Here is a 144,179-nt window from a genome sequence, read left to right as displayed (position 1 = left end):
TTTTATTATGTTTATAAAGGACTCCAGTGAGAGGATTAAGACCCTTCCTGATTGAGGTGAGACACACTTTAACTAAAATATTGTCATCAAAAGTTCCTACTTAGAATGGGTTCACACCCACAGGAATGGATTAGGTTTAAGAACATGTTTTTCTGAAGTACATGTAGCTTTGCACCACCACAGTAGTTTCCCATTTTTTAGCAAATATGAATAGTGCTGCTATGAACATTCATATGCAAGTTTTTGCATACAAATATTGTTTCAGTTTGCTAAAGCCGCCAGAATGCAATATACCAGAAGTGGGTTGGTTTTTACAATGGGGATTTATTAACTTACAATTTACAGTTCTTAGGCCATGAAAATGTCCAACTCAAGGCATCAACAGGACGTTACCTGGACTCTGAAGACAGGCTGCCGGTGTCACAGGCTGTGGCAAGAGGGAGGGGGTCAGAGAGCTGGGCCACTGGTCTTGCGTTGGCAAAAGTGGGTATTGAAGGGAGCATGGGCAGAGCTGGGGAGGGGGGGGGACACGCAGCGGGGCTTATTAGAGCAGAAGCATCTCACAGCCTGTGCCCCAAACAGCATCCCCCAAAGACATACATGCTTCTGCCTGACTCTCCTTTCAGGTTTCTAATTCCACAGGTGACATACGAGGACAGAAAAAGAACACACACACAAAAGCCCCCACAATACCCCACCCCCAACTCCGCTCCCTCCTCCACCCTCCCAGAGACCACCACTGGGAGCAGAGAGAGGCTGGGTCCTTCTGTTCTCCTTCTACATTCAGCACCCATAAGCTCAACACCCCGAGCGAGTGCCTGAGTGTGCATGGTGAATGGTTTCTCAGGATATGTGTTGCTCTGACTTGCATTTGCCCCTCAGCCCCAGGGCTTGGGGTGTCCTTGCAGCCCTTCATCAGAAGGCGGTCTGGGGGGGGGCAGCTGCCCACAAAGGGAGCAGGGAGCAGGGGTAGGGAGCTGGCTCCATGGGTGCTAGGTTTTGTCCCCAAAGGACTTTTTATGTCTGCAATCTGCTGTCTGCGATGTCTTGATGTGCTGAGAGTTTTCCAGTCCCAGTTACTTTTCAGGCAATGGTTTTAAGCCTCCACATGTGGTTATTTCCTGAAGGCTGCAGATGGGTGCTTTGTTCCATTGTTGCCTTCTTTCTACATTAGCTGACATTGTGCACTAAAGCAGAGCTTTCCTTAGCACCCGGGATGGAAAAGCTTCCTCCTAAAACGGTGAACTGCTCACCTCCCAGCTCTCAGTGGGGTTCTCTCTCTCTCTCCTTCTCTTTCTTTCCTTCTTTGTCCCTGCCCCGGACCTGTTTCCCCAAAAAGCCCCTGCTCCCCTGAGCCAGGATGGGTTGGAATCCCAGGATCTGGTGCTCTGGGTGCTCACTGCTGCTGATGGGATCTGCTTCACTTAGGTGGAAAATCTGACACCCAGAGGCACCCCAGACTGCTGCCTCCACTCAGGCTGGCTGGGGAGGGGACAGTATCTGTTGCTCAGCCTTCGTCCTACATCATGCAGCCCTTCGTCCTCCCAAGGGATCCTTGCCGGGATCTTTATGCACTTGATCTCACCCCTGTGGCCAGTGTGATCAGAGCCTTCAACCCAGACAATGAGTAATTTCAAAGACACTGAAAAGGCTGGGACACCAATAGATCTGCCCTACCCACGGCTGATGCCTAAAATGTCTCCATTCGCTCCCAAGCTTCCCTATTTCAGTCCTCCCCGAGGATCTCACTAAGTGCTCAGGGGTTCCCAAGAGAAGACCCCACAGATGTGATGGGGATAAGCTTGAGGTTCCCAGACCCTGAGGTGGGAGAGAGGGAGGAGCCGGGGGACCCAGTGCCACAGGCTTTGGGGGACAGTTTAGGTCTGGGCACAGCTTCCACACAAGCATTATAGCCTGGCAGCCCCAGCCCATCCACTGCTCTAGGGAAAAAAATACATCCCCACCTGCAACCCCACCCCCATCCTATGCTGAGGCACAGAAGGCCTTTATGGCTGAAATGCACTGAACCTCATGAGGGTCAGTGAAGACATACATGCGCGTCCTTTCTTCTGTAAACCCCATGTTCTCCAGGCCCCAACAAGGTATAAAGGAAGATGCTATTCTTTAATGAGATTGAGAGGCAGGGAGTAAAAAGCTTGAACGAGCCAAGAGTGGTGGTCAGCAGAGAGCATGAGTGTGTGTGTGCATGCATGGGTGTGTGCTGGTGTGTGTGCGTGCATGTGCACAAGAGTGTGTATGCAAATGTGTGTGTGTGAGTGGATGTGTGTGCATGTGTATGTGTGTGCGTATGTGTAAGTATGTATTGCGAGTGCATGTGTGTGCGGGCAGGTGACCATTGTGTGAGTGTGAGCCAGGAAGTGTCTACCCCACTAGCAGAACACCACCATTTCAAAAGAAAAGGTGTGTTTTCAATTCACAGGAAGCTATTTCTGTTTTGCGGCTGGCTAATATTTTCACATATTGACCAAAGCGCCTTCTTGGGTATTTCACGAGGTTGTTTGGTTTTCTATCTTCTGCTGCCCCATCCTTGAGCCTTTCATGTGGGAGGTTGTTTTAGACTCACTGTCCTTCACATGGGGCCCACTTGGCTGAGAGGACAGCAGGCAGTCAGAGCTGATGACTTCCATGACATGTCACTGTGACTTTGGAAAGAGAAAATCCATCTTAAGAATCAAGGCTTTGGGGGAGAAACTAAGATGGCAGCTAGGTGAAACAGGGCAAAGAAACACCTGCGTGAAAAACACTAGATAAAAACCAGAAAGTGACCCAGAATACCGGTTACAGTGATGCGCCAGCTGGACGAGTTCTGCTAGTACCACAGGGGCCGTATACTTGGTGAAACTGGGAGTCTGCATTCTGAAACGAGTGAGTAAGCCGGCTGGAAGACCCGCAGCCGCACGGTGTTGTGGAGAAGCCAGGGCTTGGTGTTTGGAGACCGACTGGCTCCTTTAAAAAAAAGGGGGGGGGGAGAACCCAGGAGCGGCTGCAGTTGTGATAGTGGGAAGCATGCAGTAAAACACAGCAAGAGGGGGCTGGGCCAGCCTTTCGGTGTCTGGCCGGGAAGATAGCCCACTGCAGGTACCCTCAGGGCCAGGGGAATGGAGGGGAGAGCTGGAAGCAGAAAGAAACCCCGCGGCTAACAGCTGGCTCCCCAGAGGGCTGGATAAACTCCTGCCCGGGGCTGTGCCCAAAGCCCAGAGCCCCGCCAGTTGTCCTGGAGCTGGAAAGGAGGAACTGTGCGGGGGGGGGGGGTGAGATGCCCCGTTCAGCCATCTTTGCATCAGGCTGAGAGCTCCCCTGCACAGCCCGGCGGCCCAGGGCTTCCCTTAAGGGACAGCACACACTGGTGACATAGCACGGCATTCCTTCAGCAGAGCTCCTGGAGGATCACGGCTGGGAGGGGGACCCGCTCAGAGAACCCAAGGATGCTATGCCAAGTCCGGTGGTTTGTGGGACAGCAAGAGAGAGGGTCTGGGGCTGAAATGAAATGAAGGCTGAGACTCCTGCAGAAGCCTTGAATCTCCGGGAACCTGGGGGATTTGAATATTAAAGCTGCCCTTCCTCCCTGGCCACCCATACACACGCCCCACATTCAGGGCGACGGCTCCAGCAACACACCCAAACTGAGTTCTCCAACTGAACCCCACAAGAATCATTTCCCCACACACCATGGGAACAAGGTTGAGAACTGACTTGAGGGGTATAGGTGACTCACAGACCTCACTGGTTAGTTAAAGAAAGTGTACGCCACCAAACTGTGTTTCTGAAAAATTAGAATGGCATCTTTTTTTTACAACTTGAAAGAACCCTATCAAGCAAAGCAAATGCCAAGAGGCCAAAAACAACAGAAACTTTTAATGCATATGATAAAATCAGACAATATGGAGAATCCAACTCCAAACAAACAAATCAAGATATCAAAAGAGACACAGTACCTCGCACAATTAATCAAAGCACTACAATCGAGGAACAAAAACATGGCAAAGGATTTAAAGGACATCAAGAAGACCATGGCCCAGGATATAAGCGACATAAAGAAGACCCTAGAAGAACATAAAGAAGACATTGCAAGAGTAAACAACAGAGGCGGGGCAAGATGGTGGACTGGTGAGCTGTATGTTTTAGTTACTCCTCCAGGAAAGTAGGTAGAAAGCCAGGAACTGTGTGGACTGGACACCACAGAGCAATCTGACTTTGGGCATACTTCATACAACACTCATGAAAACGTGGAACTGCTGAGATCAGTGAAATCTGTAAGTTTTTGCGGCCAGGGGACCCGCGCCCCTCCCTGCCAGGCTCAGTCCTGTGCGAGGAGGGGCTGTCAGCTCCGGGAAGGAGAAGGGAGAACTGCAGTGGGAGCCCTTATCGGAAACTCATTCTACTGACCCAAACTCCAACCATAGATAGACTGAGACCAGACACCAGAGAATCTGAGAGCAGCCAGCCCAGCAGAGAGGAGACAGGCATAGAAAAAAACAACACGAAAAACTCCAAAATAAAAGCGGAGGATTTTTGGAGTTCTGGTGAACATAGAAAGGGGAAGGGCAGAGCTCAGGCCCTGAGGCGCATATGCAAATCCCGAAGAAAAGCTGATCTCTCTGCCCTGTGGACCTTTCCTTAATGGCCCTGGTTGCTTTGTCTATTAGCATTTCAATAACCCATTAGATCTCTGAGGAGGGCCCTTTTTTTTTTTTAATCCTTTTTTCTTTTTCTAAAACAACTACTCTAAGAAGCCCAATACAGAAAGCTTCAAAGAATTGCAATTTGGGCACGTCAAGTCAAGAGCAGAACTAAGAGGGCTCTGAGACAAAAGGCAATAATCCAGTGGCTGAGAAAATTCACTAAACAACACAACTTCCCAAGAAAAGGGGGGTGTCCGCTCACAGCCACCATCCTGGTGGACAGGAAACACTCCTGCCCATCGCCAGCCCCATAGCCCAGAGCTGCCCCAGACAACCCAGTGTGACGGAAGTGCTTCAAATAACAGGCACACACCACAAAACTGGGCGTGGACATTAGCCTTCCCTGCAACCTCAGCTGATTGTCCCAGAGTTGGGAAGGTGGAGCAGTGTGAATTAACAAAGCCCCATTCAGCCATCATTTCAGCAGACTGGGAGCCTCCCTACACAGCCCAGCAGCCCAGAACTGCCCTGGGGGGACAGCTCTCACCTGTGACATAGTACAGTCATCCCTCAACAGAGGACCTGGGGTGCACGGCCTGGAAGAGGGACCCACTTGCAAGTCTCAGGAGCCATACGCCAATACCAAGGATTTGTGGGTCAGTGGCAGAGACAAACTGTGGCAGGACTGAACTGAAGGATTAGACTATTGCAGCAGCTTTAAAACTCTAGGATCACCAGGGAGATTTGATTATTAGGGCCACCCCCCCTCCCTGACTGCCCAGAAACATGCCCCATATACAGGGCAGGCAACACCAACTACACACACAAGCTTGGTACACCAATTGGACCCCACAAGACTCACTCCCCCACTCACCAAAAAGGCTAAGCAGGGGAGAACTGGCTTGTGGAGAACAGGTGGCTCGTGGACGCCACCTGCTGGTTAGTTAGAGAAAGTGTACTCCACGAAGCTGTAGATCTGATAAATTAGAGATAAGGACTTCAATTGGTCTACAAATTCTAAAAGAACCCTATCAAGTTCAGCAAATGCCACGAGGCCAAAAACAACAGAAAATTATAAAGCATATGAAAAAACCAGACGATATGGATAACCCAAGCCCAAGCACCCAAATCAAAAGACTAGAAGAGACACAGCACCTAGAGCAGTTACTCAAAGAACTAAAGATGAACAATGAGACCATACTACAGGAGATAAAGGAAATCAAGAAGACCCTAGAAGAGCATAAAGAAGACATTGCAAGACTAAATAAAAAAATGGATGATCTTATGGAAATTAAAGAAACTGTTGACCAAATTAAAAAGATTCTGGACACTCATAGTACAAGACTAGAGGAAGTTGAACAATGAATCAGTGACCTGGAAGATGACAGAATGGAAAATGAAAGCATAAAAGAAAGAATGGGGAAAAAAATTGAAAAACTCGAAATGGACCTCAGGGATATGATAGATAATATGAAACGTCCGAATATAAGACTCATTGGTGTCCCAGAAGGGGAAGAAAAGGGTAAAGGTCTAGGAAGAGTATTTAAAGAAATTGTTGGGGAAAACTTCCCAAATCTTCTAAACAACATAAATACACAAATCATAAATGCTCAGCGAACTCCAAATAGAATAAATCCAAATAAACCCACTCCGAGACATATACTGATCACACTGTCAAACACAGAAGAGAAGGAGCAAGTTCTGAAAGCAGCAAGAGAAAAGCAATTCACCACATACAAAGGAAACACCATAAGACTAAGTAGTGACTACTCAGCAGCCACCATGGAGGTGAGAAGGCAGTGGCACGATATATTTAAAATTTTGAGTGAGAAAAATTTCCAGCCAAGAATACTTTATCCAGCAAAGCTCTCCTTCAAATTTGAGGGAGAGCTTAAATTTTTCACAGACAAACAAATGCTGAGAGAATTTGCTAACACGAGACCTGCCCTACTGGAGATACTAAAGGGAGCCCTACAGACAAAGACAAAGAAAGGACAGAGAGACTTGGAGAAAGGTTCAGTACTAAAGAGATTCGGTATGGGTTCAATAAAGGATATTAATAGACAGAGGGGAAAAATATGACAAACATAAACCAAAGGATAAGATGGCTGATTCAAGAAATGCCTTCACGGTTATAACGTTGAATGTAAATGGATTAAACTCCCCAATTAAAAGATATAGATTCGCAGAATGGATCAAAAAAAATGAACCATCAATATGTTGCATACAAGAGACTCATCTTAGACACAGGGACACAAAGAAACTGAAAGTGAAAGGATGGAAAAAAATATTTCATGCAAGCTACAGCCAAAAGAAAGCAGGTGTAGCAATATTAATCTCAGATAAAATAGACTTCAAATGCAGGGATGTTTTGAGAGACAAAGAAGGCCACTACATACTAATAAAAGGGGCAATTCAACAAGAAGAAATAACAATCGTAAATGTCTACGCACCCAATCAAGGTGCCACAAAATACATGAGAGAAACACTGGCAAAACTAAAGGAAGCAATTGATGTTTCCACAATAATTGTGGGAGACTTCAACACATCACTCTCTCCTATAGATAGATCAACCAGACAGAAGACCAATAAGGAAATTGAAAACCTAAACAATCTGATAAATGAATTAGATTTAACAGACATATACAGGACATTACATCCCAAATCACCAGGATACACATACTTTTCTAGTGCTCATGGAACTTTCTCCAGAATAGATCATATGCTGGGACATAAAACAAGCCTCAATAAATTTAAAAAGATTGAAATTATTCAAAGCACATTCTCTGACCACAATGGAATACAATTAGAAGTCAATAACCATCAGAGACTTAGAAAATTCACAAATACCTTCAGGTTAAACAACACACTCCTAAACAATCTGTGGGTTAAAGAAGAAATAGCTAAATATATAGAGACGAATGAAAATGAGAACACAACATACCAAAACCTATGGGATGCAGCAAAAGCAGTGCTAAGGGGGAAATTTATAGCACTAAACGCATATATTAAAAAGGAAGAAAGAGCCAAAATCAAAGAACTAATGGATCAACTGAAGAAGCTAGAAAATGAACAGCAAACCAATCCTAAACCAAGTAGAAGAAAAGAAATAACAAGGATTAAAGCAGAAATAAATGACATAGAGAACAAAAAAACAATAGAGAGGATAAATATCACTAAAAGTTGGTTCTTTGAGAAGATCAACAAGATTGACAAGCCCCTAGCTAGACTGACAAAATCAAAAAGAGAGAAGACCCATATAAACAAAATAATGAATGAAAAAGGTGACATAACTCCAGATCCTGAAGAAATTAAAAAAATTATAAGAGGATATTATGAACAACTGTATGGCAACAAACTGGATAATGTAGAAGAAATGGACAATTTCCTGGAAACATATGAACAACCTAGACTGACCAGAGAAGAAATAGAAGACCTCAACCAACCCATCACAAGCAAAGAGATCCAATCAGTCATCAAAAATCTTCCCACAAATAAATGCCCAGGGCCAGATGGCTTCACAGGGGAATTCTACCAAACTTTCCAGAAAGAACTGACACCAATCTTACTCAAACTCTTTCAAAACACTGAAAAAAATGGAACACTACCTAACTCATTTTATGAAGCTAACATCAATCTAATACCAAAACCAGGCAAAGATGCTACAAAAAAGGAAAACTACCGGCCAATCTCCCTAATGAATATAGATGCAAAAATCCTCAACAAAATACTTGCAAATCGAATCCAAAGACACATTAAAAAATCATACACCATGACCAAGTGGGGTTCATTCCAGGCATGCAAGGATGGTTCAACATAAGAAAATCAATCAATGTATTACAACACATTAACAAGTCAAAAGGGAAAAATCAATTGATCATCTCAATAGATGCTGAAAAAGCATTTGACAAAATCCAACATCCCTTTTTGATAAAAACACTTCAAAAGGTAGGAATTGAAGGAAACTTCCTCAACATGATAAAGAGCATATATGAAAAACCCACAGCCAGCATAGTACTCAATGGTAAGAGACTGAAAGCCTTCCCTCTAAGATCAGGAACAAGACAAGGAAGCCCGCTGTCACCACTGTTATTCAACATTGTGCTGGAAGTGCTAGCCAGGGCAATCCGGCAAGACAAAGAAATAAAAGGCATCCAAATTGGAAAAGAAGAAGTAAAACTGTCATTGTTTGCAGATGATATGATCTTATATCTTGAAAACCCTGAGAAATCGTCGATACAGCTACTAGAGCTAATAAACAAATTTAGCAAAGTAGCGGGATACAAGATTAATGCACATAAGTCAGTAATGTTTCTATATGCTAGAAATGAACAAACTGAAGAGACACTCAAGAAAAAGATACCATTTTCAATAGCAACTAAAAAAATCAAGTACCTAGGAATAAACTTAACCAAAGATGTAGAAGACCTATACAAAGAAAACTACATAACTCTACTAAAAGAAATAGAAGGGTACCTTAAAAGATGGAAAAATATTCCATGTTCATGGATAGGAAGGCTAAATGTCATTAAGATGTCAATTCTACCCAAACTCATCTACAGATTCAATGCAATCCCAATCAAAATTCCAACAACCTACTTTGCAGACTTGGAAAAGCTAGTTATCAAATTTATTTGGAAAGGGAAGATGCCTCGAATTGCTAAAGACACTCTAAAAAAGAAAAACGAAGTGGGAGGACTTACGCTCCCTGACTTTGAAGCTTATTATAAAGCCACAGTTGCCAAAACAGCATGGTACTGGCACAAAGATAGACATATAGATCAATGGAATCGAATTGAAAATTCAGAGATAGACCCTCAGATCTATGGCCGACTGATCTTTGATAAGGCCCCCAAAGTCACTGAACTGAGTCATAATGGTCTTTTCAACAAATGGGGCTGGGAGAGTTGGATATCCATATCCAAAAGAATGAAAGAGGACCCCTACCTCACCCCCTACACAAAAATTAACTCAAAATGGACCAAAGATCTCAATATAAAAGAAAGTACCATAAAACTCCTAGAAGATAATGTAGGAAAACATCTTCAAGACCTTGTATTAGGCGGCCACTTCCTAGACTTTACACCCAAAGCACAAGCAACAAAAGAGAAAATAGATAAATGGGAATTCCTCAAGCTTAGAAGTTTCTGTACCTCAAAGGAATTTCTCAAAAAGGTAAAGAGGCAGCCAACTCAATGGGAAAAAATTTTTGGAAACCATGTATCTGACAAAAGACTGATATCTTGCATATATAAAGAAATCCTACAACTCAAGGACAATAGTACAGACAGCCCAATTATAAAATGGGCAAAAGATATGAAAAGACAGTTCTCTGAAGAGGAAATACAAATGGCCAAGAAACACATGAAAAAATGTTCAGCTTCACTAGCTATTAGAGAGATGCAAATTAAGACCACAATGAGATACCATCTAACACCGGTTAGAATGGCTGCCATTAAACAAACAGGAAACTACAAATGCTGGAGGGGATGTGGAGAAATTGGAACTCTTATTCATTGTTGGTGGGGCTGTATAATGGTTCAGCCACTCTGGAAGTCAGTCTGGCAGTTCCTTAGAAAACTAGATATAGAGTTACCATTCAATCCAGCGATTGCACTTCTCGGTATATACCCGGAAGGTCGGAAAGCAGTGACACGAACAGATATCTGCACGCCAATGTTCATAGCAGCATTATTCACAATTGCCAAGAGATGGAAACAACCCAAATGTCCTTCAACAGATGAGTGGATAAATAAAATGTGGTATATACACACGATGGAATACTACGCGGCAGTAAGAAGGAACAATCTCGTGAAACATATGACAACATGGATGAACCTTGAAGACATAATGCTGAGCGAAATAAGCCAGGCACAAAAAGAGAAATATTATATGCTACCACTAATGTGAACTTTGAAAAATGTAAAACAAATGGTTTATAATGTAGAATGTAGGGGAACTAGCAATAGAAAGCAATTAAGGAAGGGGGAACAATAATCCAAGAAGAACAGATAAGCTATTTAACGTTCTGGGGATGCCCAGGAATGACTATGGTCTGTTAATTTCTGATGGATATAGTAGGAACAAGTTCACAGAAATGTTGCTATATTAGGTAACTTTCTTGGGGTAAAGTAGGAACATGTTGGAAGTAAAGCAGTTATCTTAGGTTAGTTGTCTTTTTCTTACTCCCTTGTGATGGTCTCTTTGAAATGTTCTTTTATTGTATGTTTGTTTTCTTTTTAACTTTTTTTTTCATACAGTTGATTTAAAAAAGAAGGGAAAGTTAAAAAAAAAAAAAAAGAAAAACAAGGAAAAAAAAAAAGATGTAGTGCCCCCTTGAGGAGCCTGTGGAGAATGCAGGGGTATTCGCCTACCCCACCTTGATGGTTGCTAACATGACCACAGACATAGGGGACTGGTGGTTTGATGGGTTGAGCCCTCTACCATAGGTTTTACCCTTGGGAAGACGGTTGCTGCAAAGGAGAGGCTAGGCCTCCCTATGGTTGTGCCTAAGAGCCTCCTCCTGAATGCCTCTTTGTTGCTCAGATGTGGCCCTCTCTCTCTGGCTAAGCCAACTTGAAAGGTGAAATCACTGCCCTCCCCCCTACGTGGGATCAGACACCCAGGGGAGTGAATCTCCCTGGCAAAGTGGAATATGACTCCCGGGGAGGAATGTAGACCTGGCATCGTGGGACGGAGAACATCTTCTTGACCAAAAGGGGGATGTGAAAGGAAATGAAATAAGCTTCAGTGGCAGAGAGATTCCAAAACGAGCCGAGAGATCACTCTGGTGGGCACTCTTACGCACACTTTAGACAACCCTTTTTAGGTTCCAAAGAATTGGGGTAGCTGGTGGTGGATACCTGAAACTATCAAACTACAACCCAGAACCCATGAATCTCGAAGACAGTTGTATAAAAATGTAGCTTATGAGGGGTGACAAGGGGATTGGGAAAGCCATAAGGACCACACTCCACTTTGTCTAGTTTATGGATGGATGAATAGAAAAATAGGGGAAGGAAACAAACAGACAAAGGTACCCAGTGTTCTTTTTTACTTCAATTGCTCTTCTTCACTCTAATTATTATTCTTGTTATTTTTGTGTGTGTGCTAATGAAGGTGTCAGGGATTGATTTAGGTGATGAATGTACAACTATGTAATGGTACTGTAAACAATCGAAAGTACGATTTGTTTTGTATGACTGTGTGGTATATGAATATATCTCAATAAAATGAAGATTAAAAAAAGTAAAAAAAAAAGTAAACAACAAAATAGAAGATCTTATGGAAATAGAAGAAACTGTTGGCCAAATTAAGAAGACTCTGGATATTCACAATACAAGATTAGAGGAAGTTGAACAATGTCTCAGTGTCCTAGAAGTCCACAGAACAGAAAATGAGAGAACAAAAGAAAGAATGGAGAACAAAATTGAAAAAATAGAAACAGATCTCAGGGATACGATAGATAAAATAAAACGTCCAAATTTAAGACTCATTGGTGTCCCAGAAGGGGAAGAGAAGGGTAAAGGTCTAGAAAGAGTATTCAAAGAAATTGTTGGATTTCTTCCCAAACCTTCTGCACAATATAAACACAAAGCATAAATGCCCAGTGAACTCCAAATAGAATAAATCCAAATAAACCCACTCCAAGACGTATTCTGATCAGTCTCCCGAATACTGAAGAGAAGGAGCAAGTTCTGAAAGCAGCAAGAGAAAAGCAATTCACCACATACAAAGGAAACAACATAAGACTAAATTGTGACTACTCAGCAGCCACCATGGAGGCGAGAAGGCAGTGGCATGACATATTTAAAATTCTGAGAGAGAAAAATTTCCAACCAAGAGTACTTTATCCAGCAAAACTCTCCTTCAAATTTGAGGGAGAGCTTAATTTTTTCACAGACAAACAAATCCTGAGAGACTTTGCCAATAAAAGACCTGCCCTACTTCAGATACTAAACGGAGCCCTACCAACAGAGAAACAAACAAAGGAGAAAGAGATACAGAGAATTTTAACAGACATATATAGTACCTTACATCCCAAATCACCAGGACACTCATTTTTCTCTAGTGATCATGGCTCTGTCTCCAGAAGGGACCATAAGCTGGGACATAAAACAAGCCTCAATAAATTAAAAAAAAAAAAATGAATATACTCAAAGCACATTCTCCAACCACAATGGAATACAAATAGAAGTCAATAATTTTTGAACTGTAACTCCACTATTTACTTCCTACATGATATAAAATACACAAACTGTAATGACAAATCAGTGGTTTTGAACTCAATGTAAAATATGTAATTTTAGACAACTATATAAAGGTGGGGGAATGGAGGAGTATAGGAACATAGTTTATGTGTCCTATTGAAGTGAAGGTGGTTTCAAAGAAAAACAAGATTGATATGGATTTAAGAGGTTAATTTTAAGCCCCACAGTAAACACAAAGAAATTGTCAGAGAATATAACCACAGAGATGAAAAGTAGAGTATGGGTTAAGAGAAATGGGGGAAGGGGCAATGGGGAGTTAAGAAATGAGTGTAGGGTTGCTGTTTGAGGTGAAGGGAAATTTCTAGTAATGGATGGTGGGAAAGAGCATTACAACATTCTAAATGTGATTAATCCCACTAACGGGAGGCTAGGGAGGGGGTGGAATGGGAAGATTTAGGCAGTATATATGTTTCCACAACTGAAAAAAAAAAGTCTAAACAGATGACAATTGAATGCCAAGGATGAACCTGGATGGGATTGGAGGATGGAGGACAGGAGGCTCAAAGGGACACAGTTAAGACATAAGGAAAAGGAAATATAGAATGCAAGCTTTGTATCATTGTTGGATCTCTTGTACTTCTTAACTGTGCTTAATGGGATTGCATAAAAGAGTGTTCTTGTTCATGGGAAGTGTATATGTGAATTATAGTGTTTGTTCAAGGATGTGTGCAGCTAGCTCTCATATGTTCAGAAGACAGAGCAATAGATGATGGATGATAGGGAGGGAGAGAGGGAAAGAAACAGTGATGTGACAGCATGTTAAAGTTGGTGGATTGGGCTATCGGGGGAGGGGGTCAGGGTATGATGGAGTTCTATGTATGGGGTTAGTATTGTTTTTGCAACTGTTCCTATAACTTTGAATTTATTTCAAAATAAAAAAATAATAAATAAATAAATATAACCAATTATCATTAAAAAAAAAAAAAAGAAGAATCAAGGCTTCAAATTACAAGACTCAGAGTTTTGGGTTCCAAGAGGCACAGAGGACAAGTTTTAGACCAAAAACTGTAGGGTAGGAAAGCCTGCATGGGAACCCCAATGTTGTCACCCAGGACAGGATCAAGTATGGACATGAGGGCAGGAGAAAGCAGGAGCCGTGTGTGCTCTCAAAAAAAAAAAAAAAAAAAAAAAAAAAAACTGGGCCTTGACCCTCACCCCATAGGTCAAGGCCAGAGTACTGGAGAAAAATGTCTGGGTTCCCCAGCAGTCTGGGACAGGACAAAAAGCAGTTAGGCCTGGGAAGCTGTGCCTGCCAGGATTTCTCACCAGGGCACAGGAACTAGTTGTGGCTGAACTTGGGGCCTTGAGCTGCTTCCAGCTCTCTCCTCCATCAGCCCTCGAGTGTCACCCTTGTCCTCATGGCTCGAGATGGAGATCCAGCCATCACATCCACAGTCCCAGCAGCAGGATGGAGGAAGGGGGTAGAAGATGCAAAGGCCCCTGCCCCAGATACCAATGGGGTATTTCTCAATTGCTGCCTCACAGCAGTCTGCTTCCATCCTTTGGCCAGAGCCAAGTCACTTGGCCACACCTTGCTCAAGGGAGGCTGTGATATGTGGCCTTTATTCCACGTGATATGTGTCACATGCCCGACTCAAAATCAGGAGTTCTGGGAGGCAGTGAAAGGATTTTGGGTAGGTGGACAGAGGTCTCAGCCATAGCATGTCCAGGGACAAGAGCTCTGAGCCAGTCCCACCAGGGTCCTGGCCCTGGAGAGGAGCAGAGGGCCCCTGTGCACCCTACGGATCAGGCCTGCCTTCATTTCTGCTGTAAGGATGACCATCCCAGTGTTCTATTTTGGATTCTCAGGTTTAGGAGTCAGGGACCCCCTTGCCCTGGGACCCTCCCTTGGAGGAGTCCCATTTCACAAATGAGTGCTAACCCAGCCCACAAGAACTGTGCTATTCAAAACAATAGCCACGGGTCAGCTGTAGCTGTTGAAAATACATATTTAAATTAATTAAAAGCAAATAACATTGAAAACTCAGCACCCTTTGTCACACCAGCCACATTTCAACTGCTCAATGGCCACATGGGGTAGGGAGCTCCCATATTGGAGACCATAGAGACAAGGCACTCCATCAGCACAGGAGGTTCTATTGGCAATGCTGTCCTGGAGGTTCGAGGATACAGAGCGCCAAGTCTTCCCCTTAGGGAGCTACGATGGGGGCCCGTTTGCGCTCCTGCTTCCCTCACCATGGCCCCTACACCTTGACACCCTGCTTCTGGTGACCCCACCCCCACTGTTCACCAACAGGATGGACACTCTGATCCCAGGGCCCAAAGAGCAGTCAAGTCAAGAGGCCAGCAGGGACAGCCAGGGACAAGGAGAAAGGCAGGTGTCTTAGTTTGTCAGGGCTGCTATGACAAATACCACCCACGGTTGGCGTAACAACAAGTATTGGTTGTCTCATTGTTTCAGAGGCCAGAAGTCCAAAATCAAGATGTTGGCAGGACCATGCTTTCTCTCCAAAGACTGTGGCGTTCTGGTGCTGGCTTGCCGCAATCCTTGGGGATCCTTGGCTTGCATCTCTGCCTCCCCTCATGTGATGATGTCCCTGGTCTCCTCTAATGGCTTTCTCTGACTTCTGGCTTCCAGTTTCTTCAACTTATAAAAGATTCCACTAATACAGATTAAGGCACAACCTCATTCAGTTTGGCCACACCTAAACAGGATCTTGGAAGAACATAGTCACAAATGAATCCATACCTTAACTGAAACACATCTTCTAAGGGTTCTATTTACAAAGGATCCTGTTCACATCCACAGGAATGCAAATTAAGATGAATAACGTGTCTTTTTTTGTTGTGGTATATGATTCAATTGACCATGAATTCAATTGACCATGAATCGACTGGGATGTACAGAACTGGGGTGCTTCTTGGCCCCTGTGATAGCTGATAGGATAAATGGAAGCAAATCCCCTCTCTGGCCTTAACTTCCTCATTCATTCATCTGTTAATCCATCCATCCATCCATCCATCCTTCCATCCATCCTTCCATTCATCCATCCACCCATCCATTCATCCATCCATCCTTCCTTCCTTCCTTCCATCCTTCCATTCATCCATCCATCCATCCATCCTTCCTTCCTTCCTTCCATCCTGTCATTCATCCATTCATCCATTCATCATCCATGCATCCTTCTATCCATCCTTCCATTCATCCATTCATCCATCCATTCATCCATCCATCCTTCCATCCTTCCATTCATTCATCTATCCATCCATCCATCCATTCATCCATTTATCCATCCATCCATCCATCCATCCATCCTTCCTTCCTTCCATCCTGCCATTCATCCATTCATCCATCCTTCCTTCCTTCCTTCCATCCTGCCATTCACCCATTCACCATCCATCCATCCATTCATCATCCATCCATCCTTCCTTTCATCCTTCCATTCATCCATTCATCCATCAATTCATCCATCCATCCATCCATCCTTCCATCCTTCCATTCATCCATCTATCCATCCATCCATCCATCCATCCATCCATTCATCCATCCATCATCCATCCATTCATCCATCCATCCTTCCTTCCATCCTTCCATTCATCCATCTACCCACCCATCCATCCATCCTTCCATTCATTCATCCATCCATTCATCATCCATCCTTCCATTCATCCATTCATCCATCTATCCATCCATCCATCATCCACTCTTCCTTCCATCCTTCCTTCCATCCATCCATCCATCCATCCATCCTTCCATCCTTTCATTCATCCATCCATCCATCCCTCCATTCATCCATCACCCATCCATCCATCCATCCATCCATCCGTCCACTCATCCATTCCATACCCCTGCCTTCCAGGCATTGTAAATACAGAAATGAGTGACTGTGAGGTGCTGACACTGCTACAATGTGGATGGGCCCTGAAAGCATTACTCTAAGTAAAAGAAGCAAGTCATAAAAGACCACATAATGTACGATTCCATTTATAAGAAATGTCCAGAATAGGAAACCCAACGAGTCAGAAAGCAGCAGAAAATGGTTGCTTAGGGATGAGGGTGGGTGGGACACTGGGGATGATAGCTAAAGGATACAGGGTTTTTTCTTGACGTGATGAAAATGTTCTGAAATTGACCATGGTGATGGTTGCACACATCTGTGAAGATACTAAAAACCATTGAATTATATACTTCAAATGTACAATTTAAATGAATCATATGGTATGTGACATATCTCAATAAAGCTATTAAAAACAATTTTTTAAAACTTTCATGGGTGAGCCAGTTTCCAACCTCAGTAGGAAAATAATTGGCAGAAAAAAAATAGCAACATTTAGTGTGTGGTGTGGAAAGTGTTCCGGCAGATGTGGGATGAAAGCCCACAGAGACTCAGCAAATGGCAAATGCTGTGAGGGCTGCGGAGCACCCCTGCGCCCCAAGTCCCACCTCTTCTAAATCTGCACTTCCTGAGGTGGGCAGAGGCTGTCAACCCAAACGCTGAGAATGGCCCAGACACCCTGAGGAAGGCTGTGGGAGGCCCAGCGGCCCCCCAGGACCTGCTCAGGCCCAGCCACCACCCACCCCACACACACACCTGCCTGCCCTGCAGTCCCCATTTCCAGCCGCCAGGTCTCCACCCCGACAAACAAACAAGCCCAGGATCCCCTAAGGCATGACCTCAGCTGCAGAGGAGCCTGGCAAAAGCTGCTGTAGAGGAGTCGGGAAGGGCGCTGGCCATGGTCCCAGAGTTGGGAGTCTCCTGGGGGTGCTGGAGGCCTTGTCTGTGAACTGGAAACCATCGCCTTGCTGAACCACGTGAGGATCCAAGATGGCGCACCTCAGGGCCTAGCTCAATGCCTGCACACAGCTGGCGCCTAGTCCACGTTCCACCTAGTTACGACGTGTGAGGGCAAAAGAACGCATGCAGATGCTATCAGCTAGAGGTCTGAGCTGCCCAGCCCACAGACACAGGGTTCGTGTTGCCAGGGTTAGTCCTACAACTTGACAGGCCTGAACAGAACTGTCTCATATGCCGGCTCTAGCTTGTACCCAAAGGGAAAAGGCAACACCTCATAAATGGAAACACCTTTGGCCTACCTGGGAGATCTGCGCCCCACATGCACTTCACCTGAGTCTTGGGAGAATTTTCATCACATATGCAGGCGTGCCAGATGGCCAGGAGGTCCGCGGCCTTGGGGGGCTGCCTTTACGAGCCTGTGAACCTCCAAAGGGCCTTGATTCGTGGTGGGGGTGGGTAGAGCCGGTGCACAGCTGAGGGCAAGCTGGCTGGCTGCGTTTCACTGCTGGTTATTAAGAGGTTTAAGAGCAGATCAATTAGCAGCAAATGTGGCTTCAGAGCTGAGTGGGCCTATGTTTGCAAAAATCATTTCTCCCCCACAAAAACATATTGCCCAGACGATGTTCAATCCAGTGTTCAGGCCAGATGAGGCAGTACAGATGTTTGGAGCCCTGGGTGCTGGGCCAAGTTTGAAGGAAAGAGACAACTTTTAAAACAATATTTATTTATGGAGTGCCTGCTCTTCCAGAGGTTTTGTTGGCCAGTGAATGGGGCCTGGTATTCAGGCTGGGGAGCAGATAGGGAACCAGGCAAATAAATGGAGTGATTACAAGCCAGGTAAGAGTTCAACGTGATGAGGAAAATAAACAAAGTACTTGTGGTAATAGCACTGGTTGACCAGGCCTCTCTGTGAGCATGACATTTAGGCTGAGACCCACAGGATAAAGGATGAGCCAGCCATGGAAGAGAGCAAGAAAATCATTACAGACTGAGAATGGCAGATGCAAATGCCCTGGGACAGAAAAGGATTTGTAGGCTCAACCCCTGCAAGAGGAGTGGAGCCAGAGGAGAGAGAGAGAGAGAATGGATCAGGAGGAGAGCACAGAGAGTGGGAGGCAGGGGGCATGGAAGCCACAGTAGGGTGCAGATTTTATTCTTAGTTAGGTGGGAAGCTGTTGGAAGGTTTAAAGCAGAGAAGCGATGTGCTGCAACTTGTTTGTGCAATGGCACCCTTCCGCTGTTGTTTGGAGACCGGACACAAGAGTGGAACACAGACCTTCCAGGGGGCCTCCGGTTACCTAGATGAGACGGGTGGGTAGTAGAGAAAGGAAGAAAGGCCCAGAGCCCCAATTTGACCTCCTGCTATGCTGTCATTGGCAGGCAAGGATTGGCTTCAGTCTGAGGTAAAGAAGCTGTGTGTGTGTGTGTGTGTGTGTGTGTGTGTGTGTGTGTGTGTGTGTGTGCATGCACATGTGTATGTGTTTGTGTATTTAATCCCCCAAGGCTCCAAATTATGGAGCCTGCCGAGGGTCCTGCTCTCAGCAATGTCATGTTCCCTTCACTCATTGCCTACTGTCTGGTCATATCAGACTCCTCCATTCCTCTCTTTTAGGACACTGTTGAAAGCAACGAGCAGCAGCCCCATTCTGGATTTTCCCTAACATGTTCCCAACTCTACTGCCTCAGTTGGCCTGGGGTCTGGGTCCCATCAGGTAACAGGTGATGGTTTGCCCAAATGCTGTGCTGCTATATAACGGGTCACCAGTTATGCTGGTGTGAAGCTTTTATGTACCCCAGAAAATGCCATGTTCTTTTAATCCGTTCCTGTGGGTGCAGACCTATTATGGGTGGGATCTTTTGGTTAGGTTGTTTCAATTTGAGATGTGACCCACTCCATTCAAGGTGGATCTTAATCCTTTTTTCTGGAGTCCTTATGAGAGGATAGAGGACAGAAAAAGCCCAGAGAGCTCAGAAAGAAACACCCAGAGAAGTCTGGAGAGAGCAGAGAGAGAAAAGCCCCAGAGACGCTGAGAGAGGACCCACAGAAGCTCAGACAGGAGGCCCCTGGAACCAGGAGCTGAAAGCAATGAAAACACCAGCAGATGCCACCATGTGCCTTGCTATCTAACAGAGGAAACCCCTGATGCCGGCAGCCTTTCTTCAGAGAAGGTATCATCCTGTTGATGCCTTAATTGGGACATTTTCATGACCTTAGAACTGTAAATTTGCAAGCTAATAATTCCCCATTGTTAAAAGTCAACCCATTTCTGGTATATTGCATTCTGGAAGCTTTAGCAAACCAAAATACCAGCTTTCCATCCTAGAATGATTGGTTCCTTAAGATCTGCCTCTCTTTCTCCTCCACCCAGCCCATCCTTGTAGCACCCCACTACCAACTACCAGACTGGGGTTCCATTAGGAGTGTATTTGGCTTCAAGAAACAGTAAAACTTATTAATGGGTAAGGGTTCATTGGTTTCACACAAGAGGAAATGTGGGTCAGCCCAGGGCTGGCATGGCTTCCTGGTGATGCCGGGAGCTCAGGTTATTCCTTTCTTTCTGCTCCACTACTCTTCTAAATGAGGCATGGTTTTAGTGTGAGCAACAGAAGCTGAGTTGAGACAGTGAAACAAAATAGGAGTTTATCAAAAGGAATCTTAGGAAGGCTGGAGTAGCAGGCTCTAAACTAAGCCCTGTGAAATAACTTCCCAAACCACACAACCACGGACCAGCCTAGAGAGGAAACCATGGCCGCTGGAGCTCGGCTTTGCTGCGACGGCACAGCCACCAGCACCTGTGTCACTTTGGACGTTGGCTGCCATGCACTGGCAACTGCTGTGCTTCCCATTCATCTGTTTTCTGAACAGAAATTTGCAAGTTTCCTATTTCTGACCAGAAACTAATAATGAGTCTGTTGGTGGGAGATAGCTCGTCTTTTAGTCTAAAGGTGGCAGGGCCACCGAGGGCCCCACCTGGACCTTCTGGAGATGCCTGCCCTGTTCATAGTGGGCTGAGGCTGTGGGCTCTCTGCCTTGGGGACAAAGATACTTTCTGTGAATGAGGGGCAGGGGACCAGTGAGTGTCGATGGCAAGGAGGTGGTCTGAGTGGTGATCACTGATAGTTGCCTATCTGGGGTGAATCCTCCCTCTCTTCCTTACTAACAGCACCCTGATTTGGGAGAGAATAAAAACATGCCCCTCAGAAATATTATCTCCTCAGTTGGGGTTGGCCAGTGAGATGGAGGGGAAAATCTCCGGGAAGAAGAATGCTTTCTAAATAAAAAGTAGAGTCTTCGCTAGAAGAAAGTCTGCCTTTTGTCCTTTTGCCCCCACCCCACTCCACCCCCATTTCTCTTCCTCCTGCTGGGAAAGGTGATGTGATGCTGGTGATGAAGCAGCCATCTTGTGACTATGTGGTGTGAGGCAACATCATCAAGTAGAGTGAGGGAGTTTGAGGGAACGTGGAAGGTTAGAGGGGAGAGGAGGAGGCAGGAAATGGTAGGGAATGGGAGACTAAGTTACAAGGAAAGTCAGTTGTGACTCAAGCCCTCAAGGAATCAAGGCAAGAAGCAGTAAAAGAAAAACGTGCCAGAACTAGAGGAACTTAGAAGGAAGGAGGACAAGGAGGGGAAGGGAAAATGTTTTTCTGAAGAGTGCAGCCCAGTGCAATAGATGGCCGTGCCAAGTGTCTTCTAATTCCATCCGTTATCTGATGCAGGAAAAACAACACAGCTCAGGATATTCGTGGGGCAATGAGCCACATGCTGGCAGTTCCCCCAAGTCTATTTAAGTGGAGCCGAAAACCAAAACTGAAATCTAAATCAGCATTAAATTTGTATGGTGTTAATAAATATTTCACCATGGCTCTGGCCAGGCGGGCTGACTTTCCCGTAGAGTAGGAAGGTCATGAAGATGAGTAACTTTGGAATTCAGAGGTGCATCTGGAGGGGAGAGCTGGCGGCTGCCTCCAGGCATGTTTCCCAGGCTTGCAGCCCTCTAGTCCCCAGGGACTAATGAAAGGGCAGCACTAAGAACAGGACACCAGAAGGCTAAATCACAGATCCTTGGGCTGGGCAGGACAGTGTTGGGAAAGCACTATTTTTTTCCCGTTTTACAGTTTCATCCTCAGAACTCAACCTTGTGCAAGAGCCTCATGTTGCCATGTCCATCTGCATCTTCCAAGGGCCCTGTGTGGCAGGGTGCACAGACCTGTCACCATTTTGCAGATGCAAGACCCAGGAGAGGTACGGGGCTTTCTGAGGACCACCAAGTAAGTTGGCTCGAGGCAGGACTCTGGTCCAAATCTGGTGACTCCTGGCTCAGAGCTTGTGGAAATACATGTGGGAGGGAAGAGGACAAGGACGGGAACTCACAGTTCCCAGATGGGCACGTGGATATGATCTCACGGAATCCTCACGGCTACCCTGCGACATGGAGATCATGCCCCCATTTTACAAATGAGGTAACTGAGGCCAGCAGAAATAATCAGCCAAGTTTGCAGGCAGTGCCGGGATTCAGTCCCAGGTCGACGGGCTCTGGAGCACCCTTTCTGGCCTGCGGGTCCCGTTTAAGATGAGAGTGTGTGGGACACTCATCCCCTAATGAAGCGGGGTGGGGGATGGTGGCATTGTGCACTGATGAGACACACAGACCCTGGGGCCAGCCTGCCTCGGTGGGATTCCCAGTCCACTGCTCACTAGCTGTATGACCTTGGGCAGGTTTCCTTTTTCTAAAATTGTATTATGGTGACATATATGTAACATGTAATTTGTGACTTTCATCATTTTTAAGTGCATGATTCAGTGGTAATAATAGTCCCAAAGTTGTGCCTCCATCATCACCTGCCATTATCGAGACTTTATCATCACCCCAAACAGAAACTCTGCCCATTAAGCAATAACTCCCCATTCCCCACCCCCCACCACACACACACACACACACCAGGTTACCTCTAATCTACTTTTGTCTTCATGAATTTGCTTATTCTAGGTATTTTGTGTAAGTGGAATCATGCAATATTTGTCCTTTTGAATCTGGCTTGTATCTATCTCTTAGCATAATGTTTTCAAGGTCCATCCAAGTTGTAGCATGTATCAGAACTTCATTCCTTTTTAGAGCTGAATAATATTCCATTGCATGTATACAAACATTTTGTTTATCCATTCATCTGTCTACCTTCTGGCTATTGTTCCTACCTTCTGTTTCTACCTTCTGGCTGTTGTGAATAATGCTGCTATGAACATTGGTGTGCAAGTATATGTCTGAGTCCCTGCTTTCAGTTTTTTGGGAGTATAAACCTAGGAGAGGACTTGCTGGTTCATATGGTAATTCTATGTTTAACTTTCTGAGGAAAAGCCAAAATGTTTTCCAAAGTGGTTGTGCCATTTTGCAATCCCACCAACAATGTATGAGGGTTTCAGTTTCTCCATATCCTCAACACTTGTTATTTTACATTTTAAAAATAATACATTTAAAAAATAGGAGCCAAGGGAGGACTGCGGGAAGATGGCAGAGTAGGAAACTCTAGGAAACAGTCCCTCCACGAGAACAACTCTGAAACAGTCCAGAACTGTCTGAATCAACTATTTCAAAACTCTGGAGTTCAGTAGAACAGCATCCAGGGACGAGCAGAAGGAAAAGCCTGGTAAATTATGGTAAGTTCCAATTACGGTGAGTATGCCCTTTCCATGCAGCAGTTACTGGTGCCCAATCCCCACTCTCACAGCAGGCCACCAAGGGGTTCAGTCCCTGGCTAGCTCGCTGGTGCCAGAAAGGAGCATAAAAATCCACCTCCCCAAGATCTGGGGTTGGCACAGGCCGATCGCTGATTAGCAACTTCAGATTGCTGGAGGCTGGGCTCTGAGGGCAGCTATTGTTTGAACCTGTCCCGGAAAAATGAGGCTGCAGAGATTTAAGGATGCTCTGCTTCCTCAGAGCCATGGAGCATGGCTGAAAGGCTGCATTTGCTGGGAGGTCAAAAAAGCACAGCTTTTGGGAGCAGTGGAAGAAGCACCCTGCCTGGCCTCTCCCTCAGCCCGTCTCCAGGAGAGTTTGGAGTTGGCCTGCGCTCCCTTTGTGCATCCCTGGCCTCATTCCGGCTGGGGAAGACTGACTTGGGAAACTCCTCTCTGGTGTGTGCCCCCCTCCCAGAACTTGTCCTACAGGTAAAAGCAGCTTGAGACCAAGAAAGCAGTGTAAGAAACAATTGAGGTGGAGGGCCTGGGGCAAAGGCTTACCTGCTTTAAATCCAGCAGTGAAACATCCAGGAGAGGGACGAGGTCTGTCCCCCAGGTATTGGAGGACACACACACACACACACACACACACACACACACACACACACACTTTGCATTTGCCTAGGGCAGACCTTCCTGATAGAAGGGCTGACATTCAAGAAAATCTCTGTCATGTCACCTACTGGTTACAAACTCAAGAAACAGACATCTCAGGAAATAAATCCCACTAAAATTAACATTTTAATTTAAAAGATTAAAATGTACAGTGTGCAACAAAAGTTTACAAGACAAACAAAGAAACTGAAAATGATGGCCCATCCAAAAGAAGAGGATAAAATTCCAGAAAACACCAGTGAAGAAGATGACACTGTGAACATACCAGATAAAGACTTTAAAAAAAAAATCTTCAATATGCTCAAGGTGATGAAGGGAAATACAGAGAAAGAATTAAAGGATATCAGGAAAACAAAGAATGAATAATATGAAAATTTCAATAAAGAAACAGAAATTTATAATTATTAAGAAACCGAAAAGAACTACTGGAGTTGAACACCACAACAACTGTAGTGAAAAATTCACAGAAGGGTTTCAGCAGCAGATTGGAACTGCTAGAAGAGAATCAGTGAATTCGATGACAAGACAATTGAAATAAGTCAGGCTGAGGAGCAGAAAGGAAAAAGAATTATAAAAAGCAAAAATAGCTTAAGAGACCTCTGGGACCCCATGAAGTATACCAATATATTCATTATGGAAGTCCCAGAAGGAGAAGGAAAAAAAAGGGGGGACAGAAGGAATATTCAGAAAAATGCAAAAGATGTGAATATGCACATCTAAAAACCCAGAGAACACCAAACAGGAAAAACTTGAAGAAAAACACACCCTAACATGTATTGATCAAACTGTCAAATGTAAAGGACAAGGAGAGAGTTCTGAAAGCTGCACGAGAAAAGCAATATCTTATATTCAAAGGTGTCCCAATTAGATTGAATGCTGACTTGTCATCAGAAACCATGGAGGCAAGAAGGCAGTGGGTTGAAATACTTAAAGTGAATGTGGTTAAAGGGGAAATGTTAAGTTGTATATATGGCACTAGAATACAATTAAAAAAAAATCTACAGAACTGTACAACACAAACAGTGAACACTAAGTTAAAATATCTTGGTGGTTTGAAGCTATTATGTACCCCAGAAAAGGCCATGTTCTTTTTTTTCCTTAACTTTATTTATCAAAAAATTAAAAAAAAATATTTCCAACAAAACAAAACAAAGAAATAAGAACAAATATCCTAAAATAACTACATTGTTTCCAATATGCTCCTACCGTACCCCAAGAAAATTAATGAACCATAGTCACACCTGAGCATTCCCATATCATTAAGATCACCCTCAATAGCTTATCTGTTCTTAATTAGATTATCGTTCCCCCTTCACTAGTTGCTGTCTATCTCTAGGTCCCCTACATTCTACAATATAAGACACTTGCCATGTTCTTTTAATCCATTCCTGTGGGTGCAGACCTATTGTGGGTGGGACCTTTTGGTCAGGTTATTTCAACTGAGATGTGACCTACCCCATCCAAGGTGGGTCTGAATCCTCTTACTGGAGTCCTTTATAAGAGGATAGAAGGGAGATGAAACCAAGAGAGCTTAGAGAAAAAGCCCCCCAGAGGAGCTGAGAGAGGAAGGCGCTGAAGCCAGAAGCTGGAAGCAATGAAACCCTGGAGAGAAGGACAAGCAGATGTCACCATGTGCCTTCCCATGAGACAGAGGTGTCCCAGATGCCAGCAGCCTTTCTTCAGAGAAGGTATCGTCCTCTTGATGCCTTAATTTGGACATTTTCAAAGCCTGAGAACTTAAACTTGTAAGCTAATAAATCCCCATTTTAAAAGCTAACCCATTTCTGGTATATTGCATTCTGGCAGCTTTAGCAAACCAAAACACCAATGAGAGGTGTTAATAATTGGGTAGTATATGGGAACCCTGTATTTAGACATGACTGTTCTGTAAACCCACACCTTTTCTAATAATAATAAAAAAGAATAGGTTGGATTCATTAAAAAAAAAAAACAAACAAGCCATCCTTCTGGATGTAAGGTGGTATCATACTGTGGTTTTGATTGGCATTTCCCTAACGGCTAATGAGATTGAGCATCTCTTCCTATGCTTTTTGGCCATTTCTGTTTCTTCTTTGGAGAAATGTCCATTCATCTCCTTTGTTGGGGAAGTGTCTTAGCCCCTCTGACCCTCAGTTTCTTCCTCTGTGAAATGGGGAGAATGACAGCCTCATCTACACATGGTTAAGATGTGTGAAGCTCTTAGATCAGTGTCTGGCATGTTTCTCACACGCCCTAGGAAAGCCACAGCTGTTGGAATTATTTCATTATGGTTGTTGTTGTTGCTGGAGGAGTTGGAGAAGCCCCTGAATTCCTGCTGCTGAGTGAGGTGGTGCTGGGGGAAAGCGTCCTGAAACCTGCTGGCCATAGAAGCCCTGGCCCCAGAAGCCTCCTTCAGTGGGGACGGGTGCTGGAGACGCAAGCCGGCCCCAACACCCAGCACCACCCTGCCAGGAAGTGGTTTGGGTTTTGTCTGACATTTGTTCCGAGTGATCAGATGCCGGCATTTTCGGGCTCCTGTCCCCACATAGCCTCCCACCCTGTTCCCCAGGAGGAAGTGAAACTGTGCTCCCTGCCACGTCCTGGGCGGGCTCTGCCAAGGCCGTGACCTCCCTCCGGAGTGGTCCGCAGGGTGGGCTTGGGTGCCAGCCAGGCACCCGCAGAAGGTGAGCCAGGGGCCCTGTCTGCCCCAGTGGGAGAAGGTTCCGGACTGGGATGGAGGGGTCACCCCTGCACTGTCTGTCTGCCCTCTTTGTGGAGGCAGCTGCCCCTGAGATTTCGTGAACACTGGACCTTCCTGTGGTTCCCTGAGGGCCACTGTAGCTCTGCCTGAGCTGAACCCAGCCCCATCTCTAAGCCCCGGGGTGGGCCTGGGCTGAGACGCCCACCTGCTCAGGATGCCTTCTGGGCCTGGCCACAGCCACTCCTGCTGCCCCTCCTCAGAAGCCAGGCAAGGCACCGGGTCAGGATTCCTGATGCCCACCTCTACCCAGTCACTTCACTTCCTACCTAGAGCCCAAGCTGTGGGGAGTGGGGTGGTGGCAGGCCTGGAGATTGATATCTTCAGACCCCCAGGCCCCCAGCCCTGCACAATAGGCACTTAAACTGGCCAGAAACCTTCTCCAAATAACTTTATCAGTTGAGACAGCCATAAATTCTTCTTATCTACTCCAGCCTGGCCCCACAAAATTACAGCTAATGATTAGAACCTTCCAGAGCAGCTCAGGAGATTTCATGGGAGAGACACTCCAGGACCTGGTGAGCAAGCTTTTCCTGCCCGACTCAGTCTTTAAAAAAATGGCAATTTATTTTGGGTTCGGCAAATTAGCATAACATTTGTGAAAAGAAATGCATCACAGTGTCTTTAAAAATCCATGAACTTATCCATCCCCCTTTTACCCAGCAATCCCATTGCTGACAGTGCAGCAGAAGGAAATACTTCAAAGGAAGAAAAAAAACGGTCATGGTTAAAGCTACTCTCTGCAGTGTTTTAACATCTGACCTAATCCTGGAAATAAGCTCCTGCCAAACCACGGAAGAGTGGCTACCAATTTGATGCCACTTCATATGGCTGTTAGAAATGATGTTTATTTCACAAGGATACACAGATCGTGAGTGACAGAGGAATATAATCAGCGCCTGCTCAATGCTGACATGGAACTACCTGCCTGTGACCAGAAGATGCTGATGTATGAGGACAGTGGGATTGGACGTGACTTCCATCTCCCTTCCCCTCTGTTTTTTTCTTTCTTTTTTTTTTCTTTTCTTTTTTTTTTCCTCTTACTCTTCCTTCCTTTAATTACGATGATCTGGTTTTTGCCTGTCCCCAGGAGTGGTGCCTCCTCACCCACAGAGAGAGGGGGAAATGCAACCAATCCCCTTCCCAGCTTTCCTCCTGGTTTCCCAAATCCTTGTTCCTCCTCCAGCCTCTGCGGCGTCCAAAACCACAACCAAATGACGTCATCATCACCGTCTTCAAAACCCAGAGCCAAGTTGAACACCCTCCTCTGCTCAAAAAGCCATCAATGAGTCAACATTTTCCCAAGGTCCTTCCCTGAGCCCCCAGCTGCAGAGAGACCCACCAGTGAAGGGAGCCGAACACAGTCACGTCTTAGATATGTCCTTGGGAGTGACTTCCCATCACTTGCTGAGGCTCTTCTCTTCCCCCAGGAGACTAGTGGAACCAAAATCTCAAAGGACAAGTCACATGCTTGGCTGTCCAAGGCTAACAGGTCAGTCCAAGGATGGGGGAAGCACTTTTAGATAGAAAATGGAATTCTAGACTAAAGGAGTAGGCAATGAAGGTGAGTGGGGGTGGGGTGACCTGCCCAGGGTGGACAGAGCCCGAGAAGAGTGGTGCTGGCAGGGTGCAGCAGGGCAGGGATCTCTTCCTGGGTGTCCTCTGGGCTTGCTGTGGCCGTGGGAGGCTGAGGCTGCACTGGCAACTCATCAGGAAGACAGAATGCCTCAGAATCTGGATGCCAATCTTTGACCTTGAGCAAGTTGTTCCATTGGAAGCACATCTGCTCCTGTGTAAAGGGCGAATAGAGACCTCAGCTAAGGAAGGATTCTTGAGCACAAAACCAAAGAAGCCCCAACCTTCGGGAAAAGATTAATTTGAAACTCATTACGTTCATGAATTTTTGTTATCAAAAGACATCATGAAGAGGGAAAACACAAATCGCAAGCAAACAATGCTGGCAACATTTATAACCAATAAAGAATTAGTATTCAAAATATAGAAAGGACTCTTTTAACTCATTGTGCTAAAGATAAACAACACAGTAGAAAAACGAGCAAGAGACCAGAAAAAAGCATTGACAAAAGAGGAAACTTTAATTACAAGGAAATGAAAAGGTGCTTAACCTCAAATGCAGTTTGGCAGCATCTAATGAAGATGAATACATATCTGTTAGTTTATTAAAGCTGATGCAATGCATTATACCAGAAATTGGCTGGCTTTTACAATGGGGATTCATTAATGTACAAGTTTAGAGTTCTGAGGCCGTGAAAATGTCCAAATCAACAGGCAATGCTTTCTTCTCAAAGCCCAGCTACTGGCGATCTTCAGCTCCTCTGTCACGTGGCTTCTGCTGGTCCTTCTCTCCCAGGTTTCACTGTCTTCAGCTTCTGGCTTTTCTCTCTCAGCTTCTCTGAGCTTTTCTCTGTGTCTTCTCTCTGTCTTTTATCCTCTTATAAAGGACTCCAGTAAGAGGATTAAGACCCACCCTGAAAGAGGTGTCACATCTCAACTTAAGATCCCACTCACCAAAAGATCCCACTTACAATGGGTCCTCACTCACAGGAATGAATTCGCTTTAAGAACATGTTTTTCCGGGGTGCATGCGGCTCCAAACCATCATACCTAGGAACGAGCAAATCCACCATTAGATGTGGAGAAAACTTGAACACCGGTCATCTGAAGAGAAAGAAACAAGAATATTCACAGCAACATTATCCAAAAACCAAAACACGGGCAATGGTACAAATAACCCCCAAAAGTAGAGTAAATTATTTTTAAAATGTGGCACATTCATTCAATGGAATCCAACATATATTAAATGGATAAGTCTCAAAAATATAAAATTGAGCAAAAAAAAGGGGAGTCACAGAATCAAAAAGTTCTTTTAATCCAATCCAGTTTATACAAAAGTACAAATATAAGGAAAATTACCTAATGCGTGATTTGAGACACACACATATGTGGATGATAGGTGCTTGCAGGTTCCTTTTATTACTACTGCTACTTTTTAAAATGTACCTAAAATGAGGTTTGCACAGTGTAATGCATTGTACCATTGTTTCCAACAGCAAAAGATTGAAACAACTTGGGTTTATCAGTAGGGACTGGAGCAATAAATTTTAAGGTACATTAAGTTTCACTGAACCAAAGTAAACCAAAAACAACCATCCAAAAGAAGCTGTCTGCATGAACAGATCTCCAGGATATATAAATAAGTGGAAAAATAAAACAAAATACAAAAAAACAAAAAAACAACAACAAAAAAACAAGGTACAGAACAGGACATAAGGCCTGGCTTCCTTTTCTGTAGAAAAGGAGGAAAATGAGAAAATATATTCTTACTTGCTATTCCTTGTCTGCTCTTGCTCTGGCAAAAACAGGGGTGACCATCTGCTCCAGTCCCAGTTCACGTCTTCTGTCCTGGCATAACTTAAATGCACCCCCCTTCACTCTCCGCAAGGTTCCTGTTTGAATGATAAATTACATGGGTCAGTCTAATCAAAATGCATTTCTTCTTCTCCCTGAGTACACAGCCAGCCGACATTTCTCAGTCTCCACTCCAGTTACATTTGGCCCTGAGACCAGGTTCTGGCCAATAAAATATCAAGTGGAAGTTATGTTATGACTCTCAGGCCTGGCTTGGCAAATGCTCTGCCATGTGAGATCTGCCAAACCTGTTCCCCTCCAGCTGGCCGAATGCCAGTGCCCGGGGCAACCCTGGAAGGCAGCCCCGAGCTGGAGAGGGCCAAGCTCCTGGCAGCCTGGGTCCCTGAATGACTGCGTGGAGCACAGCTCCCCATGTCCCCCTGCCCAGCCTCTGCTGACCTGGACTGGCTTGGACTTTTAGGTGAGTAGAAGTAAACTAGGAATGAGCAAATCCACCACTAGATGTGGAGAAAAACTTCTACTGTGTCTGAGCCATTAAGCATTTGGGGTTTGTGCCAGTTTGGATGTATTATGTCCCCCAAAACGCCATGTTCTTTGATGCAATCTTGTGGGGGCAGATGTATTTAGTCTTGACTAGGTTGGAACCTTTGGACTGAGTTGTTTCCATGGAGATGTGGCTCACCCAACTGTGATAACTCTTGATTGGATTATTTCCATGGAGGTGTGGCCCAGCCATTCAGCATGGGTCTTAATTAAATCACTGGAGCCCTATAAGAGCTCAGACAGAAGGAGCTCACTGCTACAACCAAGAAAGACATTTTGGAGACAGCCCTTGAAAGCAGACTTTTGCTGACACTTTGCTCCAGAGAAGCTAAGAGGACAAAACAACCCAAGAGCAACATTTTGAAGAATGCACAGGAGCTGAGAGAGGAGCTGGAACACAACCCAGGATCAGCAGACACCAGCCACATGCCTTCCCAGCTAACAGGTTTTCCAGATGCCATTGGCCTTCCTTCGGTGAAGGTATGCGTGTGTCGATGCCTTAATTTGGACATTTTCATGGCCGTCAGATTGTAAATTTGTAACCAAATAAACCACCTTTATAAAAGCCAGTCCATTTTTGGTATTTTGTGAAACAGCAGCATTAGCAATCCAGAACAGGAGTCTCTTTGTCACAGCAGTCACCCTCACTAATACAATTAATTTCTTATTTAAAAAGGCAAAATAAGTGTACAAAAATATTTTTTTCTTTTTTAAATTTTATTGCAGTAAAATATATATCACATGAAATGTGTGATTTTAATCATTTTTGAGGGTACAGTTCAGTGGCATAAATTACATCCACAGTGTTGTGCAACCCTCAGTACTATTTCGACACTTGGGGTGTTTCATCACCCCAAACAGAAGCATTGGACCCATTAAGCAATACCTCCCCATCCCCCCTCCCATCACCCCTGGTAACCTCTAATCTACATTCTGTCTTTATGAATTTGCCTGTTGTAGATATTTCATGTAAGTGGAACCATGCAATATTTGTCCTTTTGTGTCTGGCTTCTTTCACATAGCATAATGTTTTCAAGATTCATTCATGCTGTAGCATGTGTCAGAACCCTTTTCCTTTTTAGGGCTGAATAATATTCCACTGCATGTACACAAAACTTGCTTTATCCATTTATCTGTTGATGGACACTTCGGTTGTTCCCACCTTTGGACATTTGGGTTGTTCCCACCTTTGGTCACAAAATTATTCATTTTGTGAATAATGTTGCTATTGACATCAGTGTATAATTATTTGTTTGTGTCCCAGTTTTCAGTTCTTTGGGGTATATACCTAGCAGATAATTCTCTCTTCTGGGGTGGAGGGAAAGTGTGTGCTGCAGGAGCAAAGGGGTAGAGGTGCGTGTGCAGGAGAAGCAGAGCCCACCTTCACTGGCCTCTAATGTAGGGAGCTTCTAACCCTGGGGGCCACAGGCACCCTGGTGCCTGGATCCCACTGGGCAGCACGTGAGAATCATCCCAGTTGGGGCTGGAGTGGCCGTCAGGGTTTCCCTGACTTCCTCCAGCCGGACCTGCCCCTCGCCACGGCCCTCTGCTGCTGGTGATGCCCTGTCTGCCCTGGGACTCAATCCCGTGGCCACCACTTGCCTAGAAGACCTGGTGCTCTGAGAGGAGGGGCTGAGATCTGGGGAATCAACTGCCTCCATTCTAAAAAAAAAAAAAAAAAAAAAGCCTCCTCCAATTATTAAAGCAGTAAGCGCTCTTTTAGGGAATACGGAAAAGAAAACTTTAAAGTTCAAAGGAGAAAACTAAGATGTCCCCCAACCTCATCCCCCCCACCCCCCAGGAATAACCACTGTGCTTTCACTTAGGCTGTGGGTGTGTTTCCCTGTCCCCAGGAGGCCCCCAGAGGCCCGTCTGACTTCCTCAACTCTAATCTGAGCATTTTCTGTGGACTTTCCTCCTTCTGACACTTTCTGATTCCCTGAGGGCTGGTTTCTCTCTCCCAGCTCAAGAGCAAGCAGAATCAGTCTCAGAGGGGTGAGACCAAGAAACAAAAAGAGTCTTGTGTGTGTGCAGGGCCACAGGCGACTGTCAGCCCCTCAGGAAGGAGAAGGAGAGGCGGGTCAGCTGAGGGGAAGGCCCCCATGGCCCACTGGATCCTGGGCAGACAAACACTCACAGCCTATTCCAGTTTGCTAAAGTTGCTGTTAAGCGAAATACCAGAAATGGATTAGCTTTTATAAGGGGATTTATTAGGTTACAAATTTACAGTCCTAAGGCCATAAAAGTGTCCAAACTAAGGTATCAACAAGAGGATACCTTCACTGAAGAAAGGCCGATGGCATCCAGAACACCTCTGTCAGCTGGGAAGGCACGTGGCTGGTGTCTGATGGTCCTTTGCTCCCGGGTTCTGGTTTCAAAATGGCCTTCTCCAAAATGTCTCTGGGCTTCTGTGTTTGCTCCTCTCTTTCAGCTCCTGTGCGTCATTGCTTCTTTTTCCCAGGGCATTTCTTTCTAAGCATCTAGGGGTCCTTTCTTAGCTTCTCCAGGGCAAACTCTGTGCTTTATCTCTTACTTTAGCATCTCCAAATGTCCTTCTGTCTGCATCTCCAAGGATGTCAAAGTGTCAGCTTTCAATGGCCATCTCCCAAATGTCTCTCTCAGCTTCTCTTGGGGAGTTTTGTTCTCTCTACTCTCTGTGTGAGCTTCCTTTAAAGGACTCCAGTGATCTAATCAAGGCCCACCGTAAGTGGATGGGTCCACACCCCCATGGAAATAATTCAATCAGAGTTTCCACCCTAATCAACAGACTAATCAGTCTGCCCCCACAAGATTGCATTACAGAATATGGCTTTTCTGGGGGACATAATATATCCAAGTTGACACACTGCCCAAGAGTCCCGGACACTGCTAGGGGGCTAGGTGTGAAACCACCAGAATGGAAGCACAGAATTCCTTAGGAATTTCTCTCTGAAAAGCTGTGGTGGACACGTGACTCTATTAAACACACACATCTCTACAGCCAGAACCCTCAGTCTTGGTTTCCTGGGTCTGCTGTAACAAGTACCACAAACTGAGCATCCTAAAATAACAGATAGGTACTGCATCACAGTTCTGGAGGCAGAATTCCAAAATCGAGGTGTCGGCAGGCCTGTGCTTCCTCTGAAGCTCTAGGTGGGACTCCTTCCTTCCCTCCCAGCTTCCGGTGCTGGCCAGCAGCCCTCGGCATTCCTTGGCTTGCAGCCGCATCCCACAACCTCTGCCTTCTCTGTCACCACTTGGCCTCTTCCCCAGGCCTCGCTCTCTGTCCACATGTCCTCCTCCTATAAGGACACTGGTCTTACTGGATCAGGGCCCACCCTAACCCAGTTTGACTTCATTTTAACATCACATCATCAAAGACCTTGTTCCCAAATAAATTCACATTCACAGGCCCAGGGACATTAGGACTTGAATATTCATCTTTTGGGGGAACGTGATTCAATCTATAACACCCTCTACCATGACCAGGTGTAGGCGGGTTAATTGAAAAAGATGGTGAAAGAGGGAATCATAAAATAAAGCTAGTCTTATAATTTAAAGCTTTTAACTAAAAACATATTTAACTACACTTTGATGTAGGTTCAAGGCCTTCTATTTGTGAATGAGTCACCCACTGGAATCTGTCCACTTTTTTTGGGATAAATCATATCTGTTATGTGCCATCTCTGATTGCCAACTCAATATTCCACAAAGTGGGGCAAGAACTTCAAGACATGTGTGAAGCCAAGACGGCAGGGTCCCCTGGGACTGTTTTCTCCCCAATCCTTTACAGCTGTCTTACTCCCCTTGACGTGGACAGTAATTGTTGTAGACTGACATCAAGTGTTTCCAATGCATCCAACTTATATTTCAGAGAAACAACAATTTGTTTTTATTACCCCCAATCTCATTGGTTTACAATGCATTTAACTAGACTATATTGTTATTATAACAAGTGCAACTCGCATAAACAACTTTGGGAATAAACCCACAGACTGGTGGGGGTACTTACAGCCTGTTATGCAGAGAGAGGTGGGGGGCCCGTTCACTCGTCAGCTGGCAAAGAGGGTCAGTGACAACCTAAGCACGTCTGCCTCAGTTACCAAATTGGGATCTTTCTCGATGTCAACTGTTTTAGAAAATAATCTTGCTATTGGTTAAAAAAAAAAAAGAATCAAACTGTATAAAACGATATGCACTGGAAAGTGTCCCCCCTTCCCTAGGGCCCCAGTTCCTTTCCCAAAGGCAACCAACCGCAGGCACCAGTTCCTTACCCGGTGTGTGTATACAATCACATCTATTCAACATACAACGTGCACACCACTTTTCTTACTTAGCCTTTTGTCATATATGCATTTTCTCCGCTGCCCATTTCTTTCCTCTTAGGGGAAGGCGTAGCAGTTTCTTATTCCCTGCTTCTCCGGGGGGCATCCCTAGCCCCCTGTGCACACCTCCAGCACAGCCCTGGCAACCGAGTTCGTAATCCTGTGTCCACTGTCTGTCTCCCCAGGGACTGTCAGTGCCTTGAGGGTGCTCTTTGTTTCCAGAGTTCTTGGTATAGAGTGGATGACCAAGAGGGAAGTGGAGGGAGTCAGTCACCTGGGTGGCTCAACAGGATGAATGAGGGGTAATAGCCCCCAGGTCCCCAGAGGCAGAGAGAACCCCCAGTGCCGTGGCCCAGTCCCCTCCCCCGCTAGCCTTCTGATCCTACTCACACAGAGGGAAAGAGAAATGGCCAAGCACAACCCCCACTGAAAGATGCAACATTGATTGAGTCCCTGCCACAAGGCTCTCTCCACCGACAATCTCATTCATTCTTCCCAACCATAAAGTATAACTCCATTTTACAGATGGGCAAACCAAGGCTCAGCCAAACAAAGCACCTTGCTCCAGGTTCCCCGTACCTGACCCAGGTCAGCCTGGAGCACATGCTTCTCCTCACCCCTCAAAATACCCTTGGATGTGGAATCCACAAAGGGGGAGCCGGTGCATGTCAGGATCGACCATCTCACTCTATGAATGGAGAAAGTGATGCGTTCACAGTCACGGTCGATGGGCAGCCACGTCCTGTCTGGGACCAGGTCCCCAGGCTCCACCCCACCCCACAGCTCTGAACTATATCCCAGCTGCACCCCTCAATCCTCCACTTACCTCTCTGTGGCTCAGTCTCCCCATCTATAAAATGGGGATGATGATAGTTCCTAAGTCAGATGGTTGTTAAATGGAAGATTAAATGGAATAATGTATGTACAGGGCTTAGACTTAGTAGGCCCTCCATAAATGTTACCTATTATTATTATTTTTCTAGATTCTACGCTTTTGAGCTTTCCTCTTAGGCTGTGCTCTAGAGGCTGTGGGCAATTCAAAGCAGCAGAAGCAGGGCTCGAGCACAGAAGGGGAAATGGAACATACACTTCCCCGAAATTAACAGCCTAAGTATGAAACAGGAGTTCAAAACAGCACTCACAAAGCAACAAAAGGTACCACGTGGCTGCCTGATTGATAAAAGTGTACTGCAAAAAAGAACTTGCTCCACCATGCTTGGGTGCAAGAGCCATTTCTTTGTTTTTTCAAATAAAAATTTCTAAGCTTTAAAGAAATAATCTTTGAGCAAGTAATACAGGAACCCATCCCCCCTGTGAAAGTGCAGCACGGTACAAGTATGGGGAATGGGTATCCCTGCACCCCACCCCCACCCCATGCTGGCCTCTGCTCCCCTCCCCCCAGTGCTGTCCATAGCCATCTGTAAATCCATCCACACCCCACTCCTTGGTTGCTGAGAAATGTCACCTCAGTCATTCAGGGTCACACAGGACCTGACCTTGACACTTCGAGAAGGTCCTGGGTCTCCGGGCACTGAGCTGCCACCCAGGCCTGTGCCGGTGGTGAGAGATCCAGCCTCCGGGACGTCGTGGAGCCACGTCCTTCACCAAACTGGGGTACTATTGGTTTGTGCCTCTGAGCAAGACTCCAACGCCCATCCCTTCTTCTTTCTTGGGGTGGCCATGCTCCCGTGCCCTCCCAAGCAAAAGCACCCGCCTCCATCTTTTTCCCTCCAATGACCCAGCTCCCCACCCTCCCCCTCACCCCCCAGGGACTGAACCACAAAGGTCAGTAGCTCCCCAGTGGGAAGGACTGAGCAGCTTCCCCTTCCTGGGCTGGAGGTGGGAAACCCTCTGGGGAGCACACAGCTGCGAAAGGAAAATGTCACACACTCATAACCAACAACATGACACTGGGTCATTTTTCATACTCACTCACCTTTTGACACTTTCCCTCCATAAGCCTCTGTGGAGCCCCATGTTCTTGGGTTGGGACCAAGCCATGCCCAAGGCTGTCCCGAAGGTGTGGGCGGAAAACTGTTTCCTCTGGCTGCCCCAGGGACCTGGTGTGTGGGCCTGGGTACAGAGGGGAGATGCTGGATGTTTCCCTGCTAAGTCTACAGCAGCTGCACATGCACACAAAAGACAAGGGTACTTTTTATCTTAATGACTCACCCTGTTACACAAGGTACAGACAGTAAGAGATCTTAAGAGGTTCTTAAGAGGTTTTTAAGGGACAGGGCGGGCCAGGGATTGGAAATCAGAACATGTGGAAAGCTTTCTTGCCACCTCCAGACTGGTGGAGATCCTTTTTGTGTCTGCAAGAAAGAAGAGGGCAGATCTGAGTTGGGCTGGGATGAAAAGCAGAAGGGTGGAAGGATAGATGAATAGAAGGATGGATGAAAGAGTTGCATTAGTCAGGACTTTTCTATTACTAGTGACAGAAACCCAAAAAGGACCAGCAAAGGCAAAAAGGGGATCTGTTGACTTATGTAACTGAAAGGTCCAGAGGTGGCCTGGTTTCAGGCATGGCTGGATCCAGGGACTCAAACAAGGCTCTCATTCTTTCTCTCACCTTTATCCTCTTTATGTCTCCTTATCTCAACAAATCTTATATTTGCATGTTGATCTTTTTATTTCTTCCTGCTAATGGGTTATGCTGTCAAGAAAGAGGCTTCCAGGATCCCTGGCTTATATCATCCCAGCTTGGCAAATTAAGCAGAAAGAGACATTTCTCTAAAAGACACATAGAGGCCTGATTGGTTTGGATCACATGCTCATCCCTGGGCCAACCCCTTATACCAGTGGGAGCCCTGTGACTGGGCAAGCTTGGGTCATCTGTCCATTGATGTGGCCACGAGGTAGAGGACACCACAGCCTACAGCCCCACCAGAACTATCTAGGTAGGAGAATGAAGGATGAGGTGGCTCTTGTGCAGACAAGGAAAAGTCTCTGTGCGGCAGTAGTCCATGTTGCTGAGATGGTATAAACAAAAGGCCAGGAGAGGGAAACATCTAGCTAGAGCAAAGCATTCTTGCTGGGAGAAGCAGACGAGATGGAAAACGAGTCAGAGGGCCTCGGACATCCTGGAGGGGGTTCAACCTGTAGACCACCTGGGGAACAAGTTAAAGTTTCAGATCCTTAGGTCCCTCCACTAGAGGCTCTGACTCCCACAGCCCTGATGGGATCTGGTGTGGGCAGATCTTTTATGAGTACGACAGGGAAATCTGAGGCATGCTGTGGTTTGAGATGCACCACTTTAGGCCATAGGGAGCCATGGAAGGTTGCGGAGCAGGGTTGTGGCAGGATGCGGAAGGAAGATTATGCAGTGGTGTGCATGAGTTCTAGAGCCATCCTGTCACTATGGCTAAGGAGAGGAAGGGGGAAGAAGAAAGAGGGGCCAAACAATGAACAATCTCAGAAGCCAGTTGACCTCAACGTCATCTCCAGCCAGCCAGCAGCCCCCCAGCCCCCCAAAAGGAGGGCTTTCAGCAGCTCTCCCTGAATCACCTAACCCTAGGTGTTTCACAGCAGGGACCATCTGCAGATACAAAAAGAAGCTTCTTACGCTGAAGGAAACCAGCCGTCATCCCTGGGGCCCAGCCAGGGCTGGAATCCAAGCTTCAGAGAGACTAGCAGGGACAAAGGCTTCCACACTGTCCCGGCCAAAATCAGCCAGGAGGGAAACGAGAAACCCTCTTGGGAACCACATGGCTCAGCTCCCAACCCTCTTGCCACAGATGACCACTTATCGTTCAGGAAGACAAGCTGCAAGGACGAGCCACAGCCAGGGTCCTTTCCGGGGTCACCCGGTGCAGCAAGGGGGAGACAGGGCAGCATTTGTGGGAGGAAGGCAGCCATGTGCCCAGGCCCTGAGGACAAGCCTTTGCCAGCAAGAGATATAGAGAAGGATTTCTCACAGGCAGCCTCGCTCTGCCTCTGACCGCTTTCCGAAACTCAACATCAGCTCTACCCAGAACAATAAAGAAGGGTGGGGACTCTCAGGCCCCAGGGACCGGCTCCCTCCTCTCCTTTCAGGGCCCCTCCTGCCAACTCCAAGGGGAGCCCAGAGCCTGCACGGGGCCTGGTGGTGGCTGGATTCAGGTGGAGAACGGTCCCAGGGAGGGGAACAAAGACAGGATCCTTCCCTGCCACATACAAGAAGCCCCCCTGAAAGCGAAGGGACATCCACGTTTTGGATCTGGTTGCCAGCAAAATGATCACTTGGAAGCATTCTTTTTAAAAAGTCAATTTCGGTCCTCTCAGTGCTGACCACTGGCTTCTGACATGCTGTCTGAAGGCCACTATCTCTGGAAGGCCCTTTTCTAGCACAGTGCATGATCGATGTGTCTTTATGATCCATCTGCAGAGAATTCCATGTTTCCTGCCCCCTCCCCCATTATACATGCTATTGTTAAAACCGTGACCAATACAGAAAGGTATAGAGTCCAAAGAGAAAGCTTGCTCCCTCCAGTCGCCCTCCAAGGGGACCCTCCTTGGTGGCGTGCTGGGCCCACACAGCTATAAACTACATTCTCCGGGCTCCCTTAGAGCTAGGATTCTGCACAGGAATTAGGTTTGCCAAAGAGAGGCATCATGTGGGATTTGGAGGGTGGGAGTGAGTTAGAGGCCTGCTGTGGCTGCTCAGGCTGCTGGTAGGCCCAGCGTGGCTGCCCCAGCTGGTCAGCCTGGTCCAGCATCTCAAGACGGGCGTCCCAGGTCTGACAGGCATGTGTGTAGTGGTGGCACAGGACGACCCCCGTATCGCAGCCACACACTGGTCCAGCGGCAGCCCCACGCTCCTCCAGCCTTCTAGTAGCACAGCAAGCACCCAATTCTCCATGTTCAATACCTTTGTGCTGGAAATACCTTGCATGGCTGCCGTTTCCTGCCCTGGAGCCTGATTGGTTAGAATTCATTTGGCAAGGCCTAGTTCAGACCCGTCGCCAGGAAAGTTAAATAACATGTATCAGTTGTCTATTTAAAACTATACAATTAAAACCTGTTCATTTGTGACGATTTGGGAATAATTCACGAGTATACAAAAGAAAAGACTCACTGTTGGCATTTTTGAGGTTTTCCATACGGTCTTTTACTCTGTGAAAATATGTTTCCCACTAAGCTTGCTTCTTACTCTTATCGATACATGAACATTTTCCCATTTTGTAGACGTGTCTTCAAGAAGAAGAGCTTTAATGAATATAGAGTATTAAAATAAATGGTAGCACCATGCTTCATTTTTTGATTTAACTCATTTCTATCATAATAGTTCAGAAATACAAAAGAGGGTATTATTTACAGTTAAAAAGTTTAAATAATCATGGTAATCATTAAATAATAATTATAATATGAACACCCAGACCAAAAAACAGCATTTACTGCTTTCTAGAAACCCTCCCCAAACCAGATTCAACCACTATCCTGACTTTACGATAATTATTTCCTTGTTTTTCTTAGTTTTCCTGTCTTTGGATTCACCCCTAGTCCATAGCGTTCAGATTTGTTGTTGTTATTTTTTTAAATCTTGTGTCAATGAAAGCATGCAGTAATGTCTATTCTGTTGGCTTTTTTCACTCTTTGGGATCCATCTATTATAGTGCCTGTGCCAACACTGTTTTCATTGTTACATAGCATTCATTCTATAACTATACATTTACCTCAATTTACCCTTCCACTTTTATTGTTTTCAGACCCTTGGGTTGTTTCTAATCTTTGGCTTTTATGAGCAGTGCTACTATTAACTTTCTTGTGTATAAATCCTGGTGCACACACACTTGCACTTCTGTTGGGTAAATACTCAGGTATAGAATTGCTAGGGTATAGTGTCATCAGCTTTATTAGATAATGTTAAACTGGTTTCCATTGTATGTATGCCCATTTTCTTTTAATTCCTTGAATATATAATAGCTGTTTTACAGTCTTTGTTAATTTGAACATCTGGATGATTTCAAGGTCTGTTTCTGTTGACTGAATTTTCTCTTGACTATGGGTCACATTTCCCTGCTTATTCAAATGTCTAGTAATCAAAAGTTACTCATCTGATTTGGCAGCCAGATCATGACAAAAAATCCCCAGGTAGGTACGAGAACTTACAGGGGTTGGTGCAGAAAGGATCCAGGATGGGGATGAAGAGTCATGACTAACACTCCACTCAAGGCGGAGAGAGAAATTCTGGGTATTGTAGATGATGTGTTGTAGAAACACTGGGTTCCATTACCTTCTTCTGAAGAGTGTTGATTTTTTTACATATGCCTGGCTGATCACCTTGATTTTATGGAGACTTTGATTTTATACTTTTCTAGGGATGGTCTGTTGTGGTTTTGCCTTTCTTCTTAGGATAAATCCTTAGTCCTAACACATAATCTTTACTCTTAATGAGTATCCCATTTGGGATTTCAATGGCAATCCCAAGGTGAAGCCTTTTTTTTTTTTTTTTTTAAATTCAGTTTTATTGAAATACATTCACACGCCATACAATCATCCATGATACACAATCAACTGTCCACAGTATGATAACATAGTTATGTGTTCATCACCACACTCTATCTCTGAACATTTTCCTTACATCAGAAAGAACCAGAACAAGAATAAAAAATAAAAGTGAAAAAAAAACACCCAAATCATCCCCCCATCCCACCCCATTTGTCCTTTAGTTTTTATCCCCATTCCTCCACTCATCCATACACTAGATACAGGGGGTGTGATCCACAAGGTCTTCACAATCACACTGTCACCCCTTGTAATCTACATTATTATATAATTGTCTTCAGGAGTCCAGACTGCTGAGTTGGAGTTTGGTAGTTTCAGGTATTTACTTCTAGCCATTCCAATACATTAAAGCCTAAGAGGTGTTATCTATATAGTGCATAAGAATGTCCACCAGAGTGACCTCTTGACTCCATTTGGAATCTCTCAGCCACTGAAACTATTTCGTCTCATTTTGCATCCCCCTTTTGGTCAAGAAGATACTCTCAGTCCCACGATGCCGGGTCCACATTCATCCCTGGCAGTCATACTCTGCATTGCCAGGGAGATTTACACCCCTGGGAGTCGGGTCCCACGCAGGGGGGAGGGCAGCAAGTTCACCTGTCGAGATGGCTCAGTTAGAGAGAGAGAGGGCCACATCTGAGCAACAAAGAGGCACTCAGGGGGAGACTCTTAGGCACCATTACATGCAAGTTTAGACTTTCCTTTGTGGTAATGAGCTTCATAAGGGCAAGTCCCATGCTCGAGGGCTCAGCACATCAAACCGCCAGTCCCAATGTTTGTGACATCAACACCAGTCCAGGTGAGGATGTCCAACACATCCGCACCTTTCCCCAGATCCTCGGGGCTGGGGAGGGGGAGGCTGTAAATATATTTTTTATTATCTGCCCAGATTACTCTGGGATGTGTCACTATTTCACATTAACCTATACAAACCTACCAGGTCTCACTTCCTAGTCAAAGTTCTATGTAATTATGGTATTTGAACACACTGTACAAGTTAAATTGTTTAGAAAATATAGATCCTGTACCAAATAAACAACTCTTCCCTTGGTCTCACATGGAAGTTGAAGTTTTAAAACACAGTCAGTTTCAACCTTTATCCCAAGGTGAAGCCTTTTTATGAAGTGGGATTCTAACTCAGAACTCTGACTCCCCTGCAATAGAATGTACCTGAAATCGTTGACTAGCTTTCCTAGCCTTCCGCTATTGCTTTCCACTGGAAGCTTGGAGTCTCTCCCATGTGAGCTCAGTTCAGGAGTCAACTGTGGCTGAGGAAAGAATTAATATGAAGATTTTGGAATCCTCTCTCTCTCTTTGTCTCTGTCTCTCTGTCTTCCCTGGGATTTCTTTCCTCCATTTCCATCTACTCTGGCCACTCTAAACCCCATCCTGACACTTCATGCCAGTAACACCAGAACTTTCTGCTTGACTTCTAGCCACCCAGTGCCCTGGGGCCCAAAGAGTGCCCTCCAGAGAAGAGCTGTACAATTAATATGTATCTCACCCAATGCCCTTCTCTTCTGTCCAGGGTCAAGTCCCCTCCCGTTTCTGCCTGATTTTGGTTGCTCTCCAGTGCATTCAAATAGCTTTTTGTTTTTGTTTTGCTTCTGCTACTTTTTTCAGGGTTTAAAATCGCTAGTCTGATACAAGCTCCTCCATTTGGGTAACTAGATATGTCCTAAATACTGTAACAGAGAAATTAAGAATTAGCAAATGATTATAATTACTGAATAATTATATAGATGTTTTTTCTTTCTATATTGTAGAATAGGCAGAAATCCTGAAATCAGTGAAACTCAACTAGTCTCACTCTTGTTTACAGTTACAATTGTAATGGCTGCTCTAGCCTAGTCTCAGCCCTGTTTACAGTTACTATTGTAATGGTAACATCTCCATCCCCCCTTGTTTGAATCCATAAAAACCCTGAACTCCTTAGACTCAGGGAGACAGATTTTTGGGCCAACAGGCCATCTGCTCTGCTTTGCAGATAGCATTAACCTCTTTCTTTCGTTGAAAACCCCATGTCATGGATTGGCTGTTATGCACATCAGGCAGAGAACCTACCACATTTGTTCGGTATCAATGCTTTGTATTTTGTAAAAAAAAAAAAAATTTTACTGCATCTATAGTAAACTGTATGATTTTGGATCTGCCATTTATCATCTCTGTGACCTCGGGCATGTTACCCAAGTTCTCTAGGCTAAGTTCCTCGTCTGCAAACAGGGGTCAAGAATACTGACCTCACAGGAATTGAGGGGGCAGTGAGTGAAGAAACATCTATAAAGTGCCTGGCACTTAGTAACTCTTCCATAAATGTTCATTTTATGATTTAAGAGGGGAATATTCCACATCTGTGATTTATTCTTTGTGTGAGGGGAATAAAGTTCCCATTATTACACTGAAAGCTGTTTGACTGTTTTCACCTAAAAACCAAATGTCCCAGACTATCCTTATAGAAATATTTAATCTTAGCTGTTATTTTTGTTTGGCAAATAACCCAGTCAAGAGGCCAGAATAGAAGCAAAGGTGAGTGAGCCTTAGTCTTGCCCAGTGCGGTGTGACAAGCAGCCCCAGCTGAGAGCTGGAACCTACAGGGGTAAGTGGAAGGGGGTCTGTGTAGAGGTGGGGCGGTATCCCTAAACCTTGGCCTGAGGTGCCCAGAAAGGCTTGACAGAGAGTAACATTGCCATGGAACCCACCAGTCTGCATTTCAGGCACAGGATGCCCCATAGGCCAGGGTATGGTTTTTTTTTAAATTCAGTTTTATTGAGATATATTTACATACCATACAATCATCCATGGTATGCAATCAACTGTTCACAGTACCATCATATAGTTGTGCATTCATCACCACAATCTATTTTTGAACATTTTCCTTACACCAAGAATAAAAATAAGAATAAAAAATAAAAGTAAAAATGAACACCCAAATCATTCCATCCCCCCCATCCCACCCTATATTTCAATTAGTTTTTGTTCCTATTTCTCTACGCCTCCATCCATACACTGGATAAAGGGAGTGTGAGCCACAAGGTTTTCACAATCACACCATCATCCCAGGTAAGCTACATTGTTATACAATAATCTTCAAGAGTCCAGGCTACTGGGGTGGAGTTTGATAGTTTCAGGTGTTTACTTCTAGCTATTCCAATATATTAAAACCTAAAAAGGGTTATCTATATAGTGCGTAAGAATGTCCACCAGAGTGACCTCTAGACTCCATTTGGAATCTCTCAGCCACTGAAGCTTTATCTCATTTCATTTTGCATCCCCCTTTTGGTCAAGAGAATGTTCTCAAGCCCACGATGCTGGGCCCAGATTCATCCCCAGGAGTCATATCCGGCATTGCCAGGGAGATTTATACCCCTGGGAGTCAGGTCCCATGTAGAGGGGAGGGCAGTGAGTTCACCTGCCAAGGTGGCTTAACTAGAGAGAGAGAGAGAGGGCCACATCTGAGCAACAAAGAGGAACTCAGGGGGAGACTCTTAGGCACAATTATAAGCAGGTTTAGCCTCTCCTTGCAGCAACAAGCTTCATAAAGGCAAGTCCCATGATAGAGAGCTTGGCATATCAAACCACCAGTCCTCAATGCTTAGGGCCTGGGGTTTTGGGAGAGCTTACCTCGTTTCCTCTTCCGGGGGTAGGTAGAGGGTAGTGAAGGGGGTAGGGGAGTTGCTGGGCACAGATGAGGTTGGAAGGGTCAAGCAGAGCTGGGGAGGCAGTCAAGCCAAGTCTGGGCTTGAGCCAGCTCAGTATCTAAGCAGGAGAGTCAAGATAAGATTTTTTCTTTTAGGAAGAAGAGGTTGATAGCCTCGGAAACGCTGGCCTGGAGTGGCTGGGAAGGACAGGATATGCCCCCGTAAATACAGCTTTGTCAGGAGACAAGGGGGTTGGAGGAGGGGCCATTCTCATGATATTCTTCAGGAGGAGTTCGTGGAATTTCATGGCTCACCGGATATGGGTCTGGAAGGAATTCTGAACACCTGAAATGTCTAGGTATCCCACAGCTGGAGGCTGACTTGGCACAGATAGTTCCTGGCTTACCCTCTGTGGGGTGCTGTGCAGGTAAACCACACTCCAAGAAAGAAAGGCCTGATTTACAGCAAGTGCCACTTCCTGTGGTGTAAAAATTGCTTCCACTGCCAGGTTTGAGCAACACCACCATGTCACTGAACACGGTGCTGGGAAGAGCTGTGCACCATCAGGTTTTGCAGGCCGGTCCTAGTGGGCTCTAGCATGCCACTGACCCAACCCAGCTCTGCCTGGGCCTGATGCTCCTTATTCCACAGTGCCAAACCAAATGCTCACTATTAACCCAGTTCTTTGCAAGTGTTTTTAATGCACTGCCCCGCACCCAAATTCGTGTGGATTTATATAACGACAGATCAGTGTATAAATGGAATACAGAAACAGCTAAGTGGAAGGTAGAATCACAACCCCCCATCCCACCCCCAACCCTGGGCCCTGCTATTTCAGGAGGCACCATCTAGCAAACACTTCTGGAATCGAATTCAAGTGGCGAATCTCACGCGGAGGAAACAGTCCACGCATCACTTGTGTCTGGTTGTAATATTCGCTTCGGGGGCAGCAGCTTGGCAAAACTTCTATGTTAGCCATGATGGATATCTGTCCACCACTCAGAACGCAGACACGGCGACTTCTTGACCCAAGCAGGAATCGTGTTTCGGTTGTCACAATCCGCGAATGAATTCAATTTGCACAACATTTGTCTCTCCCGCAATGCATGTGGAGAGAATTTGCAGCATTTTAGTACCACACTTGTGAAAGCCCATATGTGCCCATTTTCTCCTGAATCTTGTGGTCTGTGGATAGTGTCTTTTAACTTAGGACTGCTGTGGAGGCAGAAGAAAATCAAAGTATCCTCCTAGCTCTGGGGGAGCCCTGGAAGCAGAGGCCCAGCTTCAAGACAGGCAGGGCGGCCAAGGCTACCCAGCAACTCCCGTGGACCGAGGGGAAAGCAGCTGGGGCTGGACGTGGCCTTCCTCTCCAGGTGAGCCAATGGACAATAAATGCCAACTTCTCCTAAGAAGGGGGCCCCACCAGTGAGTGCACTGCCAATCCAAATCCACTGCAGAGAAACTGGACCTTGGTGTGTGTTTGCCTGGAAGGTACACCCTTTTGGGACAAGGGCCCATCTCCAAACCTAATTTGAAAGAAGGCCCAAGGATCATAATGCAAACTGCTCATTACCCAGTGATGAGTGACCAGCCATTTCAGACCTTCAACCTGCCCCTAGCCCTGGAATAGTCTCGAAGGTATGTATCAGCAAATGCCTTCCTTGAGCCCAAGGCTGTCTCTCAGAAATCCACAGCTCACAGATGCTGCATGGGGGTTTCCCATTGCCCTTTTCTGGGGTGACACATGGTATCTTCACAGAAGTGATCCCAAGACCTGGGATTCTAAATTAGCCCACAGCCAAATGCTACTTTGAAATTTAATAATCTGGAAGCCAAAGTTAATAAATAATAATAAATATATATTTATATCAACTGCATATAAATTATAATCATCAAAACTTGTCTAAGACATACGTAAGTGGTCAGTAGCAGTTTCATCTTTGAATATCAGAATTAATACATGTTTTCAAATGTACACGTTTCCCACCTGGTAACTCCAGAACCGTTTCTGGCTCCACTGAAGGAAGCTGGGTGTTTCCAGTCACGTCCACCCCTTGCCCAGCACTCCCACCATCTTTGCCAAGTCTGGAAGGAGTGGGTCTTATCTCGAGCTGGCCACTTCCTTCCCTTGATCCTCCACAGCGGTCTCTGGGATGAATGTCTGGCCTGGGAGTGGAGAAACCTACTTCGTTCCCCACACAGGCCATCTGCTCCACACAGGTCTGGAACTTGCCTCTCCTCACTCCCTGAGTCATCAATAAACCCTGTCTGCCTTTTTTCCTTGCTTTGTAGTGACTCAAGTTGTGCAGTAATGCATCCAGGGTGGGATTTGCAGAGTTGCCATTTTCACAGGATGATATAACCAGACAACTGTATGCAATCTTCCCACAGGATTACTTGAAGGTCATTTAGTGAAGGCTTATTTTTAAGAGATTTTGTTAGAATTGCTAGAAGGTATGAAATGTTAACGCTGACCAATTTATGAGATGAACGACTTCTGGAAGTCTACCCCACGGTCCAAATTACAAAGAGCTACGTGCAAAAAGTACTCATCATGACATTATTCAGGGTAGAAGGAAGTACTCAACAGTCGGTTGAGTCCTCAACTATGGGAGAGAAGATGGCATTAAAGACAACTGTAGAGAATCAATGTGTGTTAAAGACAACTACAGGGTATCAGTGGGTTAAGGATGGGTGGGGGTGTGGGAGCTAAAGGAGAAACTGTATGTACACGGTTACATAAAATTAAAACAATATTCACAAAATCCATAGGAATTTGCCAGAGGGAACAGGGTGTAAGACAGGAAGGTATTGTGGGCTTTTTTCTACTTCCCAATTTTTTTCTTTTCTTTTTTTTTTTTTTTGGTATGGTGATTACTTTGTTATTCACAGGAAGAAGTAGAATTCACTTTAAATCCAAAATGTTTTTCACAATACTAATGTGGTAATTTGAACACGTATTTTTAGAAACGATTTCTAGCTTCTGATCTCAAGATACGCAGAAGACTTTCTGAACATACCAGTGAGATTTCCCCAGTGGTTATGTATGCAAGAAAAAGGAAGGTTTGGTTTAAAGAAAAGACTCAGACTTAATTCAGAATTAATGAATTTGAAGGCCACTTTGAGGCTTAGTGAGTTGGAATGTGTATGTAGCAGCAAGCTCAATCAGTCCCAGGAGAGTGATCTAGTTATGGCTAATTAGCAAGAGGAAGGCGAGGCTGGCAGCTCAGGAGAGACCCTGATTTAATTGTGTGCTGGACTGCTTAATGGAGAGAAATTCATTAAAGGCACATTAGCTTCAGGTTAAGCAGAGTCCAGAGCGTGCCTACTTTGCACTATTAAGTGATTTGGTCAATTTCTTATTATAGTTTCTCATTAAAAACCGACAACTTACCATTTGAAAAGAAGTTTGCCTAGAATGTTCTTTAAAGGACAAAATTCTTTGTTGGTTTGTTGTGGTAAGAAATAAAGACCCTCATCACAGAAATAGAATTAATTATAAATGAAATGCTTTTAACATTTTCTGACAACAGGCAGGTAGGTGGTTTGATGACAAGCCAGCACTCAGCTGGGTGGCCCAACGGTTTCTGGCTGAAGATCTCACACCCCTCTCCCTGCCACTACTTCCTTTCAATAAACAAAATAAAACCATTAAGCACAGCAAAAATAACACATGGAGTATTTTTTTCCAGTGGAAATCATGCAACATGAGTTATGGTAATTTGACCCATCGTTGTAACATTTGCATGTTCACTGCATTTATAACAAGTTAGACGAAGCCCGTTTGGTCTCGGAGGCATTTGCTTTCGATGGAACAGAAGGGAGAACCCATGGAAGGCTAAGGATGGAGTTTACCAAGGCAGCCGCCAGGCCCATGGGCTGGCTGTCCCAGTCATCACTGCACCTAAGCTCCTTTGCAGCCAAGACTACAGCAGCAATGCAGCTTAATTCTCCAGGATGAGCGTCTGTGTAGGGTGGGGAAAGCGGACACCACAGTTCCCCCGTGACAAGACAGCATGAGAGCAGATCTCCGAGGCGTGGAGACTGGACAGAGTCCCCAGGCCGCTGGCAAGCAGTCTGGGGACAGGCAGCCTAGCAGGTGTGACGCCCTCCCAGGGGACAGGCCTTGGGAGGCAGAAGAGCCCAGCCTCGGGTGTTTTCCTGGAGGCTGCACAGAACCACCAGACCTCCAGGCCATCTGGTCAAGGGTACATGATCTAGGCCACACGGGAGGTAATAGGGTGAGCAGTAAGACCTTGTGACAAAGGGGAGTGAATGCTAAGAAGTTGTCGAGGCGAAGGATGCAGTAGCCATGCCCCCACCCTTGTGGCCTGGGGTGTTCACTCCATGGCAGAATTGGGGGTCCTAGCCTTTGAGGGCTCTGTAAAAGAAGATGTGGCAAAAGGGCTGGAAGGAGGGGGGCTCGGGTAGACTTTGCCTACAGAGTTCAAGAACTTGATGTGCTGGGCTGAAGGAGAAGAGGGGGTGAAGCTGGGAGCAGAATGTGTTTTAGAGGGTCAGATCCCATGTTTCCTGAACTTATCAGGGGCCCGGGCTGCGAGTTTAGCTGCCCCCCTTCCCTCTGCTCTCAACATTTCCCTGCTTCCAGTGTCCCCCTACACCTGCAGCTGAGAGACTGTCCCAGACCTGTACTGTGTGGCAGACAATGGCCCTCATCTCCAAACATGAAGGTTCTGGAATGATGAGGTCCATGGAGTTCATTATCCCCCAGGGCGATCGTACTGGAACGGATCCTGCATTTCAGGCCTGGGGCACAGATGGCTCCCAGCTGCTGTGCTGCCTGCTGCACCAGACCAGGCTGTCTTGATGCACCCAGCCCTGGTAGGGCTCCTGCCTGTCCCACCACCATCGGCGGGCAGGTCCCCCACCCTCACCCCCCAACACAAGGCTGCTGAGCCAGCGCCCAGCAATCTGCTTAACCCGCCGTCTCATGCAGCTCTGCAACAGAGGCTGGCAGAGGTGCAGGAGGGTCTTGTGGCTCCCTACTAAGGGCCACGGTGCCTGTCTAGGTGAGCATGTTGTTCCTGCTTTAGTGTAAATCAATTTTAGGAAGTTATACATGCCAGTCCACACATGATTCCCACCCCACTTCCCCATCAAGAGACACAGAAACCTCCTGGTTCTTTGTGGAAGGCCAGAGGGCGGAAGGGCTGGGGGAAGAGGGAGGCTTTCACACCCTTGTGCACTGTGACCCCTTTTCCCCTCTTTTCCACCATATTCACGTTCTTAATTTTTAAAAACTGTTAACGAGGACTATCTGGCTTGTGGGCCATTTCACTTAATACAGCAGAAAGTAACAAATGAAACAAAAAGGTACAAATAACAGCTTTTGGAGTTTCAGGAAGAATGGATTGTTTCCAGGCCGAGTGGAGGGGCCGCAGGGCCACATCCAGTCCAATGGTGGCAGGATGCAGCCTCCGGATAGCATGGGGAGGCCCGAGGGTGCTCCCTGGGGAGGGACGCTGCGGGCTGAGGCAGAGGGGGACAGCAAGCGTGCCAGAGACAGAAGCGGTAGGCAGTGTAGCCGGACAAGTGTGGGGTAGAGCCATCCACAGATGCTAGTGCCCGAGATGCCAGGGGTGGCCCACAAACAAGAGGGCTGGCCTTAGGGACCCTCCATCTAGTGGGAGACTGCATGATGCAGCACAACTGCAGGGGGTGGTTTCACACGTGGAGGCAGGTGTGTGTTGGGTGAGGGGCTGGGAGGGGTGCCCCAGTCTGGAGGGCTGGAACACATTCTGAGGAAACCTGGGACCCTGGAGGATGAGTCAAGTTGGCCCAAGGGGTATGGGGCAAGAGTCCAGAGAGAGCGGAGAACCTGAGGCCTCCCCACCCTTGGAGCTCGCGTGGCTGGAGGGGTGGGGAGGTGCCTAGCAGCAGAGGACCCTGGGGGCTGGGAGAACCAGGGCCCCATACTCTGGGCAGCAGGGCAAACTGGAAGGGTGACCCAGGAGCTGGCGGGGTACAGGCTGGAAGGAGGGTGGGACCTCGGGCTGGGGGACACAAATGTCCAGGGAATGGCACCAGCAGAGGGAGGCTGGCTGCAGCGAAGGCACTCAACAGCCATTTTGGAGACAGAGCCTTGGTGAAGGGGACGGCAGCACTTCCACAAACATTGGCAGTGATATTGGGAAGAGAAGCCGACTTCAGCAGGAGTGGGAGAAGAGAAGATGCTAGATGGACATTCAACCTTGATAAAGGCCTCTGTCCCGCTGCACCCCACATTCCTACAGTTGGCTGTTACGATAAATAGAAGTGAAATTGCTCCATCAAGATGTATATTATGCTCTTCCTCACTAAAGAATAAAAATGCTTCTACTTTTTTCAAAGGAAAACTAAACACTCCCACAAAGTGCATGGCAATCAGGCTGATTATAGCAATTCCTACTGTGAGCACAATGTCATTATCTCCAGACCTAATGTCATTGCCTGTCCGTGCCTTTTCTGGGAGTGGAATTCTCTTCCACAAAAGCTTGCTACCTTGGCGTCGGAGACTTCATTTTACTGGATTATACAGCAACTTCACACATTCCATCCTGCAGCTCTACCCTAAGACCCCGAGAACCTGAGTGCACACGGCCATTGCCTGAGGCACCTGTTAAGATGTAGATCCCGATGGACCTCACAGAGCCAGCGTGGGCCCCAGGGAATTTGCATTTGGGTCCCGTGTGCAGATGGTGCTGGGAACTGGCTTGATAACCAGCTCTGGAGAACACCATCAATGAGCAAACCAACAAGGAACAAACAAAAGACGAGTTCATTCTAGGAAAAAATAGAGGAAGAGGCCCTTGAAAGTTAGTTTCATTTCACTCCAAAACTGTGGTTCACATGAAGATTTCCCTTGAATAACTTGGAAAACTTTATGAATCAGGGTTTAAGTTGTTTACTCTCCAAAAGGAATATAATTCTTCAGTTCAAACGGAATAACGAGACAAAATGGTTCTGAAAAGTACAATAGAAAAATATTGTTCACTGGTTTATTTTTCCAAATGAGCAATAGGCTATTTACAAATAAGCAGATCTCCAATGCCATGTATTAAAATGGTAATCCTATCACTGTTTGAAATCTAAATGAAAAAAAAATTCATTAAGGCACATTTGATCTGTGAGTTTAAAACAAACTTTCTGATGTAGTGACAGATTCATTTTACTTCTGTACCCCTCCCACACACATGAGCACCAAAATTGTCAAAGAACACTTAATACTTAGTAAAACGGTAAGGAATGTAAAAATTGAGGGGAATGTTTTCAAAAGGAAATCTTTGGAGATCAGTTTACTGCAAGTAAAACATACTGAACAGTGAGTGCACACTCCTGTTACACATAAATACTAATAACTAACAGGTACTCCAGAAATGGCAGAGCTTGAAACAATGGATATTAAATAAATTAAAGGTACTTCAGATACAAAGGAGAAAACAAAACAGTCACTAAAGAATGAAATAACCACCTCCATCAACATAACACAAACAGGAAGGATGAAGTGAACAAAACCAGGTACAAGTTTTTCCCCAATGTTTTCATCAGGGTGTGTTTTTTCTTTAAGCTTGCATACATTAGATTTATTACAATAATTCTTCTTTGCCATTCTAAATATTAATATTTTACCCTTTAAAGAGAAGGGTCGGGAAGAGAAATAACACCAAATCCCTTTTGAAATTTATTGCCAGGTCCATTTAGGCCAACCCAGTGACGGCTCGTGTGTACAACTAGAAGGGCCATATGCATTCTGCTTTCCTCACTCCCCTCGCTGTAATACCTACAGACCACAGGAAGCACAGTTTGGGGGAAACAATCAACTTTGGAAAGCTTTTCTAAGGTAACAATACAGCTATGACCATATTTCCTTATTTTACAACTGAAACATGAAATGGCTTTTTTTTAAAAATAAAAATCATTGTAAAAAAGACAAAAGGTAGAATCTGTGCAATGGTAACAGACACAACGGAATATTTGCCAGAGTGACCGTGTTCTGTTACGGTAATACTTTGCAGGCGCATCCATGTTTTCTGCCGTGGGACTGTAGCAAAGGGAGTTTGTAAAGGAAATGTAAAAAAAAGTTCTGTTCATCAGGTTTCAAGTCATGATTAAGCAGGCCTGCTACATAATGTTCAGCAAGATGTGTTCAAAGGCAAACATTGATCACATTTTTGTTCAAAAAGCTCAATCTTAATCTTAAAGGAGTCCTTTGTGAGAAAATCATGTGTAAAATATATCCTTGTATGGACTTCAAAAACTGATCATACAAAAAACTTTTTAAAAATAAATTAGAGAATTAAAAGTGTCTTTTCCAGCAGAGCTGGGCATCAGGCTGTCCTCAACGAGCCGTTATTATTGCTGCTTTTACTGTAACTTGGATCATTTTTTTCCAGCCACATTTCAGCCAACTGCTGTGTGGACCCATATGTGGCCGCTTTGGACCCCAAGCACATTTTGTATTGTTTGGGGTCGAGATTGGGGTCACAGAAGACAGGGTGGTGGATGTGGACGACTCCTACTTCTTGGCTTCTGAAGGTCTTCAAACCCGCCTGAACAACTTTGTTGAAAAGGTCCACATCCTCGAGCCCCCAGCCTTGGATGGAAACATCGAAGCCGCCTACTCGGACAAGATCCCCCTTATAAATACAAGTGATGCCAAACCCATAGTTTCTCCAGAAGCCAGTTTTTTGAGTAAAGGCAAAATGGTTGTCACTGGGAACTTTCCCACTATAAACAATCTTTGGGTCATACTGGCTAAAGATGATGGGAAAATATATTTGCTGGCCGAGAACCGTATTTGCTCGACATCGCTGAAGGAATTCTGTAGTAAACACAAGGTCAACATCACAGAAGAAGAGTAAGGATTCATTATTAAACTGGGAAGATCCTACTTCAAGGGCTAGTGCTCTGGAAAATTCTCCAGACACAGGCAAAATCTGCATGTCGGCTTTAGGATACTTAATGCGATAATCTCTCATTAGTTCAACTTGCTTAACCTTGTCAGGGTTGGAGTCAGAATTGAAAAGCAGAACAACAAGCTTGACATTCTGATTTGGAATAAGACATGTCTTTTCAAAGTTTCCCATGAATCTCACAAACATATCAAAACGTCCAGACAAAGGAATCAATATGTTTATCTTTTTATCTTTGGGTTCTTTGTGCTCATTTTTTGACCCAGGGAGCTGAAATGAAACAAGCTTCTTCAGGGAATTTGAAAGAAAGGATAACGATCCAGATTCTTGGTTAATTCTGCTGGCCAGCTCCTTAGCATCCAGTTCCTCGTGCTCCACAAACTGGATCTTGCTGAAGGTCTGCTGTAGATATGCATGCCTCCTCACGGGAACCGTCATCTTCTTGCCTTTGTGCTTTTTATAGAGGAGCAGCAGGTCCAGGATGTACTCAGCCCCGTACATGGGGTTGACGCGACGATAGCCGTACTGTATCTCCTTAAAATCAATGATGCGCCCTCTGGCCTTGGCGTTGGCGTTGATCATCTCCATGACCTGCATTACAACGTCATCCAGGGCTTCTCTCTGGGCAGAGTCCATCCCTCTTCGAGGGGGCTGACCATCAGCAGCTGAATACAAGTATTTTCCAGTAAGAAACTCCCATTCCAAAATCTCCTCTCGTTGGCGGGGCTGAAACCTCATAAAAGAAGGAGGAATTCCCAGCTGCAGATCTTCTTTATGAATCTCGGTGTTACTGTATTTGCTCATCAGGACAATTTCTCGGTGGAGCTGGATTGTGCGATGGCGAAGCTCAGCTATTTTGCGACTAAGCATATAGCTGTGAAGTCGGTACTGGTAGGGTGGGTTTTTGTTGGGGTGTAATGTGATGGCTCGGTGAATCTTACTGTTGTGAAGATCTCTAATGTAACCCTTTTTGTTCTGCTCATAATTCTCATAAAAAAGCTGCTGCATCTGTTAAAAGAAAAAGATTGCTATTTTAGCATCACATGACAATGTTCTATTCATATAATTCCTTATATGCCTGTATACACTAAAGAAAGTTCTAAATATTAGAAATCCAAGTGAGCCACAGCATGCAAAAGGCCCTAATCAACAGCAGTCCAATAAAGATTAGAAGAACTAATAGATACAAAACCTCATCAATAACTAGTGCTGGTCAATATAACTGCCGACAAAGGGGATGATGAAAAAGTTTTCCCAGGAAAAAAAAACAGTGAACATGAGATCGCAGTGCACCTAGTCAGCATCCCTGAAACAGAATGCTCTCTACCCCCAGTGCCACTGAGCCTGTGACAGGACCCTCAAGTCAAGGTTCCCCAATGAAGTCTGGTACCCAATGGGGATGCAGTCCATCAAGAACAGCAAACCCCGCAGTCACCCCTCTGTAAGAATAGCCTGCAACTTAAGGGAGCCAAAAGGAAAACCTGAGCAAAGTATGGATACCGCCTGCAGGGAAAGGGAAAGCAACTGCATGCCATTTAAGACACCATGCTGTAAGGGCAGAAACCAAGGTTCTGCAAGGGAGCTGGAAGTGTGCACACTGAAAGTATTTTAAACGCCAGCTTGTTTGCTCGTGCAAGATGTGCCTCTCTCACTGGGCTGTGTGCAACAGGCATGAAAAGGGCCAGTTCCCACCCAATTCTCCTCCTCTGCCTGATGTATGTTTTAGGAGAACACAAACTTAGGTCAATCAGACAAATTTTGGTCTGTGTTACTTCAAAGGAATATACTTAATTCCTCAGGACATTTGAACAATGAAATGATGAACATTTACAAAGCTTTTTGGGATAAAGGATAAATTCTGTAAGAATCATTTAGTAAAACTAACATCTGAGGTTGGTTACTGACAAATCAGTCCTGTTTCTTTCATTTGTGGTTCATGGTTTTGTTAAATAGCAATTCTCAATAAGGGTAATAAGGATTCAGACCGTAGAGTTTATTTGCTTTTGGATGATATTTTTTACTGTTTTGTTTTTTTTTTCTGAGCCATTTAGAATTACCATACAAAAAGAAAAAAATACAGACTAGCATTTTTTACATCCCATTTTCCTTTTCTTTTTAATACTATATGCTAATGATTAATAAAACCAGCAACAGTGAAAAGAAGAGAAACACTTCCAAAGAATGGCTCAAAGGGAAAGAGGAGGGGAGAGGGTATCCTGCCTGCCAGGTTCTGTGCTGTGGGCTTTATGCCCTGATGGACCTGTGAGTCCAGCCAGTGTGGACCTGGAGGCAAAGGTCAACCAGAAACTCACCCTTTTCTTCCCTGGGCACCTGCAATGTCCGGGCCCAGATCAGGAACGACAACGGGATCACAGCACCCCCCAAAGTGGCACCACTGTTTCCAACTCTGCTTCCCGCATCACTTAAGATCAATGTACAAGGAATGCATAGTGTGCTGGTTTGTATATATTATGACCCCAGAAAAAGCCATGTTCTTTAATGCAATCTTGTGGGGGCAGATGTATTAGTGTTGATTAGGGTGGAACCTTCTGATTTGAGTGTTTCCATGGAGCTGTGATCCACCCAACTGTGACTGACATCTCTGATTAGGGTGTGACCTGATTGAATGTTTCAACGGAAATGTGGCCCTGCACATTCAGGGTGGGTCTTGATTAGTTCACTGGAGTCCTATAAAAAGAGCTGCAAGACGGCCGTTTGAAGCTGCAAAGATGACATTTTGGAGAACGCTATTTTGAAACGCAACCTGGGAGCAAGCAGATGCTTGCCACGTGCCTTCCCAGCTAACAGAGGTTTTCCAGATGCCAATGGCCTTTCTCCAGTGAAGGTACCCGATCGTTGATGCCTTACCTTGGACACTTTATGTCCTTAAGACTGTAACTTTGTAACCAAATAAACCCCCTTTATAAAAGCAAATACATTTCTGGTGTTTTGTAAAACGGCATTAGCAAACTGGAACACATAGGGAATCAGGTACTGAAATAACTGCCAACTTTTACAAGTAATTAGAAAAGGAGGTCAAGTTACAACCCCCCAGGAAGCAGAGCCCATCCAGCCTTGGAGGAGAAGCACCAGCTCGAATGTGTGCCTAGAGGACTCGGGCACACTCGGTGGCCCCGCCCTTCACGCGGCCCTCCCTCTCCACAGGCGCTCACAGTGCTCCTTGTGGTTTCTCACAGTGTACAGCTATTACGTGGGCACAGGGCACACTGGTTATGGGGAATCTTATTTACCTCTTCAACAATACTGTAAACCACAGGAAGGCAATCTCTTAAATACTTAGTTGTAAATGGCCTAAAGCTAAGTAAGAATTCTGGGGTTTACTGAGAAAAGGGTGTAAACAACTGATGCTTCAATTCCTTCAAGCTCTGGTGAACCCCACAGCAACAGCCGGTAGAAGCAACATACCCCGTGGAAAGGTGTGGGTGACGAATGTAAGACCACAATAATTTATCTGTCTTGTTATATCACTCCTTATATGGGACACAACAAAAGAAGTTTAATATCAACTTCCTGCCCAAAGGGGACAGCGTCTTACTGTTCATTGCCTAGCTGGGCTGAACCCTGGAAGCAAACTACAGGGCTACAAGGTGACAAAGTGTGAATAATCTAAAGATTCAAAAAGACAAAGATTTAGAAAAAAGAATCATTGTGTGCTAAAAACTTGAAAACAATGCAGTAATTTTGCAATCCTTTAAAACCCCACTACACAGGTGACTCAACAGTAACAAAAGAATCTGTCTTTAAGCCTCCCCAGAAGATGCTCCAAGGCTTGGAAAAACCTGTCTTGCTGTTTTAATGTGGATCTAATTTATAACATGCATCTAATAACCATGCATGCCATTTGACCCCACAATTCCACCTGAAGACACCACCTGCATAAAGAAGGTGACTAGAAAGGGCACAGCAATCCTACAACTCAACAACAACAAAAACAAACAACCAAACTTAAAAATGGGCAAAGGATCTGAATAGACATTTCTGCAAGGAAGAAATACAAATGGCTAAGGACAGGAAAAAGATTCTCATCATCACCAGCTATCAGGGAAATGCAAATCAAAACCACAATGAGGTATCATTTCATACCTACCAGAATGGCCACTATTAAATAAAACAGAAACCTCTGTGTTGGAGAGGCTTGGAGAAACAGGAACTCACATTCATTGCTGGTGGGAATGCAGAATGGTGCAGCCACTATGGAAGACAGTCTGGCGGTTCCTCAGGAAGCTAAGTATAGAATTACCATATGACCCAACAATCCCACTGCTAGGTATATTCCCCAAAGAACTGAAAGCAGGTACTCAAACAGATACTGACACACTGATGTGGATAGTGGCATTATTCACAATTGCCAAACGATGGAAACAACCCCAGTGTCCATCAACAGATGAAGAGATAAACAAAATGTGGTATATACATACAATGGAATATTATTCAGCAGTCAGAAAGAATGAAGTCCTAATGCATGAAACATTATGGGTGAACTTTGAGGACATTATGTTGAGTGAAATAAGCCAGGCACAAAAGGACAAATATTATATGATCTCACTAATACGAACTAAATATAATAAGCAAACTCAAAGAGTTAGAATCTAATAAGTTACCAGGAGATAGAATGAGGACAGAGAATGGGGACCTGATGCTTAATTTGTGCAGAATTTTAAAACAGGTTGAAGTAAATGTTTAGAAGTGGATAGAGGTGATGGTAACACATTATTCTGAGTGTAATTAACAGCGGTGAATTATGTGTGTGATTGTAGCTGAAAGGGGGAAGCTGGAGGACAAAAAAATGGAACTGTATAACACAGCAAACCCTGTTGTTGATGGTGTTCGTGGTAAATAGTACAAAAATAAGAATATTCTTTCATTTGTATGTTTGTCACTATTACAAGGTGTTAATAGGGTGGTATATGGGGAAAATACACCTAATGCAGACTGCAGACTACAGTTAAAAGTAATACTTTAGTATTCTTTCATCGATTGTAACAAAGGTATCACTCCAATGCTAAGTGTCAATAACAGGGAGTGTATAAGAGGTATGGATTTTTTCTTTCTGGGGTAATGAATATGTTCTGAAATTGACTATGGTGAAAAACACACAACTGTGATTATACAGAGCCTATATCTCAATAAAACTGCTTTTTAAAAAAAGGGCACAGCAGAAAGTCAGAAACAACCTAAATGTTCCGTAATTAGAGACTAGTGACATAATTCTGTATACCATATGGTGTAATGCAAGAGGATTTTATATATATTGGTCACAGTTAAATATTATTTCCATTTTGTCGGCTTATAATTTCCAAATTTTTAACAATAAGCATAAAGAACTATAACATTTTTAAAAAGGTTTCTACCTTTCCAGGAGTGTAAATACACTTAACCATCATTTTGGCCTTAAAAGTTGCTTTCCAAAGTTAGTATAACAGTCTGAAACTGGTGACGTTCCTTCCTTTCTGTCTTGCACAGTTGGTGCTGCTGATTCCATTTCCTGATATACCCCAAACCCGCTTCTCTCGCTCGCGGGCTCCCTGGGTTATGCCTCTGCCTCCCACTGATCTCCTTGCAGAATTCATTACATTTTGACAAAGTAGCAAACATGGCTTTCTTAAAATATAGATAGGAGCCTAATGGCTAAAATATGAGTGGTAGAATCCAGGTGATTTTCTCTTCTCCTTTCCTGAATATCTCCAAAAGGAGAATGAAAAAGTCTTTTTAGAACAGATCTATAAGGCCAGAGAGAAAGGGAAAGGAGAAACAACAGGTAAGAGATGCCCCCAAATTTGGGGATAATGGGGAGTGAGTGAAGGGAGATTAAATCTAACAGCCTGCTCTGAAGAGTAAGCCAATTTATCCTTCAGACTCCAGGAAGGACCCGAGTGCTGGGTTGCCCCCAGGGGGACTGGAGCGAAGTGAAAGGAAGCAGTTAGATCCGCAACCCCCATCCGTCTGGGTGAACACTCTCACTCACAACCATCACAGGGAATCAGAGGTGCACTCTCCGGAGAAACTGAACACGAGGACCTATGTATGGGGGAGGGGCAAGGCTGAACAGCGGGGGCAAAATGAAGTCTAAACAAACAGCAGGACCTTCAGCCCTCTTCTCCACTTAGCGCCCAGAACAATGGCAAGCAGTCTTATCCTGTGCCACATCCAAGGAGGAGACTGGAAGATTCAGCTACACCACGTACAGAAATCTAAAGTCAGATAACTAACAAAAAGCCAGGTCCCTACAGTGAAGATCCTAAGTAAAAAACCTTGCCCACAAGAGTTTCCACTTCACTTTTTTTTTTTAGTAATTAAATTTGGTTTTACTGAGATATATTCACATACCATACAATCATCCATGGTGTACAATCAACTGTTCACAGTACCATCATATAGTTGTGCATTCATCACCCCATTCTATTTTTGTACATTTTTCTTATACCAGAAAGAATCAGAATACGAATTAAAAAAATAAAAATAAAAAAAGAACACCCAAATCACCCACCCCCCACATCCCACCCTATTTTTCATTTAGGTTTTGTCCCCATTTTTCTACTCATCAATCCATACACTGGATAAAGGGAGTGCGATTCACAGGGTTTTCACAATCACACTGTCACCCCTTGTAAGCTACATTGTTATACAATCGTCTTCAAGAGTCAAGGCTACTGGGTTGGAGTTTGGTAGTTTCAGGTATTTACTTCTAGCTGTTCCAATATATTAAAACCTAAAAGTGTTATCTATATAGTGCGTAAGAGTGTCTACCAGAGTGATCTCTTGACTCCATTTGAAATCTCTCAGACTGAAGCTTTATTTCGTTTCATTTCGCACCCCCCTTTGGCTCAAGAAGATGTTCTCAATCCCATGATGCCAGGTCCAGATTCATCCCTGGGAGACATATCCTGTGTTGCCAGGGAGATTTACACCCCTGGGAGTCGGGTCCCACGTAGTGGGGAGGGCAGCGAGATCACCCGCCAAGGTGGCTTAGTTAGAGAGAGAGGGCCACATCTGAGCAACAAAGAGGCACTCAAGGGGAGACACTTAGGCACAATTATAAGCAGGTTTAGCCTTTCTTTTGCAGTGACGAGCTTCATATGGTCAAGTTCCAAGACAGAGGGCTCAGCATACCAATCCTCAGTGTTTGTGAGAACATCAGCAACAATCCAGGTGAGGAAGTCCAACACTTCTACATTTCCCCCCAGCTCCTCAGGGAGGACCTGCACATATATTTTTATTCTTTGCCCAAATTACTTTGGCATGTGTCACTATTTCACACTAAGCTATACAAACCTACCGTATCTCACTTCCTATTCAAAGTTCCATGTAATTATGGTGTTTGAACAAACTGACTGTATAAGTTATATTGTTTAGAAAATATAGATCCTGTGCCAAATAAACATCTCTTCCCTTGGTCTCACATGGAAGTTCAACTTTTAAAACACAGCCAGTTTTGACCTTTACCCTTTGGCCCGACTTGCCCTAGACATAATACACTTGACTTCTTAATGCACCGCTCTTAAATGAGACTCAACAGCCAAGGGTCATCAGGTAATCGAAAAGAGGGATCCAATGCAAGAGACAAAGACAAAATGAAGAAACAAAAAGGTTGGTGGAAACAATGCAGTGAACAGAAGAAAAGTTCAACAATAAAAACAAAAAACTAACCTGCAATATCTCAGAGAAAATACTGCCTCCATGCAACAGAGAATGCTATAAAAAAGGAAAATCTGAGAAAAAAAGCCTTTGAAATCAAACATAAAATAGCAAAACAAAAAAGGGGAATAAAGCTTGAAGATGAAGTTGAAGAATCTCCCAGAAATGAGAAAAGATGAAAACACAGACTCACTCTAGAAGGAGTTAACACATGGGGAGAGAATAACAATACAAAAAATAGATGCAGAATCAAAGGACTGGAGTGCTTGGACTAGACAGGGCAAGGGGCCCAGCACAAGAGTGCAAATTTAGAATACAGGAGCAAAAAACTTACAGAGAAAAAGGGCTATCTATACAAATAATCAGAAACTGGAATGGCACTGGACATAGATAGTAACAGTGGAAACTAAAGAACAATGCCTTCAAAACAGGGAGCAGTGAAATTATTCTCAAATCTAGAATTCTCTTCCTAGCCAAAGTACCCATCAAGTAGAAGGGAGCAGAGAACTATTAGATATGCAAGGACTCAAATTTCTCTTGCATTCGCTCTTCCCTGGTCAGCCATTAGTGCAGATGAGCCTCTCTAACATGAGGGAAGGAATCTTTAAAGAAGATGACTCAGGAGACAGGCAACAAGGGGTCCAACATGGAAGGAAGGAAAGTCGGCCACAGAATGACAGTGCAAGGGAGTCCTGGAAGAGAAGTTCTGCAACAGACTAATGGAAATTTAACTGTCTTTATCTCCAGCACTTAGCTCAGTGCCTGACACAAAATTAGATGCTCACAGATAAGTGTCTAATTAATGATGAATAGCTAAGTCTTCAGGCCCAGCAAATATCAAGAAATTGTTGAATGACTGAAGTGAAGAAACAAAACTTTGATGGTTAAGTAATATACATGGGATTAAGTCTGGGTTCCTCAGCCCAGGATATATTTTAAATGTAAAAATTAGCAGCTCTTTAAAGAAAACTAGACACATTTCCAGATAAACGATGTAGTTATCATGATTTTTTACTCCTTAGAAGAGCAAATACGTGACTGCACATTTCATTCCTGGCTATCAAAACCCCAACACAGAGGGTGAGCTCCAATGGGAACCCTCTGTGGAATCATGGTTTTCTTTCCAAGACTAATCACTTTTTACATACTTGCTAGGACACCATGTCCCCAAACATTTTTAGGAATACATTTCTCAGAATGTTTTTGAGGCTGTCTGTGGCCATTAATTTCATAGTGACTGAGGTCTAGGCAAGCTTTATCTGAGAAAGAAAGGCATAACAATGAAGAAAAGATTATAGACTAGCAGGCTTTTGAAAGCCTTAAAAAACCCCTTGAGTCATTAGAAGCTGAGAATTTTAAACTAGAGTAAAGTAGTTGTAGGTACCTTCTGGCTAAACTCCAAAAGTTTGGCTAAAAGGAATGTTGTGTTACATTTATTTTTTTTTTTTCCTAATGAAGAAGAAATCTGTTGCAGGACAGAAGTGTATGTGTGTATATGTGTTTGGGGGAGGGAGCACTGGAGAAAGAGAATTTAAAAATAAGGTCAAGTACATGCCCAGACTAGCTGATGGCCCCCCTATAGTCTCAAGGGATTTACTTAGCACACTAATACTGCTACAGTAATGAAGCTATGGCTTTAAAACTTTAATACAAAATAGGTGGAATATTCACCTATTATGACTTTAATACAAAATAGGTGGAATATTCACCTAGTATGACTTTAAGAAAATTCTAAATAAACATCATGAAATAGCTCCCTTTCTAAATGTGACAAATGTCGACTCCAGGAACAGGTGAGCAGATAGCAGGTGAGGACCTCCATATTAGCAAAATTTAACAATGCACCTCTTTTTGTACAGAGCCTTACTATAAAAGGCTTTGAAGTAGGGGTAGGAAAGCTTGTCTTCTTTCTACCCATACCGGGATGGGATGGGAAAGGAGAAGGAGAAGTCAAATATGCTTTTCAGATCTCAGGGAAAACAATTTTCTTTTGAGAGAAAGAAATGTATGTTACAACTTGCCTTCAAAAATTCAGAACAGAGAACAAGAGGTACAATGCAAAGCAAAGACTTCAATTAGACATTCAGGCCACATATGAGAAGAATCTGGATCACACGAATGAAATGGAGGTGGCAGCAAACAAAACCTGGACGATTGTCCGACCCTGGTCCTCAGACTCCGTCCCCACCACACCCTACCGGTCCCCACAGCCCTGTGGCCCAATTCTCCAGGGCAGCCCCTACATCTGATTAAGCACCTACTTCTGAGGGTCACCTACACCTTTCACTTCCTTCCCGAGTCACCCTTTCCCCCCGATCACATCTTTTGGATCTTGTTTCTGCCTCTGTAGTATTTCAGACATCTGCATTTGACTGTGGAGCCCCTTGCAAGAGTTCTCTTCAAATTACCTTACCTAGTTTCCAGTTTCCCTGCTGTTATCTGGGTAATTTTCCCCACCTTTTATTCTTTTTTAAAGATATTTAGATGCATCTAAGAAGGCATGTTGTGGGTATAGATGCAATTAAACCATTCTGCTCCTAGGCAGTTCAATGAGGAACTGCTGGGATATCAAGCTGAGCACCCATGTCTTCTGTCCATTTCCCTTCTTCTCTCCTACTGTGGCTAATTCACTGCTCACCATAACATACCCCGTGAATCAGGTAAGATGCAGTAATATCAACTAATTCATCTTGAGATTTAATTTCTGAACCCCAGGCAATTTCCTGGATTCAACAGGATTGAAGTCCCCAACCCTTTAGAGGCATAGTCGTAAGAATAAATTAAGTCTTTACCAATTTTCTGGTAATCAAAATGAAACTATTATTTCTTTGAAGAAAGTTCAGAGTATAATAATTCAAAGAATCAAGGTTAATAAGTAAGACTGTATACAGACATTTATTGCTTTTATACTACAGATACCGCCCAATGCATATAACAGCCAATCCATGATACGGGGGTTTCAAAGAGAAAAAGAGTTTATTGCTATGGGCGAGGCAGATGAGATGGCCTATCAGCCCCAAAACCTGTCTCCCTGAGGCTAAGGAGTTCAGGAATTCTATGGATTCAAACAGGGGAGATGGAGATGTTACCACTACAACAGTAACTATAAGCAGGACTGAAACTAGGCTAGAATAACCATTACAACAGTAACTATAAACAAGGGTGAGACCAGTTGAGTTTCAGTAATTTCAGATATTAACTACAGGTATTGATCTACATAATGATTTCGGTTATCATAATCATTCAATTCTTAATTTCTCAGTTACAACTAATTGATTAGTTGTAAGACCTTGGACAAGTCACTTGAATTTATTGTGTCGCATTTATAAAAATGACTGTATTGCACTGGAGGTTCCTTCAAGGTGAAGAATTCTAAGATGTAACATGACCATTTTAGAACCAGGCACATAATGTCATAATGTCATAAACTAATGCTTTTCTAGCAACTCACTCCTGGTGTGGTTGAGTCTGCAGCCTTAAAATGTAACAGGATCCCACCTTCACTGAGTAAAACTGCACCTGGAATATTAAAGAGTAACAACACGTCCCAATTCACTATTTCCATCTTGTAAAAACAAACTCCAATTCTGCTACGAAATAAGAATAGTTAAGAAAAGAATACAAGACTCGTAACAGCTCATTTTAGTAACTCTAGGAATAACAAATACGTAATGACTTTCTCATTATAAAATATATTTCAAATACTATAAAATTCAGAATTTAAAAGGAGTCTATTTGTGGGAACCCCAGGCCCAGGGCATTCCCCAAGGGCCTTAAAGACTGCACACAGCAGCCTCCCTAACCTAGGTCAGTTAAGGTTTGACCTATTCTCCTTGTATTATCAGGTGCTAAATGCAATCTATACCTCCTCCCTGAGACTTCCTGAGATACTGTTATCTACAAGATAATCTATAATCCTCCCCTCCCTGCTGTTGATTACAATCGATCCCTCCCTACACTGCAAGACCCCCACTCCCGCCTTATGCTCTCATACCCGATGGAATGTCAAGCCCTTATAACCAGCTTATTCAGCCCCTCCCCAAAGGGCAGAGTATCCTCACGTTGAGCTCTGAACCCGCTGCCATTCAGAGCAGATCCTGAATCCATTCAGAGAAGCAGCTGAATTCAGGGCAACATGACGACTTCCCACCCTGTCAGTAAGCCCCGTAATAAAAGCTCATGTCTCAGAACGTGTCCAATGCTTTCTTTAGTTCTTTGGCTACAAAAGCCCTCTTGGGCAGTGACAGTATTATAAAAGTACTGCAGAGGAAAATGCAGTAAATATATACAGGTTATGTAATAATCACAAGGTTATTCCTTGCTAAAAGAAACTAAAAGAAAAACTTTTTAATTTCAGGTATCCATCAAATAGCCCTTAAACTGTGTTCTCAATGTACACCCCATAATCTTGGACTCCAGACTAGACCATTTCCCTTACTGTGAGACGTTTCAGGACCCTGAATCATTCTACAGTAAATCTGAGGGAAGATAATACAAAGGTCACGCTATTCTCAGGAACTTTTGGCCCAGCTGGGCACAACCATCAACCTACCCACATTTAATCTTCAGTTAACAAGTACTGTATACAGCTGGCATTAGCAAATTTCCTTGTCCTCTGCAATGAAGGTCAACAATCTCCTTCAGTCATGGTTCTTCCCATTAACTGTTTACATTAATTTCTTTCCCTAAATAGGTATCTCAGTGACATCAACAGGCTCTCCCTGCTCTGGACCTACAGCTATTTCTAATTCTAATTTATGCAGTGCTTCAATTCATTGCAGAGAATTTGCTTTCTTATCCTTTTGTCCTGAATCCTGATTCAAAGAAAATACCTGTTGCTTGAATGTCAAAGTCAAGAGATCTCAGCAGGTGTCACAAGTCTTCAAGTATTTAAATTAACATTTAATTTATACCTACAAGGTCGAGTTCCCAGATGATTTACTGTCTAAAGCAGGACCTTTTGTGATGAAGGTAAGGGTCTGTTAATAATAGGCCAAGGCTACAGGCATAAACTAGGGCTGTCCCGGGCTCTCAGAACCTGCAGTTACCCTACATGCCTTTATTAGCTCTCTCCTAATTAGTTTTGCATAGGCTTTGCCAATTTTCATATAATTAAGTTCAAGGATTAGGTACTTTGTATTTTAAGGACTCCATTAAAAAAAGTAAATTTTCCATGGGAAATAAACTGGGATTATCTAGTGGTAAAAGATGAGAAATAACATGTGTCTTGAATGGCTAGTGTGTCAAATTCTGAAATCTAAACTCTTCTAGAGAAGTCTGATTCATTTCAAAATAATTGAGAATTAAGCTTGGCCAAGTAAATAAGAAAAATGTTGGTAGTAATTTAAAGCTTGGACAGAAGACAGCGAAAAGATCAAGTGAAAACTAACAGATTTGGCAAGTAAACGTGACTTGGTTTGACTAAGCGGCAGCTACAGCGGTAGGAGAACCCTACCTGCAGGCCCAAGACCTGCATCCAAACCCCAGTCTCTGCCCTCTACTGCTGGCCTGCCCTGGGGGGGAGTCACGGAAGCTCTTCAGGCTTTACCTCCTTACCTTTTTCCTCATAAAGAAGCAAACGTGGCAGCTCTGTGAGGAAGGAATGTACGTGGAGGTATTCTTTAATGAATGAAGTCCTGTACAAATGGGGTACCAAATACTTTCTGAACAATCATGTGAAAGGCACTGTACCAGGCAGTGAAAACTAAAAAGGCCACAGATAAAGGCAGGCTAACCCCAAGCACCAGGTAAAACGCCCTGAGAGGAGAGCACCGCACTGCTAACCCTGGGCCTTTCTTTCTAGAGGAGCAGGGTCGGCCCCGCCGATCTCCTACCCCACACAGGTTCTCAGAGAGCCCTTTCCTAATCCAGTCGGTCAGTTATGTATGTGACCATGTACCTGACCAGAAACCTCTCTACATGACAGAATTACCTACGCTCTAGTTTAGAGGATCACCAAAAAAATAAACCAAACGAAAACAAACTTACAGATGCAAGGTAGGTGCAAGACAAGGTGTGAGGTGGACCAGGTTGGGGAGCTGGGGGCAACTGGGACACAGGGCAACACAGGCCCAGAGCTGCCAGGTAGGAGTTCAGCTATTTTGCGTCAAGTTTCCTAAATTTTAAGTGGCAGCAACCAGTTCAAATTAAAAAGGGAAGGAAGGAGGAATACAAGTCAAAATAAATCTGTGGGACAAATTCATTTCCTTCTAGGATTCTTCTTTTTTTTTTTTTCACATTGGATTTGTTGTAGAATCTCCTATATAAAGTTGTTGCATACCACTTTAACCTACAGGACATATCTAGCAGTATTTTACCTCAAAGGAAAACAAAACCGTAAAGAAGATTCAAGCAGTGTTCAGATGGTGAAGGTATAATGATTTTGGACAACCCACGGGAACTGTCTGTCACAAGATAAGGTCTGTAAACAGGGCAGAAGGCCAGCTCACAAGACCAATTAGCAAGAGGGGACAAGAGCAGCCCCAGTCCCTTTCCCATCCGTTTAGCCTCCACAAACAGACAGCATCTCCCACAGCCATCGGACAGCAGCGTTTACAACCAGAACTGCCCGTTTCTGAAATCTGGAGGGTGCTGTGTGCACAGGGAGGGGAGAAGGAGAAACAGTGCAGTTTTTACATGTCTCAGGCCCACACTAGCTGGGCAGGTTAGGCAGCTTGGTGCCTGTCACCTTCCCCAGTCGATGTAAGTAGGAGAGGAGACTTTCACTTTACAATTGTCACATAAAGAAAGGCATGAGCTTCTTAAAACTTTCTTTCATAAAAAATCGTAAGAAAAACTGCCAAGAAGGGGGTATAGGGGAAGGAAAGGAGGTGTTTTCCTTTATGCAGGAAGGGCTATTAAAAGCTTTAAATTCTAGTGTCAAATTTCTAGAAGTCATACAAATAATTTTTTTTCAAATTCTAGACAACCTATTAGGAAAAGATTCTAAAATTATTTGTGCTTAAGCAGATTCTAGGGGAAGACCATTAGTTGATGCCTTTTCTCCAGCTTGTTATTTATAATCAATTACTTTGTTCATTCCTTCATTTATCTATCCCTCACTCACTGTTCTAGGCAAAACACAACCTTTAGAGGAATATATAAGACACAGAAAATTTCAAATCCTTTGTGAAAAGAGGTAAGTGGAAATAAAATGCAAAAAATTCACGAGTATGAATTTTTTTCTTCTTTAAAGCAAGAAACTAAATGACAAGGCCTTATATAAAAAAGAGAGAAGTATATTTGAGCATTTGAGCTGTGAGATGTCATTCACGATTCTGTATGTATGCTTCTCTCCCTCCTTCCTTTTCTTCTTTCCCTCCATTTAATCCTCACAAATATAAACTACTTCAGGGCAAAAATCCTTTTTATTCTCAGTGCTTTGCACAACTAATTGCCCAATAAGTACTTGCTGAATAAATGAATGGATATTATTTCTCCCATTTTACAGACTGATAACAGATCGATAAGGGGGTAACAAAGTAAGTGGCCCCAGCCAATATTTAAACAACACAAAGGAAGAGAAGCACCATGTATCTCAGGACAGAGAACATACCCTCAACATGCCACCCTGGCCTGCCCCACTCCTCCCCCCGCAAAGGGACCAGCAAGCAGGGCCAGTCAAGGGCTAGAGAGATGCACCTTGGCCACAATCTTTGCCCCTATTCCTCTGACTCCCAAATGAATAAGGCACCAGAGCTGAGAACAGGACTTTAAAATACGGGTAATGAACCAAATGTTAGTTTGCATTGACAGCCAGTCCTTTAATGCTTAGAAGCACCCAATTACCAAAAAAAAAACAAAAAACAAAACAAAAAAAACTGCCTCTAACCACCCCCAGTCCCTAAGTGAAGTTAAACACCTTCTGTGGTTTTACAGCATTGACAATTAACAAGTAACATCTCTTGGAAGCTGTGCCCAGCACTTACCAGCATTAAAAAATTTAGCCCTACAAGGTAGTTTCAGTCTGAGCCACACTGCACACATGGGAAACTGCTTGCCCCAGCCCCACTGTCACTGCTGGCGGGGAGCCAGGACTGACACCCAGCTGTTTTCTGAATGCTGGTTCTATAAGAGGGGAGAGATGCTCACCTGGGGTGCCAACGAGGGGCTGGGGGTGCAGCAGAAGATGGGGGCAGCCCCACTTCAGGGGGGAGACTGGCAATTTACAAATAAACAGATAACATAGGCAATGGTTAGGGCTTTGAAGAAACAATGGAAAGGATCCTGGTACAATTTCTTCCTTGGGTCAGGGAAGGCCTCTCCAGCAGGGTGAAATTGGAATAGACCTAAAGGAAATGAGGGTAAAGGAGATGCTCTAGAGGGAACTGTATAAAGAATATGCTATACTCTCCCTGGAATATTCTGTTCTTCAGCAAGTAAGACACCCAAACTTGGCAAGAACAAGGAGCAGGCCCCTGACCTGCTAGGACAGGATATCCAGCTCCTCCCAGCCTACAGATTCGACGACAGGCTCTTCACATGGCAAGGTTCATTCACGTGTTACTGGGGCCAACTGTAAGTCTGGGGCTATATAATGCAGTGTGTGTGTGTGTGTGTGTGTGTGAGAGAGAGAGAGAGAGAGAGAGAGAGAGAGAGAGATTGAGAGAGAGAGAGAGAGAGAATAACATAATAAACAAGACAGATTTAAAAGCTAGAAATGACTACCCCAAACCTTCTGGCCAAGTATGTAAACTCCATGGAACCAAATTCAGGTCAAACAAAGCATAAGAGAAAACTAAAGAATGAAAGTCCCTATTTAATGGCCTCACAAGACGAAAATGCCTGGCACAAAGGAATCTTCTTGGGATGATGTGAAGCTTCACGATCCTTCACTTCCTAAAAAGTCCACTCCCTTGGCAACAGAGACAGCAAGATCGTTTTCACTTTGCGGGGAGGGGCTGTGTGCAGACGGACACACTAAGCCTCAGCATAAGAGTGCCAGGAAAGGAGGGACATGAGAGGAAAGCAGGATCTCCTGCCTTCAGGAAGGCTCTCCACACCTCCTGTCCACCCTGGCTGGTGGGCAGCACCCATACTTTGGCTCGGCGCCAGAAGAAAGTGGGATCCAAATGCCTGCCTGTCTGCTTCTCAAAGCGGGAAGTGACTCAAAAGCAGCAAGTTACTTTTCCCTGTGCCCTCAGTATGTAACTGTCGGATTTTCTACATTAAAATCATTACTAGCAATAGCACAATTACGTAATCTTTGAATTAGAAAAACTAAAAGTTGCTAAGTAGGAAGGGGTAACTTTTGTTTTATTACTAACATTTACATGTGCCACAAATAATAAAAACTAAAAGGAAACAATGAAACAACTCACCCAAGGTAAAGCTTCTCAACTACTTAGATCTGTTTACTTCCTGGTTTCTTATTCTTGCTCCTATGTTGACACACATTTTACATGGGTACCCCAGCTGAGAAACAGTTAAGGAGCCTGGGCAATACTTTAAAGTTAAAGTATTTCAAATGCATTTCTCTACTGCATGTTAAATTGTAACTTCTAAACTACTTTTTGCTCTGAATAGTGTTCACTCTATCTAACCTTCAATTCTGCCCTTATATTTTTTGTTTCCTACCTTGTCTTCTGCAACTATTAAATATAAGTATATAATGATCAAGTACTAGAAAAGAAGAGAGTAAGACAACTGCTACTAAGCACCAGATGCACTGGTTTTTAACCAATCACACCCAGAACTTTCAATATCCCACTTGTAACAGAACCACTCACTGTGCCCAAGGGCCCGTACAATCCCCATTCCCAAGTTATATATTATCTTAACCCCAAGTTAGTCAAAATAAATCAAGTATAAAAAGATCTATGTAAAATAAGCAAACTACAATGAAACGACAAAGACAAAAATCCCTTAAGTATGAATTATACTAGAAGAAATTAAGAAATCTTTTTCCCATCCTCTTGCTCATTTTCTCATGCCCCACCCTGATGTTAAGTCCGGCTGTCAGTACATTGCAAAAAAATGGGGGTAGGGGGAGGAGGAAGGTTTGTTACACAACCCCTGGTCCACTGGCAGAAACCTGGAAAACTCAAGAGGAGTGAAAGAAAAAGTTAACCCTATTCTGACTGCCCAACAATAACCACTGTTACTATCTTAGGGTTCAATTAATGTCTAAATACTTGAGAAAAGTCCAGCATCATGTCTGTTGCCAGGTAGAATTACACAGCACAATCCAGGACTAATAATGAGCTAGCTACAGAATGGTCAGCCAGCGCTGGCAATAAAGGCCATGATTTCAAGGTGAATACTTCAATTTCCTCTCAAATGTTATTGGTCAAACATGGGGTATGTCACGCTGGGTGTATGGGACTCTTAGCAATTCACAATGAACTATAGGCATATGCCTAGAATGAAAAGGAGCAAAGTATGTTTGGTTTTCATTGTTTTAGTCTTTGCTCTATCCTACTTTCAAGCATGTATCTATGCAAATACATGAGAATCACAAACTTTGCTTTATTTCTTGCCAAAGAAGACAGTCCTATTCAATCTGAGATTTTCTCTCAAATTACTGATAAATTTTATAAAGATCAAGTTAGGCTTTGATAACTAGTAATAAGGCATTTACATACCCCTCCTCCCAATGCAATTTTAATTACAAATGTTTTCCCAAGTTCAGTATTATGGCAAGGGTGGTGCTAAAATTCACATAAAACAAACTTACAGAAGACACCCTAAAGGGAAGTTTCCTAACTGTATTGATTTGCAAGTTTCATACTATGTTTTAAGAATAGTCCCCCCATTAGAGCCACAATGATTTTTCAGGAGAGAAAAATTTAGGCTAAGTGTCTAAGGACACCCCCAAATGATGGTATTTTCATAATGTTAGGAGCATCACATAATACAGCAAGCATAAACCCAAAACTACAAATGCAATATACTGATGACCAATTCCTAACACGTGGTGATTCTCGCCAATGGAAATTTTTGTTAGCAGCCTATTCAGAGTAACAGCTTACTCAAATTAGGAGCTTGTAAACTCAAAAGTCAATTAAGATAGCAGTATGCAATTTTATTTCTTAGGCAACCAATTCTGGCATATTCCCATGATTTCCAAAAGGTTTATTCAAATGCCCTACACTTTAAACTGGAGGAAAAAAAACCCACAGAAGAGAGGAAAGGCTGCTCGAGATGTAAAGCTTTGTTTTGCTAGTGTGACACAGACTGCAACCAATCACCCCCCTGTGCTCCCCATCTTCCCGGGAGACAGACCATGGCTGCCCAGCCTCTCCCCAGCAGGATGTCAGTGCAAGTGACGTGTCCCCCATTCCAGATGGGTGTCCCAATATAGGGCACTGTCCCCCATGCTCACTTTCCCCCTTCTGCAGCCTGAGCACAGCAGCCATGCAATGCAAGGCAAGGCCAGAGGAGAGGGCGGAGAAACAAAATAGAAGAACCTGGAAGCCTACACTACCGTGAGGAAGAGGAACTTGCCGCCTGGGAAGGTCCTCACTATCTCATCTGACCCACTGCATCTTTTCAGGTGTCTATTATAGCTGTTTAGTCTTGTAATTTGTACCAAGTTTTATATTTGCCTACTATATTAAACATATGAACCAATAAACAAAGTAAGATTTAAATACAGCTTTTCAGAATTACGTCTTACAAAAAATATAGCAGCAACTATTCTTTTCTGAGCAGCATTTTACCTATTTCATGTGATTTCAAGTCAACACTAGGTAGCATAGGGATTATTCTCACTTTCAGAGAAAACTGGCTTTGAGTAACAGGGCAACGTGACAAAGAAACAGCTAGCAGCAACACAGCCAGTACCTACAACACTCGTAAATGTATCCCTAGCGCAGGAACTGGCCAAAATGGACCTGCTGCCTATTTTTGTAAATAAAGTTTTATTGGAACACAGCTATGCTCACTCATTTCTGTTCTGTCTGAAAGTTCTGGCAGCTGCTTTCACATTACAGCGGCAGAACCAAGTAGCTGGGACAGATGCTCCAGGGCCTAAAAAGTCTAAAATATTTACTAGCTGGTGCTTTATTAAAAAGGTTTACTGACCCCTGGTCTAGAGCCCTTCCACATCGTGCTGCGTCCCCACTTACTGGATGTATAAGCCAGGCACATGCAGACTTTGCCTAAACACAATCCACCCCTTGATGTAAGTGCACAGCTCACAGTCCTGGGAATACTGCACCTCCCCTTGTCCACCACTCCCCGGTGCCAACCCACCACCGTAACTCTGCGTCAGGCTGTGTCTCCCTAACACCAAAATACCTTGTTACTTCCATGGATTACACCTCTGGCTTCCTACCTTTTCACTTCTAACAGAATGCCCACAAAAGAAGTAACTTCAAAATTAAACTTTTATATAAATTCTCTTAAAAAAAATGCATAAGTCAAGTTAAAAAAAATATTAAAAACCTAAAAGTAGCAACCCTAGAAGCAGAAACACAATGCATCAAGTTTTGCATGGCATTATACTTTGTGGTATACGTTTATTCTACTTCAGTTTTGTGCATAAAAGGCAGTTTCAAGAAACTAAAAACAGACATGGCACTCCCCAAAATAGAACCCTCAAAGACCACAAAGGGAAGAGTAGGTTCATTTTATCCCTGTTTCTAACCAGCATTACAGCTGCATCAGCAACTGGACATAAATGAGTCACAAAAGCTCTTGGGCACATCTGTCTCAATAAGGTATCAAGAGCAAGTAACTTCATTCACAACACTCATTTTACCCAACAAATATATTATGAACACCCACTACATACCAGGTAGAAACAGCATTAGTGCAATAATTTATTTCCAATACTCTATAGCATGAAGTAAATCAGTTTATTCCAAATACTCATCATTCAGATACTAAGATAACAATCTAAGTTGAATAAAAAAGGTGGCCACCATATGTCGTCGTTTCATGAGCCAGTTTACTTCTAGAATTACTTCCTGATTTTCAGTTTTATGAGTTTCATGGTTTAAAAAAAAGGTTTTGACACAAAAATGCTTGCTATAAACAAAATTATTAGGGTATGCTCTACCATGAGACTTATGGTGACTGATAAACAACCACAGAGGAGACTGTTCCCTGCCCCAGCTTCCTGCCCAATTTGGCCTCAGGCTCTTTAACTGCAAAATAAGGGGCTAAACTCTCTATGTTCAGAAGACAGAGCAATAGATGATGGATGACAGGGAAGAAGGAAGGGAGGGAGGGAGGGATGGAAAGAAAGAAACGGTGGTGTGACAGGATGTTAAAGTTCGTGGATGGGGTATTGGGGGAGGGGGGGTCGGGATATGCTGGAGTTCTGTGTATGGGGTTTGTATTGTTTTTGCAACTGTTCCTGTAAGTTTGAATTTATTTCAAAATAAAAGTAAAAAAAAAAAGGGGGGGGGGGCTAAACATGAAAGTCTCTTCCAGGGCTACAATTTTAGGGCAAATTAATAGTCTGAATAAGATTAGAGGGATCATTAGAAGACTCTGTTCTCAAGTACAATAGAAACACTGATCCCAGGCTGCCCCCTCCCCTCTCCCCTCCGCCTCTAATCTGTTAGTGGCCAAAAGCTTTAAAATGTGTCACCTGAATCTTTCCGATGTATCCATTCCTTTGCAGCCCACCAGCAAGGGCAAGACCCGCATCCTTCTCACCTGGCTGCCGCAGAAATCTGTTCTCTGTTTCCCTAGCCCCAGACTTACCTTCCTCTAGAAGTAACTCTTCTGTGGGGTGACCTCTCAATAATGGTGCTGTGGTCATGCTGCTAGCCATGGGAATGCCCTGCACAACCCGAGACCCCCTCCCAGACCAGCAGCCGCCCCTCCCTCAGCATGCGGACCTGTACACTCTCGTTCACACAGCTTGTGGGCCTACAGGGACGTGCATGTGGACAGGCTGACAGGAGAACGCTGGACACAGATTTTCTGTGTCTTCTGTTTTTGGTGGTGGGTGGGTGGATGGGAGGGGTTGGTTATGAGGCAGTACAGACGATAAACCCCCCTTCATTCCTCTTACAGAGCAGTGATTCTCCACAAGGGGCACACATCTGAATCATCTGAGATACGATGCATGCTCCTGGCAAAAATTCACCATATGGAGAGGACAGGATAAGGCTGGGGGTTGGAGAAAAGAACAGCAGTGAGAGCTGCCTATTTACTCCCCTCCCGGTATCCCATGAATGCCACCAAGAAGAACCACCTAGAGCCCTTTGGAGCAAGGTGGGGAACACATGAACACAACAGAAAGGACCAGACTAGAAAGATGCCTAAGGAAAGGTAGGAACTTGGCTTGGCTAGCAGTCCCAGACAAATTCCTGATGTCTTTCTGGGGTTAAGCTGATCCACCCGATCAGCAGGAAAAGGGGCTCCTTTCCTACCACCCTGTGGGCTTTGGAAGCAGGAAGTGGAGGGTGGGGAGAGAGGCAGGAAGGCACCTAGTCAAAGGAGCTAAGTCGTAGCGGAGGACTGCAGCTGTGAGTCACGGATGGAGAGATGATGAGGAGCCAGAGGACCAATAGCAGGGAGGAACACAGGCGTTCCCTGGCAGCCAGGGGCACCCTGGGCGCGCACAGCCTGCGGTTCTCTCTCTATTCCAGCTGCTCTATTCTTAGACCAGCCTGGGCGAAGCAGTTGCTAAGGCAGGAAACGAAGGTTGTCTATCACCCTCCACCTTCCCTGAACTGTGCCCAGGATTGCTGGGGCTGCCTTCCAGGCCCCACCCCCCAGCAGGTGGGGTTAAAAGCAATCTCCAGGGCAGCCAGGCAGCCAGGCCAGGACCCTTACTGCAGCCCAGGAGGACAGACACATAGACTTTAGTTTTCAATCTGAATTCACTTGATGCATCAGACAGCATTTCCATAAACTCTGGCAACTTCAGAGGCTGCATTTGACAAGCCATCCTCCTAACCAGCTGGCCCGGGACAGGGAGGAGGCAGCAGGATCTGAGACTTGGGAGCAAAGCCTCAAGCGGAGGGCTGAGGAAATTTCTGAACACTGGCAGCACTCACTGAAGGAGATGGGAGAAGGGGACCCCAATTTGAGTGTGTTTATAAATAGGAGTTGGTATGTTTAAGGATTTAGGAAGGGTGATTAAGGCTAAAGGAAGGCTGATAAAATGACAAAAATAATGAAAAAGACCCTATTTAATGAGAAGCAAGCAAAAAACCTAACAAAAGGAACATGAAACAACACACAAGTATCAATGACATAAACCGTTTTTGTGTTTTAGACACGTTTTTCTACCAGCATGAACCAGCTATATAATTTGGTTTTAAGGCTTTATGTATATAAATAGACCTAGTTTCATATTTGGATTTTTAAATCCATGTTTGGGTTTTTAATCCATTTTTTAATGCACCTCATAGCAAGTTGACTTCTTTCTAGAAGAAAACATTAATAGCACTGGTTTGCATATAAAAATAAAAAACGTGAAAATTCCTAACAGCTATTTTCAAGCAAATGAAAACAAGAAAGCAACCACAGAACAATTTAATTAAACATTCATCTGCACCTAAAACCAAGCTTTAAAGTAGAATGTGCAGGGTTCCAGAAGCCACACGCCCTGAAATAGGGGGGCTGAGAAGAGACGGAGTGTATCATGGCAGAACAGCCACCCCAGGAGCACTCAGTAGCCCAACCTCTGCTCTGGGCCACCCGACCCACAGGCTGGAGCCACATGGAGGACACAGGACAGGAGAGGTACTGTTTAATTTCAACACAAAGGCACCTGCATTTACAGACATTCATCCTATTTTAAGCAATTACTAACAGCCCCTGTATAAAGCGGCTCAGTATAAAAATTACCATCTGATGGAGTTAAAAATATTACCATCTGATAAACATCATAGTAACCCACAGTAAGAATCATCAATGGCTGAAGGTTAGAGGAGGAAGGGAACATCTCATGGACTCAAAATATTTCCCTATAAAATATGTATTCATTATAAAGAGAAAAAACAGTAATTTTGGAAGATTATTGGGGCAAGTGATAAAGTAGGAATAAGGTCTGTAGATTAAATAATAGTATTCTGTCAATGCTAATTTTCTGATTTTGATTACTGTAATTATTTAAGTGAATATCCCTGTTCCTAGGAAATACACACTGATGTATTCAGGAGCAAAAGGGAGCTCATGTCTGTAACTTACTCTCAAATGGTTCAGGAAAAAATAATGTATATATAGAGAGAAAATGATAAAGCCAAGGTGGTGAATGTTAACCAGGGAATGAGAGTGAAGGGCATATGGAAGAGCTTTCTTCTTTTCTTGCAAATTTTTTGTTAAGTCTAAAATTATTTTAAAATTAAAAATTACCCAAAAAGTGGTTAAAAATGACTGTGAAAGTTTTCTTCAATACTACATAATTTGTTCACCTACAAATGAATCATGGAATTATGGCAAGAGACTTTTTTAAAGTTCTCACCTATTCAAAGAGATTTTCAGAAGTATAAAGCAAGAAGTTTTTGATGTATTATCTGTTTTATTAAGTTGAACGTTTCAATATCTTTTCTTCTGGGTCTTTTTTTTCCTTCCTTTTCTTTTTTTAAAGTAATCAACATGCCAATATCTCATTATATACTTTGAGGTTTCCTGGACAAAATACTGTTACTATTTCTGTCTCTAATTCATCCTTTTTGCTTGCTATGCTGTGGGCATGACATCAATTTATTATAACCAACAATTTACAGTGCCTCCCCCAGTTGCTAAATTACCACCATACACACTGATGATTCAGGAGGGGAAAAAGAAAAACTAATATGTACTACTAAAACCAGAATATTCATCAGTTTAAGCAAAAGCCTGGTTCTTTTATCTCCCCTTTATAAACAATATAGCCAACTATCTACAGAGTCTATAAAGCACCCTGATAACTAAAGAAAATACACAGCTTTAACAGATTTTACAGCCACTTATTGAAAGATACACACCCCCAACAGTGTAATAACAAAACTATTATGAATCTGACATTTCTATTAATGTCTATTAGCATGAGCCATTCTGACCTTTAACACACGTGCTTATTCAGCTCAATGTGAAACACTTTAATTTTGAAGATGGTTTAATAATTTGCTCTACCTTCCATGCTCTTGGTATGGTTTTCTATTTCAAGTACCTAGTCATAAGCTCCATCCTTAAAATAATAATATTGAAGGGCATTTGATTCTGACGTATGCTGTATTATATATGTTTGCATTACCAAATGAGGAGTTCAATTTCAAACCCAAACCCATTCTCTCCTTTCTCGCCCTGTATGGAGTCTCTGAGGCAAAGAGGTATTATCTAGGAAACAGAAAAAGACACCACCTAGGAATGATGTGAGCCATAAACTGAGATGTGAGATTAGACAGACAACAGAAAATAATAAATGCCCAGCTTATTTTTAGAGTCATATCATATGGTCCATTAAAGAAATCCACTAAGTTGCTGGGACGGGGGGGGGGGGAACATGAGTGGGTTGGAGGACATTCCTCATCAGCTGGTTTATTAATTAACGGGGTGGGGGGCTGTGAAGACGGTGGTGCGCTAAGTGGATTGACAGCAACTGAGCTCTGTGTCACATGAAAGTGACTGTGGACACAAGCATTTATGTGCCTGACTTCATGCAAGAAACACTTCAGAAAGCAAATGAATATTTATCACATTATTCACTGAAAGACTATAGTATCCTATTAAAAGTTAGTAAACTACAGAAGCTAAGAAGCTAGAAAAGACAGCAGTGCTAGAGCACATCAATCAACTGACTACAGAAAAGAAATGGATAAAGAAGATTTTTTATATTCTGTGAGAAAACCTAATTTTCTCATTTTTTCTTTCATACAGAAGTACTCCTAATTGCAGACAAGAATGAAGACATCAAGGTTTTGGGGGCATAGACTAAAGTAGTCCTCCAATAAAAATTAAATTTCTTTTCTCATTTTTAATCTTAAAAATTCATGCAAATTTGTATTAGACTCCACGATACCTACGTCTGTCTCTTTATACAAATGCTTCTTCTCTTTTCCTGAAACTTTTATAAAACTAGTGTTCTGGGAACATAAGCCACGTTTATCCTGGTACTCAGCACCACCTTAGCACACCAGCACACGCTTCCTGGATACTTCTGCAGAAACATGGCTCCAAAATTAAAATCGGATTTAAGAATAACAAGACATACACAGATACATCATAGATTAATCCATCAACCAATTAACCACAAAAATACAGGGGTGGATGGGTGTGTGCTAATAGGATATCTGAAACAAGTTTTGTCCAATATTTTTCCAAAAATAGTCCACTCCTGACAAATGTTTTTATATTAATGTCTCATTTACAGTCAAAAAGAAAAAGAAACTACTCACTACCTAAAATGGGAATAAAAGGCTTTTCTTCTATATCTCATTTTTGGAAACAAAAATCTTTGGCTGAAAGAAGAGGAAAGAGTTACATCCATATAAAACTTCAGAACGGGAAGAATTAGTATCACACCAAGTGCTTCTCAACTTTGCCAAGGACAGTATTTTAAAAATTGCTCATTCCGATTTTTAAAGCGCAACTCATGACGCTGCCTGTCAGCAATAATACGCTCAACATGCTTTATATAATATTTCATTTCAATGTTAACAAAACATTTTTCTTCAATCTCAAGATAAATATCATTCCCTACATGTTAATTTGTCAGAAACTATTAAGACAAGATCAAATCTAGTAGGAAAAACACAAACATTTGGCACAAATGCCCAAAGAAAACAAATCTTCAAAGAATCTACTATCAAAATGGAAATACTCTGTTTTACTAAATTTAACAGTAACTTTTTAAAATACTCTTTTTAAAATGAAGGCTATCTTGCCCTGTGACAGTCAGGTATAACCTGGAAACAACTAAAATTAAAAGCCTATTTCAAAATGGATTTAGGCTCCCCTTCCTACCCCACCCCTGCCCTTAACCTTTTTTCCTATAAAGCTACTAGTGAGATCAAGCAAGGTAGGGATGAAGGTCATGGGGTCCAGGAGCCCAGTGTGGGGGTGTCAGAGCCTGACGAAGTGAGAAAAGCATCTCTAAAGGGGGTGAGGGTGGCAGTGGGGGTGGCCCAACACAGGCTGTCAAAATGGGGTGAGGATGGGGAGGGGAGGTTTACAGCAAAAGAGATTGTTTACATACAACAGAAATTGAGCCAGTAAGTAAATATATCTGAGTATAATGGGAGAAAGATTCCTCAATTGCCATTTTGAAACGCAACTGTCAAAGAAAGGTGTTACAAATATGGAAAGGGAGATAATGAGAACCCTTTAGTGTTGAGTCGGAATTCTGGTTTTTGTTAACGCAAGCATCTGCATGTGCGCATGTATGCATGCACACGCACACACACACACACCACACTTCCCTTAGTTCAGCCCACTGAACAGTCCTGGGAAAAGCAATATCCAGGTAGCAAGGCACACACCTAGAGCCTAGATCTTGGCTTCTAAATATTTTCCACTAAAAGGAACCAGGGTCTCTTAGAGAAATGGTAGATTGCAGGGCTTGGCAGGTAAAGTGTAAGATGAGCCTGGAACATCTTGTACCAGAAAGCAAGAAAGTGCTCAAATTATAGAGGCATGTCAAAAAAAAGACACAGAAACCAGCAAGAAGGGGCTACCACTGGGCAAATATGGGACGATCTAAACATTTAAAAAGAAAAAGAGATTATAACCCATCAAATTATAATCCAATACATGAATCTATACTGATACAAACACACAAATGAATAAATAAATGGGAATAACAAGTTTTTCCTTACATTCAACTAACAAAAAGTAGAAGGAATGACTGACTAGAAAATCATCATCTGGTAACTATCACAGTAATAATTTATTCAGCCAAGAAGCATCAATGGATCCTGTAACTAGTGGGTGTTAAGTCTGATGAAAGAACAGGATATTTACATAGTCTCAAAGAACCTCACCACAATGAAGCTTATTAATTTAAAAAGGAAGTAACTTTACAGTGGAGAAACTGGTAGACACCACCTTAATCAAGTGATTAAGGTTTATGCCACTGTGCTGATTTGGATGTATTATGTCCTCCAAAACACCACGTTCTTTCATGGAATCTTGTGGGGGCAGACATATCAGTGCTGATTAGGTTGGAACTTTTTGATTGTTTCCATGGAGATGTGACTCAATTAACTGTGCGCAAGACCTATGACTGGATGATTTCCATGGAGGTGTTACCCACCCATTCAGGGTGGGTCTGAATTAAATCACCGGAGCCATATAAAAGAGCTGACAAACAGAAGGAACTCAGAGCAACTGAGAGTGACATTTTGGAGAGCAGCTGCAGCTTAGAGAAACATTTTGGAGAACGCCATTCTGAAACGCAACTTAGGAGTGAGCAGATGCCAGCCACATGCCTTCCCAGCTAATAGAGGTTTTCCAGACGCCACAGGTGTTCTTCAGTGAAGGTGCCCTACTTTTGATGCCTTTGTTTGGACATTTTCATGGCCATAAGACTAACTTTGTAACCAAATAAACCCTCATTGTAAAAGCCAATCCATTTCTGGTATTTTGCATAACTGCAGCATCAGCAAACTGGAACAGCCACCAATAACAGAACAAATTAAAATCATGTACCCCTGCTAGAATACAGTAAGAACAGAGCATCACTTCTGTAATATTCCTGTCCAAAAGTGTAACTAATCAAGAGGAAACAACAGACAAACCTAGACTGCTGAATATTCCACTGGCATGGAATCTCCAAAAATGTCAAGGTCTTAAAAATCAAGGAAAGACTGAGGAACCATTTCAGACTGAAGCTGACTAAAGAGACATAATACTTGGAGCATTTAAAGTACCATCCATTTTAACAACACTTCAATATATGCATAAACTTAAAGAAAAATGGGTAAGAGATAGATACATACCTGTATTCCATGAAGCCTTTTCTGTTTTAAGGAAAATGGATTAAGTAAAAACTTTCATCACTAATATTTAACAGACTGGAAATTGTTATACAAATTCAATGTTACACAGGCAAAAATCTGCTAAACAAAATAACCAATATGAGGTCAGCTGCTATGTAATAATAATGAGACATGATACATGGGATCAACAGAGGAGGAGGACAAGAGGCAAAATGAATCTTTCTATATTTTCTATGTTACATTTTGGGATAGACTATAAACAGTCAAAACAGCAACTGCTCCAACAGACTGAGAATTTGCTTAGGACATCCACAATGGTATTCTTCAGTCTACTGGGGGGGAGCAGAGGAGGAAGATTTAAGACTATCAGTGTTAAAAACAAGACTACTGGTATATGATTGGTCTATACTAAAAGACAACTTACATAGCAAATTCTATATAGAAAGTAGAAAAAGTGCCCTATACTTTGTAATTCAGACCCTTTAGGATTGATACAAGTTAGTGTTGCTAAAATACTGATCACGTTTCTCAATCTCGTCCTCAACTCTAAGTTCACTATTTCTCTCCCCATCCTCTGACCTCTGACTAGCTCTGGTAAAAATTTATGAATGTTTCTAGTAAACAAAACAAACAAACAAAAAACACGGAAAGGAAGAATAAAGCTTAAACCAAAAGCTCTGACTGCTTTTAACCTTGGCACTAGATTTGGTTGTAATTACTCATTATACAATATGAGATTACCCAGTGCCTTTTATTGGTCAGGTTTTGAAAAACCTTTAGATAAGGCACACTATAATCATATTTTATAAAACACACAAAATCAAAACTCCTCAGTAGAAAAAAGAGGGTGAAGGATCCATCACATCTTAAACATCAGCCCATCAGCCTTTAATGACTACATCATCCTTCAGTCATTGCAAAAATATTACATTTGATAGAAAAACTATTAAGTGATAATTTGGGAGTAATGATTCAGATATACCCCATTTTACTAAATGTATGTTGGAAAAACAGTATTTTGATCCTGATACTACTTTCTTGAGCTTTAAAATTAGAAACATTTTCTCTAAGTCAAGAAACTAAGATCTAAGTAGTAATAAAAATACTGTAATTCAGAAGTCTGCAACATAGAAGAGGGAGAAGAGGATGGAGAGCTGCAACTTAAGGGCAGGGGTGAAGGAGAAATAGACCAATTCTTATTAAGTTGAAGTAGTCTGGAATTAGCTCAGTCCCTGTCTGGATTAAGAGGAAGTGTTCCTACCCTAACTGCCTGCCCAAAAGAAAAATTAAATCCTTTTTGGAAGACAACAGCCATATCTAGAGCCTTCATAATTTTTTACATGCAATGCTAAGGATTCACTGAAAAGTTACCAGGCATGTCTGTTGTAAGACCAAAGACTGAAAACCCAAAGAAAAGTACAGAGAGAGGAGAAACAGACTTGTAGAAGATCTAGAAACTAGAGTTGTTAGACAAAGACTTTAAAACAATGTGATTAAGAAGTTCAAGAAACAGATGACAAAATGGAGAATTTCAGCAGAGAACAGTGAGCTACTAGAAATATCAAATGGAAAATCTACAACTGAAAAATACAACTAAACTAAAACACAACTGATAGCTTTAACAGCTGAAGAGATTAGTATAATGAAAGATGTGTCCAAAAAACAAACAAACAAAAACCAAGGATTTTAAAACCAGAAAGAAAAAAAGGACAGAAAATACTGAAAACACCATGAGACATATCGGACTCAGTGAAAAGGTAGACCATACGTGTAACTGGAGTCCCAGAGAGAGACAAGAGAATCGGACAGAAGCAATATTTATAGAAATCCTGATTGAGAAATTTCCAATACTGCTGAAAGATACAAACCCACAAATTCAAGAAGCTCAATGAATTCCAGCAGCACAAATACAAAGAAATGCACAACTAAGCACATCAGGGTAAGATTAAGCTAGAACAAAGAGGGTGGGGACTACCAATTTAGAAGGCTGAGCCCTCGATCTTGGGGCTTGCCCTTATGAAGTTTATTACTGCAAAGGAGAGGTTAAGCCTACTTACAATTGTGCCATAGTGTCACCCCCAGAGGACTTCTTTGGTTGCTCAGATATGGCCTCTCTCTGTAAGCCAACACTGCAGGTAAACTCACTGCCCTCTCCCCTATATGGGACATGACTCCCAGGACTGTAAATCTCCCTTGCAACATGGGACATGACTCGCAGGGATGAAATTGGACCTGACATCATGGGACTGAGAAAGGCTTCCTTGGACCAAAAGCGTGAAGAGGAATGAAACAAAATGAAGTTTCAGTGGCTGAGAGGTCTCAAATAGAGTCAAAAGGTCATTGTGGAAGTTATTCTTAGGCATTATATAGATATCCCTTTTCTGTTTTTAGTATTTTGGAACAGCTAGAAGGAAATACCTGAAACTGTTGAACTGCAACCCAGTAGCCTTGATTCTTGAAGATGATTGTATAACTATATAGCTTACACTGTGTGACTGTGTGATTGAGAAAATTTTGTGGCTCCCACTCCCTTCAAACAGTATATGGACAGATGAATAGAAAAAAGAAGACAAAAAGTAAATGAATAATAGGGAAGGATGGGGGGTGGGATGTTTTGGGTGTTCTTTTTCACTTTAATTTTTATTCTTATTCTTTTTTGTGCGTGGTAATGAAAATATCCAAAACTTGACTGTGGTGATGAATGCCCAACTATATAATGGTGCTGTAAACAACTGATTGTACACAGTGGATGACTGTATGGTGTGTGACTATATCTCAATAAAATTGAATTAAAAAAAAAAGATGGTGAGAAAATCTTAAAAGCAGCCAAAGAAAAGATAGCATACCATCAAAAGAGGAACAATATGGCTAACAGTTTGCTTCATGGGGCATGGGTCAGAAGATAATGAAGTTATACCTTCAAAGTGGTCAAATAAACAAAAACTGCCAAACTGAAATTCTATACCCAGCAAAAATATCATCCAAAAACAAAACAAAAAAACCCAAAGGTAACTAAAACTTTTAAGGAAAAACATAGGAGAGTATCTTCATGATTTGGGGGTAGGCAAAGGTTTCTCAGACACATAAAGCAATAACCACAAAAGAAAAAAAAAAATCAACAAACTAGATTTCACAAAAATGTGTTACTTCTGCTCTTCCAAACACACCACTAGGAAAATGAATGGGTAAGTTAAGACTGGAAAAAGTATTCACAAATACATACATCTAACAAACAACTGATATCCAGGATACATAAAGAACCCATACAACTTGATAATAAAAAGACAAACAACTAAAAAGATGAACAAAAGATGTGAACAGACACTTCACAAATGTATGGAAACAACCAACAAACACATGGAAAAGCGAACAACATCATTAGTCAACAGGAAAAGGAAATCAAAATCACGATGAAATAAATTTGATCAAAAATAAAACTGTAAACCAATATTGAACTACACACCTACCAGAATGGTTAAAACTAAAGAGTGAGAACCAACTAAAAAGAGTGAGTATACGGAACAATCAGAACTGACACACACTGTCATCGGGAGCTAACAGGGCACAGCTCCTTTGGAAAAAAATTGTACAGCAGTTTCTTATAAAAATCAAATATCTATCCTATTATCTACTGATTCTACTCCTAGATATTTACTCAAAAGAAATAAAAATACATACCCCCCACCAAAAACAAAAACAAAAACAAAAACAAAATAAAACCCTGTACAAGAATGGTCACAGTAACTTCCTGTGTAATAGTCACAAACTGTAAACAGCCCAGGTGGAACAGTACCCAGCAATAAAAAGGAATTACCAATACACAAAAACATGCTGGGGGAGAGAAGCCTTACACACAAAAAAGTGCATATGTAGGATTCTATTTAACTTAAGTTCTAGAATAGGCAAAATTAACATTTGGTGGGGAAAAAATCAGAACAGTGGTTGCCTTTAGTGGGGGAGAGGGGGTTCACTAGGAAAGGGCATGAGAGAACTTTCTGGGATGATGGTAATAACTGTGCATCTTAATACATACAGTTGTATGCACTGTTCAAAATTAAACAAATGTAAACTTAGGAGTTTAGCATTTCATTGTCTATAATTTTGATCTAAAATACAATAAACTGTAAACCAATATTAAACTCAAGTTAACAGTAGGCATGTTGAAATATTTAGACAAGAAGTATACCAATGTTTGCAATTTACTTTGAAATGCATCAGAAAATAAGATGGATTAATGGAGGGAGGTACAGATAGATGGACAGATGCAATAAAACAATTATAATAAAATTCCACTGGGAAAATCCAAGTGATAAGTATACAATTATACACTGTAAAATTATTTCAAGATTGCTGTATGCTTGAAATTTTTCATAATAAAATGTTGAAAAAAAAAGGTGAAATAAAGACATTTTCTGACAAATAAAAATGGATAATTAGTCAGCAGGAGACCAGCAATAAAGGAAATTTGGAAAGGAGTTAATCTTTCAACAGGGAAAATAATTTCAAATGGAAGTACAGAGATGCAGAAAGGGAAAGGATGACAATGCTTTTAAATCTAAATGAAAACTAACTGTGTAAAACAGTAATAACTGTTGCTGCTGCTGCTCCAGGGAGCTGAGATGCAACCTCTGAGTCACTTGGTAGCTTGTGTTGGGTCAGTGGCACGAGTGTCCCAGTGTGCCTGGCCAGGCTGAGCTCCCTCTCGTGTCCCACCACTGGTCCAGGAGGGTCGGGCACTGCCTAGACGGCAGGTCACTGCGGGTGGCGCTATGAGGCACCTGCCCTACTTCTGCCGCCACCAGATGGCGTGGGACTTCGGTTGCGGCTCCCAGAAGCTGCACATCCCCACTAACTTTCCTGAATAAATAGCAGACAATCTTCCAGCTGATACATTCACTGAAATTTATTATGGTTGGGCCAGTGTTGTTAGCGGAATTCCGTAAGAAGGAGGTGAGCAAAGGATGGAACTCAAACTACAAGAATATGAAAAGGTCCATGGAAACACACATTGTGCACAACTCCAAAGAGGACTTCCAAGGGGGAATCCTCAAGGCGACCATCGTTGGCTGCCTCAGACCAGGAAAGAATTTGGAATCTTTAGTGTCACTTATTTCAGCAACTCAAGGTGGTATTGAGGAAGCTAAGAAACGAGTAGAATTACAGAATATTTGAAACTCAACACAATTTCTCCCAGTTACCTAAAAGCAAAATAAATGAATGGGCACTGCTGAAAAATCATCTTATTTATTTATTCACTGTTTTCTAGTATATCACCGCTCATAACTACATAGTCTCATGTTGGCTGTATTTAAAAAATCAATCATTTTCCTACAACTTTATAGACTAATGTGAATTAAAGAGTACAATGTAATCACTATATTTATGCAACTGTTAAATTAAACCCATCATAGCACAGTACTAAGATTCACTTAAAAATCAAGTTTATTTTTTAAGTAATATTTTGATTAAAAACTCTTTCAAAGCTTTTCTAAAATGTACCACTAGAAAGGCCTTACATTTCCTATGATGGAAATAGAATGTATATAAGTGTGGGTGAAAAAGGCATATCACTAGTTTGAGATGAAACGTATGATTCTCATAGTAAGACACCAACCAGTATGAATGTACTTGTATAGCATGAGCTATAAAGCAGCATGTGCTGCTAAAAAGAGAAGCCTTGTAGAATTAAATGCATTAAACAGAGGTTTGGTAGTTTATTATAAACCTAAGAGGGAAAATCTGGACTTTGTATTTTTTAAAATTGTACACTGAATTTTTTTTTGCATTAATGTATTTTATTATAGACATAAAGACTCATGAAATTTCATTTCAGTCATTTCCTTCATGAGGTGAAATCATTCTGTTCCTCTTTTTTTTATAGACCTGCCTCAATTTTAAATGGTTCTTGAACTCCCTCCTTCCACAGTTTTTTGTTTGTTTGTTTGTTTGTTTGTATTTTAAGATAAAGAAAAATGAATGGTTTTCAAATCTGTAGTTCTCATTTTGGGGTTGGATAACAGTTTTCTCCTTTTTAAGAAGAGATATTCTTGTTCTTCAACATTTTCTTGATTGGTGCTTTTTTCCTTTAAACGACTGTCAGTGTCCAGTATTTGTTTTGTTTTTTCCCTTTAGAACAGCTTACAACCAGATACTTACAGGAGACTGAATCTTGTCTTTACCATTCCATCCTTTCACTACATGAACAGTGATTGTCATGCATGTCTGCCTTGCATTTTTAGGAAAAAAAAACTTCCTTAGGTTTCTTCAAGGTTAATTGAACATATTAGCAGTTCATTTATATACACCGGTTTCTTAAAGAACACAAAATGCTGGGGATTCCCCTCCCCTGAAAATATTTAGGAACCAATTAAATGATGAAAGGGTTTGAAAGTTATTTATTTTTCATGTAATTATGTTCCTGAGAATAACTAAACTCTGCAGTTGTGTATACTTAATGCCAGTCTAAAGAGTGCCTGTAGCTTGGGGGAGGAGAGGGGAGCATAAATAATAAAGTTCTAGTTAAATAATCTTCATCTCTTACATTTTCCTTCCTGCTAGCTATATGATCTTTGGCCATTGAGGTCTTTGTGTTTATATTGGCAGAAATGTGGAACTGATATTTGGGAAATTAAGGTTACAGATTGCTTTGGGCCCCTGAAATAGTACATTGCATCGCTGTTCACTTTAGCACTGGATTTGCTGGAAAGGAGGGGCAATAAATAGAAGGTAATATTAAAGATGGAAAGCAACTCATTATAAACCAGTTTTCCCTGATCTGCATACATGAGTTAGAATAAAGTATACAGAGAAACATTCAAATGTCACATTGGATTAGGGGAAACATGGATAAATTCAGTTGGTTTTCTTGTGCTTTACAGTGTATGACGTGGCAAACAAAGCAGTTTGTGGCTTTTTCCATTTCTTTATAAAAATATTTTGAAAATGTAATTTAACATTAGAAATAAAATTCTTGAAGAAAAGATGCCTCAGTTATCTGTGCTTTTATGAAGCAGAGGTAAACAAACATGCAACGTGTAAAAATAGATTTATGTTTATTTTGTTTGCCTAGCTTGCTTCGAATTATGTCCTCAAGTCTATGAAAGTTCTTTGATATTTTATTGTTGCCTTGCATTTTTAAATAACCATTGCTTTTGAAAATCTGATAGTGAGCTTTTAAAGGTTAGGTAACAGGATCAACATTTTCAAAAGTTTTATATGAAGTATTTATATTTGTGTTTTTAATAAATTATAGTAGTACCCTTTTGATTAGTCTGAACGTTTCCAGGCATTGAAATAAATCTTGACTAAATGGAAAAAAACCCCAAAATACCAGCAATAATGACATCTTGTGAGATGTATACACATGTAACGACTGTCACCCAAAAGATGGGGACTTAAATGGAGTTAATTTGTTTTGAAATCCTTGTATTTTCTGGCAAGTGATATTAACTTATAGTCTTTAATAAGTAAAAAATGCATGCTGTCATCTCTAGGGTAACTGCTAGACCAATGGTAGAAAAAAATAGAATATTTCTATTCTAATCCAAAAGAAGGCAAGAGGGAAAAATAATTTTAGAAGAGGTGGATAACTAAAAAACAGTAAGTATGATATATTTTATTTAAACCCAAATGCCAGTTATTATATTAAAAGTAAACACACCGAATACTTCAATTAAGATAATTATCAAACTGAAAAAAAAAGGAAAAGATGTGCTATTTGGCAAAATAATACTGCTCAAAACAGATAAATCATGTCTACCAACTATATTCCGCTCAACAGCTAACATAAACATCTAAAATGAAAAACAACTCAGATGGTATAAATGAAATCAATGTATAGATCAAAGTCACTCAGGTCAAACTATTCTAAAATATAACAGCAGGAAAAAATATGTCTCTCTGATTGCTTAGACCCTGAAGCAAGGTGAAAAGGAACAGAAGATACAGGTACACACACAAAGAGGAAACTCAGGTCAACAAATATTTACTGAGTTCCTACTGTGTGTAATTTCTTAGAATATGGTATTTAAAGTATTACCTAATTATACCAGTGAATCCCTCAGCTCACACCTAGAGGTACAATGACTTTATTTTTCCTGAATGGGTTAACTAAAGCAAAAGTACTCAGAGGAAAGTGCCAAACCTCCACAGTCTCATTTTCCTTCCATCGAGAGCTGACACCTCCAATCTCAAATAGGTAGTCAAGGCATGGCAAACTGGTTTCATCTGTGTCCATCCCAACTGACAGGGATCCATCACTTGCAGAGCTGGCGGACAGAACCTGTGAAATGGCTTTGGGTCCCATGGAAAGAGTGCCTATTGCACAAGCTATCTTGGCATTGGGAACAGACGTCAGGGATGTGCGTGTCTGCTGTTACCCTCAGGTCTCCCTCCCTACCAGCCCTGGGCCCTAGTGCCTGGGAAATACACGGCAGCAGGAGGCAGCCACTCCGTGGTTCCATTCACAGCCTATCTCACCCACCCACCCAGCACCCACACACTTAATGAACACCCACCTACAGCGCCTGGGTAAAATGCAAAGGCTACCTACTTCACTCGTTTACATCATAAAAGCACCCTCATCTTTATCTCCCTTTTTTAGGGAGACACTGAATAAAGCAAGGTCTGCATCCACCTCATCCCACAAGTCCTTGTGTTTCCATCTGCCATCTTAATAACTGAACTGTCAATTGGGCACAACCCTTATGATTTCAATATATTCTTAAATTCTTTGGCATATGAATGATGTGCAAAGATCGGAAAATACTGGGTAAAAACTACAGTTCACAGAGCCAGTAATTTAAAAGGTGTTCTAAGAGTAAAATCAATGAGTATATGATGTCAGAGCAAATCTAAGTTTAAAAATCAAGGGATAAGTATACAAAGTTCAATAGCTACTGAGAAAGCCCTTCGTGGAGTTTTCATGGCATGGAATCATGTAATTTTAAAATACAGAGAAAATTAAATTCTTCCACAGTATTTTTAAAATCAAAATAATTTTCAACTCCAAACAGATTTAGAATATTCTTATGGGCTTCTACGTCACTCCTGTATGACCTTGGGCCTCACTTTTCCTCATCTGTAAAAAGGAATAATAGCACCTACCTCTTAGGGTCATTGAAAGGACAAAGCGAATTAGTACATGCAAAGTGCTAAGAACAGGGCCAAACACTTATTTAAGTGTTAAATACATCTTAGCTATTACTACTACAACATAAACAAACTGGTTTCTTTCAAATTTGCTATGGTAATAATTTTTCTGTGGATTCTAGCTGCCTGGAACACCCTTCTCCACACACTTCTGTCTACCTAAGCACCTTCAACCCTTGAGCTCATTTGTATCCATCCATTCATCTAGCATCGGACACCTACTATGTGCCAGAAGCTGTACTAATTACTGGCGATATGGGGAACAAAACCTGGAGGACTTCACAGTCTATTCTCTTTCTGCAATTATTCACAGATATTCCAATAGTTAGTAAGTAGTAGGAAATACTGAATTTTACCCAGTCTCGGATGCAGTTTTTCACATCTTAACATCTCTGAAATTGAGATGTCTCCTCTTCTTGGTAAGAAAGCACTGTATTATAGCTAACAGGCGGTAGGTTTTTCTTTCTCGGTGGTACAGAAACTAATGGTGCGTCTTACAACTGAGGGCACTTCAGTTAGAATCAATGAAATACGGTTATGAGCCACTCCAGGTGCCATCTGCTCATTCCACATGCCCTGTTTAAGTCTACATTCTGGTACTTTGCTGAGCAAATCATAAATCTGCTTACTTTTCTACAGTTTCAAGCTCAGAAAAAATGTTATCTTGTGATTCACTGGACTGAGCATGAGTGGTGAATTAAAGTGGGATTTTAGGGTCCTCTTCACCTTGAGCTCAGTAAACGTCTTTAATAGGATTCTACAACATACTCTTTCAATTACATTATAACACATTTTATTCTGCATCATATTCTTCCAGATAGTTCATAACTGTCAAGATAATGAAGGAAATTTAGTCTCGATTTCCTCTATCCCATCATAGAATGATTTTGATTTGCACAAGTTACTCTGGATAAATAAGGCAAGGTAAGCTGGACACACGAACCTCCTCTTGAACAAAGAGACCGGAAACCTTTTATCTCTGAAACCTTTTATCTCTTCGGCAACTAACTTACCTGTCACATGAAAGCTCAGCTTTTCCACAGAAAGGCCCATTAGTTTACCTGTTAGTTCATTAGGTAAAAGATTTTTTTTTTTAAAACATCAAGGCAGTCCATGTATAGCAGGCTGCATGCTGGGATCGCCTTATACCCTAAAATAAAGTCTACCCAGCTTAGCCCATGTGCCTTTCCAGTCTTAGTTCTCATTGCTCCAGTCATGCTCAGCCACTTACAGTTTTCACAGCAGCCAGACTGTCTCACATTCCTGTGACTTCACACTGACTGTTCCCTTGGACTGTAAGACTCACAACCCTGTAAGTTTAATACAATCCCTTTCTGCAAGGCTCTGCTTCAGAGTCACCACATATGTGGACTCCTGGGTGTGGGTTTTGCTGAGCTGAATGAATCACAGAAATATATATACACCAGCTGTCTCTTCCATGAGGCAGGCTGTTTACTCACCTTAGTACCCCTGACACATAGCGCCACCAGGATATAATAGGCATTTAATAACTACCTGCTGAATGAACAAACTGGTGAACGGTTCATGCACGTGTCTTCAAAATCCTCTTCAGTTTGTTACTACTCATCTAGGTATTAAACAAGGAATGTGACCACCTTTTGTAAGTTGTTCAGACGGTCTCAGAAGTTTCTGCCATTACCATTAAGGCAGTCCTCTGTATTAATATTCTAGATGCCTGAAGGCACATGAACAACCATAAAAAGAACAGGAAAAAAGTCACACCTAACCTCAGAGAAGATCAGCTCCACAATTTTCCATGGCCTCATTATAGTCAGGCATAAACATGTCCATGCTGAATATTATTAAAATACAAAGACAGAGGAATCACTTGCCTGGATTATAAACTTTTAGAAACACAGTACCCAATAAAAGCATGTAAGCCTGGACTAAGCCACATATAGGACATTAAAAAACCTCTTCCTGGGGGAAGGTGGAGGAGAAAGGAGCTCCAGGACTCAAGTCTTTCCAACAAAACAACTATTAAACAGCCAGGAACTGTCTGAAACAACTGTTTCAGGGGCCAGAAGAACACTGAACAGCATCCAGGGATGAGCCGAATTAAGAGGATGATAAACCACAGTGAAGAAGAGTGAGTTGCCTGTCCCTCACTCTCACGACAGGCGCCTTAGGGTCCAGTCCTGGCTAGCTGCTGGTGGCAGTAAAGGACATAAAAATCCTCTTCCCCAAGAACAGAGGTAGTCACGGCTGATCACTGATCATGGTTCTTGATTACAGAATTCGGACCACTGTGTTACTGTTTTAACATGCTCTAGGCAAAGGTGGTGATAGCCATTTAAAGTCTCAGTGCTTCCTCAGGGCAGCAGGGAACAGTCAGCAGAAGGGCTGCATATGCTGGGCAGGCCAGGAAAGCTCAGCACTGGGGAGTTGTCAAAGAAGCTTTTGGCGTCCTTCCTCATCCCCTCCACAGGGCACTTTGGAGCAGCTGTGCACACCCCCACCCCCACCCTACCCCCCACTTCATGGGACCCTGATCCTCTTTTGGCTGGGAAATACTGACTTGGGAAAGTCCTCTCCCGGCAACCCTCCTCCTATAATTTGCCCCCCAGGCAAAAGCAGCTAGAGAGGATGAATGGAGAGCAGAGATTGATAGGAGGCAAAACAAAAACAAACAGAACAGACCAAGATTCCAGGAGAAGGAACAGAGGAATTCTGTTCCTCTGCAATTCCTGCAGGTGAAGCAATTGCACAAGAAGTACAATCTTAAAAACTGCACTATACACGCACAGGGAAAGCATGAGATGAAGAGGAGCTGAAACAATCTGATCAGTTAACCACAGGCTACTCTGAAGATCTAGAATAAGATAAACCAATAGTCAAATAAGAGCCTAGAAATTCTAGCTAGAGAAATTAGGCAAGAAAAAGAAAGTACATCCAAATCGGAAAGGAAGAAGTTCAACTTTCACTATTTGTAGATGACATGATCCTATACTGAAAGTCCCAAAAAAATCTAAAACAAAGCTACGAGAGCTAATAAACAACTTCAGTAAAGTGGTGGGATACAAGATCAACTTGCAAAAATCAGCAGTGTTTCTATATACCAGTAATGAGCTATCTGAGGAGGAAATCAAGAAAAAGAAATCCATTTACAATAGCAATTAAAAGAATCAAATATCCAAGAATAAATTTAACAAAGGATGCCAAGGACTTGTACGCAGAAAACTACAAAACATTACTAAAAGACACTGAAGACCTAAACAAATGTTAGGACATTCTGTGTTCATGAATTGGAACGCTAAATATTGTTAAGATGTCAATTCTACACCCAGGGGAGTAAATCTCCCTGGCAACGTGGAACATGACTCCCGAGGAGGAATCTAGACCCAGCATTGCGGGATGGAGAACATCTTCTCGACCAAAAGGGGGATGTGAAATGAAATGAAATAGGTTTCAGTGGCTGAGAGATTCCAAAAGGAGGCGAGAAGTCACTCTGGTGGGCACTCTTACGCACAATATAAACGATGCTTTTTAGTTTCTAATGAATTGGAATAGCTAGCAGTAAATACCTGCAACTATCAAATTATAACCCAGAACCCCTGCATATTGAAGATGACTGTATAAAAATGTAGCTTATGAGGGGTGACAATGTGATTGGGAAAGCCATATGGACCACACTCCCCTTTGTCCAGTGTATGGATAGATGAGCAGAAAAAAGGCACACAGTGTTCTTTTTTCACTTTAATTGTTCTTTTTCACTTTAATTCTTATTCTTATTATTTGTGTGTGGGGTAATGAAAATGTTCAAAAATTAATTTTGGTGATGAACACAACTATATAATGATACTGTGAACAAACGAATGTACACTTTGTATGACTGCATGGTATGTGACTATATCTCAATAAAATTGAATTTAAAAAAAAAAAGATGTCAATTCTATCCAAAATGATTTACAGATTCAATGCAAGTCCCCATCAAAAAGTCCAGCAGCCTACTGTGCAGAAATGGAAAAGCCAATTATCACATTTATTTGCAAGGTAAGAGGCTCTGAATAGCCAAAAATATCCTGGAAAAGAAGAATGAAGTTGAAAGACACAACTCTGACTTAAAGATATTTCAAAGCTAGCAGTGGTCAAAACAGCATGGTACTGGCATAAGGATGGATATACTGACCGAATGGAATCAAACTGAGATTTCAGAAATAGACCCTCACATCTACAGTCAACTGATTTTGGAGAAGTCTGTGGTCTACTCAACTGGGAAAGAATAGCCTCTTCAACAACTAGTGCTGGGAGAACGGGATATCCAAATGCCAAAGAATGAAAAGGACACTTATCTCATGTCATACACAAAAATTAACTCAAAATGGATCAAAGACCTAAATATAAGAACCAGGACTACAAAACTCCTAGAAGAAAACATAAAGAAACAGCTTAAGATCTTGTGATAGGCAATGGTTTCTTAGAATTTACATCCAAAGCACAAACAATGAAAGAAAAAATAGATAAATGGGACCACCTCAAAATTAAAAACTCTCATGCATCAAAGGATTTTGTCATGAAAGTGAAAAGACAACATACTCAATGGGAGAAAATATCTGGAAACCACATATCCAATAAAGGTTTAATATCCAGAATACATAAAGAAATCCTACAACTCAACAATAAAAAGACAAATAATGCAATTTAAAACTGGGCAAAAGATTAGAATAGACATTTCTCCAAAGGGTTATAAATGAGGAGGGAGCATTTTAAGAAGAGGAAACTGTGGCTTAGCAGAGCACAGTTTAAATGGCTCTCCATACCAAAAGCATAAAATATACTTTAAAATTCACTCCCCTCAAAAAAAAAAAATCTTTACTACAAATACTTAACCGAATCAACACTCAATTATAGCACTCTCTTGAAATTAATAGTGATTTCTGCCTTATCTTACTGTTCTACTGTAACCGTTACAAACTGATTTCAGTCTATTAGGAATTTTATGGAATATTATAAAAGGAAGGCAGAACCTCTGGTACATTCCTACAGCAATTTGTAAAGGTTGTGAAGCATCCATTTCTATGGGTGAGTGGTTTCACCTTTTTACAAAGAAGCAAAAGTGCAGTTTTAGAAGTAAGTGACCGCTGAATTTCATGATAAATAAACCTCTCTTAAGACAGAAGCCCCAGCTCCCCAGCTTACTACTCCAACAAAACGAGGCTCCAGGGCTGCCCTCTACACTCACCTCTAGACATATGTGGTTTGTTTTTCTCAATCTTCCTGCTTCCAAATGCTCCTGTAGTTTCTTCTCCACGCACAACCAGAGGGATCCTTTTGAAACATCAGTGCACCACACTCCTTTGCCCCAAACCCTTGATGCCATCCCAGTTGACAGAGCTCACAGGAAAGACCCTCTCGCTCATGCACTCCTCCTACTCTGGCCTCCCTGCCATCCTAAGCAGGTGTGCTGGTTTGAATCTGTTACATACCCCATAAAAGACTATGTTCTTGTGATCCACTTTTGTGGGGGCAGACCTATTGTTGGGGGGGATCTTTTGATTAGATTATTTCCATGGAGATGTGATCCCGCCCATTCAAGGTGGGTTTCAGTTTACTGGCGTCTTTAAGAGAGCTCAGGGACAGAGAGAGAGAGCTCAGAGTTGAGAAACCCATACGCTTAAAGATGCAGACAGAAAGGCATTTGGAGATGCTAAGCTAAGAGATGAAGCTCAGAGTTTGCCCTGGAGAAGCTAAGTGAGAACCCACAGACACTAAGAAAGAAAGCCACCGGAATCAGAAGCTGAAAGCAATGCAACCCGGGAGCAAAGGCTGACGCCAACAACATGCCTTCCCAGCTGAGAGAGGTGTTCCAGATGCCATCGGCTGTTCTTCAGCGAAGGCATTCTATCGATGACACTTTTATGGCCTTAGAACTGTAAATTTGTAACCTAACAAATCCCCTTTATAAAAGTCAATCAATTTCTGGTATACTGCACTCTGGCAGCTTTAGCAAACCACAACAGCAGGTCACGCACAGCCCACTTCCAAGCCTTTGCACTCCCCATTCCCTCTGCCTGAATCCATCTGTTCTAGTTTGCTAATGCTGCCAGGATGCAAAACACCAGAAATGGATTGGCTTTTATAAAAAGGGGGTTTATTTGGTTACACAGTTACAGTCTTAAGGCCATAAAGTGTCCAAGGTAATGCATCAGTAATCGGGTACCTTCACTGGAGGATGGCCAATGGTGTCCAGAAAACCTCTGTTAGCTGGGAAGGCACGTGGCTGGCATCTGCTCCAGAGTTCTGGTTTCAAAATGGCTTTCTCCCAGGATGTTCCTCTCTAGGCTTCAGTTTCTCTCCAAAATGTCACTCTCAGTTGCTCTTGGGGCATCTGTCCTCTCTTAGCTTCTCTGGAGCAAAAGTCTGCTTTCAAAGGCCATCTCCAAAAGGTCTCTTTAAGCTGAAGCTCCTCTCTCAGTTCCAGTGCATTCTTCAAAGTGTTCCTCTTGGCTGTAGCAAGCTTGCTCCTTCTGCTGAGCTTATATAGTGCTCAAGTAAACTAATCAAGGCCCACGCTGAATGGGCAGGGCCACACCTCCAAGGAAATTATCCAATCAGAGTTATCACCCACAGTTGGGTGGGGCGCATTTCCATGGAAACAACGAATCCAAACGTTCCATCTTAATCCCCACAAGATTGCATCAAAGAATATGGATTTTTCTGGGAGACATAATACATTCAAACCAACACACCATCCTTCCTCAGATAGACAGGTCCACTGTCACACTCTCTCCTCAGGACCAGCACCCTCCACCCCCTTGATCACTTTCCTTTCCCTTATCAGGCCGTATTTCTTCAAAGAACCTAGTGCCTGATGCTCTCCCATAGAAAAGTGACAATGTCACAAGAGCAGGAGCTTCGGTGTGCTCACTCTTCTAGAACAGAGCCTGCCACACAGCAGGCATGCAGATTTTTCTAAAAAATTAACCATTAAACAATATTTTTAAGTTACATGTGTATCATCTGCGACATTTTAATACTCATCTTACACTAATAAAAACAACCAGAATTCTAAAGTATTAGAGAATAAATCCATAAACACCAAAAAGCAAACAGGCATTCCTCAAGTGGTAAAAATTAGTAAGACTGAACTCATCTTTCTCCCTTAAATAAACCACATCATTAAAAACATAAGTAAGTTCTCTATTGTCTTTCGTATCAGTGTTCCTGTTGAAAGAAGGCAAAGATATGTTAACATTCAGGAAAGGGAAAGAAGAACCTACAGTATTTTCCTATGATACAAGATTTTTAAAATGAAAAAGCTGTAAAAATAAACGCGAAACATCAAAGAAAATAACTTGATACTGATTTCTTTATCCCTGCAGAGGTTCACTGAGAGAAAAGAAAACACTTCAGGGTTAACCGTCAGGACTTGACCAAGAACGTTAGCATTACATTCCTGAGTGAATGCTGAAAGATCTTTTTCAGCCAGGGAAAAGTTCTGCTGTGATGGAACCATTACAAATTTCATACCGTAATAACATGGTATTATAAGCTTGGTCAAATGATAAGCTTTTTCTGAGGGTTGGGATAGTCCACAGCCCTCTCAAACAAAGACCTTTCTGTCCTAGATTTCCTAGAAGTCAATAAGCTAAAAATCACATCCTGCTGAGAATCCACTTGTAGACACAGAAGACCTAGCCTTCTGCAGCCTTCGCCAGCTTCCCCACAGCCCCGAGCAGCCAACGTGACATGACAGCACGGACACCAACACCACCCTGCATCCAATCTGAGCATCTCTGTGTTCTGACTCCTTTTATTTTAGACTTATGGGAGAGTTGTAAAGACAGTACAGAGAGATTTCCCAGTCTTCACCCTGTGTCCTCTAGTATTAGCATCTTTCCTAAATAGGGAACACACATCAAAACTAAGAAATTAACACTGGTGCTACACTATTAGCTGACTACAGAATTTATCCTGATTTCGCCCATTTTCCCACTAATGTCCTTTGCTCCTCCAGGGAGCGACACTGCATTTAGGCGTCGTGTGTCCTTAGTCTCATCAGTCTGTGACAGTTCCTCACGACTTTAACACTTTTGAAGAATACTGGTCAGATGTCTTGTATAATGCTCCTCAGTTTGGTCTTGTTTGGTGTCTTCTCATGATTAGAATGAAGTTAAGGATTTGGGGGAAGAATACCACAGAAGTCAAGCACTCCTCTCATCTTATCACATCAGGGAGTGCCTGATACCAACAGGACTTGTGACTGGTAAGGCAGAAGTGGTATCTGCCATGGTTTTCCACTGTAATTTCACTACTTCCCCCATTCCCCACCCCATCCCTTAGAAATGAGTCACTAAGTCCATGCCACACTCAAGAGGAGGGAAGTGAAGCTCCACCTCTAGACGGGAAGGACAGCAAAGAATTTGTGGACATTATGTTAAAACCACTAGAGCAATTACTAAGTGCTTTTTAACTACTTATTGTTTTGGTGCAATTTGTTTGATAAACAAATGTGGAGTTATTGTTCATGGCAACTAATAAAAGCTGAGGCTTGAGAAAGATTTACAACCAGACCACGTAACAGACGTTTGTCAGACTGTCAACTGCAGAGACCAAAAGTTATTTGAAAATATCATGTAGTTTTAACTTTCATGTGTGTCAGTTTAATCACTGGCCACAAGCTCCTTGTTTGCAACATGTTGTCTAATAACAGCTTCTTTCCCTGTTGTTAATCAGGATTTACTGCGGGCTTGAGGCTGCCACTCCCTTTTGCTGACTTTGATTTGGCTACTACAACTCATTGTGATTAAAATGATTTAGCGGAAGGAAGAAAGGAAAAGAAAAAACAATACTAAAGCATCAGCCTATTACACATATGATTAAGAGAACAGATGAGTGCCAAGTCTGGTTTCTTCTAACCAATGTGACTATAAGTTATTCGCTGGAAAGACCAAAGTCAAAACTCCCATTCTTATCCATTACTCAGGCTTAACAGGGAGATGCTAATTAATAAAAACATAACTTTAGTTTCAATGCAGTTCTACAACATCACTGGATTGCAATGTTAAGAGTATAAATCGCAATGATGGCTCCTAAACATTAGCAAGTATAGGAACCGCCTAAGAAGCCTAAAAACAGTGCAGACTGTTGGACTCTACCCACAAAAGTTCTAGTTCTGGGTTTGGGGCCTGAAAATTTGCTCTTCAACAAGCACCTCAAGTGATCCTCTTGTAGATGGTCCCCATTTGAGAAACTCCACAACCTGGTGTAAGACTCAAGAGCAGTCCTAATACTGGAAGTACACAAACACACACAGACACAGACACAGACACAATTTTCCTAATGAAAAAGTTTACATGTCATTCAAGTCTGAGAAACACTGATTTACAGCATACTTCTAAGTCTTACACAAGTTTAGCTCCAATTTTGTTTCTTCCTGTCCCAAACAACAGTTGAGCCAAATAATACTGCTTACCATCCTTTCATTCTTGCCTTTGTTCCCACAAATTCGTCAATTTTCAGATGCCAGTGTTATCAGTTCAATAAAGATTAAATACTGGAATTAAAAACCTTCAAAAACAGCTCTGCTGTTTCTATCCCTTAACCTCCTTAAAATGGGAAAGGGAAAAATAAAAAAATAAAAAATGAAACGAGAAAGGATACCATCCTGATTGTTCAGAATAGTCCAGAAATCCAGTCCCATTAAGAGAAGGGAAGGGGTAGGCCCAGACAATCAAAAACTTCTCCGCACTGTCCCCCTAAGTCACCTCACCTGGCTCCAACTGTTCCACAGTCTCTCCAGACTTTCCACAGCTCATACCACTTTGTCCTGGTCTATTGTTGATTTATTGTTTATTATATTAAGTAACGAGGTCTTTTCACAGTCTGTTTTCACATATTGACAGTAAGTTCATACAGCTCAAGAATTGTTTTATTACCTCAGAACAGCTTGTATAGTGCTTTGACTACTGATGTGCACTTTGAAGGGTGGGTTATCAGTTCTATTAGAGGAGTGGGGGTGATGCCATCTGGCAATCTTTTCTTTCAACTATTTGTAAAATGCTACTCAGCTATATCTTAAGATAAGAAATGATATATCTATCTTACTCCCTGCTTAAGTTTTAAAAAGCTTTTTTGCTGTCAACTAAACACAGTGACTTAAATATCCCTATTGATCTTCCAATAAGAAAGGTGATTAATATACTCTTACCAAACTTTAATACTAGCAAGAAGTCTCCCTCACAGTCACACGACACCTTTTATTGCATCTGATACACTAAATAGTGGAACCATTTTAAAGATGTTTATGTACCAATTTAGAAATGTTTTGTTTTGCTAGAAAAATAATTCAGACCAAAAGCAACTAAGCATCTACATTTTAGGTCAATTTTTATTTGTTCAGTCAAGACAGTCTTCTCTAAATTGTAAAAGAACAGGGATTTCTTTTAACACCACGATGTTACTTAATCATGTTCAAGTATTGGTATACAGATCAAAAATCTACTCAGAAAAGAATGAAGTTGTGAGGCATGCAACGAGGTCAACGAACCTTGAGGACATTATGTAATAAGCCAGAAGCAAAGGACTAATGTATAGCCTAATATGAACTAATGATAATGAGCAAACTCTTGAGAGTTAAACTCAAAAGCACAGATTATCAGGAGAAAGAAAGGCAGAGATTGGGCAATTGATGCTTAAAGAGTACAGAATATTCAAAAGGTTGATTGTAAACATTTGGAAATGAATAGCATAATACTGTGTGGTGGTAGCACAATACTGTAAGCGTAACTAACAAAGCTAAGTGTGAGTATGGTTGAAAGAGGAAGGCTACAGTATGTCACTAGAAGGAAAGGTCGAGGATAAAAACTGGGACTGTATAACTTAGCAAAACCTAGAAGTGGACAATGATGGCAGTTAATTGCATAAATACAAGTGAGTTCTTGTAAGAACCAGAACAAACATATGTCATTATCACAAGGTGTTAATAATAGGGTGTTATATGGGAAAAATCCAATTAATGTAAACTAAGGTCTACAGTTAACAGTAACACTGTAATATTCTTTCATTAACTGTAACATAGGCAATATACCAAAGCTAAATGTCAATAACAGGGATTTAAGGCACACGGGATTTTTTCCTTTGGAAGAAATGAGAATGTTTTCACACAGACTGTAGTGGTGAATGCCTACTATGTTATTATACCAAGAGTAATTGATTGTACACTTTGGATAGATTGCATAGTGTATGAATAAAACTGTTTTTTTTTTTTGTTAAAATCTTTACAGAGCTCCTAGGGAATGACTTCTGAATGGCTTAGTTTTTCAGATACTTAAGGACTCCTCCCAATATCCCTACTGTTTTGTGAATATGTACTCTGCACCAAGCACTAGCTAAGTGCTTTAAATGCATCATCCCAATTGATCCTCAAAATGATCACAAGAGGTAGATAATTTCCAACCTTAACCCATTTTTAAGGAAAATAAGGTTCAGAGAAGTTAGGCACCTTGCTGCCCAAGATCACACTACCGGTCAAGCATGAAGCTCAATGAAGAACTGTGATTCACGGCAGGCCTCACCACTCCCTCGTCTCCCTTCCATGTTTTGGCCACGTGGTGTCGTCTTTCTCTACTCCCGCCCTTGCTCACTCCAATCCAGGCACCTTGGTATTCCTTAAACACACTATTACAATCCTCATCACTGTCTATCTCTCTGCACACTGCCCTAGCCCCATTAGAATATAAAAGAGCAGGGCCTTTGCTTCCTTCACTGCTGTACCCCCAACTAGAACAGTTCTGGTCAATAGCAGATGTCCAAAATTTGTATGAAAAATTAATGAATGTACGGATTGCATAAAAGAATGTTCTTGTTCATGGGAAATGTATATGTGAATTATATTGTTTTTTCAAGGATGTGTGCAGCTTGCTCTCATATGTTCAGAAGACAGAGAAATAGATGACGGATGATAGGGAGGGGAGGGAGGGAAAGAAAGAAAGAAATGGTAGTGTGACAGGATGTTAAAGGTGGTGGATTGGGGCATTGGGGGAGGGGGGTCAGGGTATGCTGGAGTTCTATGTATGGGGTTTGTACCGTCTTTGCAACTGTTCCTGTAAGTTTGAATTTATCTCAAAATAAAATTTCTTTAAAAAAAAAAAAAGTAATGTCCTGATGTAGCTTTTGGGTAATGGTATCACCTTCATCCTGGACTTTTCATAGTGTGACGCTGTAAGGCCAAAATGTAAGATTTAAGATGCTCTTTCCCTTGAGAAGCTGTTGAGGAATAATTTGATCTCATGAATAAAGAGAATTTTTGTCCTACAAAGCAAACAAACAAACAAACAAACAAAATTAATGAATGTGATGTGACTACTCTAACCAATTTGTTGGAAGTCTTTCTAATTTCTAGGGTTCAATACCCTAATTTCTTAAACAGATAATAAGAGGACATTCAGGGCATTTTCTCTAACTGTAAACAATGAAATTTAAGCTGTGAAACTAAGGCTGCATAGAGGATGGTTTCAGAAGACTTCAATGTAAATGGTGGAGTAAGGATCTCCAAAAATTCTCTTCTCTATAAAAGCAACAATGACACTGGCAAAATGTTTATAATCAACCTTTTCAGGACTCTGGATATTAAGGTGTGCAGCAATCTGGGGAGCATTTATTCAAGAAAAGCAGCTGAATCTTGGTAAGAACAGTGAGCTCTCTGTGTTTTAAATTGCCCTATTTCTATCCCCTGCTTTCCAATTCTGAGTAGCTTTGAAAACCAGCAGCCTGCAATCACAGTGAAAATCAGCACCCTGGAAGCCACTGGAGGGGGCAGGATGGGGCTGAAGGTCCTGCAAAGCTCCATTTCCAAAAGGGTCATTATCTGACCTGCCAAGTGGTTCCATGGAAGACCTCACTTGCATGGCTGCCTTTATTTGATCTGATTAGAGAATACAAACAGCCTCTTCCTGGGGGTGTTTGGCAAAAACAGAGACAATGTAGGGCAAAAAATCAGACTAACCAAAAAGCTTAAAAGGAAAAACTGGGGAATGAGATATCCATAAGGGACTCAAAAAAGCTTCCGTAAGTCCCTAGGAATCTAAAAGGCCATGCACATAAATAGGCCCAAAAAAGCTTTAAACTTGTTCCTCTGGCTGACCTTGAGGCTCTGCGCAAGAAGGAAGTGAAAGCTAAGGTAGAGTAACAAACTGCCTGGCTGTGTTGAAGATGTGTCCCAATAGGCACAAAGAATCCCTCACTAAAGACTGGCAGACATACTAGTTGCAAGCACCTAAGGAAACCTCTGTACTATCATTAACTGACCACCAACAAACCAAGAAGAGACGTCAATGGCCACACACAAAAAAGAACAGACTTTACAGAATTAGTTCAGAAAAGTTACTAACAACAACAACAAACACCAAAAAGAAACCCTGTTGAGGGGAAAGAATCTAATTTCCACAGTTGTCACATAATATTATTTAAAAGTCCAGTTTCCAACAAAAAATTATGAGAGCTGTAAAGAAACAAGAAAGTATAGCCAATATACCAGGGGAAAAGCAGGTAATAAAGAAATGGAAATCATAAAAGGAATTAAAAAGAAATTCTAGAACTGAAAAGTACAATAACTGAAATGAAAAATCGGCATTAGATTTTAGCAGGCAGAAGAAAGAATCAGTGAACCCAAAGATAGGTCAAGTGAGATTATCCAGTCTGAGGAAGAGAAAGAAAGAAGAATGAAGAAAAATGCACAGGAACTCAGATCATACACATAATGGAAATACCAGAAGAGAGGAGAAAGGGGCAGAAAGAATTATTGAAGAAATAATGGCTGAAAACGTCCCAAGTTTGATGAAAAACAATCTACACATCCATGAAGCTCAATAAACTCCAAGTAGAATAAAATCAAAGAGATCTACACCCAGACACATCATAACCAAACTATCGAAATCCAAAAGACAAAGAGAAACTTGGAAAGCAGCGAGAGAAGCGACTGACTCATCACATACAAGGTATCCTAAAAAAGATCAAGGATCACAAACCATGGAGGCCAGAAGGCTTCTATTCAAAATGCTGAAAGATAAAGGCTGTCATCCAAGAAAGTATAAATTTGTTTTGTTTGTATCATTTTTTTTTCCCAATCTGATTTAAAAGACAACTACATAAAGCAATAATTATAAATCTGTATTGACGGGCATACGATGTATAAGGATTGGTATGACAATAACAGTACCAAGGAGGGGAGAGGGAATAGAAGCAAACGTTTTGTACGCTACTTTTATTAAGTAGGTATTAATATGAACTAGATTGCTATAAATTAAAATGCTAGTTGTAATCCCCAGGGCAGCTACCAAGACAATAACTACAAAATATTTAGTAAAAGAAACAGTATACTAAAAAATATCTACTTAATATAAAAGAAGGCAATAATGGAGGAATAGAGGAACAAAAAAGGTATAACAAATAGAAAACAAATAGCAAAACAGCAGATATAAATATCCTCTCAATCATTAACTCTAAATGCATTAAAACATTCAAATTAAAAGGCAGAATTGTCAGAGTGGATTTTTTTTTTAAAAAATGATCCAACTACATACTGTCTACAACAGAAACACTTTAGATTCAAAGACACAAATAGGTTGTAAATAAAAGGATGGAAAAAGATATACCATGCAAATGGTAACCCAGTTGGAGTGGCTATACTAATATCAAACAAAATAGACATTACGACAAGATATATAGAACAATAGTGCAAATGTGGAAAAACGATAAAAATTGGTGGATCTGGTTTTCAGGATGGGGGGGATGTTGGAGTTCTCTGCATGAGTTTTGTATTATTTTTTTCCAACTGTCCTGTAAGTTTGAAATTATCTCAAAATTAAAAGTTCAAGGAAAAAGGAAAACCAAAAATAGATTTTAAGACTAACCTGTTTTACTAGAGATAAAAAAGGACATTTTATAATGATATAAGGGTCCATCCATCAAGATGTTAACAATTATAAACATACATTCTCTTCAACACAGAGCCCAAAAACACATGAAGCAAAAACTGACAAAATAGAAAGGAGAAATATATAATTGGACAGTAAGAGTAGAAGACTTCAATATTCCACTTTCATTAATGAATAGAACACTCAGATGGAAGATCAACAAAGAAATTAAAGACTTTGTCAACATTAGAAACCAACCAGATGTAACAGGTAACTAGAGAACACTCTGCCCAATGAATACACAATTCTTCCCAAGTGCAGATGAAACATTCTCCAAGGTAGACCATGTTAGGCCATAAAAACGCCTCAATAAATTTAAAAGAACTGAAATCATCTGAAGTATGTTCTACAGCCAAAAAGGAATGAAACTGGAAATAAAAAATATAATGGTTGATTTTAGACTGCTGTGCCTGTCATAGGTTCACCTTCTCTAATTTCTCACTTTTCCCTTGTCCCCTTCCCAATGACTACTGATAACATCCTTACATAGTAGCCCTTTTGGAGGGTGTGAATTCGCCACTTCTAATGTATTAGAAGCTTGGAAACTGAACCTCCAAACTTGCAGAATGAAAGAATATGGCTCAGAGTAAGACCCGAAGGGTTCTGCCTTGAAGTAAAACACAGCATTAGCACTCAGGCTTTGGAAGATACCTTCTAGTCATTTGGGGGCCTGCCTAGTTCTCAGAAAGGTAAGGTCAATGGACAGCCTAAAAGAACATCTTGTTCTAAACTCCAATTTCCCTTGACGACATGTTGGTTCATAAAAAAAGCATCATTGATCCTACCTTTCCCTGTACTTTTATATTTAAAATCAGTATCACAAGGTTTCACACTTGTAACTGTTCTCCAACTGTTTCACGAACATATGTCATTGTCTCCCCACCTCTAGACTGAAGTACTTGAGGGAGAAAAAGAAGGCCATTCATATTACATTCTTCTTTTGCATTTTCCCACAAGTCCAGAGCGCAGAGCTGGGTTGATCCCTTGACAAAAACTCATTGGTTTACTCAAGCATCCCAACTGGTGTCTTGGTATACAGGTGTTTCCTGAACAGGTTGCAAGTCTGCCAAGACAACAGTTCCTTCAGGTGGTTAGGGTTTGGGACAGTAGGAGCCTTTGGGCAGTTGCCCCAGTGTGTTTGAGTTCCATGATAAGAAAAAATGTTGGGAAGTGTTGGGTTAAAGGACTGATCAGAAACAGTGCTGAACAGAACCGGAAATAGCCTGAATGTCCATTTAAAAGATGAATCTCTTTATGTACAAAGGGAAAATTTTCCAAGGTCTTTAAGTGAAAATCAGCAAGATAACAGATAATATGTATAACATGCTAACATCTGTGTAAAAGGGAGGGAGAAATACCACTTTATTTCCTCATACATGCATAAGATACCTGTGGAAGTATACAACATGGTGGCTGCCTCATGAGGGGAACTCCAAGGATGGAGACAAGTGGGGAGACTTCTCCCTGTAAACCTGAGTACTTTTGAATTTTAAACCATATGTCAACATTAGCTATTAAAAAGACAAAAGTTGCTGAATTCATCTATGCCTATATCCAAATTTTATTAGAAATTATTATTTTCTATCCCACTTTGATTACTAGTCAAACATTTAGATAAAATTTTAAAAAGCGCTGGGTGCTGGTTTCCCAGCTGCATTTAATTTGTAAATATTCACATATATTTATGATCTGTGTACTTATCCACAGGGAATTATACTTCAATAAACAGTTAAAATTAAAATGAATAGATTACTTGGGTCTACTTTCTTTTTACCCCTCTTATTAAAAGGGTAGTATAATATATCATATATTTGCCTAAATAAAACAAATTGCTGTTTCAAGTTTTCCAGTAATATTCCTCAAAAAAAATCCAATGTGTCAAGGGAGAATGAGGCTTGAACAGCACCTCCCACTTCTTTTCCATCAGTACTGAACAGTCACAACATCCACTGTCATTTTTGTTGCCATGTCTTCTGCAGTAGGAATCTCAATGAATCTTTATGAACATTAATAAAAATGGCAAGTGGCCTTACGGTTTACCATATTGCAAGCACATTTTCCATTATGATAATGAGTCTTTAAAGCCATTTACTGAAAATACCAAGATCGTAAAAGACAAAGAAAGAGGCTGCGGAAATGCCCCAGATTAAAGGAGACTAAGAGATTTAACAATCAAATATAACACATGACCCTAGACTGGATTCTGTAATGGAAGAAGAAAAACTATTACATAGCACTATACTGGGTCAACTGAGGAAATTAAAATATAAATGGCAGACTGAAGTACCCAGGTTAAATTTAGACTGAAGTACCCAAGTTAAATTTACTCAAGCTGATAACTGCCCTGTGATTACAGAAGAGAATTTCCTTATTCTTACTCAAAGCATAGTGAAGTTATTTAAAGTAAAGGGCCCTGCCCTAGGTAAACTACTCATAAGCAGTCGGGAATATGTATATGTCTGTGTGTAAAGGGAAGGAGGGGTAATGCCCAGAAGCACAAGCAAATGGTAATGCAAGCAGGGTAAAATGTTAACAATAGGTGAATCTAAGTAAAAGGTATAGGGAGTTCTTTGTACTGGTTTTTTTGTTTTTGTTTTTTTTTTCGTAACTTGTCTGTGAGCTTGAAATTATTTCCAAATTAAGATTTCTGAAGGCCATTTATTAATAAATAACCATCAGTCATACTCAAAACAAGTTTGAAAACGAATATGGGTTTTGATTTTGACAGTTGTTTCTCACAAGTCTTTTTAATTATATAAATATTACCCCAAGGCATTATTTCTACTCGCAAAAAAATTTATACCTCTGGCTAGGCTTATAATGGAGCTAAATAAGTACCTTTCAAAGCCTGAAGCTAGCATAATTATCTTTAATATAAAACTCCACCTCAATAATTTCTCATAATGTGAGCCTTAATTGAGAAACTAGATTTACAGGAAGTTTAATAAAAGTTCCTTATCCACGGGAAGGATTAATTTCGCCTAAGCAGTGAACATAATGATAAATCCTAATAACAACTTAAAGGCACTTAAAATCCTGGGAAACACACACACACACACACACAATGAAATCAAAGGTCAAAACTTTAAACTTACAGAAAAATATGAGAATTTTTGTGACACAAAGAAGGGAAGGATTTCTTAAATAAGACAGAAAGAACATACACTATATAGGAAATAAATGACAGACTACACTTAAATTCACAATTTCCATATAATAAAAAAATACCACAATTAAAGTGAAAAGACAAGCCACGTACAGGAAAAAGATATCCGGTGGGTCCAATAAAGCATGCCAATGAAAACATAAGACAGACAATTTTGCAACAGAAAAATGGGCCAAGAATATAACCAGGCAACTCACAGAAGGGAAAAAGAGAACTCTCAGAAACAGCTGGTGGAGTGCAATTCGGCAGTATCAAGTCAAAGCTCTGTCATTACGAGGGATTTAAAGCAATGAAAAGAAGCAGGGACACTCAAGCAGACCGCCCACACTCTGCTGTCACAGTACAAACTGGCCCAGCTCCCTGTGCAGGGAGGTGGGGAGCTGCCCAGAGAGGAAGCGTCCTCATCAACCGCATCCCCTTAGCTGATAAGGTCATTTACTGGAAGCACCAAGCCTAAGAGGGGGCGGCTCCAAGCTTCCAGACAGCCTGATTGCCGGCACCAGTGCTTGGGGCTTAGAGACTACAGGGATTACCGTCCTACTAGGGTAAAACTAGCCTGAGAACATCCTCCAATCCCTGCAGACCCGGGACAGAACTATGTTAAGAAAAGCTCTAAAGCTATACAAAGATATAGATAAAACTCAAGATACCATCTCTACTAGTGTCTATCTAGCAGTATGCACGTAAGTTATTACAAAACGACTATTACTGAATTAAGGATGGGGATAATGCAGAGATACGGCCAGCTGTATCCTGTTTAAGACTGCATGAGTTTCCCAAACAGCTTTCCTTGCTGGCATTTTCACATTAAAAAAAAAAAAAAAATCTGTGACAACAAAAAAAACCCCTAGACCCAGTGAGCAACCTCCTCTGTCCATGCAGGGCAGGGAGGAGGGGGCACGCAAAGAGTAGAGGGTTCACGCAGATCACATTTGGCATTTAAAATGTATCTGTAAATTTACAACTAAAAATTATATGAAGACCACTCCCTGAACACTTGAAAATGTCCATTTCCCTTAAAATTAAAACAAAAGAAATACAGTGATTAGAAGACACATTTAAAAGCAAATCTCTGGGGAAGGCAAGTACAGGCAAGAAGACTATTTCTTCACTCAAGTACTTCAGAAAATTAACTCAGAAAAAAAAAGCTACCATTTACATCAGAAAGTATATTTCTTTTTCTTGGGCTCCTCACAACTATCAGCGGTTTATCAATATAAACACAACACAACTTAAGTAATTTTTTTTGCAGCCTGACTGATACCAGATCCTACAACTGCAGGCAGTAGGTGGACATCTGCCAATAAAAACAGAAAAGTCAAAAGCAAACTCATATCCTCAGGAACTATGAGGGGAAAACGTCTACAAGTAGACTCCCTTTAAAAAGTCTCATTCCTCAGTCATGATAACTCAGAAGTTGCCTACCGTGGGTCCTGAAAGGGGCAACTGACACACCACAAACCACCTCTACCATAAACTTACAGAGTGCAGTAACTGTCTAAAATCTCAAGGTTTAAAACAAACACAAAGTCAGATCCTACTGGCTTTTACATCAATAAGCATTTTATAAATTCAAAACATCTAAGTGTCTAATCTGGGAGTCAACATGACAGATGAAAGGTTAGGCCTTGGAGAGAGCAGGGACAGGGAAAATACTTTACACTCTCATAAGTAATCAGCAGTCAGGTAAGAGAAACTTTCTGTATAATTATGAAAATATCCCTATGACATTCAGCAAACCATTTTTTGGGTCTCAAATGCCATGATTTATTAACTAAGGCATTAGGACAAAGTTGAAGGCAAGGAGGGTATAGCCTAAAAGCCAAGAGAAAGGTAATAAGGAGAATTCAAATAACAAAAAACAAAGCTAAGAATGTTTAATAACTTAATCCCAACTTTAAACCTTGCGGAGGATATTATGACTTGTTTCCTACGACTGCTTTAGAATTAATGACAAAAGGAACCATTTTCCCATAGTAAAAAAGCCTGTTCTCACCTCATAAGACCAGACACACTGCACACCTGCAAACCTCCGGACACATCTTCCCACCTCCACGTCCTCGTGGGTGGTGTACATTTCTCGGAGACATTTTCCAATGTGTGGCACCATCCTCCGAAGCACCTCCCGGCTCATGATCACACCAGGCCCACCCATGCAAAAATTCTCTCCGGGCTCAAGTGCCAGTTTCCCCATTTCTTCCGTGGTGCCCAGTCCTGTCTGCCCAAGAAAGAGAGGCTCGCTACTATTCAGACTCCTCAGGAAATTTTCCAGACGATCTCCTTTGATGTACACGTCATCGTCTGCTCTCATAAACCATTCGTATTTGTCCAGGTAGTGGTCATGCATGTACTTGAGCATCATAAAGGACTTCTTCTGGGGCGGGTATGAGTCGTCCACGCCCCGGAGCGGCACTATGGGGATTGGTATCGAGGTGTCTGAGCCCTCGCTGGAGAAGAATTCAACTCTCCCAGGAATTGTCTTGGACCATGTTCTAGAATTAAAAGAAGTATCAGTTAGAAAGCAGTGTATTTCAAGCTTCTTGTTTTCAGGAATTCACCTATCCACTCATTCAAAACCACTGTGTGTTCAAAAGAATGATCAAATAAAAAAAAAACTACTTGATCTGCTTGCTTCCTTCTTAACAGAAACTATAGGATACTGCAAAGTTCAAATTCAATTCCAAAAGAATCCCAATAATAAGGGTTGATGACGCATTAAACTATTCCCAGAATAATTAGGTTTTACTATGGCTAAAAATCAAATTGCCAGAGCACGTGGGTATTCAGGTTAATTTTGGATGTTCAAGTTAATTTTCTCATATTATCAACCCCCTTCCTACAAACTCCTCAGCTCTACAAACCAAACTAACAACAAAAACCAAATCATTCATTTGATAAATTTCCTCTCAACACTTGTCAAGTGCCTGTTACTCTGGAAGGCAAGGACAGAAAGCAGGGGTGACAAAAATATGTTTCCTGCCTCACGGAGCTGACATCACGAGACAGACATTTATCAAACAGTCACAGTAATGAACATATTATCATGAACTAAGACAAGTGCTCTAAAGAAAGGAGGACAGTCCTAAAAGAGCACAAAGGAAGCTAAGTAGACCAAGAGGGCAGAGAAGGGGTGAAAGCAAGGACCCAAAGGCAGACCCGGGGTACAGAGTACAGGGGGAACACCCTGGGGTGAGGATGGAGGTGGGAGCCGCAGGGCCTGGCAGACCCTGCCACTTAAGATCGGGCCCTTTCTGCTGTAAAAAACATGGGAAGCCACTAAGGGGACTGCAGCAGAGGTGGGTCGACTGGATGTGCACTTAAAATCCCCAGTGATGGAGGTCAGAGAGCTTGAAGGAAGCCAGTGGATGCGGGCACACCAGTTAGGAAACTGCTGCATAGGCCAGACAAGAATTTAAAAGGGAACCGCGAACCCCATTGGCAAAGGAAATATAGTGGTTAATCAGAAGGAAATAAAGGAAAGAATCATTCTCTGGAACAAGTGATTTACATCTATTAAGTTACATTTTTTTCCTAATACTTTCTTTATACTCCATACAAAGAACTGAAGTAGTTTAGCTGCAATGATTCATTTATACAGACTACTTCTAGAAAAAAACATATCATAGAGAATAACTGAAACAGTAAATTTAATCTTAATAAGATCAAAAAAAAAGAAAAAAAAAAGTTTCCAGATGCTGTTCTCCCCAATACACTTTTATTTTACTTAACAGTGATTTGAAGGGTCAATGAAAATCACACATAGCTTTAACAGAAAGTCTGAGGAGAAAAATATCTGAAAAGATATACACCAAACCACTGGGGAAGGGGTACAGAAGTAGGGAAATTGGGAAGGCCTGGGAAGGGGATAAATATGACTTTCACCTTTTATTCTATATATCTTTACATTGGGGAAATTTTTTATAAGCATGATATTACTTCTGTATTTTAAAAAGCAATTTACAATGAAGTACTTGGAAAATAAAATACTGACTTTTATATCTCTTCCTTACAAAATATAAAAAACGAATTCAAATTTATCTCATTCCAGCAGTAGAAAAATTCAATAAGCTACACTTTATGTCAAACATGCCTCTCAGAAGGACCAAGGTTTAAATATGTACTGTATTTCATCAAGTCTAAGACGCTGCACCACTATTTTATGTAATAAAAAGAAAGAAAAAGACACAGACAATTAATAATCATATGGTGCCACCAACTGTAAAATGCACTCTAATTTCTGAGAAGTTAAAATGTTAAAAAAAAAAAAAGAAAAAAAAAGTGAATTTCAGAACAGAGGTAACAAAGTACCCTTAGTGTTTTGTTATGTTTGTTGATAATGTTTTCCCTTAATGTCTACGAATTTAAAATAGGCCTATTTATTCATAGGCCACTAAAAAAACCCTTTAACAAGGAACCAAGAGACTAATTTGGCATACATGGAGCCCTGTGGTACTGCAGATAATGCACTAGGTAGTGCACGCTTCACTTCACAAAGGATATGCTCCTGAAAAAAGAATGTCAAATGAACACAGTAGGGGTGAGGGGACAATTATTAGAAACCAACCCCTGCCATAAAGGGACACATCCCTTTAAAAATACCATGTGTGACAACCTAGATGAACTCTTCCACACAGTAACATCCAGAGGAGCGACAACCCGCCAGCATTCCTCCAACCTTGGGAAGTGGCTGCAGGGTCAGTGATGACGAATTAGTACTTAGACAACCCCATTCAGGTCAAGGAGCCCCCGATTCCTCTTTCCTCACACAGGAAATGTTTTCTGTTTGGCACTCACGACAATTCTCTGAAAACGTTAAGTGACTTCAGTGCTTGGCACAAACAGAGGTCAGCAAATATGTTCAATGAACACTGCCCTGTTGTGTAAAATAAGTGACTGAAATAGGCTGTGTGTGCCGCAAAAAGGCAGAAATCACTTCTGTCTCTTATCTTTGAGAAAGTTCCTGGTGGGCTTCTCATCACTTCCCATATGCCACACCCATACCTTCCTTCTACACTCATACCATATGCACATGTAGAAAGAAACTGACTTAAGCCAGAACAAGAAAAAAATTACTAAGTGGTAGAACTCATATATATGGAATTGACATACACTACCACTTATGATTCTTCGGAAATATGATGTAGAACTAAATAACCTGTATTCTTACAATTGATTCTTAAAGGACAATGAATAAAATCCCCTTAAATTTACCTTATATCAAACTGCTTCTGAACTAAAACATGATTTTAATAAAACAGATTAAGATGACAGTAGTATGAAGGTACCCAACCCCAGCAGTCATTAAAATCTGAAAGCGCCATTGTGGGGACCCGGGGCCGGGTGGGCTCCCCCTCCATACTGAGAGTAGTTGCTGCAGGTAGCTGCCTACATGACCAGGTCAACAGATATCCTGGAGGAAAGAATGCTCAGATGGTATTGTAAACCACTTATCTTGTAAAGCATTGAAACTCCCCTCCCTTGATTTGAGATTCTGAGAACATATCTCCAGACCTCTGTGTCCTAAGATCCTGCTGAAACTCTGTTCTCACACCCTATGGAATGTCTCTGTCCTAAACCCTTATAAGCTGTCCCTTACACCCACACCCTTAAAGGGTGCTGACTTCCCGAACGGCTGCCACCAGGAAAAATTTTCTCCTGTTCCTAAGTCCCAATAAAACTCATGTCTGATTTTGTGCCTGGCACGTTCTTTGGTCTTGAGGCTGTGCCAACCTGAGCCCTTCAAGAGCTGGGTTGGAATGACCATATTATTTGGGAGCAGGGTAGTCACTATCTACTAAGGAAACATAATGGTTAAGAACAGTGGCTCTGGTATCAGGCTACCAGGATGAGACTCCTGTTTCTGCTTTGGGCAAGTTATTCTGTGCCTCAGTTTTCTTATCTGTAAACTGGGGATAAAAACAGCACCTGCCTTATGAGGTTGTTGCAAAGATTAAATGAGTTATTTATGTAAAGGGCTTAGAAGCATCCCTGGCAAATAGTAAACACTATTTAAATGCAACTTACTGTTAGGGAAGAAAAAACAAGTTAGTGAAAAGAAAAAGGGAGGGAGGAAGGAAAGTGTGGGCAAAATTTTGGAAAAGTCTCTAGATCACATACTGGAATTAAAGTATTATGGAAAAACAGCTTCTTATATTTCTGGCTAGAAACCCAACACTGTAACTATACTTTAGAATTCTATTTTGCTATCAATTTCAGACAACGTTAGGGGAAAGGTCTAATAAGAGTTTAATTTTTAAGAATGTTTTCATTTTAGACTGAGGAACCTACACATTAGGCTGAGGATCAAAATTCACTTTAGTCTGTCCCTGCTTCCTATGCACCCAACCAGAGTGAACACGGTGAAGGACGGCCCCAGCAGTTACAACCACCACAGAAACACTTAATGCCTAAAGTACAATTTGAAATGGTGAAATTTGTCCAAGAAGAGAAACCAATTAATTTTAAAAACAGCCAATCTAACCTCAAGCCATTCTAAAATGCCTCTCTGCAGTCGTATGGTGGCTCCACCCAATTATTATCTGTTCCTTTTTAGGTAACACAGGGAAAAACCTCATGCTGTCTTTTTCCATTCTAAAGGACTGGTGGTTTGAGGGAAATCTCTCAGTATGAATTTTTTGTAAACCCTTCAATCTGAAGATATTATGACCTTTTCAATTAGGATACCTTGAACTTAAATAGCTCACAAAGTTAACGAGTCCTAGAAGCCTAAGTCACACAATTCACCATCCTGGGGGAAAAGAGGGAATATATTAATAAGTTCAAAGAAATCAAGGAAATGCTGCTGAACAAGCATGCTGGCCCTCCTGCCGCAGAAAAGGATCAAGTTCCTTAATTTTCATAAGCAAACGCCAACTAAGCCATCAACACATTTGTTACCTGGAGCAGAGAGACCTTACTTAATTGAATCCAAACAGAACACTTGCAAAAGATCCTGACCAGAAAGCTCCATTTTCAATTGACTGATAACCAACTCTTGCTAAGGCTCAGATAAGACAACTGACATTTGAGAGCGCAAGACAATCTTCTCTTCCTCCAGGCTTCTACATGCTAACTCCATGCCAAGTTAAATCGCAGTTAAGGAATACAGCCAGGCCATATTAGCTTAGCTAAGGAATGTCTTCGCTGAGTTAGGATTTGATATCACCACTTGCATTTCTATTCAGTGACATTTTAAGAAAAACTATGTAAAATACATTTCTGTACAAAACTGCATGTGTATTATGACTGCCGTCCTGGGTAAATATTCATAGCACATGCATGAGTTTAAAAAACAGGCAACAGTAAGTACCTGTAACTAAGGAAGCAAAAGAGCACACACAAAAAAATCATAAATAAAAAATAACGTACAACTCTATCCCAAAGTGTTTACTATGGTTATTTATGGATGGGGCATTAAAGGGATTTAGTCTTCTTTGTTTTTAATACATTTTCTGCAACAGATAGGTGTACTGCATTTCGAGTTAGAAGGAATTTTTATCTAGGCTGGAAAAAGCTTTAAGCTTTGGCAACAGAATTTGGGGAGGGGGTGAAGAAAAATATTAATTTATCCAATGAACACAAACTAAAAGAAAAACTGGAGTGAGATTATGAGTATTTTTCCCTATTTTCCAAACATTAAGTTTTATAATAACTTTAATAATTAAAAACATAAGGAGATTTTGTGAGCTCCCCCAAATCACTATTATACATATTGTCTGTTGGTTACACGGAGCTGAGTTTGAAAGAACTCATGTGATAAAATAAACTCAGAGCTTGGGGAGTCAACGACTGAAGGAGAATAAAGTTTTCTCCCTGAATGACTGATAGAAAATAGAAATTAAATATATATATATATTTATATTCTGCTCTTCCACAGAAAAGATTTAAGACAACCTTAACCAAAATACGTCCAGGGCGGACAAAACATAAGCAAGAAAATGAGGCCAAAGGAAAACAAGAGTAAGAAAGCTGGCACAGGGAGTGAAGGAGTTAGTACTTCATCCCTCTGCCCTTGGCAAACACTGAATCCCCTGGGACACTCGGCGCCAACACAGATCAACTGGAGTCAGCCAACCTGCTGAAACCTATTTGCCATCACATGCCCTCTAGACCTCTACTTGTGCTAAGGTGGGCCCAAATTTAGCTCTAAGCTGTGCAGCAGGAGAAACAAGATGGTGCCACATTGTTTAGAGTTAAGTGTTCAATAACTTTTCCAGATACTAAGATGGGAGGGAAACTTCTCCCGCGGACCCCGGGCAAACGTAATGAGCTCCTTACAGGAAGCACAGCCTGACGGGGCAGCAGGCTTAGCCCATGAGTGCAGCTGCAACAGGCTGCTGGTCAGAGCACTTGGGCTTTAACATGGTCAGGCCTCAAGAATCCTGCAGGTCCACCAGGCTATCCAGGGAGGAGTGAAGGCTTCTCCTGGAGCTGGAGGATGTTACAAGCTATCTCGGTCCTGCTGCCTTGGTACCAGAGCTCTGCAGTAAATAGATTTAGCTGCAGTTTCCCCTTTCTGGGTATGTGGTTTCCGTGTACATGGTTTCCTCTTTTAAAATCTTAAACTGTCTCACTGTGAATGTCCTCATAATGTGAGCAATTAATTGCAAATCCTTTTTGGAAGTAGGTGGGAAAATGCAACAGAGTTCGCAAGTGATGGGAAAATTTTCTAAGAGAGAAATCAAATTATTACTCCTTAACATTAATCCTAACATACTGACTTTAGGTGAAAGCAAGCATTAAAGAGCCTTTTCTCAATAAGGCTTTTGGCGGGGTGGATTACAGCTTCCTACCTCAACAAGTGCCTGGGCACTAGCCCAGGAAGCATTAAAAAGGTATTAAGCGCAAATAGGAATCTGCCCTTTGAGTCCAGGGTCACTACAAACAACGGAAATACTCATCCATAGAGGCCACAAATATGCCCTTTTTGAAACATGAGATTTCAATCTGGAGCATAAATGACAGAAGGCAAATTCTGATCTCATGATCCATTTCCAAGGCTTCAACTGTTAGAGATCTACTTTGTCTAATTTGTGTTTTGCTGCTGTACACTTAAAAGCACGAATACACTCAATTGTAGGCATGAATAAAATCAGTTTTCAAATCTAATTTTAAGAAGAAAAAACACAACAGTGTTGTTTAATGCAGACTTAGTAAACCCAACCCAAACTGACTTTTCCTGACCAGTATGCAAGTCACCATCTTTCCTCTATCTAGGCACCATTCCCCCGGTATCAAATCTGCTTAAGAACAGCACTTTATAGAACAATTATGGAGGGTGGGACCCTGCTAAATGCTTTACAGACTCTTTTTTAACACTTATGACAATTCCATGAGGTATGAGGTATCATTATCCACATTTTACAGATAAGGAAACTGAGGCTCAGGGCCACGTAAGTCATATCCCCAAGCTCATGAAGTTAATAAACAATGACACCAGAAAGCAAACGGGGTACAACTCTAAGGCCCACTCACAGCTGCCTCAATTCACCCTCTCCTTGGCCTTCTCATCTAGTGCACTTTTTCCCCAGGTTATGATCCCACATTTCTTTTCCAGCCCCCTCCTCTGATAAGGCTGGGGAAGCAGTCCTCGCAGAGAAGGGAGAGCAGCCTGACGCAAACTTCGGCGGCTTCCACCCACTCTCCAGTTGTCTGGCTTGGCAACATTCTTGGGTGACAGGACTGGATTGAACTTAAGATCAGAAGGCTTTCATTCAAATCTTAACTTCTGAAGCTCTCATTTTGTGTTGGAAAAAGTCTGCTATACTAAATCTTGCCCAATCATGTGGCATTAGGTGGAAAACACACTGCACAAAATTTAACACAAATCAGCGTTTACACTTATGTTCAACCTATAGATCAATAACTTTAATGGTATTTATATACACATTCCCAATAATCTTCCTGTTTTTAGTTTGCAAGCACTGGCATGACATCAAATCAGAACAAACTGCATCTTTTTTTATTTTATTTTTTGCACCTTTTTAAAATCATCCACAAATATATTTGGCTACAAAACAGATGCTGTCACTGTAAATGTTTCAGAAGCAGTACTAGATTAAGGTGAGGATGAGCAGCTTCAAAATTTTTAAGTCTTAAATTCCCCCTATTTCATCCAGAACCAGAAGTCAAAAAGCCACCCACAACAGATGGAGGCCCTGATTATTTACAATAATATATTAAAGCAAGTGCCTTTCACATTAAAAACCATGTTACCTAATTCTCCCAAATATCACCTCAAGTATGATATTATACTTGTGTAAAATACAGTTCCAGTAACCAAATAAAAAATAATTTACTCCTACATTGTACAACATGATTAACTGTAACTTACTGAAACACGGACCTCAACTGCAGCCCGTAACAGAGGGCCTATTTGCCATTTATGCAGCAGCTCTCAAAGTACCTCAAATTTAACATTTTCAAAATTGAACTCATAGTTCCTCCCCAAAGCTGTTTTCGCCTATACTTATTTTTTTAAACTGTAGCTTTATTACAAAATAATTGCTCATTGCAGAAAATGAGAAAATATAGAAAAGCACCATGAAGATGAGAAAATCCTTTAGCATCTTGGTGTGCAAATTCTTTTAAACTTCTTTCCTATGCTTCACATATACAGTTTATTTTACTTCATTTTAGATAAAAATAGGCTTATTACTGGACATAGTGCTTTATAACCTACTACTCTCACTTAACATATCATGAACCTCTCTTCATTTTCCAATGTATTTCAACCGCATCATTTTTTTTTTATTAAATTCAGTTCTACTGAAATACATTGACACACCATACAATCATCCATGGTATACAATCCACTGTCCACAGCATGATAACATAGTTATGCGTTCATCATCACAATCTATCTCTGAACATTTTCCTTAATTCAGAAAGAACCAGAACAAGAATAAAAAATAAAAGTGAAAAAAGAACACCCAAATCATCCCCCCATCCCACCCCATTTGTCCTTTAGTTTTTATCCCCATTTTTCTACTCATCCATACACTAGATAAAGGGGGTGTGATCCACAAGGTCTTCACAATCACACTGTCACCCCTTGTAATCTACATTATTATATAATTGTCTTCAGGAGTCCAGACTGCTGGGTTGGAGTTTGGTAGTTTCAGGTATTTACTTCTAGCTATTCCAGTACATTAAAACCTAAGAGGTGTTATCTATATAGTGCATAAGAATGTCCACCAGAGTGCTTGCGGCTCCATTTGAAATCTCTCAGCCACTAAAACTATTTCGTCTCATTTTGCATCCCCCTTTTGGTCAAGAAGATACTCTCAGTCCCACGATGCCGGGTCCCCATTCATCCCCCAACCGCATCATTTTTGATGACTGCAGCAGTAGAGCACCTCAGGGATAAGTAAGTTAAATCAACTGTGGTTCATACTGTCTAATGCAGGACACCTAAGAGACTTGAAATTCCTACTTCCAACACACATCTCTGAGCATACCTCTCATTTCCTTAGGAAAAAATTCAAGAGTAACGGCTGGGCTTGAGGAAGATGCATTTTAAAGCTCTTGATAATGTTGCTAAAATGCCCTCCTAAGATGTACTAACTCATGCTGGTGCCCTTCTCCACCCCACCCTCTAGGATGATAACGCTGCCCAACTGATCTTCAGAAACACAAACCACATCAAGCAACTTGCCTGATTAAATATCACCACCAGCTCTAGACACAAAAACCCAATTCCTGAGCTAACTTTCTCTATCTTTAGATAGTGTTTCTCTATCTATCTTTTTCACAGTTCCTTGGCTACTTCCTGCTATTTCACATTTCAGGGAATCTGTTGCAGTTGTCTCTGCCTCAAAAACTCCTAACTCATCCTTTAAGGCTCAGTGGGGAAACTGGAGTCAAGTGTGGATGAGACCTTTCTTGCTCCCCTTCATACAATTAGTGTGGGTCTCTTTCTCTTGAACCTCCACAGTAATTAGTTCATAAAGCTTAAAAGTCCTTATCCTATCTTGTCATTTGTTTCCTTCCCTAGACTGTGAGCTCCACAGGAACTGGGGCCCAGTATTATGAATATTTTCAATAAACAGCAGCTTAATTAATAGACTGGAAAAACTGAAACTGCCAATGTGATGAAAACACAATTATGTATAAGCCTCTACGGATATTCACAGCTAGGAAGCACACACGATATCACTGGAATTGTCTAGCAGTTTGAGAGCAACAAGATCTTGACTTACACAACTCATTTTTTTAACCACATTTTCATTAGTCTTCTTACACAGGTAACTCAGAACCTGAAATGAGTTGTACTCCAAAAGTTCACTTATTGGTTGATTATTTGAATGACAGGCTTTCATCGTATGTTTTCCAAATTACATTTCATCTAAGAAAAAGTGTTGCTCTGAACTGTTTCAAGATAAACACTGTTTACTTAAATAAAGAAAGAAGGAAATGAACTCTAGATGTATAAGGCAGGCGCTCATTAAGGCTGACAAACAGTCGGCCTTCATTAAAGGCATTAGGAAGAGGTCATTAGCTGGTGTAAAAATTACATCCAAAAGCTAGCGTTTCTCAAACGTTCTTCCCAGTCCCCTTACACACTGATACTAATCTTTAATCTCTGCAGCAAGAAAGGAAAACCATCTACCTTTCTCTGAGATAGTAACGAATGAACAAACAGTTCCCTTCTTTAGCCCAGAGGAGGTAAGAATCAAAACAAATAAAAGGTGTTGGATTAGCTCCATGTTCTGGGCATAAAAATGGATTAAAAAGCTACTTCTTAAAAATTCAGTCATTGATGTAAAAAAAAAAAAAAAAAAAAAAAGATCTAAATAGCACCAAAACTTTCCCAGCAAGAACAGGTAAGTGTAGCCAAGAAATGTTTGAAACAGAAGAATAACAAAGGAGAACTTGTCTACCGGATATTAAAATATTATTCAACCTACAATAATTTCAATGGGTGGTACTGGCACAAGAACAGACAGAAAGATCAATGAAACAAAATGGGAAGTCCAAAAACATAACCAGGAATTCTGAGTATGATGAAAATGGCATTTCAAATTGTTATGGAAATGAGAGTATATTCAACAGATGTTACCAAGACAATGTACTATTTGGGGGAAAAAATGAAGCTAAGATCATTATTTTTCTTTTTACCACTTCTAAAATCAGGAAAAAAAAAAGCTATCTTTAAATATTTCTCCAGGGCATTACACTTTTTAAGCTGGGGGAGGAAGGTGTGTGTGGGGTGGGAAACCATACCAAAATCACAAAGGAAAAGATAAAGATTGGACTACATAAACATTTAACTTTTGTATGTCAAAACAGAATAACAAAGAAAGAAAAAAATACGGAAAAAATGTGAATTGCTGCTGGTAAAGGAAGATATAATTAACCCAGGGGCTCTGACAATCCGTCACTAACTAACACAACAAATTACTTTGGACAAATCACAGCACCATTTTAAAGTCAAATTACCTAGAACGCACATACTTTGCAAACAGTCAAAACAAATTACTTTATATGTTTATTTGTACAGCCCCAGCTATCCAGAACTCTCAGGCAATGTTAGTTTAAGACAGTTTTAGAGCGCCAACCCTGTAATCGCTTCAGATGCCAATCTTTTCTCAACTCCTCTTTTAAACTCAGTGCTTTTATTAAGCGAAGGCTACATCCACCCCCATGTCTAAAAGCTATCTTAAAAACTTTATAAAACCAGCCCTCAGTGAACTCAGCCTCACTCTTCCCCAATCTTACTTACTCCTCCAGTCTTTCCCATCTCAGTAAGCCAGGCAACGATCCACCCTGTGCCCCAAGGCAAAATCCTTTACCAGTCGGCCTTGATTCCCTTCCCCTGGCCCTTCAGGAGCATTCCACCAGCATGGATATCCTGGAACCACCCCCTTCTCTCCATCTCCACTGCCCCCACACTAGTCCAAGGGCCCTCCACCTCCTGGACAGTCCAACTGGTTCCCTTGCCTCCCTATAACCCCCACAAAAGCCAGAATTAACTTTTTAAAACATAATCCAATCACTTCACTCTCCCATTTAGAGCCCCCAATAGCTTTCCAATTCACGTAGAATAAAATCCCATCAGGCCCTCGTCCCCCCCCTTATTGGCCTTCTTTGGGTCCCTTTTCATGCTGGTTCATGCAGTGGGACTTCCCTCTGCCTCACATGCTTGTCAATGACAATCTTGCAATGGGTTCCTCACCCTTCAGATCTCAGCCCAAATATCACGCTCTTGGAGTCCTTCCCAAGCTACCTCACACAGGGAGCAGGACAAGGCACCAGTTCCTCACCCTGCCTCATTCCCTCCATGGTGCTCAACACTAGCTGACGCTCCCCTTTCAGCATCTGTCCTTCCCCCTTCAATAGATGCTCCAGAAGCTTCTTCACCATTGTGTTCCTGATGCTTAAAAGAGGCTAGACCCCAGGAGATACGTTTGTATCTCTTGAGCAAGGGATGGTACCCTAAGTGTATCGGAACCCTGAAGAATGAGCATCACTCCGATGAACTTGGCAGCTATGTTATCTACTCAGGACCTCCATGCAAGAATTTAGCCTTGGCTGGCCCTTGAGTTGCTACCCTATGAGTTTTGCTTTGCCTGCTTTTTAAAATGTTTCTTGCCTGCTCTCAGCTGTCACTGTTCTGCTAACATCTCATAGTGGCCCCTTCTCCCCACTTCAAGTATATGGTAAGTTTGGAAAATAAAAGTTAATTAATGCTGGGGCTATTGCATGATGAAAGTACAGTGACGTTGGTGCAGACGGGCTTATCTCCTTAGATTTCCCAAGAGCTTTTTAGTAGCCCCTTTAGACAGTCGCTGGAAAGAAGAGGTTGCTGGATGGCTGGCTCTGGTTACTATTCCCTAGACCTAAATTCTGACATTTTTTAGTACCTTACCGTAAAAGTACACCACGGTGCCATCTGACTAAAAAGTTTAGCATCTCCTCCATCCATAAGCCAAATAACAGTTTTTGTTTAAAAAAAAAAAAAAAATTAAGAGTTTTTATCTAAGATAAAGAATTAATTTGCTTCTTAGGGGAAAAGTAAAACTGAACATGTCCAGTTCCAAACCAGAGTTCCACCCTGAGCTAGAAGATTTAAAGCCTAGTTTTACAATTAACTGTGTGTGGAATTCCCAATTTAAGAGCTGAGTGTGGCCTTTTGGCCTGGGCTGCAAAGCACAGCAAAGTGGTAATCACCAATTACACTCCACAACCTCCATCCCAATTCAGGCCTTCTTCTAAAGTCCCTTAAGGCAAAACTCATCTTGTGCTATCTCCTACAGTCAGTCTATTTAAAGGCAAGGTTGACAGGTTGAGAAGTAGAGAACCCTAACCACCAGGCTCCAAATACTTTGACTTAAGATCTGAGAGAGAAAAGAAAAGCTATTCCAGAAAGCTTCAAGAGTGCCTGGATAGGATACACTGCTTCCTGGTAAGGTTTTCCTTTCTCAGAAAAGCAGAGGTGTTACAAAGAAGGGAGAACAAGGGCCAGAGGGCAAACTGTTTCTACTTTCCCCTAACTGCTTTGAAAGAAAATAAACAGTGAAGTAAAACCCTACATCCTAAAAGATGAGGTAGGAAAGTTCAAAAAGGGGTCAAAAGTAAGAGTCCCAACATGGGCTCTGGGAAAACCTCCTCTGAGTGTAAAACAGAAGTGCTATTTTGCATTACATTTTCTGAGCACTGCTGGTATAACAAGAACCCACAAATCTGTATCACTAATTTCGTATCCATGAAAATTTATTTGATTTTTTTTTGGGGGGGGGGGGATAAGGAACCACATAATCAACGGTCTGAACAAACAGGTAATTGTCCCCAAAGTTGTGATTTCACATGGTGGGTCATTAAATTGCAGTCATATGGATTTACTTTCAAAACACCATATTATGAACAATTTATATGGCTTATCCTCAATTTGTGATGTGGATGCCTCTCTGGCCAAAAAGTACAATTCACATAAAGTCATGGTACATCTGAGTCAAAACTCTGTTCTGCAGTTCCCAAATCACTGCATTAGACACTACCCATCGTCTAAGTTTTTCAGCTGCTCAGGACCCTTCCTGGCTGCCACAATCTGGGCCCCGAGCTTAAGCAAGATTCTAATGGAAACTCGCAGGAATGGGGTTCATAAGCAAGCGCAGTCATTCCCTACTGCTTTTTCACCTTCTATCTCAACTCTACTTCCTCCCTTAGAGAAGGGAAAAATCTGTTTGTGCTTTCTCCCCCTCACAATATCTAATGCCTGGAATTTTAGTCCAGGACTAGATTTAAAAGCTAAAGTTTTAAAGGTATTGGTTATAAATGATGAACACAAAGCCACCGGCTCAGCCTTGCTCAGCAGTGACTGCTGTAAAAGTTCATTCCCAAAGGACCTCCTTGCACTGGTTTGCTCTGTGGCTGGACAAATCCCAAACTTACCCGTACAATAACTGTTTCTGTACTTCATCAGTATAAAGTTTCCATCAAGTCCAGTTATTGCCTCCTTACACCCTTCCTCCACTTCAAATTCACAATACAAGCCTGGGTCTAACCACGCCTGCCACTCCAAAATCATTTCTTCTAAAGCCGACTTTGGTTAATCCCTTTGTTAATCCTGAACATGATTCCAGTCGCTTTTAGGGCTCATATGGCCAACTAAGCCTAGTTACTGGATACCATACATACATCATCAAACTTAAGCTAGTTAACACCGCGATGTATTATGAGCCAGGAATCGCTTTTCCCAAAGGTCTTCTTATTTAGTCTACAAGCTGGTGTGATTAAGTGTACAGCGGGTACTCCGTCTTCATTTACAGGCGTGCCTCCAACAGTAACATCTAAAAGTATGACGTGGAAGGACTCTAACCGCTTAAACTGAAATCAGCTCCGGTTTGCGAGGGCAGAGGTGTAGAAACTACAGAGAATCAACTGATAACCATCACTGGCACCGCTGACCCCAGGTCCTGGGCTAAGAGTTTTCCAATAACCTTGTAATGGAGACACGATCAGTCAGGCCCGCTTAACAAAGAGGGTTGGCCTGGAAACGCTGAAGTGCCTTGCAGAAAGTAAGGGCCACACCCGGTGGTGCCACCCCGGTCCGTCAGACCCCAGAGCCCATGCTCCTGTGCGCTGCATTCACCATCCCGCCTCTGGCCATGCCCCCGAGGGGCACCCCAATCCCAAAGGAACCCTCGGAGCCTCCGGGTCTGGGCAGCGGGCAAAACAGCCGCACCGATCACCGGGATGCTGAATGCGGGAGGAAGTGCCCGGAAAGCAGGGGCTTACCTGTATGCGGCCACGGCGCGGGTTTGCAGGTATTTCTGGGCGGTCATGACTCCCACGAAAAGAAAGTTCCTGTCCCGTGGGCCGCCGTCCGGGGCCGGGCCGTTCGGCCAGAGCTGTGACCCCCGCGCATCGCCGCGCGCGCCGCCGGCCTGGGAAGCCGCCCCCGGCCCGGCCCGGCAGCCCTCGAGGCTGGCGCGGAGCCGCGGGCCCGCTCGCTTCAGCTCGGAGGCGCGGGGCAGGACCAGCCGCGAGGCCAGCACGAAGCCCAGCACCAGCCCGAGCAGCACGCTGAGCCAGGCGCGCCGGCCGCGCGCGGCCATGCCCGCGCCGCTCCGCCCGCCGGGCCGCCGCCGCCGCCCCTGCAGCTCCGTGCGCCCTCAGCCCGCCGCCCCCGCCCGCGGAGGCCAGCCAGCCCTAGCGCCGCGAGGCTCGGCCCGGGCAGCGCCGCGGCCGCCGCGGGCCCGCCACGCCCATCGCGGCCCCCGAGCTGCCCGCAGGTCCCGCACCGGCGCTTTGTTCCTCGCGCCCGTCCCCCGCGCCGCGGCCTGCGCCTTTAAAAGGGGACCATGCCCGGAGCGCGCCGGCGGCGGCAGCTCGGGCGCGACGCGGCCGCGGCGGCAGCGGCTCCTCCTGCTCGCGCGCGGGGTCGCGGGGCCAGCGCGGCGGCGACTGCAGTGGCAGCCGAGTCCGGGCCCCCGCGCCGCCCTGCCCGCGTTCCTCGGCTGGCTCGGCTCGGCTCGCGCTGCGCCCGCCCCCGTCCTCTTCGTAGCCGGCGCCGCCGCTGCCGCTGCACATCCTCCGGCTTAGCTCGCCATTGCAACAGGAGCCCCTCACGTCACGCACAGCGCGTTAAAAAGCGGTCTCGTCCGCGGAGAACCGTGGTCCCTCTCGGGATCCGTCCGCGCCGCCCGATTGGCGCAAAAGTGAATGGGGGGCGGTTCACGTGGCCAAAGTTTGACAAAAAAAAAAAAAAAAAAAAAAAAAGCCCTTCCCGGCGCGCACGGCGCCCGCCCCGCCCCGCCTGGGCGGTCTGGCCGCAGGACCCGCAAGGCGCCGGGGGTTCGGGGGCCGCGACCCGAGTGGAGAGGAAGAGGACGGAGGGGTAGGCGCAGGCGGGGCCCGGGGCGCGGCGCCACCGGAGCCCGTTATCCGCGCCAGTGACCACGCCCCCCAACCCAGCTGGCCGCGCCTCGGACTCCCGGACGGGTGGGACGGGGCAGGGTTTCCCCCAGGCCTCCTCGCCCCTTTCGAGGGGCGGAGGGTCGCCCGGCCGCCTCCTTCCCTCAGGGCGACGACGCGGGCGTGAATCTCATCAGGGGCTTTGGAAGCAGGGCATCTCGGCCCCCTACCCCCCAGACTCCCGAGCCTTCGCTCACGGCTTCTTCCCTCCTCCTGCCAAGACTGTCCTCAGATAAACCCTGCGGCCCAAACCCGGCCCTCCCGCCCCGCGCACTCACCGTCCACCTTCCCCGCGGCCCGCCGAGTCACACTGAATCTTTGTTCCCGCCTTTAGGGGGCTGCGAGCGCGCACGTATAGAATAAACAGTCCAGGGGCCGTTTGAGACGTGCAAGCTTGAAGGTAACCATGAATTCGGTTACCTTGTTCCCTGTCAGTCGTTTCTAAGCAAAATAAGAAGACGAAGAAAAAAGCCGTATTTAATTCCCAACCTCCTAGCACAGTACTAGCATTTATTGGATTTTGAAGAAATGGTGGATGATGTTAAAACTTGGGACGGTAAACATAGCTTTTATTGCATTCCATGTGGGTAGATACTGGGCTAGCAATCCTGTCCGGCGCTACCATGCTCCATCTATAAAAAGGGCCGGAGATTTCCGAAAACGGGTTCGGGGTGCCGGGTCCTCTACAGGGGGTTTGAAAATGTGTATTTCTCTTGTACAAAAACTAAGGGAAGCAGAAGCTGAGAAAATGCCCCCGTACACCAAATGTTTCTACCAGTTCCTAAATATCAGTCTTGCTGCTTAGTCACAAACCTACTGGAGTTTTCTATGAAACTCCTGGACAGCAAAGTAATTTTCCTGGGTCTGAGAGGTCCCTGTCATTTAATCGAATGAACCCAGGAATTAGGGACAGAGAGTAAACACCCTGGGAGGTAATTCTTAGATCTTTATTCATTGTTAATATCTGACCAAATGATTGACATATTACACATAATTTAAGATGCTAAGTTGTGAGATACAGACACCAACTCTACAACTGAATGGTGGCCACTCTTGTTTATTCTTTGGATATTACCACTTTCTTTGGCACTTGTGATTTAGGTCAAAAAATAGTTCATTACCCACCTTCCCACAGACTCCCTCCCTAAGAGGTGATCCACATCTAAAATCAAAATACTCATTATGCAGTGAATACAGGATTCCAGCAGTGGTCTTGGGAAAAATACAGAACACACAAGCATGAATTATAGGTTCAAAAACCTTCAAAAGGGGTTTCCAGTAAGACCATAAGCCACAAATACTGGGTAGTCACCAGATTCCCCAAATTCAGCAACAGCCCGTAATTCATGGTGATTTACATAAAGCATAAATCTGGCAAGATACAGATGTTCACTTTTGTGACACACTTAAGGATTTCAATGTTTTCTAACCTGCTTTAGACTTCTTTATATTTCCTCTTTTAAACTAAAATCCAATGAAGAATGCACACGTGTAATAATAAAGTTTTCAGGCTATTAAATATTCTGGCCTTGGCAAGTGCCTGGTTCCTACTTTGCCCTCAGTTCCTAGGTCAACAGCTTCACTTGAAGAGCTCAACAATAGTCCTTCTTTCATAATGGAGAGAGGACACCCTTTTCTCCATAAAGTCTTAGATTCTCCAGAAGAAGGAAAATAGGACACAAGTGAAGTCGTTCCAGGAAAAGTGAGGGGATGCCTATCCCTTCCAACCCAAGTGAGGGCAAGAAGGAGAAGAGGAAAGCTGAAGTTCTGTAGAAACCTGCCAGGGGTCACCAGGAGCCTGAGATCACCAGGGCAGGAGCCGCTTTGCAGCCTGGGGACAGTTGAATGGTCAAGCTGAGGCAGGGGCTGGGATCAGGAGGCCAAGGTGTCCTTGGTGAAGATTTCCAGCTGGAGCAAGTGCCTGGGCCAAAAAGCCCAGGCAGGACCAGTAACCCCAGTATGGAGGCCATCCAGCAAGTAGAACAACCAGCCACTGCCCAGCCAATACTAGCTGAAAGGACAAATGTGGGTCTAGGATCCCCAGTGCGCACACATGCTCCCTTCCCCGCAGCCACCTCGAGGCCAGGGTGGCTCCTTGCCCCAAGTGTCCCCCTCTCCTTAATTTATCTCACCTGGACCTGTCCTCTGCCCACTCTGGGTCACGGTTTCCTCGTCTCTAAATGAGTCTTTCCACTAGATGACGTCAAAGTTCCTCAATCATGATTCTAGGCTGATACTTGGGAATTGGTTCAAATATGCCAGGTCATTGCATTCTTTTTTTTTTTCTTTTCATGAATGTGTTTCTCTGTGATGAGTAATCAAAATTCATCTCCACGCACGTGACTGCACCTTTTCTCACAAATTGCCGTTCTGTTCCTACCCATGTTCCAGTGTTTCTGTTGGTAATACATGGAACGCCTGTTACAGGTATAACATTTCACATAATTTGCAGTGATTTTCTTGGAAACCCTCGGTAAATAGCTCAATTGTTTGCTGGCAGCAAACCTCGCGCAGCAGCTGAGTTCCCTGTGAGGGTGTTTTTAAAGATGCAGCTTCTGGCTCTTGCCTCAAACAGAGGTCCCTGTAAAGAGTGCCATAATTTCTAAAAATCTTTAGAAATGCCTCTTTCAAGAAATAGCGAGTGCTGAGGAGGGAGTCACAATAATCCATCTTTTCAGCAAGTGCTGTTCACTGCCTGCGAAAGAAGGAAGTCTATAATGACCACTCCACTGATATCACCACTTACCCTCTATTAACCCAATAAAACTTTGCTCCTTCGTTAATATGATTATTAAACTGGCAAGCAATGTCCTCATTAGCTAATTGATCTTGCTCAGTATTTCCTTCTACTTGTAGCATTTCCAGCCAGATGCAGGAAAGGGTAAGTGATTACGTTCTGGCTTCTAGACATCAGTGGATCAAACACGGGTTGTTCTAGAATGTTCTGTGCCTCATGCTCTGTTGGTCTGCTCGTCAGCTCTTGTCATTGTTTTTGTCAGACACTGAGTTGGTATGTGTTTGTTTCTCACACAAGTGTGTGTGAAAAGGTGAAAGAAAGAGAGAAAGTCAGAGAGGGAGAGAGAGGAAAGAAATTGAGCACAAACTTCTGCGTTTGGCTGAATGGGATGCAATCTTCCTAACTAGAAAAAGTTGGCAGCGTCAGCACAGCACTGAACATTCTTGGGAGATAACCACACTGCAGAGGCAGGCCCAGGACAGTTTGCTTCTGGTTTAAGACTTAATCCTTGAGTAGCAGACAAGTTTGCCTTTCCCATCAGCTGCCAAAAAATGCCATTAATCTTTAAAGAGGTGCCAGAGTTACCAAAGCCAGCGAGTTTGCACAAAGACAAACTTCCATTCTGCAGCAGGCACCCCCGCCCGCCCCTGCTGCCCCCGTCAGAACCCTGGCACAGGTCACACTGGTCACACTGGTCACACTGGTCGGCAACCTCAGGCCCAAGGGTTGGACACGGTCGTGGTCAGGTCTGTGGGCCTCGTGGAAAGGCTCCAGCTGTGCAGCTCGAATTCTTTGTTTTACTTGAGGCCTAACGACATGCAATTGCTTGGGGGAGAAAAAGCGAGCCAGCTGCAGGAGAAGGTTTAAGCTAGGAATGGAAGCCGTAGAAATTCAGATCTACAAACACATAAAACACGATGCAAGGATAAGGAAACATTAGCACCATGAAATCCGAAGTCCAACAATCCCTTCCAGGGCTGAATCTGGATGCTTCACACATTAGGCAATCATGTGCACTCTAGCTTTGCAAATACTTTATTGTGTGCCTGCTGGGTGATGGAGTTTTTATCCAGACCTGGCAACAACAGCCTTCCTGTAATCCAGAGTAATAATGGAGTCTGTGAGGAAAGAGACAATCATGCATATTGCCGGGTGAGCAAAATCAGGTAATCCATTTGGGGAGCAATTTTTTTCCAGATTGTAAATTACAAATGCATTTACTTTTGACTTGGCCACCCTGCTTTTAAGAATTTAGACTCCAGGCATGCCAGTACAAAATGGCACACTTAAGGGGTTATCCTCTGCAACATCATTTGTGATGGTAACAGTTTAGACGCAAATGTCAATTTACAGCGGAGCTGTGCATCCACAGCTGTAAAACAGAGCGGGGAGGGGAGGGGGCTCCCTGTTCTGAGTTGGAAAGTATCATAGGGTGCAGAATACAGAGGAGACAGGGTAAGAATTTTGCTTGTGTTTTTGTAACAAAACACTAGAAGAATGCATAAGAAATAAAAGTGATAACTTGCAAAGGATCAGGCAGAAAGGAAATGGGATTAAAGGAAGGATTGAGTGAAATTCCCCAATGGAAACTTTTAAATATTAATTTTATTTTTGATTTATGTGACTGTGTTCTCTAACTCCCCCAAATGGTACCAACTTTCTCCTAAAATGATATTAGTAGAGTACAGATGATTGTAGGTTCTGGCTGGCAGCTTATTTAGCCCAGTGGTGCTCATTTTACAGAAGTGGAGACTGAGGCCCAGAGACAGCAAGCTCACTCACTAGGATGCTGTGATTCTAAGTTAGGATCCCCCAAATATTTTCTTCGGACTTTCGTCTCTCACTCCTTAGCAACTGGTTAAAATGGAAATGTCAGAGAACCTACTGAACTTGTACTTTTCAGTTTTCTTAGCATATCATTGTAAGTGTTCTTTCAGCATGGAAATATTTGTTAAGACCTCAAATCACCAAAACGCCTAAACCTTATTCAGCATCTATTTCTCCATTTGTTTTATTCTTGCTCCTCTTTATAATTTATTCTTGGACCTTCCATCATCTTAGAGCCTCGTGCTATGTCTCTCTTTTTGATCCTTAAACATATAAAATAATCAATCTTTCAAAATTCCTTAGACTGTTGCAGTACATTGAACACACCCAACAAATGGTTGGAGGGAAGTTTTAGAATTTTGTGACAATGGTGCCCTCTTGTGGTATATAGTTATTCCTGTTAAGCAAAGGTCCTTCTAATCTCAAAGAACCATCAGACATTTTATTTTATGGTTAATGATAACCTATTTTTACTCACTGCCTGTGCCAGCATTTTTCAAGGTGAGATCCTGGTCCTGGTTCTATATCTAGCTAGCTGGTGACACTGTGGAACTAAAACAACTCTCAGCTACCCCTTGCATCATGAAACCAAATGGAAACTCTAGGGGCCGTGATGCTACATGTCTGCAGGTTTAGCGAGCACCTCATGTGATTCTGCTCTCCAGCTAGATTTGAGAGCCAAGGGTCTCTGCTTGCATGGGGAAATGGGTCAGTTATCCCCAAAGATGAAAAAGATGAGCCAGCATGAGCTTGTTGAATATGTCTCTGGTTCAGCTCCTGCTCCAATGGTATCTCAGCTGCAGAGGCACTCATGATGGAGCGATGTCTGCAGGCCCTCACAGCAGAAGCCCAAGGGTCCAAATAAGCAGTACGGGGCTGCACAAATTTGGGCGTTGTCAGTACCACTCGATTGTGTACATGGTCCCCAGCAGACTCAACATGCTCAACCATTCAAGAACTCAATGCAGTGCCTTCCTCAAGCCCAGCAAGTCCTGGTATGGTGGGGTGACCAGGTGGGTACTCATTCAGCATGGCAGGAGGAGGGGTCAGGGTTAGAGAGGCCATCCACATCAGCTGACGACCCCAACACCCAAGCAAAGGCAGAGAGCCAGTCCTTCTCCCCTATGAGGGGCTGGTCACCCTTCGAGATGGCTGCTAACTTTGCACATATCCTCAAAATGCCACTCTCAATCCATTTGCAAGCTTATAAACACTGAAGTTGGTGTGGGCTCCTGCAGATAGCATTTGCCTTGGTTGTGTTGTCCCAGCCACACCTGGGTATGGTTCTGCTGAGCAAATGGAAGGGAAGTCTCAAAGATAATGTTTTTTGTTTTTGTTTTGTTTTTTTTTAATTGCAAACTGCAAATGGCCTTAACATCCAACTGGTCCTGGTATTCAACTGTTGCTGGAGAGAATGGTTCAACATCATTTATTTTTCTTGAACTTTTGACTTTGAAATAACTTCAAGTTTACAGGACAATTGGAAAAATAATACAAAACCCATACGGAGAACTTCAACATACCCCACCAGATATCACACCCACCAATTTTAACATTTTGTCACATTTATTATATCATTCTATCTATCCATATATCAATGGATCTATATGTTTATTATCTATTTATCTACTTTCTAAACGTTTGAGAGTAGGTTGTATACATCATGCTCCTTGAACACAAAATAATTCCAGGTACATTTCCCAAGAACAAAAATGCTCACTTATCTAAGCCCCTTAAGAACAGTTACTGAGTTCAAGAACTTTAATGTTGATATAAAGCTTACAGTCTGTCTTCCAGTTTTTTCATGTGTCACAATAATCAACATCATTCTGATAATGTTAAAGTTAACAGGAAGAAACTCTATCAAACCGGTATAATTTATTCTGTTCTCTATATTTTTTGTATTTCATGACTTTTTTTTCCAATAAATATTTTACCTTGTTAAATCAGAAACAAAAATGGGTGCCAATGCAAAATACATTTTATTTTTAAATGTTTTATTTAGTAGTAATAAAGCCACCAGGCTCAGTTATGAAAGCATAAACATAAGAAGCAAGGATGAGAAGCTGTGTGTCTTAGAGTTGGGAACGGAAGCTACCCAGGCCTGTTGGACATTGAGGTGGCTTGGAACAATGGACCCCAGAAAAACATGTTCTTTTTGTTTGTTTGTTTTGTTTTGTTTGTTTGTTTGTTTTAAATGCAGTTTTATTGAGATATATTCACATACTATACAATCATCTTAATGTACAGTCAGTTGTTCACAGTATCATCAGGCAGTTGTGCATTCATCACCACAATCAAGTTTTTGAACATTTTCATTACTCCAAAATATAAAAATAAGAATAAAAATAAAAGTAAAAGAGAACACCCAAACATCTCATATTCCTCCTCCCCCCTATTATTCATTTACTTTTTTGTCTCCATTTTTCTATTCTCTGTTCATACACTGGATAAAGGCAGCATGAGCCACAAGGTTTTCACAATCACACGGTCACACTGTGTAAGCTATATAGTTATACAGTCATCCTCAAGAATCAAGGCTACTGGGTTGCAGTTCAACAGTTTCAAGTGTTTCCTTCTAGCTATTCCAATACACTCAAAATCAAAAAGAAATAGATAGCACGTAAGAATAACCTCCAGAATGACCTCTCGACTCCATTTGAAATCTCTCAGCCACTGAAACTTTATTTGGTTTCTTTTCACTTCCCCCTTTTGGTCAAGAAGATGTTCTCAATCCCAGGATGCCAGGTCCAGGCTTATCCCTGGGAGTTATGTCCCACATTGCCAGGGAGATTTACACCCCTGGGAGTCAGGTCCCACATAGGGGGGAGGGCTCAAGTGAGTTTACCTGCCAAATGAAAAACGTGTTCTTAATCCAGTCCTGTGGGTGTAAACCCATTGTAAATAGAACCTTTTGAAGATAATTTTTTGTATCAAGATGTTTTAACTGAATCAGGTCGGGTCTTAATCCTATTAGTGGAGGCCTTATAGGGAAGGCCTTAAGAGAAGCCATGGGGAACAGCCAGAAGCTGGAAGTCAACGGAATCAAGAAAATAAAGAAGATGGCGCCGTGTGCATTGTATGTGACAGAAAAGCCAAGGAACCCCAAAGACTGCCAGCCAGTCAGAAGATACCGACTCCAGGAAGGAGCCAGCCTTCTAGCCTCTGAAGCCCTGAGCCCATAAATTCCAAAAATTAGTCCAACCCATTGGATGGTATTTGTATTAACAGCCGGGAAACTAAAACAAACATATTCCAGGGCCCAGCTACCTCTGCTTCACTCCTTTGTCAGGTTTTGTGATGCAAAGCTGACAGAGAACCATAAATCCCACAAAGAACCCTGACTTGCCATATCAGAACCACTGGTATCATTAGGGTCCAGTCAGAGACAGAAACTTCACCAGTTATTTGAATAAAGAGAAGTTTTTGAAGCAGTTGCACTGAGGTATAATTGATAGGCAAAAAAGGCACATATTTAAAATGCATAATTTGATACATTTTGACATATTCATCTCTCAGTTACAATGATGAAATTTCATTGTATTATTGGTCTGCTCTTGGTAAGAGGTTACAAAAGGTTTTCCTTAACCATCTGAGTAATCTACCTAGAAGGCAAAGATTCTATGTCATCTCAGAATAATATCCTCATTGATATTTATATTGACTTTAGCATCCTTTATTGTTTAAGAGAACAACTCTTCTCACTTTTAAAAGAACCAGGTTTTTGTTTCCTTTTTTTTAATAATCATTTTATCTCCTATATTTACTTTTAAAATCTTCTGTTGACACTTCGATTAAGTAGGCAACCAACTATTGTTTATCAGTGACCTCTGAGCTTATTTAGCCAAGTGTTCAAACCTCTTGACAACTTTTGACATTTTGCCTCCTCAAAACCAAACCCTAAAAGATATCTTTTTTTTTTTCATTTTTATTGAGATTGTTCAGATACCATACAATTATCCAAAGACTCAAAGTGTACAATCACTTGCCCCGGGTACCCTCATACAGCTGTGCATCCATCACACTTAATTTTTGTTCAATTTTTAGAAACTTTTCATTACTCCAGACAAGAAATAAGGTGAAAGATGAAAAAAGAAAAAAAGAAAAGGAAACTCTAATTCTCCCCTATCCCTAAACAACCCCCCTCAATTGTTGACTCCTAGTATTGATATAGTACATTTGTTACTGTTTATGAAAAAATGTTGAAATACTACTAACTGTAGTATATAGTTTGTAATAGGTATATAGTTCTTCCCTATATGCCCCTCTATTATTAACTTCTAATTGTATTGTCATACATTTGTTCTGGTTCATGGAAGTGATTTCTAGTATTTGTACAGTTGATCATGGACATTGCCCACCATAGGATTCAGTTTTATACATTCCCATCTTTTGACCTCCAACTTTCCTTCTGGTGACATATATGACTCTGAGCTTCCCCTTTCCACCTCATTCACACACCATTCGGCGCTGTTAGTTATTCTCACATCTTGCTACCAACACCCCTGTTCATTTCCAAACATTTAAGTTCATCCTAATTGAACATTCTGCTCATACTAAGCAACCACTCCCCATTCTTAAGCCTCGTCCTATATCTTGGTACCTTATATTTCATGCCTATGAGTTTACATATTATAGTTAGTTCCTATCAGTGAGACCCTGCAATAATTGTCCTAATGTGTCTGGCTTATTTCACTCAGTATATTGCCCTCAAGGTTTTGTCATCAACCCATTTTTTTTTTAATATGGTTTTGTTCACTCACCATACATTCCATCCCAAGTAAATAATCTATGGTTTTCTGCATGGTCATACATTTATGTGTTCACCACCTTCACCACTATCTATATAAGAGCATCTACATTTCTTCCACAAGGCAGGAGGGAGAGTCAAAGAAGGTAGAGAGGCAAAAGAAAGAGGAAAAAAAATGACAGCTAGGAAGCAGCAAAAGGAAAAATAACCTTAAATCAAAGTAGAATAAAGAATCAGGCAATACCACCAATGTCAAGTGTCTAACATGCCTCCTCTATCCCCCCCTCTTATCTGCATTCACCTTGGTATATCACCTTTGTTACATTAAAGGAAGCATAATACAGTGATTCTATTAGTTACAGTCTCTAGTTTATGCTGATTGCAGCCCTCCCCCAATGCCTCCCCATTTTTAACACCTTGCAAGGTTGACATTTGCTTGTTCTCCCTCGTAAAAGAACATATTTGTACATTTTATCACAATTGTTGAATATTCTAGATTTCACCAAGTTACACAGTCCCAGTCGTTATCTTTCCTCCTTTCTTGTGGTGTCTCACATGCTCCCCATCTTCCTCTCTCAACCGTATTCATAGTTACCTTTGTTCAGTGTACTTACATTGTTGTGCTACTATCTCCCAAAACTGTGTTCCAAACCACGCACTCCTGTCTTCCATCACCCTGTAGTGCTCCCTTTAGTATTTCCTGTAGGGCAGGTGTCTTGTTCACAAAGTCTCTCATTGTCTGTTTGTCAGAAAATATTTTGAGCTCTCCCTCATATTTGAAGGACAGCTTTGCTGGATACAGGATTCTTGGTTAGCGGTTTTTCTCTTTCAGTATCTTAAATATATCATACCACTTCCTTCTTGCCTCCATGGTTTCTGCTGAGAGATCTGCATATAGTCTTATTAAGCTTCCTTTGTATGTAATGGATCGCTTTTCTCTTGGTGCTTTCAGGATTCTCTCTTTGTCTCTGACATTTGATAATCTGATTATTAAGTGTCTTGGCGTAGGCCTATTCATATCTCTTCTGTTTGGAGTATGCTGCGCTTCTTGGATCTGTAATTTTATGTCTTTCATAAAAGATGGGAAATTTTCATTAATTATTTCCTCTATTATTGCTTCTGCCCCCTTTCCCTTCTCTTCTCCTTCTGGGACACCAATGATACGTACATTATTGTACTTTGTTTCATCCTTGAGTTCCTGGAGACGTTGCTCATATTTTTTCATTCTTTTCTCCACCTGCTCCTTTGCATGTAGGCTTTCAGGTGTTCTGTTCTCCAGTTCCTGAGTGTTTTCTTCTGCCTCTTGAGATCTGCTGTTGTATGTTTCCATTGTGTCTTTCATCTCTTGTGTTGTGCCTTTCATTTCCATAGATTCTACTAGTTGTTGTTTTGAACTTTTGATTTCTGCCGTATACATGCCCAGTGCTTCCTTTACAGCCTCTATCTCTTTTGCAATATCTTCTCAAAACTTTTTGAATTGATTTAGCATTAGTTGTTTAAATTCCTGTATCTCAGTTGAAGTGTACGTTTGTTCCTTTGACTGGGCCATAACTTTGTTTTTCTTAGTGTAGGTTGTAATTTTCTGTTGTCTAGGCATGGTTTCCTTGGTTATCCAAATCAGGTTTTCCCAGAGCAGAACAGGCTCAGGTCCCAGAGGGAAGAAATATTCAGTATCTGGTTTCCCTGCGGGTGTGTCTTAGAAAATTGCTCCACCCTTTGATGCCTCGGGTCACTGTGCTTTTCTGTCCAGAAGGTGATGCCTGTTAGCCTGTAATTCTTGACTAGTGTGAGGAGGTATGGCCGTGTTCCCCCAGGCTCTGGGGTCTGGTTCTGAATGGAAAGGGCCCCACCCCTTTCCTCCTAGAGAAGACAGACCCCCCAGGTGGAGGTCATTAGCATTTCAATGGTCTTGCTCTCTGCTTGTGCTGTCTCCACCCTTCCCCAAGTCACAGCCCTGGAAACTGAAAATGACTGGGGCTTTCTCCACTGAGCCAAAAAAGAAACAGATAGTCCCCTTCAGACCCAGTCCAAGGCAACCCTCCGGCTCTCCAAGGTCAGTCGTCACCCAAAGCCTCTGTCTGTTTTTTGGGGATGCGTATCTGTAGTGAGCAGTTCACACTCGCTACTTAAAACCCCAGTTGGAGCTCAGCTGAACTATATTCGCTTGCTGGGAGAGAGCTTCTCTCTGGCACCACGAGGGTTTGCAGCTCGGGCTATGGGGAAGGGGGTCTCACGACTTGGTTCCACAGGTTTTACTTACAGATTTTATGCTGTGTTCTCAGGCATTCCTCCCAGTTCAGGTTGGTGTATGATGAGTGGATGGTCTTGTTTGTCCCCCTGCAGTTATTCTGGATTATTTACTAGTTGTTTCTGGTTTTTTGTAGTTGTTCCAGGGGGACTACTTAGCTTTCACTCCTCTCTATGCCGCCATCTTGCCCGAGTCCAAAAGATATCTTTTTGATTTCAAACTGTCTTTGGGATTTTCCAGAGTCCCTGAAAAATCACAAAGGATTTGTTCTTTTACCTTATAAAAAAAGAGATGCCAGAAATAGGTTCATTGGATATGTTATGAATTACGTGGGAAGCATGGTGAAATTAAAAGGGATTTTCTAACCTTCCCTTGGTTAAATTTGCATGGGTAAGATGTAATTCATATAAATGTTTAGAGATTGTATAAAATTCCTAAAGATTTGACAGTGTTCTCACTGTGATATGTCCTCATCCTGATCTGCATGATTTTAAACAACAGTATAATGTTATTGATCATAATTTTAGTTATTCTTAAAACAGAAAAAAACTACACCCCACAAAAACAACCAAATTTCTTTATCAGTTACATTGTTTTACTTTGATGCTTCTCTGAAAGTGCTTGCAATGAGGCAACAGGTCTGAGCTATATCTTCAGCAAAAACAAACAAACATAAAAGAACTTTAAATGAAAAGCAAGGTAGCTTAAAAAAAAAATTAGACTTTGTTTCTCTCTACTGTGGCCTAGGGTTTGTGCCTTAGTTTCTTTGATCCAGCCTATTGGGAAAACACAAACTGCCTCCTTTGAAATCTTAACGGGAAGACCCATGAAACTCCTTTCTCCTGCTATACTGGACTCCAATAAGTTACATTCTGAAATTGCTAAATATTGTAAGCGAATAATCACATAGACCTTTCCTAAGCCTCCTCTACAGCGTTCTCTATCTGACCTTCAACCCAGACCCTTAGTGTACCGGAAGAGACAACAAAAGACTGCTTTAGGACCTGGATGGAAGGGACCTTATCAAGTCTTACTGACCACCACTACAGCAGTAAAACTGCAGGGAACTGACCCCTGGGTCCACGAGTCATAACTAAAACATGCTCCAAGCTCTTGGGAAGGTCACTCCCATTTCAGATCTCAAGCTAAAATTGACACAAGGCAGAAGGCATCTGATGTAGACACTTCTGCACATGACATTAGAACAAGTAGATGATGCCCAAGATCACAGATCAAAACATTCTTGAATTTCCTTATCTAATTCTGTCTCGTATTCATCCTATACTCCTTAGGATGCCCAATCTCCAACCCCGATAATACCCTATCTTCACTGTGATTTTCTTTTATCTCCCCTTTACCCTATTTCTGCCCTATGTACTCCCACATCGAACACAAATCTTTTGTCCTTCTAGCACACCATAAAGCAGATTAAACCAATCAGAGTAAAAGCTGGGTCTGCACCCATCCCCCACTTAATCTCCAAACAGGTTTTCCTCTAATAACCATCCCCTTACACTTGCAGACTTGGCTCTGACAGAAAACATCAGACACCGAATCAGATAGCTCTCCTTTTTGGGTTTTGCCTTAAAAGACACCAAGACTGGGATTGCAACGTAGCCTCTCTAACCCTAGGAATGAGGTGCTTTTACTAGAAATCAGAAAGATAAAAATGGCCCCTCAGTAGGACATAGTAAATGTTCAGTTTCTATATGGTAAGACTCTTTTTACTTTCATGAGATAGGAGCACACTGTAGGGGCCAGAACCCCTTTAGAGACACCATTTTTCTCCAAGCATCCCCAAGGTTTTAATAACATAAGAACTTATTCTACTCAAAGCAAACATTTCTCATGAACTAAAAAGTCAGGCAAAGAAAATAGTCGGTTAAATGGGACTAAGATATCAGATAACCATAAAGATGATGATGGGTATGTTTCTCCTTGTGGAGTTTGTACCCAATTACCTTTACACACCAATATTCCATTCCTTAAAGGCAATAGATACCCTTACTAAGTCCCTCAAGGACATTATTTTGTATGTGGGCACAAGGCAGACTAAATACTACTTGTAAATTGGGTTAGTTCCTTTTATATGGCTTATGCTATTCCCCAAATGGCTATTTATGGTCATCTTCCAAAAGGGAAAATTAGAAACACGAGGGCTTTTATGATCCCTTCCCATGCCATAGAAACTCGTAAAGGCACCATTGCCAGACTAGGGATGGCTCTAAAAGATCATGAAAAAACCCATAACCCAGACTAAACTCATGGGGTGTTCTGTTCTTGGATTTTTTCCCTTGTCACTGGGGCAGCTATCCCTTGTGCTGTAATTAGAAAAGGTAGCTTTAGAGTTAGAGAAATCGGTCTCCCAACTAGGGCAGCTGGAGTATTGGAAGCTTGCCAAATGACTCTACAAAATTGATTAGCATTAGACTTGACTCTGGCTTCTCAAGGAAGTGCGTGCACTGGTGGGTATTTATAATCGAGAGTCAAGAGGATGTTTACCAGGAGGTAGTGGCAGTGGAAGCCCATGCTGGAGAAGCAGCCAAATCAGCTTACACACCTCCTGAAGCTGATTTGTCTGAGTCTCTTCTGGGTGGGTGCAGAGATGTCCAAAAAGGGGCACCTGTTACCCTCTTAATCATATTCATAATATCCCTTACTCATTGTCTGACCTCTCTACTTTGCAGCCACTAACTCTAAATTGATACAGCTGAGGACACAAAACCAGCATGAATGGGACAACAAATCTTGAACTTCCACTAATTTGTGAAATCAGTGATAAAACACCAGGGAATGACCAAAAGGGGGAAAATAAGTAAAATTGTATAAAGAAAGCCTTGGAGACCCCATAGAGCTAAAAATCCCATGCCCCACTTCCTCTTTTAATTCCTCTTGAGTTTCCTCTTGATATCTTTTGAAATTTGAAATCCCTCTCAAAGCAGCTGACCCAGATAGTCAACCACGCCTTTTCAAATGGAAAGTTCATTTTGTTTGACCCAAAGCAAAATAAAGCCCTCTTGCCTTAAACCCACCCCTATAAGACGGACAAACTCCCGTCCAATCACTAGGAGTCAAGCTAACTTCCTTTTTATGTCTATAAAAATTGTTTGCCATTCCTAGAATCCCAAAGTTACTTCCATTCTGGCAAATGATCTGACTTCCTTTTGCTACAGCAAAACTTTTGGTGTCCCAAATAAAATGCTGTACTCTGAAAACTCAACTCTGATTTGTCTTTCAACAGCCGCTAAGAATGCTCTCATCTAAGTCTTTAGATGCATTCATTTGTCTAAGGGAAATTCCTAAAGTGGAATGGCCAGAGCATGTAATAAGGTACAAGATTTCTTAAGGAACTTGCCAAACTGTTTTCCATTTTCCATTCCCACCGGCAGTGTGTGAGACTTTCAGTTCCGCCTGTGAGAATGAGGTTAAGTTTAGCTTTCACACAGGACAGGTGTGCCTAGCAGGGTGGGGCAGTTAAGGAATTGGCAGAAGGTTAAAAAGACAAACTGTAATCCATAGTCAATCCCCCTGCTTATCTGCCCACTATCCACAGTCAGTCCCCCTGCTTATCCACCCACTATCCACTATCCTTGCAGGGTGGAGACTCAGAATAGAGGTTCCCAAAATAGCCTCATAACCTGTTACCAAACTAGCCCAGACTGGCTCTAAAGAGGCCTGGGCATAACCATTATAGTCAGGGGTGGAGATTTGTTCCAACAGTTCCTAATGTTGCAAATTTGCCGGGGAAATGTATTTCAAAAGTTTCCAATTTGGGCGAGCTGCATGTTTCAAATTTGTGTGGGCTACTTAGGCTTGTCGAATAGAATGTAACCTCTGAAGTATCCAGCCAATGGAGAAACAGGGGAGGGACTTGCGGTTAGGTGTAGGGAATAATACTGCTGAGTCTATTGTTCTGGGTGCCAACCCCCACATTTTGGTTGGGCGCCCGTTCTTGCAAGACCGTGAATAAATTCTTTGCTTCTCCACAATCCGGTGAGCATTTATTCCTTTTTAGGAACAGTGCTTGTTTCTCACACTCCACAGCCTCTTCAACACTTGGAATAATATGTCTTTTTAATTTTAGCCTTTTAAATTAGTGCGTAATGGCAGCTCATTGCAGCTTTCATTTGCATTTTCCTAATGATTAACAATACTGGGCATCTTTTCATACATTTATTGGCCATTCGTATATCTTCTTTGATGAAGCATCTGTTCAAATCTTTCACCCACTTAAAAAAAGTGGGCTATTAGTTTTCTTATTCTTGAATTTTGAGAGGTCTTTATGTTTCTGAATATAAGTCCTTTATCATAAATATTTGCAAATATACTCTCTCAGTCTATGGCTTTTCTTTTTATCCCCTTAATAGTATCTGTGATGGTTAATTGTATGTGTCAACCTGGCTAAGCTATCGTGTCTGATTATTTGGTCAAAGGT

The 144,179-nt window shown here is 42.4% G+C and overlaps 1 protein-coding gene and 1 long non-coding RNA gene across 2 annotated transcripts; both read right to left on the bottom strand.

Annotated features, from left to right (window-relative positions):
• Nucleotides 1-29,243: 29,243 nt before the first annotated feature.
• On the bottom strand, nucleotides 29,244-36,342 carry LOC119531550. Its single transcript, XR_005216336.1, has 5 exons — nucleotides 35,820-36,342; nucleotides 35,573-35,681; nucleotides 34,681-34,818; nucleotides 30,102-30,223; nucleotides 29,244-29,381 (listed from the first exon to the last, which is right to left on the bottom strand). It is a non-coding gene; the product is annotated as an uncharacterized LOC119531550 (long non-coding RNA).
• Nucleotides 36,343-52,088: 15,746 nt separating this feature from the next.
• CHSY1 (chondroitin sulfate synthase 1) lies at nucleotides 52,089-127,361 on the bottom strand. The gene is made up of 3 exons (XM_037832892.1): nucleotides 127,004-127,361; nucleotides 111,762-112,257; nucleotides 52,089-55,037 (listed from the first exon to the last, which is right to left on the bottom strand). Exons 1-3 carry the CDS (start codon nucleotides 127,321-127,323, stop codon nucleotides 53,445-53,447), a joined length of 2,409 nt encoding a protein of 802 aa, XP_037688820.1. The 5' UTR covers nucleotides 127,324-127,361; the 3' UTR covers nucleotides 52,089-53,444.
• Between the last annotated feature and the right edge of the window lie 16,818 nt (nucleotides 127,362-144,179).

Source organism: Choloepus didactylus, chromosome 4, assembly GCF_015220235.1.
Source record: "Choloepus didactylus isolate mChoDid1 chromosome 4, mChoDid1.pri, whole genome shotgun sequence".
NCBI lineage: Eukaryota > Metazoa > Chordata > Mammalia > Pilosa > Megalonychidae > Choloepus > Choloepus didactylus.
The sequence above is the reverse complement of the archived record's forward strand: the minus strand, read 5'-3'. Positions and strand labels throughout refer to the sequence as shown.

Bases quoted from the DNA above. Each gene is read 5' to 3' on its own strand.
- CHSY1 (XM_037832892.1), bottom strand. From the start codon at position 127,323: ATGGCCGCGCGCGGCCGGCGCGCCTGGCTCAGCGTGCTGCTCGGGCTG. The intron at 112,258-127,003 runs GTAAGCCCCTGC...TTTTAATTCTAG, and splicing joins CGCGCCGTGGCCGCATACAG to AACATGGTCCAAGACAATTC. The intron at 55,038-111,761 runs GTGAGAACAGGC...TTCTTTTAACAG, and splicing joins AGTGTGTCTGGTCTTATGAG to ATGCAGCAGCTTTTTTATGA.